Raw genomic sequence first — 144,179 nt, 5'->3', positions numbered from 1 at the left:
TGTGGCAACGAATTCCACAGATTCACCGCTTGGCTGTGCACGGATTCCCCACCGCCTCAGTGGCTCTGATGGGCTTTTGATGGCTCACTGTGCTCAAAGACTTTGAAGCTGTTTAAATTTTAGGTAATTGGAGATATTTAACTCTATTTGAATAGTTCTTAACTAACTGAAAAATGTATTTTTTAAACAAAATGGCAGAAATGAATTAAAAACATATAATAAAAAAAATCACCTTTGGTTGTGGAACCCACTCAAAAAGGGGTTCTGCCCCTAATCCAGACCTCCCTGGCATGTAGCCGAGGGGACTGGTTTGAAGTGCATCCCGTTCTTCTCTTCAATCCGGAAAAAAATCGAAAACACTGCAGATGCTGGAAATCGAAACTGAAAACAGAAATTGCTGGAAACACTCAGGTTAGCCAGCATCCGCGGAAAGAGAAAAGACTAATGTTTCAGGTTTGATTCACTTCGAGGGCAACATTAGCCATTTCTTTTTCCACAGATTCTGCCTGTCCTGCTGAGTGTTTCCAATATTTTCTGTTTTATTTTTGTAAGTGATGATGGCAGCACCCAGGACACTGAGGACAACTGCCCTGTTCTTTGAAATGGAGACTGCAGATCTTGTAATATCCCCAAGAAAGCAGATAAGGCCTAGGTTTGACATCCCCTAAGAAGTGCAGCATTCCCTCGGGTTTTTTTTGTGAACATACAAAAGTTTATTCCCTAAAAGCACTACAAAATGACATCCAGTGTCAAAACTACAACTAATACAAGAAAGAAGAAGAAACTACGCAGACAAATTCTAACTACATAACTACAGCAAATAACTAACGATCTGCAAAACGCACTACTTCAGATAAGAATCTCGTTCACACTGTCCACGACACATGCGATCCCCTGAGGGGTCCACTGATCGTGGAATTCACCCAGGGTGTCCACGGATACTGCGTGCTCCCTCTCCAAGGACACCCGTGCGCCGACATAAGCCCAGAAGAGGGGCAGGCAGGCGGCCCGACCGGAATCCTTGGCCTCCCGTCACATGGACCCGTGGACGGCCAGCTTGGCTAGGCCCAGGAGAAGACCCACCAGGAGATCAGCAGACCCTCAGTACTGCACTGGAGCATCAGATACATGACACTTATAGGTGAGTTAAAGCTTCAAGTTCAATGCCACTAATTGTCCTGTCCATTTATACACGTACTAGTAAAATGCTGCAATTAATTCAACTCTCCCTCAGCTCTTGACCACATACAGTAACATCACCACATCAACAGTGACACAATTTTATTCTCATGAGTTTATCATTATGCCCTGATAAACCTTTTTGTAGAAAGTATTGCCACTTTAATTACCAATTTGCAGCATATAAACGAAATGACCCATTCTATACCCTGCCCCGTTACTTATATTTACCACTGACTGAGCTGTAAGGATATTGAAATACTTTAATTATTAACAATTTACAATTACTTGGCAAATACCCAAGTCTGTAAATGAGCCTAGCAGGGAAGCAAAATTGTAAATAAGTAATTTTACCGTTGGGCTTGTGTTTTATTTACGGTCAATAGATTATCTGGTATAATAGCAGTATATAAATGATTCATCAGTGAGATTAAGTTGGTAGCTGCGTCCTCTCTGCTGAGCTGTTAGACTAGGGAATGTAAAATATAAAACCTTGGCATCAAATGTGCAGTGTAAATGTAGTGATTTAACCCAAGTGAATCCAGTGTGAGCAGTGACCCAGCTCAATAGCTTGGCTCTGGAGGACTATTTAGAAAATAGCCCTGACCCAATGTCAATTTCTCAAACTACAATGTCCATCCGTACTCACTACCTCCCCAGTCCCTCAATCTCATTACAGTCCCCACCTTTATCTCCTTTCTTCATTGTTGCAGCTCTGTAAGATCCTGGTTAGACCACACTTAGAATATTGTGTTCAGTTCTGCTCTCCTCACTATAGGAATGACGTGGAAACTTTAGAATGGTGCAGAGGAGATTTACCAGGATGTTGCCTGGATTGGAGAGCATGTCTTATGAGGGTTCGTTGAGTGAGCTAGGGCTTTGCTCTTTGGAGCAAAGGAGGATGAGTGGTGACTTGATAGAGGTGTACAAGATGATAAGAGGCATAGATTGAGAGGATAGTCAGAGACTTTTTCCCAGGGTGGAAATGGCTGACACGAGAGGACATAACTTTAAGGTGATTAGAGGAAAGTACAGAGGGTTATCAGAGGCAAGTTTTTTTTTACGCAAAGAATGGTGGGTGCATGGAATGTGCTGCTGGGGGTGTTGGTAGAGACAGATACATTAGGGACATTTAAGAGACTCTTAGATAGGCACATGGATGATATAAAAATGGAGGGGTGTGTGGGAGGGAAGGGTTAAATTGGTCTTAGAGTAGGTTAAAAGGTCAGCACAACATCATGGGCACAACATCTACTTCCCACCACTTCCTCCACACAGCCCACTCTCTCTCACCCATTCCCTTGAATCATTACCACCTCATCTTCCAACAATTCTCAACCTCGCATCACCCCCCACCACATTATTCTACTCCCTCCAGCTTCTACCTCTACTCTCTATCTCACTCTCTCTATCTCCACTTCCTACACCTCACTTCCTGTTGCCATTCTCCCCATTTCATCTCCATATCCCTTCCTTCAATTCATTAACTGCCTGCCACCTCCTCTGGGACCCCTAACAGTCACATTGTAATCGTCTAGGCCCTCGGTGAGACTCTGCTCGAAGTATTGTATCGTTTTGGTCTTTTACTTAATGTGCATGGGATAATGAAAGTGCAGTAGGTGCTCTCCAGGGATGGTGGGTTTGTTACAGGAGCAGAGATCAAGTAGACTGGGGTTGTGCTGTCATAACGTTTAGAAAATTGAGAAGAGGCCCTTGCAACCGTATGTTACCTTATGGTGATTAGCATACAAGTACACCTGGATCTATTTGAATGTCAACATTTCCCAATCCGTCACCATTAAAAAGCACATGTGTATATACACACACACACACACACACACACACACACACACACACACACACACAATATGTAAAATACAGTTAATAGATATACATATATACACACACATATATATGCGTTTTTATATATATTCAGTTTTTTGTTTTTTTCCTCAACTGAAGTAAATAACCTCACTCAGCTTCTCCAGATCCTCTTGAAGCCTCTTTGCAAATCTTATCTTATTATCACTATCAAACTTTGAAATGTTACATTTGGTCTCCTCAACCGAATTGCCGATACAGATCATGAATTTCTTCAGCCCCAAGCACAAATTCCCGTGGCAGTCCATCAGCTGCAGACTGACAAACCGAGAAGGAGCTGTTTCTTTGCTTTCTGTTAACCAACTGTCAATCCACATGGGTACATTACCCTCATTTTCATATGATTTAACTTCATTCAGCTTCTTGTGTGGGATAATATCGAAAGTCTTCCAAAATAGCAAATCAGAACCAGGTTTATTATCACTGACATACGTTGTGAAATGTGTTGTTTTGTGGCAGCAGTACAATGCAAGACAGAAAAATTGCTATAAGTTACCAAAAGATAAATAAACAACATAGTGCAAAAGAGGAATAACAAGGTAGTGTTCATGGACCATTCAGAAATCTGATGGCAGAGGGGAAGAAGCTGTTCCTGAAATGTTGAGTGCGGGTCTTCAGGCTCCTGTACCTCCTCCCTGATGGTAGTAATGTATCCTATTACTGATATTCACTGGATACACCATATTCACTGATCACACCTAATTTTCTCCGCCAGATACATCCTAAAAGATCTTCAATAGATTAGTTGTGATATTCCTTTTAAAAGATTCTTGTTAATTCTGCTCAACAATGTTATTAATCTTTTGAGTGTCTTAGTATCACATCCTTTATGATAAGTTCCAGCATCTTGACAACTACTGATGCCAAGGCTAAGAGGTTAGTAGTTACCCGTTTTCTCTCTTTCTCTGATCTTAAGTTGTAGGGTTACGTTTGCTACTCTCCAGGAATCCTTCCACAATCTGTAGAGTTTTCTATACCCACCTCTTTCAAACTCCAGGATAAAGTTCATCAGGTCCTTGGGACTTAACAGTTTTCAGGTTCATTATTACTATTAAAGGCATACTACTTAGTGAAGCTAATTTGTGTTTACTTCCTCAACTTCATGGATTCCTTGATTTGACAGTATTTCTGGGAGCTTATTTTAAAATGTCTTCTTCCATGAAGCAGACGCAAAATACATTTAATTCCTCTGCAATCCCCTGACTTTCCCCAATATAGATTCTCAATAAGGGACCCACATTTTCCTCTCACTGACCTTTTCCTTTTTGCATACCTATAGAAGCTGTCACAGTTCATTATTAAGTTTCTTACTCGTTTATTCCCATATCCTATTTCCCCCTTCTTTATTAATTTCAGTGTTAGTCTCTGACAAAGTCTAAAATAATCCCAATCCTCAGGCTTCCTGCTTTTTGACACTTAGTAAGCCTTTTCCTTATTATCTTTAATTTCTCCTGCAATCCATGGTTGGACCAGCATTCGTGACGAGTTCTTGTGCCTTAAAAGGAATGTATTTTTGTAGCAAATCATGTATTGTTTCTTTAAATGCTCACCATTGTGTGTCCTTAATCATAACCTTTCATGCTACTTCTCAATCTACCCCAGCCAAACTGCTTTCAAATCTTCAGTTTCCTTCGTCTAGATTGGAAATCTTGGTTTCAGATGAAACAACATTCAAACTGAACATGAAGTCCTACCATACTGTAGTCACTCTTTCCAAAGTGCCCCTTTACAACAAGATTTTTAATTAACCTATTCTCATTACACAGTGCTAAATCTAAAATAGTTCGTTCTCTAATCGGTTCCTCAACGACCTAGAAATCCAGTTATTGTATGATTTGGGAATTGATCCTCTACGTCATTAGTACTAATTTGATTTCTCCAGTCTACTGTCAAGTACAGATCCCCATGGGTACTTCTTACATGGATCTCTAATTCCCTCATTTATATCCTGTCCGACAGCACCATGACTATTCCAAGGCCCATAAACAACTCCCACCAACGTTTCCTGCTCCTGCCCCTTCCTAACTTTGTATGACTTGATTCCAATGATATACCACAGTCTGCCAAGCCAAGCACCTTCCAAACTTCTGTACTGATAACATCTCCGCTGCTACTTCACCTCCTTGTAGCTGGTCCTTGATGAATGCTGAATACTCGGGGACGTTTAGTTCCCAGCTTAGGTCACCCTGCAGCCACCGTTCTGGAAGAGCAACTAAATCATACCCACTTGCAACTATTTGTGCCCTTAATTCATCTACCTTAGAGTCATAGAGACAGACAACATAGTAACAGGCCCTTCAGCCCAGTAAATCAATGCTGACCATCAAACATCCATGATACTGACCCTTGAGTTAAAGGAGAGATTGGATAGGCTAGGACTGTATTTTCCTGGAGCGAAGGAGGCTGAGGGTTGACCTTATAGAGGTTTGTAAAGTTATGGGCATTGTAGATAGGGTAGACAGTCAAAGTCTTTTTCCCAGGGTAGGACAATCTAAAACTAAAGGGCATAGGTTTAAGGCGAGAGGGGAAAAATTTAAAGGGGATCTGAGGGGCAAGTTTTTCCACACAAAGGGTGGTGGGTATGTGGAACAAACTGCCACAGAAAGTGGTTGAGGCAGGTACAATTACAATGTTTAAAAGACATTTGGACAGGTTCATGGATAGGAAAGGTTTAAGAGGGATATGTGCCAAACACAGGCAAATAGGAATAGCATAGACAGGCATCTTGGGATGGCATGGACGAGTTGGGCCAAAGGGTCTGTTTCTGTGCTGTATAACTCTACAAATCTACACAAATCCCACTTTTGCAGATGGTGTGCATTTAAATATACTGCCTGTATATTTGGTCTTAATATTTTTCTGCACTCTGACCTTATTTGTTTCTGTTGTGTATTTACTTTGCTGACTACATTTCTAACTTTCATTTCTGGCTTTATTTCCCTCCATCCTGACTGTTCTCCCAGAGCCCCATTCTGCTGCAAGGGGAGCTTACCATTGGCAGGAGCTAGAGGCAGTACAGAAAAGATATAGTGGAATGGGACTTCAGCTGCAGGGTTAGGTGGAGAAGCTGCACGTGATCTCCCTGGAACAAAGAAAGTCAAGAGGCCATTTGATAGAGATGGACCAGATCATTGGATATTTACAAGAGAATGGACCTTACAGTCAGCATCTACAAATCGAAGATCCTCCACCAGCCTACCCCTGCTGCACTGCGCTATCCTCCAACAATAAAGGTTCACATCAAGGCATGGAGTCTGATAAGTAAAGGAAGGTGAGAAAGGGATCTGAAGGGTAGATGGAACCAGGAACAGATAGGCGAGGGGGTTGCCAGTGTGGGTGGTGGTTGGATGTTACCAGGATGGGAAAGGGGGCAAAAATGGGAGGACTGGAGGAGGATTGGAAAGAGAGCAACCTGAAATTGGAAAATCCAGTATTTAACTATGCAGTCTCAGCAGTGGTGGTAACTTGTTCCACTTCCTTTGTCTCAAGTATACTGCTCCTTAGGCACGATGGACGATGAGATGGACTCTTGACCTCACAATCTACCTTGTTATGACCTTGCACCTTATTGTCTACCTGCAATCTACTTCCTCTGTAGCTGTGACACTTTACAATGTACTCTGTTATTGTTTTTACCTGTACTACCTAAATGCACTCTGTACTAACTCAATGTATCTGCACTGTGTAATGAATTGATCTGTACGATTGGTATGCAGGGCAAGTTTTTCACTGTACCTCAGTACAAAGTGACAATAATAAACCAATACATTAGGCAGGGAGTTCGATATAATTGGAGGGAACTTTCCTTCCTCCTGTACCCAAATCCACTTGTAATGAAGGCTAACATACCACTAACCTTCCTTGTTGATCGCTGAGTCTACATATTAATTTGCAGTGATTTATGTTCCTCTGAACAATTTTTTAATCCGTCGATATTTAAAGAAATATTCCACCCATCTCTTCAAACCAAAGTGGATGATTTCTCATATTTCCACATTATGTTTCATCGGCCTCGTCCTAGCCTCTCACCCAGCCTGTCGATATCCCCCGATGCCTCCCTCTCACAGCTCACACTTCCACCTAGCTTTGCATCATCAGTAAACTTGAAACCAACTCACTGATATAGATTGCAAAGTGCCTCCTTAAAAGCTGCCAGCAACTTGCAGCAGATCGGTTACCCGATTTCCCCCACCTTCTCATCTCCGACAATAAAGGTTCATGTCAAAGACCCTGGGAAATGTGGACCACTTCCCGTATCTCAGAAGCCACCTCCTGGGTGAAGGCCGACATCGGTGATGAAGTCCACCATCATCTGCAGCGCAACACCACAGCCTTTGATGAATTGAGGAAAAAGGGATTTGAAGATCTTATACAGGTAATTCTGCTTGTAACACAACAGTTGCATTCTTAAGAAACCTCACGTAATAGAAAATCACAGTATAAAAACAATTGTGTTAATGGGAAAAAGAGACGGGCTAGAGAGTTTCAGACTCACAATAACAAAGTTATTTTTCCTGTAGGATTTCTTAATATGTTTATTCTGTTACTGCAAGCTGAAAATTCTAAAGGTCTTACATTGCATTCTTTAATAAAGTATCCTTGCACAAGTGTCAATGGAAGCGATTGCTTGTCAATTCCCATTGGCCTCCTCTGGTGAAACTAGCAGAATGCATTCTTAAAAGACAATGGTGTTCGATTACCGAGGGGAAGTTACATGTATACAGATATTTCCGCCTCCCCGCCACCAAGACTTTTTTTTCCTGCTTGTCAATTTTCAAAAGTAACTCTTAAGTGCTTTTCTAATTCTCCATCGAACTCACGTTATAAACAATGTGGTCCGTGTAATACAAATTGTGTTCCCCAATTCATCAATCGCGTTACATCCAATTTGTGTTCTGGAAACATGTTATAAGCAGGACTACCTGTACCTGATGGTCCCTCTGAAAGCTCATTGGTTAAACAAAGGGCATCAAACATCTACCAGTCCACAAGGTGGCAGCATTGAATTAACCTTCAAAGCAGGTTCAGTTAAAAATGGGTTAATATTTCATCCTATCCATTTTTATTAAGAATTTATGATGCTCTCACTGGGCTAGAAAGCAGCACCTGAATGGAGAACACAGGGAGACAAGTCCACCAGGGTCTACTACAAGGCAAGGTTCTGCCAAAGGTTGTTACACTTGTAGCTGCAGGGTTAAATAAAGAGCAGCACCACAAGTTTTTCCAGATGCTTGGGTGAAATTAGATTACAACCTTCAACTAATTTACTAGGATCTATTTTTAAACAAACACTGGCTAATACTATTTATGACACTGGTGAGCAATAATTTTTTTACAACAGTGGATAACAGATGTTCAACAACAAAAAGGAGAATAGGTTTAGTGGATAGATAACTGAGAATGATGCTTTCAATTATATCTTTGAAGAAAGATGTGATCCCTGTGTCCCCCTGACTTTTAATGATTTTCTCTCATGATGCAATTAATTTTGGCAAATTCGAATTTATTATCTCGATATTATTGAGAGCAACAAATGAGGAAGATGAGACTGCAGCTGAGGCAGAGAGAGAGGTGGCAGAGAGAGAGGAGGCAGAAAGGCAGAGAGAGGCAGCTGAGACAGAGAGGAATCCTGTCCTTGAAAAGACTTCAGTGCATCAGCTTGGTTTGTGCAAAGTAAAAAAAAAGATAAATTCCATCCAAGTCTCAGCTATGAATCACAAGATTTAGAAACTTCACAACTTTTCTATGACAGAATGTGAAATATTGGACTGAAGCATTTTGAACCTGGCCCACTGCCTGAATTTACCTCCCAAGAAGCCTGCCCACCCACACTCACTTTCCTCAGACACAAAGGTTGGATGAGCTGATGCTCAATAGCCAGTGACATTTAAGTACATTAAAAATGATTTTAAAAATTAAGGACGTAAAATGAAATAGGGTTAATTAAATGCACCTTAAAATAGTCAAAGTTGAGTTTATTGTCGCATGCACAAGTACATGTGTGCACAGGTGCAATGAAAAACTTACTTGCAGCAGCATCGCAGGCATAGGGCATCATAAGCAGCATTTGCAAGAAAAACATAAATTAAACAAATTATATCACATTTTTATAAGAAGAACACAATTAGAACAAATAAAAACAGTCAATTTTAGTGTAAGGTGGTCATAGTGTTGCTATACTGATGTAGTGATTAGGGTTGTGCCCGTTGGTTCAAGATCTGAATGGTTGAAGGGAAGTAGCGGTTCCTGAACCTGGTGGTGTGGGACTTCAGGCTTCTGTACCTCCTGCCCGATGGTAGCTGTGAGAAGATGGCATGGTCCGGATGGTAGGGATTTTTGATGATAGATGTTGCCTTCTTGAGGCAGCACCTCCTGTAAATACTACTGAAGGTAGGGAGGGATGTGTCTGTGATGTATTGGGCTGAGTCCACTTCTCTGCAACTTCTTATACTTAGAAATAATTTAAAACATTTAAATAAATCAACTAAAATAATTCTAAGCTCTGCTTATCTTCCCCCCCCCCCCCAAAAGGTCAGTGACTCCTGGCATAAAGCTGAACACTGAGTTGTGAATTATATCCCAATCTCTCTCCAGAAGGTCAACACTCAAGCACTGGGCTCAATAGAGCTGGAACCTGATCCCCAGGTTGTCTCAGACTTCCCGAGTAACGCAAGCACGCTTATAGTACAAAATAAAGCATGCTCTAAATGGCTAGATCCTGGAGGTTTGCAATGCAACTGCTGGCTGTCAGCCAGATTAAATTCAGTGCAATGGCCTCCAGTCAACATCATGACACCAAAGTTAGATCACCAAAGTCTTAACTGATTCCATTTATATAGCACCTTCCCTGACCTCAGATACTCCAAAAAGAAAGGATCACAGTATTGTCGCGGTGTGGCCATTGTTCTAGTGCAAGGACACATGACATCAACTTGTACACAGCAAGATCCCACATACAACAATGAAATGAAATGAAACAGATTAGTTGCTTTAGTGATTTCCAGTGTCAGGGCCTGACTCGAGTCCAGAGAAAGTTGGGGAAACTCTGCCTGGAAACAGATTCCCACTGATACTGCAGTTACTGTCAAAGCCCACCATTTTCCACAGACATTTCCTTTCCCTTGAGACATATATGAACCACAACTTCTGTGTTGCAAAACAGTAGCACAGGGAACATCAGCAAAGTGGTTCACTTACTCAATTATTGATCCAAAGCCCTGGAACAACAGTCTGGATACTTCTGGAGCTGGGAAACTTCAATTGTTAATTACATCATCTTGTATTAAAAGAAATTCTGTGGTGATAATGGAATTATTTGAATGTTGTAAAAGAAATTATCTGGTTCACAAATATGCTCTAGAAAAGGAAATATCGGCCAGGCAGTCATGACAATACAGAGTAGACCACCCTGCATCTACCTAGGCACTGTGGGTGATACCGACAAAGGTGGACTAACCCCATCAATATCCTCACAAGGATCCACGGACTGTGCCTAGAGTGGGAGAACTGTCCCACAGACAAGCCAAGCCTGATGTAATTGTGCTCAAAGAATCATACCTCCCAGCCAACATTCCAGATCCTTCCACAACGTTTCCATTGGCAAGTCAGGCCTGCCAGAGGTCACGGCACAGTGGAAGAGAGTCAGGAGGGAGTTGCCCTTAGCATTCCCAGCTTTGACACCAAACCTTGTGACTCTTGTGGCATTCCTCCATGGGCAAGGAAATATACTGATCTCTCTCAGCTGGAAAATTCCATTCAGAGAAAAGGAAAAAGAAAATGTAAATTTTCTTCTCCCATTTTCTAGGGCTTGAAGATGAAGTAATTGGTTGGCATGTTAGAACCATAAAGAAACCATTTGTCCACGTACTGGTTGAGGTAGTGAAGGGTTGCTTCTCTAGTACTGTATCAAAGGGGACACAGTCCTGGGCTAATCACTGTTCCAACTGCAGGTTTTAATTTGCTAATAGTTCCTGTTTGGCCAGGCTAAGTCTTCAACTTTTTCTTAAAATCCAGCAATTGACGAAGAAAGTTAAAGTTGGATGAAGTCATTGGCTTCTTCTTGACAAATCTTAAAAACACAAGTGTAATTTTTTTAATAGTACTGAGCAAAGACATCGTGGGCCAAAGGGTCTGTTCCTATGCTGTACTGTTCTAAGTTCAATGAGAAATAGGTGCATAACTAATCCACACAATAATCAAACCTACTTTACCACTCAGTTTGATCCTGTGTCCTAAATCCCCTTTGCCATCAGATGTCTATATCTTTGGAGTCCCATAGTGTTCAAACATCCATCAGTCTCAACTTTGAATATACCTAGTGACCAAGCATCTACAGCCCGTGCAGGTTGAGAATTTCTATGCTCCAAAGTTCTCGTAATCATCTAACACATATCACAGCAGAATTCAATATCATTGCTTGCATAGGAATGCAAGAAATAGAAGCAGGAGTTGGACATTTGGCCTTTCAAGCCTGCTACCACTGTGGATCAAGATCATCGTCCTACATTATCCTCTCTCTGTTCCCTTAATACCTTGAAATCTCTCTCTCGGTTTTGAATGAACACAATAACTGAGCTTCCATAGCCCTCCTGGGTAGAGAATTCCAAAGATCTGCAATCTTCTGCGTAAAGAAATTTCTCTTCATTTCAGCCCTAAGTGACTGACATCTTTCACCGAAGATCTGAATGTGGTTATAGACTCCTTGGTCAGGGAGAACATCCTCCCTGCATCCAACCTGTTGAGTCCTGTAAGAATTTGTAAGTGTCAATCAGATTTCATTCTTCTAAGTAGTGGAGAATATAAACTTAGTCTTCTCAATCTCTCTTCATTCAGCAAACCCACTATCCATGGTCTATCCCAGAGCCAACACATCTTGTTTTTAGAGGAGGAGACAAAAACTGTGCACGATACTCCAGGTATGATCTCACCAAGCCCCTATACTATTGCAATAAGACCTCCTGCATTCAAATGTTCTCATAATAAAGGCAAAGACATCATTTGTCCTCCTAATCATTCACTCTACCTACACGTTGGCCTTCAGTGACTCATGTACAAGGGCACTAAGGTCCCTTTGACTTTCACCCAATTTCTCTACACTTAAAAGCTTTTTATTTGCACCAAGCAGACAATCTCTCATTTTTCCATATTACATTCCATGTGCCAAGTTTTTGCCACTTAGTCAGCTTGATGACAGCCTCCTGACATCCTCCTCCCCACTCACAATCCCACTTAGTGTTGTGTCATCAGCAAACTTGAAAATATGACATTTGGACCCTTCAGCCAAGTTGTTGATTTAGATTGTGAATAGCGTTTTCTTCTTGCATATGGCCGGAGCCAAATTTATAAATTGAGTTTGAGGTCCTCATGCAATAATATAGTCTCCTCAGAGAGAGTTTACCTTGAAGGTACCACAAGTGAATGTGTGTTTTGGTCAGGACGTGGTGATGTGGTCCATTGTTTAATCTAGACTGCAGCATTCACAGGCAGAGGAAGGTCTGATTTGCCTCCATTGTGTGGCCACATTGTCCAGGTGTCATTTGGATACTATGTAAAAATGCCCAGGACCTTCTAGGTTGGGAGCCTTGCCAGTGGATCCTGAATGAGTTATAGAGCCAGAGATTCATACAGCACAGAAACAGGCCCTTTAGTCCAACTGGTTCATGTCAACCAAGATTCCCATCTAAGGTAGTCCCATTTGCCCAAGTTTGGCCCATATCTCTCTAAACCATTCCTATACAGGTACCTGTCCAAATACCTTCTAAAATGTTGTTAATATATGTATATCAACCACTTCCTCTCGCAGCTCATTCCACATACTGACCATTTTCTGGATGAAAATGTTGCACCTAAAGTTCCAATGAAATCTCTCCCCTCTCACTTTAAACCTATGCCCTCTAGTTCTTGATTCCCCAATCCTGGGAAAAAGACTTTTCCTCATTCACTATCCATTCCCCTCATAATTTTATACACCTCTATAAGATCACCCCTCATTCTCCTACACTCGAATGAAAAGTCCCAACCTGCTCAACCTCTCTCCATAACCAAGTCCCTCAAGTCCTGGCAACATCCTTGTAAATCTCCTCTGCACTCTTTCCAGCTTAATGGCATCTTTCCTCTAGCAGGGTGACCAAAACTGAACACAGTATTCCAAATGTGGCCTCACCAATGTTCTCTACAACTGTCCATAACATCCCAACTTCCACACTCATTGCCCTGACTGATGAAAACCAGTGTGCCAAAAGCCTTCTTCACCACCCTGTCTACCTGCGAGACCACTTTCAGGGAACTATGTACTTGTACTCCCCAGGACCCTCTGTTCTACAACACTCCCCAGGGCCCTACTGTTCACTGTAAAAGTCCTACCCTCACTTGTCTTCCCAAAATTCAACACCTCGCCCTCTTCCAAATTAAACTCCATTTGCCATTCCTCGGCCCACTTACACAGCTGAACACGATCCATCTGTAAATCCTGATAACCATTTCCACTGTCAATGACACCACCCATTTTCGAGTCATCTGCAAACCTATGAACCATGCCTTGTACATTCTCATCCAAATCATTGACATGGATGACAAATAGCAATGGTCCTAGCACCGAGCCCTGGGGAACACCACTAGTCATGGAAAAGTTCCTTGTTTTGGGCAGCGTTTTCGCTGCAAGTTTTATTGTCACTGATGACATTGATGAGTGAGGGTACTGGGATCAGAAAGTATCCCTTGAAACTCTCCAGTGCGTTTGGCAGAGAGGGTAGTGGAGCAAAGATTTGGAGAGGACCCCATAGGATTGGGAGATTCAAATTGCTGATAGCTCCCATGATCGATCTCTCTCACACTCTCCGTTTCTAGGTTTCAACATCTTAGTGGCCTGAAATCATTTCACGCTGAAGACAGAATTGTCCACAATCATTAGTTGGCCTTTAAATAATGATTGAAGTGGCACAATTCTTTAATTTTATAATGCAGCTGAAAAATTTTAAATTGAAAAAAAAAGATATCTGAATTTTCAACAGAAACAGCACCTGTGAAAACCACAGATTGAAAACTTCACTTGCAAGGTTCACAGAAGAGTGTTGTGGGGTTTCCCTGTGTAATGTCACATTGTAACTGACTTTGTTGCTTTCAACACTCAGCGTTTCCTTTTGATATGTTGCATGCTTTTGCAGCTGTTGAAATTTAGCACAGCCAGCACTTAAAGGAACAAACCATCATACTGTCAAAGCTATTCGGATGTTGCAGTGATGGGAGAGGGATGGAAGACTGCTCTGGAGAGTGGGAAGGATCAGAGGGACCTGGACAGGTTAATAAAGAACTGTGGGCCGAAGGGCTTGTACTGTGCTGTAGTTTTCTATGTTCTATGTGTCCACAGGAGGAGTGTTCTTTGGGCAAGGGTACATAAAGACCTTTATCGGGCTTATAGGCAGACACTCTTGGGACGAAGACACAAGAAACTGCAGATACTGGAATCTGGAGCAACAAACAAGATGCTGCAGGAACTCAGTGGGTCAGGCAGCATCTGTGGATAGAAATGGACTGTCGATATTTCAGTTCGAGACCCTTCACCTAGGGACATCTAGGTCCATTTCCCTCTACAGTTGCTGCCTGACCTGCTGAGTTCCTCCAGCATTTTGTTCGTAACTCCTGGTATAAGAGTTCTAAGAACGATCTCTGTGAGCACATGACAGTCGTCTGTGAACGCTTGCGCTCTGGGGAAATCAGCAATGTAGATAAATGTCCCTGGCAAATCTCCCTGCTCCTGTAGGCAGAAGGGGAAAAAAAGTAGGCGATGCCTCCTCTTCAAGTCCATTTGTGTGATCTTACCAATGTAACAGTGAGCAGCAAGCTGCAGGGTGTGACAGAAATCAGCAGCGACAGTCTATAATGACCCTGAAGCTGGAGATGCTGAGAACGATTGTGACACTGATGTCCACAAGCTGTCAAGGCACACGAGGCTGTATCTGAATTTAGGAGGAGGCCACAGATGTCAGCAAGGACATAATTTGAAAGTCACCCTTTAAGAAGTATTGTTTCAGGGGAAATTGGATAAGTAAAACCTGGTTCTTCTGACAGGAAATAAGAACTGTCACTTTTCAGATGAAGGAAGTTGAAAATCTCACTGCAGACAAATTGCACCACTGTTGAAAAAGAGTTTGATGCCAGAGAAAAGGCCCCAGGGCAAGTGAAAATCCCACGCAGAAGTCAGGGGTGGGATTTCCCGTTGCTGCAACAACAAAATTGCCCTTTTCAGAGTTAAGCCCATTTCCAACTGCGCAGCTTTGCTTTTGTTTCGAGAAGAGGACAAGTTTGGGCCAGCTATTTTCCTGTGAACCACCAGCTTAATTTGGCTCAGAGATTCAAGTCAGGAGAAGCATAGGAAAGATGTTTCAAAATTCTTTTCATAATACAGTTACCATTATCACTTAAGGCACAATACATCCCAGATCTGCGTCCTCAGATGCAGAGGACACCATAAGATATAAGAGCAGAATTAGGCCATTCAGCCTGTCGATTCTGCTCCGCCATTCAATCATGGCTGATTTTATTTCCACCCCCATCCCCCCCCAACTCCATTCTCTCACCTTCTCCCTGTAACCCTTAACCCCCCTTACCAAGAACCTATCAATCTCTGCCTTAAATACACCCAATGACTTGGACTCCAGTCCTCTGTGGCAATGAATTCCACAGATTCACCACACTCTGGCTGAAGAAATTCCTCCTCATCTCAGTTTTAAAGGGACATCCCTTTATTCTGAGTCTGTGCCCTCAGGTCCTAGACTCGCCTACTTATAGTAACATCCCCTCTATGTCCACTCTATCCAGGCCTTTCACTATCTGATATATTTCAATGGATCTCCCTTCATTCTTCTGAACTTCAGGAATAGGTCTTAGAAACTGAAGGATTCAAGGATTGTTCTGTGTGGAACTTGCAGATGACAGTGGGGATGTGAGAGATAGGTAGCACAAGGCATTGCAGGGGAACAACCTTGGGTGTTGGATTAAAGGTGAAGGGATCCCAGTATCAATAGTAATGATGACTTCAATACAGAAACAGTGATGCAGACTGTAGATGTCCAAACTGAAATGTGGACATTTGGCATATACAAGGTATTAATTGCAGTATTTGATATTTTCCCCACAGCAAGGAAGAAATTAGTGCCCCTCAACATTGGGATTAAACATTTAGAGATGGTGAAGGGGCGACAATCGACTTGCATAAGGATCCTGAAAGAATCAGATTGGACAATCAGAGACTTTTTCCCAGGGCGAAAACAATTAACATGAGGGGGCATAATTTTAAGGCGATTGGAGGAAAGTATACGGGATATGTCAGAGGCAAGTTTTTTTTACACACACACACAACACACACACACACACACACACACACAGAGTGGTGGGTACGTGGAACACACTGCCGGCAGAGGTTGTGGGGGCAGATACATTAGGGACACTTAAGAGACTCTTAGTTTGACACATGAATGATAGAGAAACAGGGGCTATGTGGGAGGGAAGGGTTAGATAGATCTAAGAGCAGGATAAAATGTCAGCATAACATCGTGGGCTGAAGGGCCTGTACTGTGCTGTAACGTTCGATGTTCTTAAAACAGCTCTGTTTGGTGAAGCTGGTCCATGGGCTAAATGGACTTCTTAGTGTTGTGATATTTTATAACTAGGCTTTGCTCCCTTATACTTTTTAAGCAACTTCACAGGCATGTTCGTCATGACATCCAAAGATAACCAGAAATAGAAGCAGATAAGTTTCTTTAGACACACCACCATAAGGGAATCAAAGCTTGCAATATAAATAGTCAAGACACAAAAGAAGGAAACAAAAGTAAAGTGGACCACATCGCACATTTGAAGAAGATTACTCTACATGGCTGGCAGGATTTTATAAATACAGCAAAATGTTGCATACATTCTAACATCCCACAGACGACTCAAACACTAATTAAAATAAGGATAAGGAGTCAAAACTGATAGAGCAATTTAGTTGTGGTTAATTTATAAGCAAAACCGTAGTGTATAATTAGCCTTTGATGCAACTTTGGTAATCCCTGGAGAGGCATTACTCGATGTTAACAAAAAGGGGTGGACAACTTCACTCAAATACTAAGGGATTCTGAACAACTTGAAATCACGGCCAAGTTGAAACATATTTGCTGAGGTTTGATCAGTGGGGAGCCTGCATTGCCTGTGATTGACACATATTTCCTGACTGAGTGTTAATTTGCACAATGTCAGGCCACAGTGTTTAGGGGCAAGGCAAGTTGCCAGGGCTAAACAACCTCGAACTTGTTCAAAGTTCAACATGCGCACTAACATCTGATGGTCAGAGAGACTTGAGCCCTCTGTCAAAGGCAGCATGCTCCAAAAAATTCCATCATTTTAACAGTACATGACATAGCTTAATTAGTAGCCCTTGACCACTGCTTAGCAGAGATGACTGTGAGATCTCCCCAGTTCAGACTCAGTGAGCCGAATTATCTGACCCACTGACCACCAGCAATGACCCTGGCTGTCGGCAGTTAATGATGTTTTGAGTCAGAATGTCATTGGCTCAGCCAATGTCCATGCCCGTTGCCGATTTTCTTAGAGCCATTGCAGTACTCAGCTCCCACCTTTCCAGCCTCTGTTGCACAAGCTACCAGTGACCCAGGCTCCGGAGATTTTTTGTCAAATCTGGATTACTAAATGGTGGGAGACCTTTTGGCCAGTCTCTGTGTTAACAGTGGACTCATTCATTGCTTTTAAGCACCTTGATTAAATTGCTCCTTTGTTCAAGAGAAAACACCTCCTGCCTTTTAATCTCTGCTTAAAGTTAAACATCCCATCTAATAATATTGAAACTTTCTTGTAACACAATGACCAGAACAGGACTCCAGCTGTGTGTCAGTTTGAGTTTTCATACAGCTGCAGCCTGACCTACCTCCTTCTATAGTTTATGGCTCAGCCAATATAGGCAGACAGATTTATTATCATAGAGTCATTATGGCAGGAGGCCATTCAGCCCATTAAGTTCATACTATCTGCAGAAGTTACCCAATATTACTTGCAAGTTTATCCACTAATCCAGCTGTTCTCCGAGATCTATAAACACACACTTCCTTTTATTCCTCTGTACTTCTCTGTATTGACCCTTTATTGTGACTTCTCTACACTTGTTTGCTTTCTTCACATTCATTATCTCACATTCCAACAGGCTGAATTCCTCTTGTTATTTGTTCGTTTACTTAACTAATTTTACTGACCAAATGTGTGGTACAATTTTTACCCTTTACAACCATGTTGCCGACTTTGATACAATCTGAAAATTTCTTAAATCATGTCTCCTCCATTTTAATCCAAATCATTGATATATACCATAAAAATCCTTAAAACGTTATTTGGCTTGAAAGGATATTACTAAGTTAATTGGGCTTTTTTTTCCTTAAGTGACAATTTGACAGTTTCATGGTTCTTTTATCGTTTATTTGAAAATAATCCAAATTCAAAATTCTCAGAATATCACGGTAGGCTTTGAACATGTTCTGGAGTTAAAAATCTAATCACTGTTTGACCAATACCTGGAGAATCGGTCAAGGTTCACAAACCAGTTCAATTCTTTCATGGTTTATTTTGCAAATCACAGAATGGTCACAGCACAAACAGAGGCCAACACACAATCTGCTGCAGGAACTCAGTGGGTAGACCAGCATCTATGGGGGAGCGGGAGGAAGGAATTATTGACATTTTGATCCAACCCCTGCATTAGGACCTTGTGCATCTCCTGTCCCCATAAGTGGAGGCCATTTGGCCCATCATGTCCAAGATAGCTCTCTGTCTGAACAAATCTCCAGTTCCACCGACTGTGTTTTGTCTATAACTTTGTAAATGTTTCTTCATCACACATTCATACCATTCCATCTTGAAGGTGACACTTAATTCTCTTCCCTATTGTTTTATATTTATGACCTCTTTTCCTCGACCCACCACCAATGGGAGCAGCCTGCCACTATCCAATCTTTCCAGATATCTCATCATTTTATGTACCCATCAAATCTCCCCTCCAAAGAAAACACACCAGTCTATCATTGTGACTGTCATCCTTCATCACAAGACACACTCAAATATTTCCTGGACTTCCTCTAATGTTTTCACATCCTTCCTATAATGTGGCAGCCAGAACTGAACACAATACTCCAGATGAGGCCGAGCCAGTGTTTTATAAAAGGTACAATGTGAGCTTCTTCCTTTTATATTCTATACCTCTATTGATAAAGCTCAGAGTTGTACAGGCCTTATTAGCCACTTTCTCAACTTGCCCTGCCACTTTCAATGATTTGTGTACCCATACCCACAAGACCCCCACACCTTTTTTTTACAACAGTCTCATTTATTTTATACAACCTCTCTCCATTCTTCCTATCAAAAAGCATCATCTCTCTCCATTAAGCTTCTCCCATCACCCACCTGCCCATTGCGTCAGCACATTATATCCTGCTGCGATCTATCTATCTTTTTCATATTTACAAATATGATACCAATTTTAATTTGCCAAAACCTTTAACATAAGATACAAGATATCTTTATTAGTCATATGTACATCGAAACACACAGTGAAATGCATCTTTTGCGTAGGGTGTTCTGGGGGCAGCCCGCAAGTGTCGCCACGCTTCCGGTGCCAACATAGCATGTCCACAACTTCCTAACCTGTACGTCTTTGGAATGTGGGAGGAAACCGGAGCACCCGGAGGAAACCCGTGCAGACACAGAGAGAACGTACAAACTCCTTACAGATAGTGGCCGGAATTGAACCCCAGGTCGCTGGCGCTGTAGTAGCATTACACTAACCGCTACACTACAGTGCCTGGCCTTTAAATATTATTTAAATGTAGAATTTTCTTTAGATGATTTTGAGCCCCCTAATCATTGAGGAGTCTGTTCCCAAATGTACAGGGAATCAATCCTGTCTTACAAAATTCATACCCCTAAATATCTGATTAATGCAACCCTCTCTGTGATTGTATCATCTTAATATTCATCTCATCTGTTTGCTGAAGGTCTGTGAAATGCTTCCTTCTAATTCTTTTGTCAGTGAATTAGTACTCTCATGGAAGTCATCCTGTCTGACAGTTTGACCATTATTGCCCAAAATGGTCACACAAGACACTGCAGATGCTGGAAACTGGAGCAAATAGAAAACAGCTGGAGGAGCTCAGCAGGACAGTCAATGTTTCGGGTCAATATCCTTCATCCAATTTGTTCTTTGCTCAAAATGATGTTTTGATTAAAAAATAGTTTCTGGGTTTCTCAACATCTTTTAAAGTTGATGAATGGGTTTCAATCCAGAGTGATTTGAACATTAACACTTCTATAGGCTTTTGAGGATGGCTCGAGATTTGGTGGGGCAAAGGTGGTGATATCGCTGTGGATTTTTGAGTCTTTTGGTTAGTCGGACCACAGTAGCACCGCTCGTAGAACTGGTGCTTTGCATTCACTCCTGAACTCCTGTGCCGTCTGCATGGAGTTTTCACGTGACTGCATGGGTTTCACCCGAGTGCTCTGGTTTCTGCCTCCCTCTCAAAGACGCGCGAGTTGGAAAGTTGCCATTAGTGTGTAGATGAGTGGTAGATTCTAGGGGGAGTTAATGGGAACATGGGGAGAAGCAATGGAATTAGTGGGCTTGACAGCTGGTGGACTTAGTGGCCAAAAGACCCATTTCCATGCTGTCTGACTCCATGACAACAGTGGTTGAGAAGGAAATAGTTAAAATTTTGATTACTTTTCTTCCTGTTTGTGTCTTGGTATTAGTCATTTTATGTGTGATAACCACTTGACCTCTTTATTGTTGGTTTATCGGGTTAAATGCTTTCTTGCTGCAAGTTTTGCTCAACCTCCCCTGCATCTTTATTATCATTATCTGCAATTTAGCCAGTAATCACCAGCACTTCCAACCTTTGCTGTTCTAATTATTATATTGTTAATAAAAGAGCTACATTTTCAAACATTCCAGGTCTCTTTGTGTTGCAAATTAATTTCTAATTGGCATTTTCATGGAATCTATGTACCAGTTATTAAGGCATCATAGTTTAATAAGATTGGTCATTTCCAGGGTAACAACTTTATTGCCCCAAATGACACTCAGTGTACTACTCTTGGACTCTAGCCATGCCATGGGGTGGCTTCAAGCTCAAGAAAGTGGCCAAAGGACAATGCATCCTCAGGGCTACTTTCCCATGAAAACACTGCTCAAGAAACACATTGTTAAAAACAATTATGTACACACCAGGGATCCCTCAAATGTAGGCACCAACTCAGAGAACTAATGGCTCTTTCAATTTAAATACTGAGAGACACTGCATAAAGACAAGTCGATCAAACCAAGCCCTTTGCTCCTCTCCATCTCCTTACCACTTCTTCCTTTAATGCATTCCTTAAAATCCATTCCAACAAAGCCAATAAACTTAAGAAACAGCAAGTCATTTTCCTAACAGACTTGTTTCAGTCCTTTGGACACATTGAATTCAACAATTTCATGTAACTATTCTTTCCAGTTTTTAAATCAGAACAGCTGGTCTGTCTAGAGAAGATGTAAAATTTTCAAGTTTAAGTTCAAGCTTATTGTCACAGGCACACATACCCAGGGTATAAATGCCATGAAAATTAGCTTTTTGTGGCAGCAGCACAGTACCATCTTAGAGGATTTATCTTGGGTTCAACACATTGATGCAATCACGAAGAAGGCATGCCAGCAGCTCTAATTCATCTGGAGTTTGAGGAGATTTGGTACGTCATCAAAGACTCTTGCAAATTTCTACAGATGTACCGTGGAGAGCATTCTGACTGGTTGCATCACCGCCTGGTATGGAGGCTCCAAGGTGCAGGATCGAAAGAGGCTGCAGAGGGTTTTGGACTCAGTCGACTCCATCATGGGCACAACCCTCCCTGCCATCGAGGACATCTTCAAGAGGCGGTGCCTCAAGAGGGTGGCATCCATCACTAAGGACTATTACCATCAGGACACATCCTCTTCACATTACTACTGTTGGGGAGGAGGTACAGGAACCTGAAGACCCACACTCAACACATTAGGAACAGCTTCTTCCCCTCCGCCTTCAGATTTCTGAATGGTCCATGAACACTACTTCATTATTCCGCTTTTGCACTATTTATTCATTTCTGTAACTTATAGTAATTTTTATGTCTTTATGTCTTGCACTGTACTGCTGCCACAAAACAATGAATTTCACGACATATGTCAGTGATAATTAACCTGATTCTGACTTGACAAAAATAAGTTAACATAAGCTATACATACTTAGACAACAAAATAAACATAATGACATTAGTACAAGTTGAGAGAGAGAGAGAAAAGAAAATATTCTGAGGTAGTGTGAGAGTTTTACAGGTCGATCCAAGAACCTGATGGCAGTGGGGAAGAAGCTGTTGTTGAACCTTGAGGTGGGGGTAATTGAGGGAGATGAATGAGAACAGAGGAGAGAAAGGGGAGAAAAAGAAAATCAAGGCTGGAACTGTGAAGTACAGAACACTGCAGATGCTTGATTACTGAAGCAAAAGAGATGTTGGAAACGCTCTTTGGAGAGAGAAAAACAGTTGATATTAAAAATTGATGCTTGTTCTGCTGACCATTTTACTCCTTAAAACCTACCTTTTTGACAAGCATTTGATTATTTAACCTGATAAAGGTTCAGCATCAAATTGCTTTTCAGCACCATACAAAATGCCTAAGGATGTTTTGCTATGTTAAAGCTGAAAAATGTGATAATAATATTGAATAATATCAACATTAGTGCCTGCTTGCAACCTCCTCAATGCAAAAATCCTGAGTACATGGAGAGTACAGCACAGGAACAGACCCTTCAGCCCACGATGTCTGTGCCGACCATAATGCCAAATTAAACTAATCCTTTCTGCCTGCACGTGATCCATATCCCTCCATTCCCTGCATATACACGTGCCTATCTAAAAGCCTTTTGAACACCGCCACCCCTGGCAGGCACAGTAGCATAGTGGTTAGCATAATGCTTTACAGCGCCAGAAACCTGGATTCAAATCCGGCCACTGTCTGTAAGGAGTTTGTACGTTCTCCCTGTGTCTGTGTGGGTTTCCTTCGGGTGCTCTGGTTTTCTCCCACATTCCAAAGACGTACAGGTTAGGAAGTTGTGGGCATGCTATGTTGGCGCCGGAAGCGTGGCGACACTTGCGGGCTGCCCCCAAAATCACTACGCAAAAGATGTATTTCACTGTGTGTTTCGATGTACATGTGACTAATAAAGATCTTATCTTACCTACATCCTAGGCACTCACCTCTCTCGGTGTAAAAAACTTGTCCCGCACATCCCCTCTAAACCTTCCACCACCGATTTTGTTCTTAAATTGCACATGGAAACTTCCACCTCATATCATTAATTCTTTGTCTTAAACTGAAATACAAGGTGTCACAAAGCAAGCAAAAGGCAAAAATAAGCAGATTGAAATCCTAGGAAAGTCACAGACAATTCCAACACAGAAATACACTGCAGCCACTTTATTATCACTGGATCAAAATCCTGGTACTATCTCCCAACAATATTTGGGAGTAATTCAGGAAGATGGTGATGAGTTATCACCTTTTGAAAGCCAACTAGGATTGGACAATACATTCTGCCCACCCAGAACAAATATTAAAATATGCACAAGTATCAATAAGACATTAATAAAGTTACAATTCTCTTGCTCAGGAACATAACAAAATAAGTGCACCTATGATCAGGACAGAGTCAGCTAATAACAACATGATACTAACATTACAGAGAGCGAACTGCACAACATCATCTGGCTTAACCTGCCTAATCAAAGCAAATAAAATATGTACAATGGAACTAAATCAGCCATACCCACTTACATTTTGCTGTACGTTTATATGGTTCAAATATAAAGGTAGATTTTACACCATTGGATAAGACATGATAAGAGAGAAATCAATTGAAAATGCATCAAGTTCTAATTCCTCAAGCATAAGTTCCTCCTATGGCATTCTTGAGTTTGCTCATCTTCACAAGGCCACTTGCGGACTTTTAAATCAAATCTGTGACCACTATCAACCAATGGCTGAAGATAATTGGTTAATGACAATGGTAGGTATGCCTACTAGATACCAAGATAGGCCACAGCAGTTCCCGCCACTACTCCATATGAGGAGCCCCCTTGTGTTTTCCCTGAGATGTGACATTATTCATGAGCCAAATCATTTCTTGAATGGTATCAGAGATGAGAGCTTGGAGAAACTGGGATTGTTCTGCTTAGAGCAAGGTAGGTTGAAAGGATATTTAATAGAGACATTTTAAACTCTGAGAAAATGTGAAACATTTTCCAGTGGCAGGAAAATAAGACAATGGACAAAAGAACAAGAGGAGAGAAGAGGAAAATTCTTTTTTGTATGAGGTGGTTTGCAAATTCATTCCTTAAAAGCAGATTCACTCGGAACTTTCTGTTGGGAATTGGGTCTAAACTTAGAAATGAAACTTTGGCGGGATTATGGAGAAGGAGCAGGAAAGAGGAATTACTTGAATAGCTTGGGCATTATGGGACGAGTGACTTCCTTCTGTGTTGAATGATTCTTTATGGTGGGTACATTTACTTTACAGTTTACTTTACCATGTTGCCTTTACAGTTTTCTCTGGTCATTATAGCAAACGATTTCTTTACAGACACACTTGCAAGACCAGCTAGATTGTCAGAGCAGCTGGATATATCTTTTATACCTAATTCAACCCATAAAATAATGGGCTATTGAAGGTTCTGAAACCGTTTCATAATACCCCCCACATCATGCTAATTTAATGCACAGAGTTGGCAACGGCTAAATCAAAGACCCACACTCAGTGATTCAAGAACAGCTTCTTCCCCTCTGTCATCAGATTTCTGAATGGTCCATGAATCCATGAACACTACCTTCTTTTGCACTATTTAATTATTTTGTAATTTATAGTAATTTTATGTCTTTGCACTGCATTGTTGCCGCAAAACAACACATTTCATGTCATATAAGTCAGTGATAACAAACCTGATTCTGATTCTGAACCTGTGTACTTGGATTGCTGTCTGGGTCACCCAGCTGAGGAATCCAGTGCATTTTGTAGATTGTACACTCTGTGGCCACTTAGTGGTGGAGGAAATGAACATTTTGGGGAGTTGCTTGTGTAATTTCCTGAAATGGTCAGATCATGGCACAAACATAAAATGACTGCACACAGAAGCAGATGATGGAAAGTTCTGAAAAATGGGTGTTCCTTACTCAATGTTTGCAGGCTTTGAACAGTGTCATTGTGATACCTAGGGTATCAATTATGCAGAAAGTGTCAAGTTTTTAGAAGGAAAGATTGAAATACTCATTACTTTGATTTTGCAACAACATAATTGCTGAATCATACCTACCAGGGTGGAAGCCAATGAACTGGTTGGACTTGGACACTTTCAATTAAAAACACCATTATCTTCTAGAAGGGCCTTAGCTCTAACTTTGTTGTTCACACTGAGAGACATGTGGTTACAGATGTGCCATTGACAGACAGGAACATGTTTCTAATTCCCAACAGGTATTGGAACTCCTTGGTGTAACAAGGAAAGTACCTGTGAGTGGCAGCCCATCATTTGCCCTTGACTAGTCCCCACTTGTGTATGAGAAATGAGTCCAAATAAAGTGGGAAGAGATAATTTCCTAACTCTCTCAACTGGTGACAATGAAGACCGATGGAAAATAGATACCATCATTTGAAAGCTGTTAGACAAAGAAAAAGTAACTCTGAATTCTGCAGCAAATGAGTTTATTCATGAAGATGATGGATGTCCAATACAATCCAACAATACCAGAAGATGCCTCTTTGATGAATATATGATTAATTAAATCACTAAAAGAATATTACGACAGTAATGGCAATTTAATGATTATTACAAGAAACAGCTAATGATGGGATTTAAAAAGGATGTTAAACTATACCTTAATTAATCCCTTGAAGCCGGTTGCCCATTTGGCTCTGGTCTCTATCATTGGAAAGTATTGGTCTCTTTTACCAATACAAGTCTTCGATAACAACTGTGCATTATGAGGGCCAGAGGGTCGGTTTAATTCCTGCTACCATGTTGCCTTTACAGTTTTCTCTGGTTATTATAGCCAACAATTTCTTTACAGACACACTTGCAAGACCAGTATCTATTGCCCATCTCTGAGAAGGTGGTGGTGAGTCACACAAATCCTGGCAGTCCTTCTGATCCCACTCCCACAGTACTGTTGGGGAGGGAGTTCCCAGGATCTTGACCCGGTGATTATGAAGGATGGTGCAACCAGGAGGGAAATCGGTGTTTCCATTCACCTTGTCCTTTTTAATTTTGTGTGCATCATTTGCAGAAATTACAGTAAATCTGCAAGAGCAACCTATGCTGAAGACGTCTGGTCAAATTTCCAGTGTGATACAAAATGACTCAAGTTGCTGTTATTGTGCTTTGAACCAAGTTTTCAATGCTGTCATGCTGAATTAAACAGCGCAGTATAATCTAATCTCAGTTTCTCCAATTTACGTGAAAAGATGAATCCTGATACTCAGACCATGACCCTTGTTCTGCACTCTCCAGCCTGAGGAAAGAATTATGTTACTTAATCTTTCTTCATTAGAAAGCTCACTTTCCAGGAATTGACCTAATAAATCTATGCCATCCTCAGGATAAGAGGAAGCAGCTTCACCATGACCAGTTTGTATGATCCTCCTCAACCTGAGAAGTTCAACATGTCAACATGGAGGAGTTCAATGACTCACTGCATTCACTGAACTAAGGAGGAAGCCAGATTAGTGTGTGTCGTTTTATACATGAAGACAGAAACATTTTTTTGTCATTTTGCAGCAATGTTTTTTTCATCCAAAATTGTCACAAGGCAGACATATCGTCCAACTGGAAAACAATTCTGTTCCTGAGCAAAAGATGGTGAATGAAAGGTCATTAGTCCTAATCTTAGATCCTGGGCATTTTTCTCCATGAAAGGGTAAATGTAATAATTTGTGGAGACACAAGAGACCGCAGACGCTGAAATCAGGAGCGACAAGCAATCTGCTGGAGGAACTCAGCGAGTCGAACAGCATCTGTGGGGGAGAAGCAATTGTCGATGTTTTGGGTCAAAACCCTGCGTCAGGACTGAGAGGGGAGATGGCCGGTATAAGGAGAAGAGGGGAAGTGGTGAGACGGAGTTGATGAGAATGTGGGAGGATTAAATGGGATTAATGTAGAACTAGTTGTTTGGCGTGGACTCAGTGGACTGAAGGGCCTGTTTCTGTCCTACATCTCTCTACGACTAAGATGTGTTTCCATTAATTAATAATATTCACCCCAAGATTCAGCCTTGCCATTAATCCAGTGGAATTTTGACCTTCAGTTTTGGTCACGTCAGCCATATTACACTCCTGGACTGAGATGTGCAGTCATTTGTTTTTACTTTTGTGTTAAAAAGCAGTACTTTGGATGCCAAGTACTAAATAAGCAAGCATTCCTCCCTTTTATACCCAGTGGACTTTGTAATTTTGCACTCCTTCCTGCTATACAAATGTGTAACTCACAAAAATGTTCAGAACCACAGAAATTGGAGAAAATGTACAGTACAGGCAGCTATCACTTGGCACATGGTGATCAGCCATCCGTGGTGAAAGAAAACCCAACCTAATCCCACCTTCCATCAACTGATCTGTAGCACTGTAGGTCATGGCTCTTTAAGGATACATCCAGGCATTTTCCAAATGTGTTGGGGGGTTTTCAGGCAGCGAGCTCTGGACTCTCATTACCGTCGGGCTGAATAAGCACTTTTCCGCATCTCCCCTCTCTTCTTCCTAATCAATTACTTTAAAATCAATATTTGGGCTTCCAGTTGACTCCCATTTTAATTCCCCATTCCACAGTGAGGCTCAATGCAAGCTTGAGGAACAACACCTCATATTCCAAAGCAAAAAGCAAACTACTTGGAGGAACTCAGCAGGTCAAGCACCAGCTGTGGGAAGGAGAAGGAATCGTCGATGTTTTGGGTCAAGACCCTGCATCAGGACCGAGGAAGGAGAGGAAGACAGTTGGTATAAAGAGGAGAGGCTGAGGGGTGAGACTTCATATTCCAGCTGGACACATTGTACCTGGAGAACTAAATGTCAAATTCTCCAACTTCAGATAACTCACTCCTTTCTGTTTGCAATGAGAACTAGCCATTTTTGCCTGCCACCTTATTTCCTTTTGTTTTGTATTGTCCAACCTCCTCAGTATGCTTTGTCTTAATCAGCAGGAACTGAGTTGGTTGACCAGAATCTGGGGGGGGGGGGGGGGGGGTTGGAAGGAATAATTTATGTTTCAGTTCTGAGCAGGGTTTCAACCTGAAACGTTGACAATTCCACCCCCCCCCCCACACAGAAGCTGCTCGACCTGCTGAGTTCCTCCAGCAGATTGTTTGTTGTTCCTTCCCACCTTTTCTGCTACCCAAAACAACTCGTTCCACTCTCTCCAGGTAGATAATACCTAACCTGCTGTGCGTTTCCTGTACGTTCTGGTTTTATTTCAGGCTTCCAGCAGCTGCAGTAATATTTGATTTTCATTCAATCTGTTTCCCTTGGTTTTTGCACCTCTTCACTCATAGCAAACCAGAAGGAATGATGCCTGTCACAACTGTACAGACTTGAGTTAATTCCTCTCTCATTCTTCTCTGTTCCGAACTAAAACTCCAGTCTATCAAATTTTTCCTAATAACTCAAATGTTCATATCCTGGCCACACCGGTGTATTTATTGTTGTATTTATCATTACCATGTTTACTTTGTGAGCCTCATGTGTACAAGAAACTTCACTGTACACTGGTATATACGACAATAAACTAATCTGAATCATTTCTGCAAAACTTTCCTCTGCACCTCTTCATGCAATAACATTCCTGTAATGTGGTGACTATCAATCGACACAATATTGAAGATGCAACTGCGTAAGCACTGAACACAGCAATAACCTCCCTGCTCTTGTATTCTATGCCTCAGCTAAAGGATAGCATGCCACATGTCCCTAGCACCATATTCTCCACCAATCTTGCTTTGTTTGACAATCTGTGGACACACTGTGCCAGGTCCCTCTGGTTCTCCACACCTCAGATTTATTGTACGTTGCAACTCTTCAAATGCATTCCCCATACTTCTCCACATTAAATTACACTTGTTATTTGTCCCTTCCTCTCTTTCGAATGAATGCCATAGCCATCAAAATCCTCTTAAGAATTGACAGCCTGAGCCTTTGCAATTTCCTGGCAACTTATCTACTGTCAGAGATGACCAAACTCCTAAATACTTTCTCCTTTACTATGTTTATCCCATTCAATCTCCCTCAGCTGCATTGACATTATTTCCCTTTTGTAAAGAGAGCTGCAAAGTATTCATTAATAACTGTCTCCACATCCTCCACCTCCATGCATAGATCACCTTTTTGCTCCCCAAGAATAAACTCCTTCCCTAGTTATCCTCTGTCCTTTCTTTACACATTTATAAAAGACCTTTGATCTATTTGATTTTACCTGCCAGTGTGTCTTCATGTCCTCTCTTTACTTTCCCAATTCCTCTTTTAATTTTGCCCTTACCGTCTCTATATTCTTGTAGGCTTTCTGAGGTGTTACATTCTTAAACTGCAAAATAAAAACACTGAAGAGACTCTAAAGAAAATGATTACATTGTTGAACAACAAGTAAAGTGATTGGCAAAAGAACCAAAGGCAGCATGAATGATGTTTTTACACGGTGAGATGGAGGTGTACAGTAAGAATGTGAACGTTCATATAAATCCTAACCAAAGGTTTGGCCTATTGGTCTGAAGTTCAAATTCCAGCACAAACTTAAATTTAAGTTAGTAATCATGATAATTTTTTTTAAAGACCAAATGGATCACCAATGCGGTTCAGAGAAGGGAACCCACCATCCTTGCTTGGTTCCACTAACTCATTAGCTCAAGCAACCTGAGCTATGCAGTTCATCAGTGATTAGAAATGGGAAATAAATGCTGGTCTTGCTCGTGACTCCTACATCCTGTTAGTTAATAGATTAATTAAAGAGCTGGCACTGTCAAAGTTAGTTAAATGGCCTCCCATATTTCAGCAACTAACTTCATGGTTAACCATTTCCGACATCATAAGACGTGCTGGTTGTGACCTTAAATAGCATGCACGCACACAATATTTTTCACAACCTAGCAAAAAAAAATTAAAATTAGTATGCACATTTTATTTTCGACTGGAGACCCAAGAGACCGCAGGTGCTGGAATCTGGAGCAATAAACAATCTGCTGGAGGAACTCAGCAGGTTCAGCAGCATTCGTGGGGGGGGGCGCAAGAAATTGTCGATGTTTCAGGATTTGACCCAACACGTCGACAATTCCTCTCCCCCACCGAATCAAAGATAAGATATAAGATATTTATTTATTAGTCACATGTACATTGAAACACAGAGTGAACTGCATCTTTTTGCGTTACTGAGAATGTGCTGGGGGCAGCCCGCAAGTGTCGCCGCTCTTCCAGTGCCGACATAGCATGCCCACAGCTCCTAACCTGTACGTCTTTGGAATGTGGGAGGAAACCAGAGCACCAGGAGAAAACTCACGCAGACACAGGGAGAACGTACAAACTCCTTACAGACAGTGGCGGGAATTGAACCCGGGTCACTGGTGCTGTAACAGCGTTACGCTAACCACTACACTACCGTGCCGCCTGATACTGCTCGACTCGCTGAGTTCCTCCAGCAGATTGTTTGTTGTTTTAATTTTTTGATTGATACCAATGGTCCATTTCTTTTGTTACCGAAGGTGGTCGCTGTTTGTTAAGTAAATATATTCTTGTCAAAGACAATGGCCAGTTCTGTCTGTGTGTTTTAAGACATTTTCTGCAAAAATCTGTGCAAATGGCCAACACAGTGTTAAACACACAGCAGCACAAAATGACCCCAAATAGATTTCACTGAGCTCTAGGCTCCAGTAAATGCTTGTAATGAAGAGTAGATGTACAGAATATTTAATTACTATTTTGTTGACAGTCACCTGGTTGTCAGCTAGGGGTGTGGCAACTCAGTGCACTGATTAATAACCAAAGATTTGGTCTAATGATGTGGACTCAATTACCATGGTAATTGGGCATGCTGAATTCAATTAGATTAAATAAAAAACCTTGACCACAAAAAGACTGGATTATCATGAAGCTCATCACGTTCACCACTGTTCTTTAGGGAAGGGAATAAATTCTGCTGTAGGCTATTTGTAACTCCAGTCTCTCCACTGTCATTGACCAACTAATCTACAAACAGACAAGAGACAATTCAGGGGAACATAATGGTAGACGGTAAACACTGAGGTGAAGGTGGCTTTTGGTACGCTGGCCTTCATCAGTCAGGGCATTGAGTATAGAAGTTGGAAGGTTATGTTATTGTACAAGACATTTGTGAGGCCGTATTTGGAGTTGTGTGTTAGGCTTTGGTCATCCTGCAATAGGAAAGATGTCATTAAGCTGGAAAGAGTGCAGAAAAGAATTTCCCTCAGGACTCGAGGGCCTGAGTTATGGAGAGAGGTTGAGCAGGCTCATTCTTTATTTCATTGGAGCATAGGAGAATGAGGGGTAATCATACAGAGGTATATAAAATCATGAGGGGCATAGATAGGATGAATGCACACACAGTCTTTTTCACATGGTTGGGGAATCAAGAACTAGAGGACATAGGTTTAAGATGAGAGGGGAGAGATTTAATAGGAACCCAAGGGGCAATTTTTTTTTTAAAAACCACAGAGGGTGGTCTCTATATGGAATGAGCTGCCATGAGGCAGGTACATAACAACATTTAAAAGGCACCTGGACAGATGTATGGATAGGAAGGGTTTAGAGGGACATGGGCCACATGCAGACAAATGGGACTAGCTTAGATGCACATACTGGACGGCATGGACTAGTTGGGCTGAAGGGCCTGGTTCTGTGCCGTCTGCCTCTATGACAGGTCTTATCTGCAATATCCATATCCTGTGAACGGATGCATTGAAAAAATCAATCTTGCTCCAGGGAAGAGGCTGGATTATGATATAAGACGCCCTGACCAAAAACAATCAACTCTTTTCACCCTGCTCCCTCAGCCCCCAAGTTGGCTTGCTGTCCACAGTGTCTCATTCCCCATTATAACTCTAAATGGCATCAGCCTCTCCCAGGGGAAACACACTGACCACAAAGCCATCTGGTGTGAAGACCAGGTGACCACACAGCAGGAAACATGCCTTGGGCCAAAAAAGCATCGCTTAAAAGCTTTATTCTGATAGAACCACTGATGCATAGTGTTGAAATAGCCTTCAGTGGAATGTCAAACAGAGTGATATACACATGGAGCCGATAGTGAGGCTCCATACAGTATTAACCAAACGTAATGGTTGTACTTTACTGTGTCAATGGCTTATTATGTACTGGTGTTTCAACAGCGTATTCCTGGAATTCTTTGCTTTAGACTCTGGAAAGCAAACCCGTGCTTTTCATTATAACGTCATGTAAACAGATTGAATGAGTAGTTAGTTTTGTTTACGCGTGTCCAGTACAAGTTTCTAAAGCAGAAACCAAACCAATTTGACCAAAATTATCCTTCTCTTCCACTGATGACAGAGGTGCAGAACATGATACCAGATCCCAGCCATGTCCAGTTAACCGACCTTTGGTCATGACAGTTTGTTTGATCAAACCCAATTTCGAATTATACAAAGCAAAGTACACAGGTTGCTGGAAATCAAAGACAAAAGCAAAAATTGCTGAGAATCTCATAACTGTTTCTGTCTAGCACTCAGCTCTTGTGGTAGTAGAGAGATCCTAGTGCAGGTCAGAGACTTGGGTCAGGTTTCTGCATCTGAGTCCAGAAATTCAAAAAGAATCTGTAAGCCTCGTAATCAAAATAGCTTTTTCAACTTATGCACTTGCCTTAAACCAGTGGGCCCAATTATAAAAAGAAGCCATTGTAAACTGTAACCTGCCCAAGTACTGCATTCTCTACACCAAACATGGATTTAGTTGATCACTATGAACCAGAGGTCCTAAGTACGTCTGTTTAGGTTTTATGAGGCACCTTTCCTAATACCAGTCTCGTCTTTCCATCACTGCCTCTGACAAAAACTTCCCATGTCAATTTACACACACCATAGTTGTAAACCAAGATACAATGTTGATGAGAAGGCTGCACACCGAACTTTTTACTAACCCCAGGTTCGTTAATGGAGTTAATTATCTTATCAAAACTAACCTTGTGGGAAAGAGGAGTGACCAATCTAAGATCACTACATTGCCAGGAGACTATTGCTATTTGCACAGATTTGTGCCATAACATTTAATACTCAGTACTTCACCAGCAGTACTTGATGCACATGAATTTATTGGCCCTTCATGCCTGACATCATTTGGCATCTGGTTCTTGACTCCAAATGTATTTGCATTCCCTTGACAGGCAGCCCTGATCACTCAAGGTCTGGAATAAACGCTCTCTGAAAAGGATCATTTTGAAAAATGTAAAACAAGTTAATATTGAAATTAATTTAGTGTGCTGCTTTTGGTTTCGATAAGAAATTATACACCCACCCCTCCCCCTTTGACACTCACTAATTTTTAATCAATGCACCATAGAAAGCATCCTATCTGGATGCATCATGGCTTGGTATGGCAACTGCTCTGCCTGGGACCACAAGAAACTGCAGAGAGTTGTGGACACAGCCCAGTGCGTCACGGAAACCAGCCTTCCCTCCGTGGACTCTGTCTTTACCTCTCACTGCCTTGAAGCAGCCAGCATAATCAAAGACCCCACCCACCAGAGACATTCTCTCATCTCCTCTCTCCCGTCAGGCAGAAGATACAGGGGACTGAGGGCATATTCCACCAGGCTCAAGGACAGCTTCTATCCCACAGTGATAAGACTATTGAACAGTTCCCTCTTATGATGAGATGGAATCTTGACCTCACAATCTACCTTGTAGACCTTATTGTCTACTTGCACTGCACTTCCTCTGTAGCTGTGACACTTTACTGTGTATTCTGTTATTGTTTTTACCCTGTACTACCTCAATGCACTGTGTAATGAATTGATCTGTATGAACATTATGCAGGACAGGTTTTTCACCATACCTCAGTACAAGTGACAGTAATAAACCAATACCAATAAAAGATGCAGATGAATCTTCCTCATTAGTTTACCCCCCCCCCCCAAGCATTTCAATAGATTGCTAGATATGCCTCAAGCTTGACCCTCCATTTGCCACCAGAGTTCTACACTCACTCGACCACTCCTTTAACCCTCTTTGGATGCCTAGGATGACCTTTAGCCTTTGCCCCCAGAATCAAATTGCCCTGGTGTGATCTTCATTTCTGATCAACTGGTTTGCTAATCTACTGTCAAATCAACCTGAATCTCATCAAACAAAAGTCTTATTCTCCTGCGACTTCCTTCGAAACTGTAGCTCATCTGATACTCAGTTGCAAGTACCAAGTCTGGCTCATCCTTTACACTTATTCTCATGAATCTATGTTGGCTATTCGACCTCCAATGTATCAAATATTAAATCTGCATCCAGTTTAAATCCATGTATGACTTTGCTCCTTTCTTTCTTTAACCAACAATGGGACCCTCTCCATGAACTATCTGCCCTTTTCATTCTGATTCCTTGCAAATAACAATTAGCATGGTGCCACCACCCATCCAGGCACCACATTTCCCTCTCAAACCCTGTGCCTATCTACGGTGGTGTAGCAGGTAGAGCTGCTGCCTCAAGGCTCCAACGACCCTGGTCAATCACGACCTCTATAACTGTTTGTGTGGAGTTTGCATGTTCTTCCTGTTACTAGGTGGATTTCCTCTGGGTGCTCTTCGCACATCCCAAAGATTTTCTGATAGATTAATTGGCTGCTGTAAATTGTCCCCAGAATAGATGGGTGGCAGAAGCCGATGACCAGATAAGGATGGATAACTGGGCAATAAAGTGAGGGAATGGGACTGAAGGAATTGCTGACAGCCAGCATAGATTTGGTGGGACGATTGGCCTCCGATGTCACGAGGAAATACGAAATCTCTGCAGTGTATATGTGCAAAAATGGCTTTAAGAACTAGGATATACCATGTGGTATGGCATTCTTAGTAAATTAGTGTTCCAGATACTGCCCTTTGTTGAAATGACCCTTCAAGAAAGGATTTTCTTCTGGTAGTTCTACCTGCGACACAGAAGCCAACAGATAATATACTCGCCAAAATACAAGTTGTCCAAGATTGAATCAATTTTCACACTTGCTTTGGCTCAGATCATTTTTCCTCAGAAATTTTTGACATATTGTAGGTGCTCAGGGATGCAATGCATGATTGTTGCACTACACAGCATCTCCATGTTATAAAAAATGCCTTATATCTGCAAGCAATTCCTTTATTCATGTGGTGATCATGAACACTACCTAGAATCTACTGAGCTCATAATGTACCCCAATAGAGTAACCCTGCAAACCAGTGTCTGCATCATAAAACCATGCTGCTCATTTCTCCAGTCTGACCACCACACTGTTCTTATTTATGATCCATGAGACTCAATTAATTTGTTTTCTTTTTAGATACTCAACAGAAATTTGAACTAGATGACTGATATTTCAAGAACTCTTCTGAACAATCTGCAAGACCCGGGGTTGATGGACTATTACACAAGGGCTTGTGGCTGCTATTGTATTATTGTTGACCAATTTAATCAATAAGCTTTGTGAGAGACTTTGAATTGTGGATCTGCAAAGAGTTGCTCTCACTGAACCAAGCACTGATCCCCACGTCTTGAGATATTCATTTTATTGGCAAGTGGAATTATAATGTAAACCATGACTAATTTCATATTTAGTTAAACCACTATGACCGATGGCCTAATGTAACAGCGTGGGCATGAATAGTTCTTTAGGCTTCCTACAGCTACTTTCTTGGCTTTGTGATGTTTACCTAAGGTTAAGCCTATGAATGTAACCCATACACTTCCGTCAAACCTCCACTTTACTCCAACGATCAGAGGAGAGACACTTATCTGTCACTCGTGGGCCCCACAGGGCAGAGTTCACAATTCATTATCCTGAGCCATCGACACATCAGATCTCTCTAAACCTCAGACACACCATCCCTTATAGTCTCACTGAAACATGGTCACAGTCAAGCCATTCCGGCGAAAGTCCTCTGCTAGCTGCTTAGAGTGTCGGATTTTTCCAGAGAGTGCTTCAAAGACATCGTTTTGGTCAACTGCCGTCGCTATCTTGTAAATAAATTCCTCCAAGGACTCCAAGCCATTCAGCCCAAGGTTAACGCCGCAACCTGGAAGCAAGAGGGAAATGGTACTAGTTAATAGAGCTGGTGACAGCATACAGCAGTGCCCATAAGCACAAAGCTAGTTCATCAGGATGAAGAGGCCAACATTTTGCACACTTCATTCTACACAATTACTAACGAACACATCTTTGATATGAAGCACAACACAGATAATTAAAAGTTTTTTCTTAAATTGAGTCAGTCACTTGGATCATGGGCAGATAATAAGCAAGATCCGACACTGTAATTCAACTGCTAATAATCAGTTCTGGTGATTAGATGAAGATGCGAAAGGACAATGGAGTGGAATTTTGTCTGTTCTATGGCAAGACCAAAGATAAGATAGATATATAGATATATTTTATTAGTCACATGTATATCGAAACACACAGTGAAATACATCTTTTGCGTCGAGTGTTCTGGGTGCAGCCCGCAAGTGTCGCCACACTTCCAGCGCCAACACAACATGCCCACAACTTCCTAACCCGTACATCTTTGGAATGTGGGGGGAAACCGGAGCAAACCCACGCAGTCACAGGGAGAACGTACAAACTCCTTACAGACAGCAGCCGGAATTGAACCTGGGTCCCTGGCGCTGTAATAGCATTATGTCAACCGCTACACTACCGTTTCCGTTCCTTCTTACAATCCTTGAGCAATAACATCAAGAGCGGCCCTCAACTAGAGACGTACAAAAAGTGCAGTGATTCTGTGCCATATCCTGCACTTCAACAAGAGAATCTGACATACCAGCACCATAGGAAACCGACGCTTTGCAAGCTGCTCTCAGCAGATCTATTTATTACTTCTATTATGATTGCTGTACTCTTTTAAATCTAAATTCTTTGACTTTAATAATTACTAACAATGTTCTTTTAAATCTACTTACAGGTCTGCAATCTTCTCACCTCCCGGAGATAAATGGACTCTTGCCCTCATAATCTACCTCATCATGGCCTTACACTTTATTAACTACCTGCATGGCACTTTCTCCGTAACTGTAACACAATATTCTGCATTCTGTTATTACTTTTCCCTTGTTCTACTTCGACATACCGATATTGTGAAAAGATCTGTATGCATGGCATGCAAAACAAAGTTTTTCACTGCACCTTGGTACATGTGCCAATAATAAACCAATTTTACCAATCTTTGGTGTTAAAATGTGCCTGGTGTCCTTGTTATTCTGGGTGAGAGGGGATATAGGTTTGAGAGATTGTGAAGACCGATATCCCATTTTAAATGTTTTAATTTCTGTAGCCACATTTGAAAAGCATTACACAAACTTTTTGCACAAATTCTTCAGCCAACCTTGTCAACACTCTGGTAATACAAGTTTGATCATGCTTTCAGTCAAGTTTCTGATTGCAATTAATGGGGATGAGATTTCCACATCAGAATTGAAGTAGTTTGTGCAGTCTGAGCTTCTCAAATTGAATGACAAGGGTGGGCTGGGTTAGGCAAATTTCCTGTCATGTACTTTAATTCAACCAAGCCCAGTACCCCAAGACTAGTTCATTTCATTACCCATTTATACAATTCCTCTTTAATGACCAGGAAGATTCCAGGTTCGATATTTGCTTTAATGCAGATACCCAAGGAAGTACAGGACATTTAATAATGATGTTCCAGAGTTAAGAAGATTGGATAGGACAAGCAGAAATGATGGCAAATCTGAGCTTTCAATTCCAATTACTAACCAGTGATTCTTCCAAAATGAAGTGGCTGTTATTGAGCTATTTGCCATGACAGTCAATTTGTGAATAATTAATGAGAAGACAAGCCAACAAAATCAAAATGCTATTTCCATTAACTACAATGATTCAGAAATAATTTTCATAAAGTTTGGGGGAAACTAAACACTTCTGCATCTATCGGTGTATCTTAAAGGTTAACAGCCAGTCAGCCATTTCAATTGTTTTCAAGACCTTTCAAGAGAAATGTAGAAACAGCAATCCTTGCAAAATGTGGTTCTAATTTACTACTGAAAAATATTGATTGACATCATCTGACCCAAGACGTGATTGCAGTGGAAGAACAATTTTTATCTCACCAGTCACATAACCTTTTGTGAAGCTTCTACAGTCTTGGAGATGTTAAGAAGTCTCAACTAAAGATTAGTGGTACACCATTTCTTGGGAAATAGTACAATCATTTTCTTCCAGAATGACTTTCGTGTTACATGCAATTACTCTCGTTACCCAGGGAGAAAAGGCTAATTATAACAATTTAGTTGGTTGTCTAAAGTTGAATGCTATACACAAGTGTTTGGTGAAAACCAACAACTACTTTCCATAAAAGGAAACAATCTGTATATTTAAGGAAGGGAAGAGTTGAACAAGTGTGATTAATTGGTTAGCTCTGTCAAAGGCTGAGTGGCCTTGCTCAGGTTATTAGCACTAAACATAAGACAGTATTGGACATGGGTTACACTCCCCTCCATCACATTTTGATCCATTGAACTCTTGTGGTTTATGGAAGGAAATCCACTATTCTTAGCCAGTTAGGTCCAGATCCAACTCCAGACCTGCTAATGTGGTTGACTCTTAACTGTCCTCAGTCCTGGGACAATTAGGGACAATTAATGAATGATAGCCCTGTGAGTGACTTCCACATCCTATGAATGAATCATTTAGAAAACATGATTACAAGTAGCAACTCTCTTTTGCACTACTGATGAATAAATTCATTTCTCTGCCCATTCTTATCCTTTTCTTTGCAAATTTAAAATGTTCATGGAACAAAAATGAAATACTATATTATTACAAAAAGACAATTAAAAGTTACTTCAGAAATGATTTCCTCCCATTATATTAAATGTATAATGCCAGTCATCCATTTTCATTAATTCTATAGTGATCACATTTGTAAAACATACCTGCAATCTAAATCTTCTGAATAGAATCACAAGATCACAAGACAAGGGAGCAGAAGTAGGCCATTCGGCCCATCGAGTCTGCTCCAAAGAAAAGGGAAAAAAGAAAAAGAAATGAGAAATTGGGGGAGGGGGAGGAAACACACTATTCTAACCCCAATTTCCGGCCTTATCCCCATATCCCTTGATACCCCGACCAATTAGATATCTTCTATCTCTTCCTTAAATGCCTCCAATGATCTGGCTTCCACTGCTGTACGTGGCAAGGAATTCCACAACTTCACTACCCTCTGGCTAAAGAAATTTCTCCTCATCTCTGTTAAACCTGTACCCTCTAATTCTAAGATTGTGCCCTCTGGTCCTGGACTCACCCACCAAGGGAAACAGCTTGGCCACATCTACTCTGTCCAGTCCTTTCAACATTTTAAATGTTTCTATGAGGTCCCCTCTCATTCTTCTGTACTCCAGTGAGTACAGTCCAAGAGCCGACAAACGCTCATCATACTTAAGCCCTTTCATTCTGGGAATCATCCTCCTAAATCTCCTCTGAACCCTCTCCAATGTCAACACATCCTTCCTAAGATATGGGGCCCAAAACTGTGCACAGTATTCCAAATGAGGCCTCACTAGTGCCCCGTAGAGCCTCATCAACACTTCCTTACTTTTATACACTATACCTCTCGAAATGAATGCCAACATAGCATTCGCTTTCCTTACTGCTGATCCGACCTGGTGGTTAACCTTTAGGGTATCCTGCACAAGTACCCCCAAGTCCCTTTGTACTTCTGTACTTTGAATTTTCTCTCCTTCTAGATAATAATCTGCCCCCTTATTCCTGTTTCCAAAGTGTACAACTGCACATTTCTCAACATTGAATCTCATCTGCCATTTCCTTGCCCATTCTCCTAAACTATCTAGGTGTCTCTACAACCTTCCTGTCTCCTCAATACTCTCTACTCCTCCACCTATCTTGGTGTCATCCACAAACTTAGCCACAAAACCATTTATTCCATCATCCAAATCGTTTATGTTCAAGGTAAAAAGAAGCGGCCCCAACACCGACCCCTGCGGAACACCACTAGTAACCGGTAGCCAACCAGAACAAGATCCTTTTATTCCCACCCTTTGCTTCCTACCGACTGGCCAATGCTCCACCCATTCTGTTATCCTACCTATAATCATTATCCATACCAAAAACTTCTGGCGTTTTAGACTTTTGGCTCACATTAAGAGCTTATTGCATTGTCCAGAATTATGCTGATCAATTGGAGGACAAAGGACTGCATTACAGAGGAGATTTACGAGGATGTTGCCAGGACTTGAGGGACTGAGTTATGGAGAGAGGTTGAGCAGGTTGGGACTGTTTTCACTGGAGTGTAGGAGAATGAGGGGTGAACTTATAGAGGTGTATAAAATTATGAGTGGCATAAATAGGGTCAAAGCGCACAGTCTTTTTCCCAGGATTGGGGAATCAAGAACTAGAGGGCATTAGTTTAAGGTGAGAAGAGAAAGATTTCATAGGAACCTGAGGGGCAACTCTTTCACCCAGAGGGTGGCCAGTATATGGAATGAGCTGCCAGAGGAAGTGGTTGAGGCAGGTACATTGAACCTTTCCTATGTACCTGTCCAAGTGCCTTTCAAATGTTGTTAAAGGGATATGGGCCAAACGCGGGCAAATGGGACTAGCTTAGATAGGAATTTTGGTCAGCATGATCAGAGGGGCCAAAGGGCCTGGTTCTGTGTTGCATGACTCTATGACTGACTGCATTTAGGCATGTTCCTTTTTGTGTTATTTAAAAGGGAGGTAGGAATGGGAAGCCCAAGAGGAACAGTGTTTCCAGATCTTTCATTACACAGTATCAAAGGCATATTTTATGTTGTGTTCTGTTTTCCTTCATTTTGACAGGGCTTTTATTTTGCCCACTGTCCAATCTAATTGATATTATTTGCTCCCAATATCTGGGCATCATTGACAAGCCCAACATTATGGCCTAGTACAGAAGCTCCATCATTCAGAATAAGTACAAAGTGTTACAGTTTGGGAAGTTAAACCAGGGCCAGACTTGCACAGCAAATTGCAGGACCCTGGAGAGTGTCGTAGCATAGACAGACCTCGGGGTACAAGGACGTAGTTCCCTGAAAGTGGCAACACAGGTAGAACACAGAACATTACAGCACAGTACAGGCCCTTTGGCCCACGATGTTGTGCCGACATTTTATCCTGCTCTAATATCTATCTAACCCTTCCCTCCCACATAACCCTCCATTTTTCTATCATTCATGTGGCTATCTAAGAGTCTCTCAAATGTCACTAATGTATCTGCCTTCACCACCTCTGCCGGCAGTGCATTCCACACACCCACCACTCTGTGTAAAAAAAAACAAACTTACCCCTGACATCCCCCTGAGACCTTCCTCCAATCACTTTAAAATTATGCCCCCTCATGTTAGCCATTGTCGCCCTGGGAAAAGTCTCTGACTGTCCACTCAATCTGTGCTCTCTTATCACCTTGTACACCTCGATCAAGTCACCTCTCATTCTCCTTTCCTCCAAAGAGAAAAGCCCTAACTCACTCAGCCCATCAGGTAGACAGGATGGTGAAGGTGGTGTTTGGCACACTTTACTTCATTGGCCAGGGCACTGAGTACAAGAGTTGGGATGTTATGTTACAACTGAACAAGACGTTGGTGAGATTGAACTTGGAGCATTGTGTGCAGTTCAGGTCCTCATGCTATAGGAATTATGTCATTAAGCTGGAAAGGGTGCAGAAAAGATTCACGAGGATGGTACTGGGAATGGAGAGCTCGAGTTACAAGGAGAAACTGGAAAGGCTGCTAATGTTTTCCCCGGGAGCAAAGGAGGTTGAGGGGTGAGCTAATAGAGGTTTATAAAATCATGAGGGGCATCGATAAGGTGAATGGTCACAGTCTTTTTACCAGGGTAGGGGAGTCTAAAATTAGAAGGCAAAGGTTTAAGGTGAGGGGAAAGATTTAGAGGGGACCTGAAGGGCAACATTTTCAGCACAGAGGGTGGTGAGTAAATCAGAACGAGCTACCAGAGGTGGTGGTTTGGACAGGTACAGGTTTAGAGGGAAATGTGATTAAGCTCAGGTTGACACCTTGGTTGGCATGGATAAGATGGGCCAAAGAGGCTGTTTCAGTGCTCTATAACTCCATGGCTCTATTTAAGAGTGATCAACAAATATTTGGGTATTAAGGCTATTGAGGAATATAGGGTTAGTGCAAGAAAGTGACACTGAGGTAAGATGAGCCATGGTCTATTGATGGGGGATCAGGAACAATAACTTATTCCTTCTTCTATATTCATATGCTTACCCCCATTGGCTCTAGAGCTTGCTAGAGTGTTTCCAAAGGTAGTTATGAGTCAACCACATGACTGCAGGTCTCAAGTCGCAGAGGCAATCCTGAGTGAGAGTGGCACATTTCCTTCTCCTGATAGCTGGTCTGATGGATGAGTTGCAAGGTCATCAAGGATAAAAGCCTGAAATCAAGGCCACACTGGGGGAGCAGAGGAAGAGAGACACTAGCAGGGTGGAAGGGGGGAGCATGCTCGTCAGTAGGTGTCTGATGGAGGAAAGGAGAAATCAGGAGATCCCAGAGGAGAACAGCGCCAATTAAAGGAAGGTATGTAGGTAGGCTTGCTGGACCTCCTGACCTACAAGCCATGTTACAAATCCACTTGCCTGATCTTTATCTCATTTATCTGCCAGGTCTCCACCAGACTCAGGAAATCTCATCTCACAGAACACAAGAAGAGTTGTACTTGCCCAACCAGTCTTCCACTTCCTCTCCAATGTGACTTGCAAGGATGGGCTGATCTTGTTTGAGATTATATTTTACTTCTCAAATAAGCTACAGTAGGTATTAATATTGGCAGTTAACACCACAAAGCCGAACACCCCAAAGTGACAGGCACTAGCAGTATTCAAAGTACTTGACCTAAGTGAGGTTCTCTCCCCCCCAGCTTGAGAGGACCTGGAATAACTCCAGAGCCACAGGATAAACCCCGAATTAGTTTGGGGTGGGAGAGACAGCGAGAGAGCGAGAGCAAGAGAAGAGGTTAGCATAACACTATTACAGCACCAGCAACCCAGGTTCAATTCCTAGCGCTGTCTGTAAGGAGTTTGTACATTCTCCCCGTGTCTGCGTGGGTTTCCTCTGGGTGCTCCGGTTTCCTCCCACGTTCCAAAGACGTACAGGTTAGGAGCTGTGGGCATGCTATGTTGGCGCCGGAAGAGTGGCGACACTTGTGGGCACATCCCAGCACATTCTCAATAACACAAAAAGACACATTTCACTGTGTGTTTCGATGCAAATGTGACTAATAAATACATATCTAATATATATAATTCTTCACCCCCGAAGCCAAGATCCGTAACTCAGATTGAGTAGAACTAGAGGTCATAGGTTTTGGGTGAAAGGTGAAATATTTAAGGGGAATCTGAGGGGGATCATCTTCACTCAGAGAGTGGCGTGAGTGTGGAATGAGCTGCCAGCGGAAGTGGTGGATGTGGGTTCAATTGTAATATTTAAGAGAAGTCTGGATAGGTGCATGCATGAGAGATATGGAAGGCTATTGTCCGGGTGCAGGTAGATGGGACTAGGCAGAAAACCAGGCTGGCAGGGGCCTGTTTCTGTGCTGTAGTGCGCTATGACTACTGCCTGGCTGTGCATGTGTCAAAAGAATGGCCGACAAGCCAAACGAAAACTTTTACAAAAGCATTTCCCCTTCATTGCACAGTTACTTTACCTGTGTCAAAGTTTAAGACTCTAGCTGCTTCACCTTCTATGGTGACTACAACATTATCTCCTTCAATGTAAGCTGCCGTGACCCTCCTGTGTGACAGCATGATTTCAAATAATCTTCGGCTGCACTGTAGAAGGTGAATTGTCAGGTCGTTCACCCTGGGCTCAATGTCCGTTTTGTACGCATTGAAGGATTGATGAAATATATTCTTCATTATCTGCAAAGAAAATAGCAATTTGCTGTGAGATGCATCCCAGTACTACCTCCATCTATCCAGAGAGGACATGGGCAGCACAGTGGCACAGCTGGTAGAGCTGCTGCCTCACAGCTCCCACGACCTGGTTTTGAACCTGACCTCTGGTGCTATCAGTGACCACATCCTTCGGGTGCCCCCATTTCCTCCCACATCCCCAGGACATGCGGGTTGGTAGGTTAAGTGGCCACTGTGAATTGCCCTTAATGTGCTGAGTTGATGGAAATGCGAGGAGAATAAAACTTGATTAGTGTAAGTGGATGGTCAATGGTTAGCATGCATTCTGTGGGTCGAAGGTCCTGTCTCCATGCTGTATGACTCTACGGCAAGCAGCTATTAAGGCAGTTTACAGGCAAATCCCAAAATTAACAGAAGAGCAGAAGACATCCAGAAGTTCCTGCAACATGGTTCAATCCATTGCTAACAATGAGTAGAGACAATGGCTGTGGTTAAGCTGATTGACTTGCAATCCAGATATATGCAATACTGATCTGGAGACAAGTTCAGATCTCACCAGTTAATTAAATAAAGCTGGGAAAGTTAAATAAAGTTGTCAGTCAGTGACCACAGAAAATAATGGGAGCAGATCATTCAACCTTCGAGCCTATTCTGGCACTCAAACAATCATGATCGATCCTTTACCTCAATACAATATTCCTGCTCGCTCCCTGTGCCTTGCGTTAAGAAATATATCAGTCTCCTTAAATATATCCAGAGACTTGGCCTCCAGCCCCTCATGTGGTGGGGAACTCCACAGGTTCACCACCCTCTGAAGACATTTCTCATTTCAATCCTAAATGCCCTACCCTGTATCCCAAGACTGGAACCCTTCATTCTAGACCTTGTAGCCAGGAGAAAACACCCCCCTTCCCCCCACATTCAGTCTATCTAGTCCAGTCAGAATTTTGTATATAATGAACCAGTGGATTATTGAATACACCCTCTAGTTTCCTTTAGGGAAAGACATCTGCCTCCTTATCCTCTCTGGCTTGGATGTGAGTCCTGACCGACCAACAAGGTTGACTTCTAATAGCTCTCAAAATACTCTCATAAGTTGATGACTCGTTACCACTCAAGGTCACCTTGGGATGGGCAATAAATGTTGGGGCTTTACCGGTAACACCCACATTTGAGTCTGCACTGGGCTGTGAGATATGTTAAGGTTTGGTGATCTTCTTGTCATTTTACTGCTCTGCCCCACTCCAACTGTGGCCTCGCTAACTGAAGCTCAACAGGAGATTGAGGAACAACACATCACTTCCCCAAAAGGCACAATAAAAGCTGTTTGAACTCAAAATACAGTGCAACCATTATATATTTTAACCAGTGCTCCGATTGTTTGGGGACAACAGTTGACAGTAATGATGCAACTTGTTTGTCACTCTAGATCTAACTGTTTTTCTCCATTTGCCCCCCATGTCCACACTTTTGCCATTATCCTTTATTATTTAATGTCGACTTCTTCCAGCCAAATTTTATCCTCTCCCACCTCTGCATTTGCTTCAAGCCTCACTGACCTAACTTTTTTCCGGTTCTGATGATCTGTTGAGACGATCTAGAATTCACCACTCATCAGGGTAGTAGAAGTGGATTCAATTGCTTTCAAGAGGATTTTTTTTAACTGGGGAGGAAAAACTGCAGAGCTTTGAGAAAGATTTGGGGAATGTGACTGAAAAGATTACTCAGAGGGGCAGCACAAGTAAATGGGCAGACAGGCCTCCTACACTGTTCTCCCAGGAAGTTCCCAGGATTAGGTGTAGCACAGCCCCATCTCAGGTAGGGCAATCAACACACCAGCACAAAAAGCTCTCCTGGATTCACTTCAAAAATTCTAATACTTTCACACAAAGTGATCCCAGTTAATACAGGGAAAGTTGAAATCCCCTACTATTATAATGGCTACAGATCTGCTCCTCCAACTCCCACTGCAAGCAGACTTTCCAATGTTACTTTCTACTGCCTAAACTTTTATATTAACTCAACTGTAGGAAGCCAAGAGCAAGCAAACTCATGCAAAAATTCAGATCTTTGGTGAAGTATTTTGAGAGGTCAATTGCAAGAGGAATGTATACAGTAAATAGCAGGATGGTTTGGAAAATTAATGTACAGAGGGATCTTGGGGTCCAAATCCATGGCTCCCTGAATGTGGCAACACAAGTAAATGGGATAGTAAAGAAGGCATAGAGCATTACCTTCATCAGCCATGGCATTTAGTATAAAAATTTGGAAGTCACGGTAGTGTAGTGGTTCGCGTAATGCTATTACAGCGCCAGTGACCCGGGTTCAATTCCAGCTGCTGTAAGGTGTTTGTATGTTCTCCCTGTGACTGCGTGGATTTCCTCCGGGTGCTCCAGTTTCCTCCCACATTCCAAAGAGGTTAGGAAGTTGTGGGCATGCTATGTTGGTGCTGGAAGCATGGCAACACTTGCGGGCTGCCCCCAGAACACTCTATGCAAAGATGCATTTCACTGTGTGTTTCGATGTACATGTGGCTAATAAAGATATCTGATCTTATCTCATCTTAAGTCATGTTGCAAGCTGTATAAACTTTTAGTTAGACCACATTTGGAGTATTGTGTGCAGTTCTGAGGTAGCAGCTCTACGAGCTGAACCATTGGTGCCATTAGCAACAAGTCTTCAACTGCTCATCAAATGTGTTGTGATCCATACACACACCTGTATAAAATGGGTTGTGAAAGATTAAATTAAATGCAATCATCAAGCAAATTAATGAAAAGATAGATGTCCAGTTTCAAAGGGGAACTGAGAAATCGAGGACATCTTCAAGAGGCGGTGCCTCAAGAAGGCAGCATCCATCACTAAGGACCCTCACCATCTGGGACATGCCCTCTTCACGTTACTACCATCAGGGAGGAGGTACAGGAACCTGACGACCCACACTCAAATGATTCAGAAACAGCTTCTTCCCCTCTGCTATCAGATTTCTAAATGGTCTATGAACCCATGAACACTAGCTCATTATTTTTTTGCACTATTTAGTTTTGTAATTTATAGTAATTTTATGTCTTTGCACTGTACTGCTGCCGCAAAACAACAAATTTCACTTCAGTGACAATAGATTGGATTCTGAACTACTACAGTCAGGGAACAAACATCTGAAAGGCCCAGGTCTTGGAGGTGGGCAATAATTCAGATGAGATGTGAACAAACACACAAAAGATCCCATGAGGCTTGCTGTTGTTCTCCAGAACAAGTTCCAAACCTGCAGCAAGACTCCCCAATATTCAGACATGGGCTGATAAATGGCAAATGAAATTCACACCACACAAACGTTACATATAATGACCATCTCTAACACGTGAAAATTCAAAAGAACTGCATATGCTGGAAATCAAAATAACAACAGAAAATGATGTGAGCACTCAGCAGGTCAGACTGCATCGATGGGAAGGGAAACAGAGTTAATGCTTTGGGTTGAGGACCCAACATCAGAATATGAAGGGAGATAAAAGCAGCTCGTTAAGCTGCAGGGAGGGGGATGTCTCGTGAGGATAAAACCAGGGTGACCGTGAGCATAAGGTTATCTGGTCAGTGAGTGAATGGAGCAGTTTTCGAGAGGAAACATAGACAAAGGATCCCAGAGAATAGGATATAGGAGTTGCAAAATGTAGAGGAGGACAACAAGCCTGGCAGGCAAGCCAACAAGCTGAGCCAGTATCATAGATGAGTGCCTGATACAGACCAGAAATGAAGTTACCCCGCATTGTAGAATTCAATATTACATCCTGAAAGCTGCAATGCGCCCAGATGGAAGATGAAGTGCTGTTCCTCAACTTCCTCCAGGCAGGTGTCTAACCACCTATCCCTGACTTGCAATGGTATTACCATCACCGCGTCCCCCACCATCAGCATCTTCGGAGTTCAACAACTGACCAGAAAGTTAACTGGACTAGTCCCATATATACTGACCACAAAAGGTATCCAGTGACAAGCGATTCACCCTCAGATAATCCAAAACCTTGAAACCATGTATCAGTCAAGTCAGATGTTTGATGGAACATGAGATGGACTATGACCTCACGATCTACCTTGTTGTGACCTTGCACCTTATTGCACTGTACTTTCTCTGTAGCTGTGACACCTTACTCTGTACTGTTATTGTTTTTACCTGTACCACCTCAACGCACTCTGTACTAACTCAATGTAACTGAACTGTGTAATGAATTGACCTGTACAATCGGTATGCAAGACAAGTTTTTCCACTGTACCTCGGTACAAATGACAATAATAAACCAACACCAATACATTCTCACCTAGGTACGCGAAGCTCCAAAAATAAAGCAGCTAAATGCTATTCATGACAAAACATCTAATTTGATTGGCATCTAATTTATAGCCAAATATAGAACAGGACTGCACAGGAACAGTCCCTTGGCCTGTGACGCCTGCACCATACGCAATGCCAAATTAAGCTAAATCTCTTCTGCCTGCATATGATCCATATCCCTCCATTCCCTGAATATTCAGGTAGTTATCTAAAAGCCTCCTAAACACCACCATCATATCTGCTTCCACCACTACCCCCCGGCAGCCTGTCCAGGCACCAGACCCTCTGTGTAAAACAACTTGCCCCACACATCTCCTTTGAACTCTTCCCCTCTCACCTTAAATGTATGGCAAAGTCACACAGCATAGAAAAAGGACCTTCAGCCCATATGTGTCCATTCCAACCAGGATGTATATTCAAGCTAATCCCGTTTCCCAGCACTTGGCCCAAATCCCTCTAAACTCTTGTCATCCACATACCTGTCCACATACTTCTTAAATGTATCTAATGTACCTGCCTCAACCACATCCTCTGGCAGCTGGTTCCATATATCTACCTCCCGCTGTGTAATAAAAAAAGTTGCCCCTCAGGTTCTTATTAAACCTTTCACCTCTAACCTTAAAACCATGTCCTCTATTTTCGATTCCCCAACCCTGGAAAAAAAAAAGCCCGCTCATGTTCTCCACACATTCATTCTTCTCTCCCTCCTGTATTGCACAGTGGCTGCAGTGTACATCAGCTACTTGCCAGGGCAACTCTGACAGCACCCTTTAAAGCCATGACCTCCAGGAGCAAAGAGGACAAGGGCAGCAGTTACACGGGAACTGCTACCTGCAGGTCCCCTTCCCAAGTCACACACCATCCCGACATGGAAATATGACTGCTTCTTCACAGTTCCTGGAACGTCCCACCCAAAGGCACCATTGCAGCATTTACCCCATCCAGAATATAATGGTTGACGGTGGTTCCCTACCATCTTCAAGGACAACGAAAGATGGCACTAAATGCTGGCCGGATCCCCCCAAAAAACTAAAAATATTTCAGCAAGTTTCTTCCTTCCATGGAAATCACAGAGATACAGGAGAGAAATGCTGGCATTTTCCCAGTTGAACACAATATCTACCCATTACTTCTGCTCTTCAAGGATCAACATATTAAACAGCCTAGATAATTATTTTCTTTAAAAATAAACACTGCCTTTGAAATGGAAAATGAGCTTTAGCTCAGTAAAAAAAAATCTGATAATATTTCTCTTGTTGTATCCATTTTAGATTCCCCAAGCATTCACTACTCATTGTAGCACTGCTGTCCATAAACCAGACAGCTCATACGCCAAGTTCCTGGGCTGTACAAGTCATCTGACATTCACCAGGATGGCAGTGGGAGTTCAGCTGCTTTCAGTTCTTGAGGGCAGAGAACAGGCAGAGGAAGGATTGCAGTCACAGTTGCTGGAAAGTCGCCCCAACCTTAGTGGCAAGCAGCCTGTTCAGAAGCATGGTGCCTACCACTGACAGCAGTACACAGAATCATTATAGTACAGGTGGAGTATTTGGCCCATCATGTCTGTGCTGGCTCTTTGTAAAATGTTTGGCATCTCAGCCTTGTTTTCAATTCATAACTTGACAGGTTTCACACCTTCAACCATTAGTCTAAACCACTTTTAAAACAACGTAATAAGCCTTTTTTTTCCTACCATTTTTTTCCCCTCTCTCCTTTGACCCATCCCCCGGTAGATCTGCTCTCCCTTCCTCCCCCGCACCTGCCTATCACCATCTCTTACCTGCATCTACCTATCACTACCTTGTGCCCACCCCGCCTCCCCTCCTTTGTCCACCTATCACTGCTCTGCTTTTCCCTCCTATATATCAGACTTCCCCTTTTCCTATCTTCAGTCCTGAAGAAGGGTCCTGACCCGAAATGTTGACCGCCTGCTTTTCTCCACGGATGCTGCCTGGCCTGCTGAGTTCCTCCAGCATCATTGTTTTTCATTAAGCCTCAACCATCTTTGACTTTAAGTACTGAAAACTGAGTAAAGTTCTCCTTTTCCCTCCAGATCTTGTGCCACTGATTTTAAAAGTATGCCCTCTGATTGGCCGAAATGGAAAAAGATCTTTCTATTTGCAAAATGACTCATCTTGAAAATCTGTATTTGGTAACCTTTATTCCAACAATATTTCCAACTTTATCCTCTTAACTTCATCTAAGTAAATCAGCTTTGCTCCCTTGGAGTTTGCTACATCATTCCAGAACTATGGAACCAGAATAATTCACCAAGGGTGGAATTAGAATGGGTAGGTCTTTGTTTCTCTGCTGGTTAAAAATAGACTTAAAGGTCACCTTGTCAAGCTGTCCTGCCATCTACTGGTATGTGCCAGTGTACATCACCTTGCACCAAATCTACAAGTTCAAAGATGGTGCTGTTGGTTGTGGTCTCACATGTTAGAAAACAGGCAAATGAGTTCTGTGGTTATTAAGAACAGGTAAATTCTTCCCAAACCATCTTACTTTAAAAAATGTGACCAAAAGTTGTCACATTGTTGTGCATACTGGTTATCACATTGAGTCACAAGCATGATCAGAAAGGTATTCACCAACTCTAAAAATCCTTCTAAAAACTGAGCTTTTTAAATTGTTCTCTATAAATGTACATCTTTACCCTTTAATAAATGGTTGCACATTTAAAGTTTTCTTTTGGGGTTCTTTGTAATCCAGATCAGATAACAAGTCTCTCATAACTAGAATTACATGTTGTTGCTTCAGTGTGCACTATCAGAGGTTTCGCTGCAGCTGGCTAAAGCCAATTGTTTCACTGAAACATTATCAAGAAACTTACTGCTGAGGGAATGTCTCCACTCCTTACATCAACATTGAAGCAAAGAACATCTGTAATTGCAGGTTCTATGCAATTACATCCAACCCTCGGGGCTTCATGAATCATTGCTCTCAAGCAGGAAAAGAAAGCAATGAAAATTGAAAAGCAAACAATTACTTGCAACATAAACCAAGTGGCTAGTTCTTTCCATCCTCCTGCAATAACATACACACACACACAGACTCCGCTGTCATTATTTCATCCACTTTGGGTGCACTTAATCCTATATAAAGAAACACAAAGGTCAGCGCCATGAAGAGCTGTCATCTTATCAATAGCTTGAGCAAGAGAAACAAAGGTATTCGTCAGTTGCTCTGACTGAATCACATCCCCGTCCTGGTAACTACATTGATTTCAAGGTGACGTGGAAGGGGAGCATCTATTTTTACATTCTGGAACAAAGTAAGTTTGACATCACATTGCGTGAGAGGAGGCAAATCCATGAACAAACATTGTGATGTTAGCCCCCAAGGCCCTAAGCTATAAAACTCCCTCCTGTTAAGCACTCCTTGAAACCTAATTTTGTTCAAGATTTTGTTCATTTAGAACATAGAACACTACAGCACAGTACAGGCCCTTTGGCCCACAACGTTGTGCCGACATTTCATCCTGCTCTAAGATCTATCTAACCCTTCCCTCCCATTTCTCTATCATTCATGTGGCTATCTAAGAGTCTCTTAAATGTCCCTAATGTATCAGCCCCCACAACCTCTGCAGGCAGTGCGTTCCACGCACCCACCACTCTCTGTGTAAAAAACTTACCTCTGACATACCCCTTATACCTTCTTCTAATCACCTTAAATTTATGTCCCTTCATGTTAGCCATTTGCACCCTGGGAAAAAGTCTCTGACTGTCCACTCGATCTATGCCTCTTATCATCTTGTACACCTCTATCAAGTCACCTCTCATCCTCCTCCTCTCCAAAGAGAAAAGACCTAACTAACTCACTCACATTTGTTCTGTTTACCAACTTAATTCCCACTGTTCAGCCCATACCAGACATATTGCCATGATACTGTTGACTGCTACAAATTATGTGGCTGGGGAGATATCCTGGGTGAGGTGAACACCTCATTAACAGGCACTAATTAGGCTTCTGCACTTAACAGGAATGTTGTGTACAGTTTGGTCACCTTACCTAAAAGGGTATACTTGCAACAGAGGTAGTGCAAGAAATTTTGCCAGGTAGAAGTTTATAAAATTATGAGAAGCATAGAATCTTTTTCCCAGGGTAGAGATGTCAAGTACTAGAGGGCATGCACTTAAGGTGAGGGGGGCAAGTGCAAAGGAAATATGAAGGGCAGTTTTTGTTTTGAAACAGTGGTGGGTACCTGGAATGTGCTGCTATGGGTGGTGGTTGAGGCAGATACAATAGAGGTGTTTAGGAGGCTGTTAGATGAAATGCAGAGAATGGAGGGATATGGACCATGTGCAGCGAGAAGGGATTAGGTGTCATTAGCTTAATTAGTTCAGCACAATATCATGGGCTGAAGGGCCTGTTCTTGTGCTGTACAGTTCCACGTTCTACCTCCAACACTTCCTCTTTCAGATAAACCTACCTGATCTACCTTTAGCGAACAGGCGCTCTAATCCCAGATTTTACCTGCATATTTCAAGATCACAAGCACTTTCCATTCTATCCTCAATATCTGAATACTCCACACTTCATTCCACTCAAGCAATTAAGATTATGCTTTCAAATCCAAGGCAATAGCTTGATTTTTTTTTACAAGCTGGAAAAATCTAGTGAACTGGAATTGGAAAATTCATGACCATAAATAAACCTGACCAATTTCATTCTCCTCAAACAAATGAGTGCCGAGGAGGAAACAAATGAAAATACTAATTAGATTAATATTAGTTTTGTTTCAATTACTATTACTGGAATATTTCTAGCTGAGCATTTAAATATGAACACATTACACTTCGATATATGTTAATGAGTCCAGAACCTTAGCACTCTCTTCTAAACCCAAAATGGTGTTGTCCATAGCTCAGAGCAGTTTGGCATGTTTTTACAAGGACTTCAATGCCATTAATTTTATATTTTAATGCTGTAAATTAAATGTAACCAGAGAAGCTGAAAAACAACTAGGACTTTACATGCTGTCAGTTACACGGAGGTCAGTGAATCAAAATTACTTCAGAGGACAAGGCTGCTTTGCATTTTATAATCTGCACCTCCATAATTTGAACTGTGACAGTGATAGGTGACAGGCAATTTGTACAGAAAGGTTTAAAAACAGGCAGTGTGTGCACAATCATTGTGCGAGGCTCACTCCAAGCCCAACTTTTTGCTATTGTTCCCTATTGTATAGCCCTGCCCGACATTCATTATATCCACCCCACACACTCCATTAGTCATTACCCACCATTCTCCATTACACCATATTTTTCCAGAATTTATACAAATAGTATCTACATATTGCTCTTTGTTATACATAAAACAGCCCCTACCCATTACAGGCAGCAGCATTCATAAAAGCATCCAGATATAGGAGTAGGCCATTGAACTCTTTAAGAATGGTCTACCACTCAATATGATCATCCAAATTCACTATCCGATACCTACTTCTTACCACCCCCCATGTGCCTTGATCTCTTTAAGTACATTTAGGAAGGAATTATATACAATTCTAATGGCTTAAATGCCTCCTGCAATAACTGTGTTCTCTTAAGATACTTAGAGGATCACCGAGTCTGTGACAATTGGGTAGACAGATTCCTTGAGGACTAGGTCTTCATGTACCAGCCCCTTTCAGAGTCTCTTGTCATTTAAATAATAATTTCCCACATTTATCTATATAATACTGCAACTGCTATGCTTTGCCCACTCACTCAACCTGTCCAAAGCATTCGGGAGCATCTCTGCATTGTTCTCTCACTCCCATCTATGTCATACATGAACTTGGAAGCTATGATTTAGATAAGGGAATTAAAGAATATATATGTGAATAGCTGGCCTCCAACCACCGAACTCTGTGGTACCCCACTAGTCACTGTTTGTCACTTGTAAAGGACCCTTTCATTCTTACTCTTTGTTGCCTATCTAGCAAGATAAAAGAGAAGTGGCATTGATGACTCGAAAGCCAAGGGCAGGTCACATAGAGTTCTGTACCTTAGATGACGCAAGGGAAATTGGCAATTGCCTGCAAATGTGTCATTGAGCTGCATGGATACAAAGTCACAGGCAATATATCTGTGACTCTCCAATGGGCAAGCGTAGAGTGCTGGATGCCCAAAGATCTGATCTACCCCATTTCCACATCCTTGGTGATTTTCCAAATGTCTCAAGAGAACACAGTCGCTGCACAGCTGATCTGCACGTTTTCTAGATTAAAACCAGGCAAATTATTACCAGACAAGCAGAAACATTCCCTTTACATCTGAGGATCTGGTTCACAAGTTTTTCCCAAGTTGTGGTAAAAACGATCGAGTTACTTCTAAAAAAACAGTAAGATGTGACTAGTTTTAATTGAATCATTGAAATATATAGAACCGAAGGCAGCCATATAGCCCATTTTAACCATGTTGGATGAAAGAACAAACACTTTTTAAATGTTTCTTCCATCTCTTCAGGCAGCATGCTCCAGAATCCCACCATTTGGGAGAAAATTTATCCTCTCCCATCAAGTCCATCTACTAATTAACTTAAATCTATGCCCTTAGTCATAGATACCAAATTAATATTTCAAAGCATGCAAACACTTTAACTAAATATTTGGATTAAAAATGTTGAGAGGGAAAAGACAAAAAAGTTTTCTCTGGCTGCTTAAAGGAAAACCACTCCTGCCCAGTTACTTTGGATCAGGAAACCTCACCATTAAGTTGGCTGTTACCAAACTCAATGATTTTTCCTACAATAGGTGAAAATGCACCAATTTCACAGTTCAAACCACAAGATCCATTTCCTGGTCTAAAGCAAACCAGTGGCAACTTTGGTAGAAAATTGCTAAGACTGAAATATGAACGTGAAATTAGCTGTGATGTAGTTTGGCATGTAACTAACCAGAAGACAGAGACTGAACCTGGCATTTATGGAGATGGGGCGGAAAATGTAGCAGGAATACAAGGAAAGAACAGTTTTCTATAACACGTTCACATCAGCAGAACGCCTGGTGAAGCCAACTGAACTCTTCAGAATACCTGAAGGTAGACAAGGGTGCATTAAACCTATTTTTCTATAGATAGGAATGGAGATACAGCTGGCTGGCTTTTGGGAGATTCTCACCAAAACGAAAAGGCAGAGAAAGGCAGGCCCAACACAGATAGCAAATCCTTAGCCTGACACTAAAATCAGACTATGGGCAACACCTTCAGGCAGAAGGTACAAACACTTGAAAGCATGTACCACCAGACTCAAGGACAGCTTCTATCCCACTGTTATCAGACTCTTGAATGGACCCCTCATACTTTAAAAGATGAATTCGTGATCTCACAATCAACCTTGTCATGGCCCTTGCACTTTTTGTTTACCTGCTCTGCACTTTCTCAGTAGCTGCTATACTACATTCTGCATTCTTTTTTTCTTTTACTTTCTCAAGGTACTTATGCAAGTTTTTTCCACTGTATCTCGGTACACGTGACAATAATAAACCAATTACCAAAGTATCCAAGATAAACTAGATCCAAGCCTCATCTTCTCCACCACCAGGACTTCCATCTTGTTGAAAGCAGCAGATTTGGGAAGCATTCTGGTCTCCTTCTGTAACCTTTTAATCACAAGGCTTAACTATTGCTGGGCAGCCTATCCACAACACCACACCACCCCCCCCCCCCACCGCCATTAACAAGCCCAAACAAAGTTGTTCTATCTATTTCAGACCCTGTAGCAGCACTCATCAACCTTCCACTTGTTTAATTGCATTGGCTCAAGATTTGACGCCAGTTTAAAAAAAATCTGATCCTTTTCCCAAAACTTCATGGCCTAACCCCTACATCCGTTGTCTCCCGCAACCTATCACCCTCTTACCTTCCCACAATTCTAGCATCTTACACACCCCATTTTCATTGTTCCATTACTCCCAGCAGAGGCCTTGAAATTCTCGCCCTACCTCGATTTCTCTTGGCACTTTAGACTTTCTTCAGCTGAGCTCTCTGTACTATTTAGTCACAGGGCTTGAATATTGGGACAAGGCCAGAATTTATTGACCATTTCTAATTGGCATCTGACCAATAGATCTTGCTGGCATTACTTTAAAATACATCTTGTATTTCAGATAACAGTTAAGATCGCCACGTAAGCTGGCCAAGATAGCGGTTAGTGTAACGCTATTGCAGTGCCAGCGACCCGGGTTCAATTCTGACCACTGTCTGTAAGGAGTTTGTACGTTTTCCCCGTGTCTGTGTGGGTTTCCTCCGGGTGCTCCGGTTTCCTCCCACATTCCAAAGACGTACAGGTTAGGAAGTTGTGGGCATGCTATGTTGGCGCCGGAAGCGTGGCGACACTTGCGGTCTGTCCCTAGAACACCCTATGCAAAAGATGCATTTTACTGTGTTTCAATATACATGTGACTAATAAAGATATCTTATCTCTTATCTTAACAGTAGACCATAATCTAGTAGTTTCATAACTTTATTTTAAATTAATTGACTTTAAATTTCCCAAGTGCCATTGCAACCTTTGAATTTCCATTTCTTGATCAATTGACCAAGCTTTTGGATATCTTTTGTCATGTCTTAAATTCTCCATGTAGCCCCTATAATCTTTATTCAGTAATATTCCTGTGAAATTACATAAAACATCTTACTACAGTAAAAAAAAATGGTATATGGATGTGAAATGTTCCTGTTTATCTCAGCAATCCACACAATGGATTTTTAAACCCTTATTCCTTAAACAAACTAGGGAGTTTTTGATTGATGGGTCCAACTGTTTTGTTACCAGTAGCCTTCAAACAATACCCATCAAACCCAATAGCTTCTGCACAATGCTGATTTTTATCATGGCTGATTAATGACTTTCTGCAATTAATTATCAGATTATCAAAACTCTTACAAAACAATTACAAAGGATTAATTATTTTACAAAGGTATACATTTTAAATGCATATTCCTCATGAAAGTTGCAGCCTTTATTTTCACATTTACAAAACCTGCTTCATTTTACAATGCACTAATTTTCTAAATCCGATGTTGGAACTATACCAAAGTCAAGGTAACGGTATGAACACAGGATTATGTCCCAATATTCTCTCAATCCCCAAGAATTAACTTTCATCCTTCAAAGTCAAAGTCAAGTTTATTCTCATATGCACAAGTACATGTGTGCACAGATGCAATGAAAAACTTACTTGCAGCAGCATCACAGGCACATAGCACCATACAAGCAGCATTCACAAGAAAAAAAATTAAGTATACTTTATACACAATTTTTCCAAGGAAGAACACAATTAGAAAAACCAGAGGCCATTTTAGTGCAAAGTGATCAAAGTGGTCATAGTGTTGTGAAACTGTAGTGATCAATAATAAAGTACTTGATCAATGAGCCCAGGTGTAGGGCAGATCTTACATACATTGCTCCCCATACTACTTACTAATGCAATTTGGATCCTTGCTAAGAGGACACTGTAAGGGTTAGGATTTAATGGATAGAGCCAAAACTTTCAATTCCAATGCACAGGAACCCAAGAGGCTGCCAGATAAGATATTTATTTATTAGTCACATGTACATCAAAATACACAGTGAAATGCATCTTTTTGCGTTGCTAAGAACATGTTGGGGGCAGCCTGCAAGTGTAGCCTCTCTTCCAGTGCCAACATAGCATGCCCACAGCTCCTAACCTGTACGTCTTTGGAATGTGGGAGGAAACCGGAGCACCCGGAGGAAATCCACGCAAACACAGGGAGAACGTAAAAACTCCTTACAGGCAGCAGCGGTAATTGAACCCAGGTCGCTGGCACTGTAATAGCATTACTCCAACCGCTATGCTACCATGCCGCCACAAAGTGGACAAAGCCCGATCCATCATGGGTACAGCCCTCCCCACCACAGACATCTACAGGAGGCGCTGCTTCAAGAAGGCAACATCAATCATCAAGGATCCCCACCATCTGGGTCATGCTCTCTTCTCGCTGCTACTGTCAGGCAGGAGGTACAGAAGCCTGAAGTTCCACACCATCAGGTTCAGGAACAGTTATATTCCAAAAACCATCAGGTTCTCACAACTACCGACACAGCCCTAACCCTACCTCAGCAATAGAAAACTACAGGCCACTTCTTGCACTACCATGGACTCGTCTCTCATCCTCCTACACCTTTGTTTTTATTTTGCACTAAGGTCCTGCTTTTGCACAGTCTTTTTTTCACTGCATGTACAACTTTTCTGCACAATTTATATTGTGCTGTCTGTACCTACATGTGTGTGACTGTGCTGCAAGTCTTTCATTGTACCTGTACCCCGCCATACTTGTGCACATGACAATAAACTTGACTTCCTGGTGTATGTGCATTTTAACGTTCTGTCCCCGGAAAACCCACTCAGATGGGAAAATAGGTACGTGTCGCAGGTGTCTTTGGAACGGGAGCACGTGGACTCCGTGGGCGCCCTGGCCGAGTTCCGCGCTTGGTGAGCCCCTCAGGGGATCGCGTGTGTCGTGGACGACACCAATACGATTTTGATATAAAGTATTGAGTGTTGCGGTAGCGCGCGTAATGACATCTGTGTGTTTTCGCGGGTGTTAGTTTATGGTACTCTCTGAAGTTCTGTCGTTGACTAGCTGGTCCTTTCTGTATTGGATGTATATATTTGGTATTTGTAGTCTTCCGTAGTGCTTTTAGCTAATAAATGTTTTATACAAAAAAAAGGTACGTGGAGGAGAAAGGAAGCCCAGGGAGAGGGGAGGCTGTTGTGCAGCTTAGAAAAGTTGCAGGATAAATTACCTAATTATGTGCTCTAACTACCACATAATTCCACGTAACCAGTTGTGTTTGAGTTGCCAAGTAAATAGTTATTTAAAAAAAAGTGTGGTTTCCTTGTTGAAATGTCAAGAGAAATCACCATTTGCACAAATGGACTAGTTTTAAGCTGTAAGACATTGCAGGGATCAGAACTAAATTTTGCCGAGTGCTTTTGCATAAACTGGAGGTTGGAAACTCCCGGTGCTGGCTCTGAGCTATTAAAATTCAATTTAGATTTTTCTAAAAACAATTTATTCCCAGACATCCATCCACTGAGAACTGGGTCAAGATGCCCCAATCTCAGTTGGAAAACCACTGAAGAATGTTTTCAGCCCTGTCTTTTTGACCAATCTCAAATGAACAGGTTTCAGTGTATACTTCAGGAAAGATTATAGATCTTGTACTTCTTTTAATGTCCCATAAAATAGCATGGTCACTTCAGCATAGCTGGGAGGATGTTAAGGATTGTTGTGTTTTAGTGGTCACTAATTATTTAAAGCTGCTTATAGCCTTCAGTATACTCCATCTGTTTTGATAACGTGTTTGCACTGAAAACATGTGTTACAATGATATATTAGGCATTCTCAATCCACTTACTTGTGGACATGGATCTACTGAAGAAATCTGACTAATTCTAAGGCACAGAGGCACACAAAAACTGCAAGAGGTCCAAAAAGAGATCAGAACAGCAATTTTGCAACTCAAGTGAAACTCCAGCCATAGTATTATAAAACAGACACCAAACCAAGAGTGGCATATCTTACACTACATTCTAAATACTATCAGCTGTGCTCAGTTGGTGAAACTCGAGTTGGAAATTTCCTGGGTCTGAACCTTCCCCTGAGACTTCAGCCCAACTTTCTAAGCTGGCCAACAAACAATCTTCTGGAGGAACTCAACCGGTCAAGCAGCATCTGTGGTGGGAAAAGGAATTGTCGACATTTCTTAGTATTGGTACATTGTCACTTGTACTGAGGTACAATGAAAAACTTGTCTTGCATACCGTTCATATAGATCAATTCATTACACAATGCATTGAGGTAGTACAGGGTAAAAACAATAACAGAATACAGAGTAAAGTGTCACAGCTACAGGGAAGTGCATTGCAGGTAGACAAGGTGCAAGGTCAAACAAGGTAGATCGTGAGGTCAAGAGACCATCTTATCATATAAGGGAACCATTCAATAGTCATATCACCATGGAATAGAAGCTGTCCTTGAGCCTGGTGGTACGTGCCCTCAGGCTCCTGTATCTTCTGATGGGAGAGGAGAGAAGGGAGAATGACCTGGGTGGGGTCTTTGATTATGCTGGCTGCTTCACAAGGCAGCATGAGGTACAGACAGAGTTCATGGAGAGGTGGCTGGTTTCTGTGATGCGCTGGGCTGTGTCCACAACTCTCTGCAGTTTCTTGCGGTCCTGGGCAGTTGCCATACCAAGCCGTGATGCATCCAGATAGGATACTTTCTGTGCTGCATCAATAAAAGTTGGTGAGTGTTAAAGGGGACAAACTGAATTTCTTTAGCCTCCTGAGGAAGTAGAGGCACTGGTGAGCTTGCTTGGCTGTGGTTGGACCAGGACAAGCTATTGTTGATGTTCATTCCTAGGAACTTGAAGCTCTCAACCCTCTCGACCTCAGCACCATTGATATAGACAGGTGCCGAAACCCTGCATCAGGGCATCTAGGCTGGCCAATCCAGTGTGGTGCTGAAGGAATGATGAAATGCTGGAGGTGATATGCCGAGAAAAAGGCACTCTGGGTGGATACAAAAGATCTAACAATACCCTTACTCTGAGGAGTAAGGGAATTATCCTTGCAGTCACAGTCAATATTCAGCTTTCAATCCACATACTGACCATTTTCATATTGCTGTTTGTGGAATCTTGCTGTGCACAACTTGACTGCTGTATTTCCTAAACTACAACATTGACCACATTTCAAAGTACATCGAGCAGTACAGCACAGGAACAGACCCTTTGGCCCATGATGTGAGTACCAACCATCATCCCAAATTAAATTGATCCCACCTGCCTGCATATGATCTATAATCACTTCATTCCCTGTCTAAAATGCTTCTTAAATGGCACTATTGTTTCCATTTCCAGCACCAAATCCCTCCACCGTCCTAGGGGTGGGGGTTGGTGGGGGATTTGGTGGTGGAACTTCTGTACAAAAGAACTTGCTTTGCACATCTCCTTTGAAACTTACCCTCTCTCGCCCTCTGGTATTTGACATTTCCTCCCTATCCAAGCCTCCCTTAATTTTATAATCTTCTATCAGGTCTCCTTTCAGCCTCTTGAGTAATTCATCAACTGTAAAATACTTTGTAACATTTCAATGGGGAAGTGGAAGGCACTATGTAAATCAAATCTCTCTGTCTGAATAGTGTAATAATACTAAGTTCTTTGAAACAAGTCACTCATCTAATCTTCATTGCATGTCTAGCTTAGGGCCATTAACATAGGGACATTTTAGTACATTTAGTACAAGCTTGTATTAGATTACTGTACAGTATTTTCTATTTTGGGAAATGAAAAGAGAACCTTGACACTGCATCAATTCCAGTTTCCAATTCCTTTTGTTAAACCAGGTCAGTCCAGAGGATTTTTTTTGAAAAGGCAAAAGGTTTCCATTGCACGTGGTGGGGAGCTCCTTCAGCAAGTTGGACCTGTTTGGAAATAAATTAGAAAACCCTCGACTGCAACAATATTACAACCACTTGAACAATGTGGGTCGTGGTACATCTTTTATTCAGGTGTTTCTATTCTACCCCATGTGAATGGAGTGGTGTGGAGGTTACCAAATAATGGTAGTGCAGAGCCCTAGACCAAAGACTCATTGGCAAAAAATGTTCAAATCCCACTGTGCTAACTGGGGGTTTTAAATTTTCATTAAATTCTGGCATTAAAAATATTATTAATACTGACAAAGACAAGCAGATTGTCATAAACCTCACATGCAATGCACCACCAGTCTCAAGGACAGTTTCTATCCCACTGGTATAAGACTCTTGAACTGACCTCTTGTACGATAAAGATGAACTCTTGATCTCTCAATTTACCTCGTCATGGCCCTTGCACCTTATTGTCTACTTGCACTGCACTCTCTCTAAAACTGTATTCTACATTCTGTAATTGCTTTTCCCTTGTACTACCTCAAAGTACTTAGTTTTGCATGCCATCCATACAGATAATTTCAAAACATAAGTTTTTCCACTGTACCTCAGTACATGTGACAATATCAAACCAATAATAAATGGGAGGGAGGGAGGGAAGGAAGGGTCAACACTATGTGCAGGGATGGGCAATAAACACTATAAGTGCTATATAACACCTTGGATCATGGTTCCCTTCAACCAGTGGATGCAGAGGGGAAAAGAAACACCCTGAACATTCTCTCTTCTCCCCTCTCCTCCCAGACAGAAGATACAAAAGCCTGAAAGCACGTACCACCAGGCTCAAGGACAGTTTCTATCCCACTGTTATAAGACTTTTGTATGGTTCCTTAGTACGATAAAATGGACTCTTGACCTCACAATCTACCTTGTTATGACCTTGCACCTTATTGTCTGCCTGCACTGCACTTTCTCTGTAGCTGTTACACTTTATTCCTCATTCTGTTATTGTTTTACCTTGTACTACCTCGATGCACTGTGCAATGAATTGATCTGTATGAACGGGATGCAAGACAAGCTTTTCAGTGTACCTCAGTACATGTGACAATCATAAACCAATGCAATTCAATTCACTTGCTAACACCATTGCATTGACCATTACATTCCCAGCTTCCTCACTTGCAGATAGTCTTGGGATACAACTCTCTCCTGAACAGAGCTCTGTCATCCTGAGCCAAGAAGCCAGATGCATGTTGTATCCAGCCCCTCAATTTTCCAAGCTGGTCCATCAGGCATGACTGCATTCATCTGAATGGAGTTGCTAACCTTAATGACAAAACAGTTTTTCTTTAATTCATCTTAGAGAAGTGGTTAAGTTTTAGATTTTAATTCCCACTTTTTCAAGGTTTTGGTGAGGGACATATAGAAATTGTTGACAAAAGGATTTTGTCAAAGGACTAACAGGCAAGCACGAGGCCAAAGGATAAGTCACCAGGCATTTAGTTTTCACACATGAGACTGCAGATGCTGGAATCTGAAGCAATAAACAATTTGCTGGAGGAATTCACTGGGTCATGCAGCTTCTGTGGATGGAAAGGAATTGAGTCCTGATGCAGGGTTTTGACCCAAAACATCAACAATCCCTCCTCCCCACTGACAGATGCTGTTCGACCCGCTGAGTTCCTCCAGCGGATTGCTTGCTGCTGCATTTAGCTGTCATGCACTGACCTCTGCTTCCTGGAATGGCCACAGCAGGGGCAAGCCACCTCAAGGGTTAGTGGGACTGTAGAGTTAACATGGGGGTGAGTGTAAGGAGTAGTCTGGATGGAATACAGTCCAGCTCTAATTATGGCAACTGTGGCTTGACCCCATTTATCACTCTACAATGGCAACATTCAGTTTTGTTAACGATGCCTGTTGACTTTTGATTATTTTTCTGTCAGCCTGCAGTCTGCCATGTGAGACAGACTGCTGATTGAGATCATCAAGAAAGTCGTGCAGTGTTTTTGGAATTGTCAATGATTGACAAATTTACGCAGTCCATCTCACATGGCAGAGCATGGGCTGAGAGAAAAATAATCAAAAGTCAACAAGTATAATTACCAAAGCTGAATGTTGCCATTGTAACAAGAATGTGGCCAAGCCTCAGTTACTTAATCTTATGGGAAATTTATTGAAGCATATTGTCTTCACTAAAATGTATCCAGCAGACTTCTGCAAAGGATAAAAATTCTGCTCTATTTACCTGAACAAAGTTTTCTGGGGGGCAGCCCGCAAGTGTCGCCACGCTTCTGGCGCCAACATAGCATGCCCACAACTTCCTAACCCGTACTTCTTTGGAATGTGGGAGGAAACCGGAGCGCCCGAAGGATTAATAAAAATCAAACACCTTGCATCCATGATATGGCCAATCAAGTTCTGAATGCAGACACTGCTGTAACTTCAGCACACCACTGACATATTGACAGGATAACCTATGAAACCAATTTAACTACTTTTGCAATGTTCACCATCTCTAAAGGTTACAGCAATGGAGATGGGCATTTGAGTCCATCTAGTCTATGCTGACTCTGTGTAAGACCAATCCATCAAAGTGCCTGTCCCCTACCCTCTCCCCAGAGCCCTGCAGTTTTTTGTTCCTTTCAAGTTCTCCAGCTTTCTTTTGAACATTACCACAGCACCCCTGGCAGTGAATCCCAGACCCTCACCACTCGCTGTGCCCAAAAGATTTTCCTGCTCACTTTAGGTTCTTCATTCCAAGTCAATCACCATCTTTCCAAGGCCCCTGGCTCTTCACCAAAGGGAACAACTTCCCTTCATCAGTGGTCAAGATTGCATGATTCAACTACCTATCAACCTATCAAATTCCATCTTAACCTCCTGTTCCAAGGAGAACTCCTCCAGCTTCTTCAGTCCAGACATGCAATTGAAGTCCATCATCCCTTTAATCACCCCAATAAATGTCTTCGGCACCCTCTCAAAGGCATTCACGTCTTTCCCAAAGTTCAGTGCCTGGTGCTGGACAATTCTACAATTGTTGCTGAACCCAAATATCTCACAGATTGTTAGTCACCAGTCCTGCCTTTTTAAAGAATTAATTATTGAAACCAGGGCAGGCACAGTAGTGTAGCGGTTAGCATAATGCTATTACAGCGCCAGTGACCCGGGTTCAATTCCCGCCGCTGTCTGTAAGGAGTTTGTATGTTCTCCCCGTGACTGCGTGGGTTTCCTTCGGGTGCTCTGGTTTCCTCCCACATTCCAAAGAAGTATGGGTTAGGAAGTTGTGGGCATGCTATGTTGGCGCTGGAAGCGTGGCGACACTTGCGGGCTGCCCCCCAGAACACTCTACGTAATAGATGCATTTCATTGTGTGTTTCAATATACATGTGGCTACTAAAGAAATCTTATCTTATAATCCTGTGGAACATACTTGCAGCCTTCCAACTCTGATTATATACTTTACATTCACATACAGTAAATCATAGTCTGCTCTTGGTTCAGTCCCATCTACGATTACTGTCCTCATGCCACCTCCCAATCTTTTCTGCACTTTTCTCCTTTACAGTCCTACATGCCCAATCCCTCCCGAGCCCCACAGGACTTGAAACCCTCCTGGCAATGACAGGGCCCAGCTCCGTTGAGATCTGTCTGGATCCCTCACCCCCAGAACTAGACCCAATGCCCAAGAAATCTAAAGCTCTCCCTCATCTTTAATTAATCCTAATTCCAGCCGGCTCATGTCGTCGGCACAACATGGTGAGCTGAAGGGCCTGTATTGTGCTGTATTGTACTATGGGCTCGAGTCAGAGTCAGACAGCACAGAAACCAACTCTTCAACCCACCATGTCCATGCAGACCAAGGGCAGAGATTGAAAAAACTGGAGAACCATCATAGTAAGGTTCTTTGAGCTCACATTGGTCATCAATGAAGGCCTAGGAGAGGTTAGAATGAGAGTGGGAGAAAGAATTCAAGGGTCAGTTCAGTGTTTCCCTTGTGGACTGAAGAGATGTTTTGCATTTATACCAGGCCCAATTAACTGCCTTCTATGGACCAAAGCAAGCATGCCACCCCCCGGGCAACTTGCAGAAAGCAAACAAATAGCTTCTGGATTGGAAGTTCTGTGTAGCCTCAGAGTTTCAGTATAAGCAACGGACAATCTGCTCAACAAACTCAGTGGGTCGAGCAGCATCTGTGGGGAGAACGAAATTGTCGATGTTTAGAGTCAAAACCCTACATCAGGACTCCTTCCCCCACCCTCACCACAGATGCTGCTCGATCCACTGAGTTCCTCCAGCAGATTGTTCGTTGCTCCAGATTCCAGCATCTGCAGCCTCTTTGAGTTTTCAATGTAAGCAAACTGCCCAAAGGAGCTCATATAATAAAGGATCAGCAATGAGAGAGCAAAAGGGAAGGAGAGATGGAGGTGAAAGCAGGCACCTGAAAACATTATACACCGAGTTTCTTTGTGCCTTTGCAGTGACCTTTCATACTTGGATCGTCACCCAGGTCAGCATGCAGAGATAACTGCCGTGAGGATTTCATTTGCTCTCGTAAGCATACCTCTCGTTTTTTCAAGCTGTTGCCAGCAACAACCGGAAATTTCAAGCCAAGATTCCTACTGATGCAAAATGTAAAACTTTTTTTTTTAAAAAAAGAATTAGCTCCTTCATTATCTTGCTCAACTCCTTTGTAGTCACAATAAGTTGCGAGTGAAGATCTTGAACAAAGGAATTTTTTTTGTAAGGAAACCCAAGAAAATTAATTCACTATTTTTATCCAAGGCACTAAATAGTACAGTTGAAGTTCAGATCCAAGAAAGGACTTCATGCAGAACTGAACTTGGAATAGAGCACAAGAATACAGATTGAGAAACTGGAGAACAACCACCACAGGACAGCTTCTATCCCACTGTGATAAGACTATTGAACGGTTCCCTTATACAATGAGATGGACTCTGACCTCACGATCTACCTTGTTGTGACCTTGCACCATATTGTCTACCTGCACTGCACTTTCTCTGTAGCTGTGACACTTTACTCTGTACTGCTTTTGTTTTTACCTGTACTACATCAAGACATTCTGTACTAACTCAATATAACTGCACTGTGTAACGAATTGACCTGTACGATCAGTATGCAAGACAAGTTTTTCACTGTACCTCAGTACAAGTGACAATAATAAACCAATACCACATGCTTACATTGGCCATCAATGGAGCAATATAGGAGGCCTGAGAGAGAGGTTAGAGTGAGAATTCTAGTGTCAGTTGAGGGTTTCCCCTGAGGACTGAAGAGATGTTTTGCATTTGGTCACCCAATCTGCATTTGGTTTCTCCGTGGTAGAGATGACATCAATCTTGGACTAGTGCCATTAAGGAGAACCCTGTCCTTGTTCTGGCTGGGACAGGAGAGAGCAGAAATGCATGAAATAGAGGATATGTGGTTGGGGAAGTGCAACTCAAGGACAGAAAGAAGGCAATGCAACTTGTCATAGAGAGGTCAAAAGCTTGGTTACCCAGCACCCCGGGAAAATGTAGAATAATTTGCCCTGCAATACTACTAAGGCCCTTTTTAATAGCAGTATGTCTTTCTTATGGTTAGATCTGAATAGATTAAAGGCTAACATACCATTTGCCTTTCCTGCACCCAAATGTTGGCTTTCACTGACTAGTGTACAAGGATACTTGGGACCCTCTCAACATCAACATTTGCAAATTTCTCACAATCTTAAAATAAGATTTTTCTGTTCTGTGCACCAAATTAGATAACTTGTACACCCACGCCTCAAGGACTGCAGCAGTTCAAGAAGGCAGCTCACCACCACCTTCTCAGAGACAACGAAGGATAGGCAATTAAATGTTGGCTCGGCCTGTGAATCCCACATCCCTTGAATGTAAATAATAAAAAAATCAAATTTTTCCACATTATATTCCATCTGCCATATTCTTGTTCATTCACCCATATCTCCTTGAAACCTCTGTACTGTACTCCCTACACATGTATTATCAAAACAGTTGTACTTATTAAAATTGATCCCCGCCACCACATTGTTGATATAGATCATGAATAACTTGGGCCCCCGAGTACTGGTCCCTGTGCTACACCACCAGTCACTGCTGCCAGCTGTTTATTCCACTCCTTGCATCCTGTCCTGTAACCGATTCTCAGTCCAGCTCAGTACATCATCTCCAATGCCTAACACAAAGGTCTTTCAAGCTCTAGACACCAGCCAGGACCAAAATAAAAAATAAACGTCTCTCCCTAACTTCTGTAGGCAAGATAATGCATCATAAAGCCTGACCTTGGCCTAGTTAGGAGAAACAGGACTCATGTTTTACTGTGAACCCTGGTAGCTTTGTTTTGGATCAATGTCACCACCCATTTGACTTACTCTGTGATTACCAAGATTCCCACAGGACTGGCTTACATGAGATGTTTGGTTTTTGACGATGTCAGTCAATAGATTCACATCACCGCATATTGCTGTCAAGTCCAGATGTGGACACATGAGACATCAACTCAGTGAATGAGGGGCTGCTGCCTCACTCAGTGACCCAGGTTCAATCCTGACCTACGATGTTGTCTGATTGGGAAGCACAGAAACAGGCCCTTCCGCCCACCACGTACATGCTGACTTTTTTGCCACCTACAATAATCCGATTTGCCCTCCTTAGGTTTGTATCCTTTCTATGCCTTGCTTAAGTGCCTGTCTAAATGCCTCTTAAATGTAGTGTTGTAACCGATTCCACCCCTTCCTCTAATAATGGGTTCCAGCACTGTGTTCAAAGCTCATCCCTCAACTCTCCTTTAAAAATCCTCTCTCTCACCTTTAAACTATGCCTTCTTGTTTTTGATACCCTTAGCAAAGGAAAAAGATTTTGACCACCTATGTCTCTCAATTTTATACACCTCTACCAGGTCATGCCTCAGCTTCCTTCGCTCCAGGGAAAACAAGCCCAGCCTGTCCAATCTCTCCCCATCGCTGAAGTACTCCAATCCAGCTGAACCTCCTCTGCATTCTCTCCAGCACAATCACACCATTTCTATGGTGTGGCGACCAGAACTACACCTGACCAGTGTTTTGTAACGTTGGCAACATAATGTCCCAGCTCTTATATTCTCTGCTCCGACCTATGAACACAAGCACACCATATGCCTTCTTCACCAGCCTGTGTTCCCACTTATGGGAACTATGGGCTTGAACCCCCTACATCTCTTTATTCATTGATCTTCCCTAGTGCCCTATCATTTACAGTATATGTCATAACCCTATTTGATTAACAGTAGGTTAATTGACCACTATAAATCACCCAAGGTGTAGGAAGTGGTAGAGTCTGGGGACAATTGATGGGAATGTGGGAAAGTACAATGGAACAAGTGTAATGGCTGATGGTCGCCATGGACTTGGTGGGCCAAAGGGCCTGTTTCCCTGCTGTACAATTCCAAGCATCAACCAAAAGGGACACAGATGTGGTCTGGGTAAAGCTCATGCCAAGGGCTTGGTTGTCAAAAAAAAAGCCACATGAAAGTTCCAAGAACCTCAACATCAATTCACATTGAGCTTTCGAATCAATTGATCAATTAAACAGATGAATTCTTTTCTCCTCCACATTCACCAATAATTTGCTGGCAATTTATTAATAGCTTTATCATTTTCAAACTAGGTTATTTCAGAGACCAGTTGCTTCGTGGTTACTAGGTAACCGAGTGCGTACTCGTCTATAGCTGATATACTAATAACCTAATCAGTGAACAGACTGCAGGCATGATGTCATCAATGTTTCTATACGAAGAACCAATTTATCAACTTGGATGGATGGATGGGTGCAAGCTGTGCGACAGCTTCTTTCTGCATGTCAAATAATAAGAAACAAATCAGTAGTTAATCAATTCATTATCACTTGTGCTACATTAGCTACACAGAGTGAGATGAAATTAAAATCAGGCAGAATGCCCAGGGTGGTTAAGGTACAGCTGTAATGTTTATTGATCTGCACTTTCTGTTACCTCCTGCCAGTTCCTTATTATTCAGCAGATTGCTTGCAGGAACTAAACATTATCCAAAAGACAAAGCTTGACACAAGGGCACTGCAGCACCAAGCAGTCGATTCTCCAGGACTGGAAATTTCCTCTATTTAAGGAAAAAGAGGGTACAGAAAACCAACAGCATTCAATGATAGCACAATGCTTTACAGCGCCAGCGAACCGGGTTCAAATCCAGCCACTGTCTGTGAGGAGCTTGTACATTCTCCCCGTGTCTGCGTGGGTTTCCTCCGGGTGCTCCGGCTTCCTCCCACATTCCAAAGACGTACAGGTCAGCAAGTTGTGGGCATGCTATGTTGGCGCTGGAAGCGTGGCGACACTTGCAGGCTGCCTCCCAAAATCACTACGCAAAAGATGTATTTCACCATGTGTTTCGATGTACACGTGACTAATAAAGATCTTATCTTATCACACATTGAAAACATTGCCACTCGGATAATTACAGCTGTTTCTTTTGTAAGTCTGCTGGAGAAGGCCTCTTTGTAGAGAGGTCGAGTCCAGGTGAGTAAAAGCAAAAAGTTCACAAGATCACAAGACAAGGGAGCAGCAGGTCATTCGGCCCATCGAGTCTGCTCCAAGGAAAGGGAAATAGAAATGAGAAATGGGGAATGGGGGAAGAAGAAGAAAAAACTATTCTAATCCCAATTACCGGCCTTATCCCCATATCCCTTGATATCCTGACTATTTAGATATCTATCTCCTCCTTGAGCGCCCCCACTGATCTGGCCTCCACTGCTGTACATGGCAAGGAGTTCCACAAATTCACCACCCTCTGGCTAAAGAGATTTTTCCTCATCTCTGTTTTGAAACTGTACCCTCTAATTCTAAGATTGTGCCCTCTGGTCCTGGACTCACCCACCAAGGGAAACAGCCTAGCCAAATTTACTCTGTCCTTTCCTATCAATATTTTAAATGTCGCTATGAGGTCCCCTCTCATTCTTCTGTACTCCAGTGAGTACAGTCCAAGAGCCGACAAACGCTCCTCATACGCAAGCCCTTTCATTCCTGGAATCATCCTCATAAATCTCCTCTGAACCCTCTCCAATGTCAACACATCCTTCCTAAGATGTGGGGCCCAAAACTGTGCACAATATTCCAAATGAGGCCTCACTAGTGCCCCGTAGACCCTCATCAACACTTCCTTACTTTTATACACTATACCTCTCGAAATGAATGCCAACATAGCATTCGCTTTCTTTACCACCGATCCGACCTGGTGGTTAACCTTTAAGGTATCCTGCACGAGTACCCCCAAGTCCCTTTGTACTTCCGTGCTTTGGATTTTCTCTCCTCCTAGATAATAATCTGCCCGCTTATTTCTGCTTCCAAAGTGTACAACTGCACATTTCCCTACATTGAATCTCATCTGCCATTTCCTTGCCCATTCTCCTAAACTGTCTAGGTCCCTCTGGAACCTTCCTATCCCTTCAATACTCCCTACTCCTCCCCCATCTTGGTGTCATCCGCAAATTTAGCCATGAAACCATTTATTCCATCATCCAAATCGTTAATGTACAAGGTAAAAAGGAGCGGTCCCAACACCGACCCCTGCAGCACACCACTAGTAACCAGTAACCAACCAGAACGAGATCCTTTTATTTCCACTCTTTGCTTCCCGCCAACCAGCCAATGCTCCACCCATTCTGTTACCCTACCCGTAATTCCATGACCTCTCATCTTATTAATCAGTCTCTTGTGAGGCACCTTATCAAAGGCCTTTTGAAAGTCTAAATACACAACATCTACCGCCTCTCCCTTATCCACCTTACCTGTGATTTCTTCAAAAAAACTCCAATAGGTTGGTCAGGCAGGATCTTCCCTTCACAAAACCATGTTGGCTAGGACCTATCTTGCCTTGCACCTCTAGGTATTCCATAACCCCGTCTTTGAGGATAGATTCCAATAACTTTCCCACCACTGACGTCAGACTAATAGGTCTGTAATTTCCTTTATGCTGACTCCCACCTTTCTTATACAACGGAACTACATTTGCGACCCTCCAGTCCTCCGGAACCATGCCGGAATCTATCGATTTCTGGAAAATTATCGCCAATGCCTCCGCTATCTCTAAAGCCACCTCCTTCAGAACCCAGGGATGCACCTCATCCGGTCCGGGAGACTTATCAGTCTTTAGCTCATTTAGTTTTCCTAGCACCTTCTCCCTAGTAATCTTAACTGAACTCAATTCCATTTCGTGAGACTCCTGACTAACCGGCACATTGCTGATGTCCTCCACGGTGAAGACCGATGCAAAATATTCATTCAATTCCTCTGCCATCTCTCTATCATCCATTATAATAGCTCCTGCACCATTATCAATTGGTCCTATATCAACCCGTGTCTCTCTTTTACTCCTTATGTATTTAAAAAAACTCTTAGTATCCTCTCGAATGTTATCCGCCAACTTCCTTTCATAATTCATCTTTTCTTTCCTAATGACCTTCTTAGTTTCTCTCTGCAGGTTTTTAAAAGCTTCCCAGTCGTCTGTTTTCCCACTAATTTTTGCTTCTTTGTACGCCGCCCCTTTTGCTTTTATTTTAGCCTTCACCTCTCTCGTTATCCACATTTGTGCCTTTTTTCCATTAAAAACCTTTTTTCTTGGAATATATCTATCCTGCAATTTCCTTATTTCCTGTAGAAATTCCTTCCATTTCTCCTCTGCCGTCCCTCCAGCCAGCTTACTCTTCCAATCAATTAGGGCCAACTCCGCTCTCATACCATTGTAATTTCCTTTGTTCCACTGAAATATCGATACACCAGTTATCAGTTTCTCCTTCTCAAACTTGAAACTGAACTCAATCATATTGTGATCACTGGTTCCTAGTGGTTCCTTTACCTTTAGTTCCCTAATCACCTCCGGTTCATTACACAGCACCCAATCCAAAACAGCCGATCCCCTGGTGGGCTCTTCAACAAGTTGCTCTAGAAAAACGTCCCTTAGACATTCCACAAACTCCCTCTCCTGAGTACTACCGCCATTCTGGATTTCCCAGTCCACCTTCATGTTAAAATCCCCCATAATTATCTTCACAGTTGTAGGTCATTCAATCTCATTTGCCCATTCAATAATGGTCACGGCTGATCATCCACTTCAATACCCTGCACCCACCTTTTCCCTATATCTTAATGCTAAAGTCATTAAGGGTTATCTCCCTCTTTCTTGTATATACTTAATGACTTGGACGCACAAGAGACTACAGATGCTGGAATCTGGAAAAATCAAACTGCTGGAGGAACTCAGCACGTCAGGCAGCATCTGAGTTAAATAGTTGACATATTGGGTTGAGACCCTTCATGATAGTCAACATACAATGAAAGGTCCCGACCCGATATGTCAACTCTCCATTTCCCTCCACAGATGCTGCCTGACCCGCTGCATTCCTCCAGCAGGTTGGTTTGTTTTGAGGACTTGGACACCGCCACCTTCTGCAAGTTCTAAAGTTCCATAGATTTACCAAGCTCTGACTGAAGAAATTTCTCCAGATCTGTCTGAAGCAGCTTACCCCATATTCTGAAACTGTGGTCCCTGGTTCTGAATTCTCCAGCTATTGGGAACACCCACCCTGATTCCAATCTATCTAACCTACTTGGAATTCTATAAATTTCCATGAGATCCCCTCTCATTCCTCAAAACTTCTGTGAAAATAGGCCTCACTCCAATCCTCTTATAATGAAGACAAAAATACCTTTTACCTTCCTAAGCACTTGCTGCACTTAAATGCGTGCTTTCAGCGACTGATGTACAAGGACACAAGTCTCATTACACCTCCCCTTTTCCCAATCTAGGAAATCATCTGTTTTCAGAATCAAAGTGGATAACCTGGGGAGGGTTGGGAGGGGAATTTCAGAGGTGCAAGTTTTGATTGGCTTAGAGATATTTGGTAAAAATACTTGTTTCAGTCCTTCTCAACTTTTCCCACACATCGATGATTTTATTGATGCTTCTTCCCATGCTCCTATAAAACTCAAAAATTGCAAATTTCCACACTGCTCTCACTTTCCACATCCGACTTTCCCTTTTCTTGACATCTCCACTCATGAGATGCTTAGCAACCAACAGCCATTATAAGCCGACTACCCACCTACCCTGCTTCCTTTAAGGCTTTCATTCCATTCTCCAGTCTCACTGGCTCCATCATATCTGCTCTGATGATGGGATTTTTCACACCACTGTTTCCAAGGTGTCTTTTCCTTAACCATGATTACCCCTCTGCCATAGTTGACAGGGCTCTGAACCTCATCTTTGCTATTTTTCCCTTCACTCCTGCTGTCACCTCCCATCCAGAACAAGAATAGGGCTCCACTTACCCTTAACTTTCATCTCAGCATCCACTAGACCATCCTTCATAACTTCCACCACCAGACACTTCTCCTTCCCTTTCAGAACTCTGATGGGATCATTCCCTGATTGTCTTCCATCTTTACCAACAACCACTGCCCGTCGTGTTTCCCAGGAGGTACAAAATCAGTCCTTTTACCTCTTCTCGTCCCTCCCTCCAGAGTCCAAGCAGTCCTTCCAGGTGAAACAGTCTCTTACACATTTTCCAATTTAGGTTTTTCTTTGCATTTGGTGTTTACAATGTCAATGCACAGGCCAAATGTCAATCGTGTGACCACTTTTCAGAAAACTTCTGCTTGGTCCATAAAGACGACTGAACTTCCAAGTGCCGGTCACTTTAATTTTCAATCCCACTCTGAACATCTTACATTAGGTTTCATTGGAGCAGAACAAACCTCATGGAACTGCGCACCTTCCGTTTGGGCCTTCAGACTCAATATTGAACTTGGCACTTTCAGAAAAACTAACCTTTCCTGTTTGTGTCTTAATTATCCAGTTCTGGGTCAACATCATCCACATTAACCATTTTCCCTCATCTGACACGACCTGGTAGTTGAGCATTTCTCGCATTCTCTCGATTCAGATCTCCATTCCAGCTCTATATTTTCCTGTCTCCTGTCCTCATTCTACCCCCTCTGCTGAGAGCTTCTCCAGACAGACCAGCTATGATACAAATCAAAAGTTATACTCATCCAAAAAGCCATTGAAGAGAGCCATGTTCAAAAGCAGTTTGCCAGTTTGAGTCCCATGAAGTCTTAATGTTTTTTAGTGTTACTTAATAAGTAATTCAGACTATCAGTAAGAAAGTATTTATACATGTCTACCACTCAAGCATTTCCCATCTATATACTGAATGAATTAGCTTGTATAAATGCCTAATTATAAAATCAACAGATCAAAAATGTTCTTTCAAAGGAGACCTCCTGAGGGCACGTACCACCAGGCTTAAGGACAGCTTCTACCCCAATGTGATAAAACTATTGAACGATTCGCTTATACGATGAGATGGACTCTGCCCTCATGATCTGCCTTGTTGTGACTTTGCACCTCATTGCACTGCACTTTCTCTGTAGCTGTGACACTTTACTCTGTACTGTTATTGTTTTTACCTGCACTACGTCAATGCACTCTGCACTAACCCAATGTAACTGCACTGTGTAGTGAATTGACCTGTACGATCGTTATGCAAGACAAGTTTTTCACTGTACGTCCATACAAGTGACAATAATAAACCAATACCTTTCAGACCGTAGAGAACAAGCAACACAGATGGAGTCTTGGAGACAGTGTGACAGAAAGGAAACGGAACAAAAGGAAGTGAAAGAAGATTGAAAGGGGTGAAAGATTGAATGTATTGAAGCAATGCAATAAGATCAGGTATATGGATTTGCAGAGGGATTTGAGGAGGCATTTCAGAGGAGGAAATTATAAACCAATACCAATGTTAGAACCGTTCAGGGAAGTTGGCAACATGAGGAGCAGTGCAAGGTTACAACCAAGTTCTAGGCCTTCTACTCACCGATGAGTTAGGTGTATGACGTAGGAATTTGACTACCTTGGAGTCAGACATTGGGCAAGCAAGTGCCATGTAACGGTTCCGAAAAGTGCCATAAATCTTCAGGTGGGAGCCCGACTTCAAAGCGGAGGACTGCAAGCCCTGTGCTTCCTTGTTGGAAGAGGCAAACTCCACTCCGTAGGCCGAAAGGTCAAAATATAAACTGTGAGCACGGATCTCGGGAGTGGGAACCTGCACATCAGAAAGGAGGAGTTAGATCTGTGGTCATTCTCAGGTTACATTTTTGTACCAAAACAAGACCTGAAGTTATTTTTTTTTAAATGGATTTAACGCACTTTATGAATCACTTTTGTGGCAGGAGCAAACAGTACTGAGGAAACATTTTTTTTGGATGCACTTTCCACTAATCCTCAGCAATAATCCCCTGTAATATAGATCTGCAAAATTAGTAGATCAGTCTTTCATTATGTTTGTGAATCAGTTGTCAGAACCCTTACAAAATTTGGTCTTTGGCCAACTGGATAAGCTATAATGCCAGATGCATTAGACTTGCAACATCTGGACTTCTGGATTTGCTTAAAAAAAATAAATGGAAGCAGCATCTGGATTGGATCAATGGCTCTGGAGGAGGATTGCGGAATAAGGTCATTAATAGCTCGGTTTTATCTTTGTCAGGTGGAGATGCAGCCAGGAACTTCATGTCCTTAACTTAATCACCGATTGGTCAATCACATTATAACAATCAGCCAACATATCTTCCCTGTGTTTTCTAACCATTGAACCCAAATCTGAATATTTCCAGCCCAAGTTCAAGGAAGTCTTCGAAGGATCTGATAAAACATACAAACCATCTCAAGAATTCACCTGTACACAAGAAAATTGTAGGAACTAACCTTTAAGTAAACCACGAGTAGCACCTCAGTGAATTATTAGAACATAGAACACTACAGCACAGTACAGCCCCTTGGGCCCATAATGTTGTGCCAACATTTTATCCTGCTCTAAGATCTACCTAACCCTTCCCTCCCACATCGCCCACCTCCCCCGCCATTTCTCTACCATGTGTCTAAGAGTCTCTTAAATGTCCCTAATGTATCTGTCCCCACAAACTCTGCAGGCAGTGCATTCCAAGCACCCACCACTCTGTGTGCAAAAAACTTACCACTGACATCCCCCTTATACCTTCCTCCAATCACCTTAAAATTATGTCCCCTTGTGTTAGCCATTGTCGCCCTGGGAAAAAGTCTCTGACTGTCCACTCGATCTATGCCTCTTATCATCTTGTACACCTCTATCATGAGCATTGGGTTATCAGGATCTCAATGGACTTGGCAGTCACGGTTTAGTGTAGTGGTTAGTGTAACGCTTTACAGCGCCAGCGACCAGGGTTCAATTCTGGCTGCTGTCTGTAAGGAGTTTGTATGTTCTCCCCGTGTCTGCATGGGTTTCCTCCGGGTGCTCCGGTTTCCTCCCACATTTCAAAGACGTACGGGTTAGGAAGTTGTGGGCATGCTATGTTGGCACTGGAAGCGTGGCGACACTTGTAGGCTGCCCCTAAAGCACTCCACGCAAAAGATGTATTTCACAGTGTGTTTCAATGTACATGTGACTAATAAAGATATCTTATCTTAAAAATAATTTAAGCTGACGCTTCAGTGCAGTATCCAAGGGACACTGCCGTTTCTCAAAGTTTTTGCTTTAAAATACAGGCATCTCAGATTGATGCAGAAGACCCTGCAGCACAATTTTGAAGAACGGTGAAACCTTTCTACTGCCTGTTAAGTTTGTTGTTCATCAAGAGACAAATTTCGCGTGGGTTTAACATCTGAACGTTTTATTAACCAACATACCAGACTGGCTTGCTTTCCCTGCTCTTTTTACAGCTACTTCCTGTTCTCCCATGTGACCCCTTGCATTGCCTACTGGGAACTGTAGTTCTTTATTATAACTACATAATAACACACTGCCCCACCCTCAACTTAAATCACAATGTATCCTACATTGTTTGTGGCAGCTTGGTTTGCACAACTTGGCTGCAACATTTCCTAGATTGCAATAGTGACCATACTTAACTGCGAGGGATGCAAAGTCTGTATGCAAGTGCAAGCCTCCTTTCCATACAACATCCACCATGTACTCTTGAGCTGAAGAGATTGGATAGCAGACAGTTTGATTTATAGTTTCAAGGTCAGTTGTGAGATCCTTTCCAACCTCAGCCCATTTACCATTTCTTGGGAACTGAATTTGATCAGCCACTATCAAACCAATTGGCAGTACTGGCTGATAGGAATGACTGGCCTGCTTCTGTTCCTACTCACAGTAGTTTGTATTTACATAGCGTCTTCAACAAAGCAAAATTCCCCAAGGTGCTTCATAGAAGCAGATGCTCAAAAGTTATTGATCAGTTCTACACAGACTTCACTGGTACAAATGTTGAATATATTTTAATAGAAAACTATCCACAAGCTGAAGTAGCTCAAGAATCAGTACTGGGGAAATACATTACATTTTCCTTCCACATCTTCTCAGGTTTTCATTTACAAGCTAGTTTGCTTTTGCAATGTTGGCTCCTACCACAAAGGAGAATCATAAATTGCATTAAATTCATTTAAAAGGAAATGGGAAAATTGAACCAATATTTCGCCATAAATAATTTCTTAGTTATTCAAAAATATCTTTCAAAATAACTGATCAGATTAATCCTAATCCAATTAATTTGCATATTATGTACAAATTTAGGAGTCTGTACCATTAGTTACCTCAGACAGTCTGGCAATGTACAAATGCCTCCAAATCAAAATGTCATAATGCTATAAACTGGTTGCAATCCACACTTAATTCCAATCTGGCCAAAAATCAAATACTGCTAATGCAACACATTCACCCAAAGTTTATTTCAATGTCTTAAGGCTGACAACCTACACCTTCTCATTCACTGGTGGGAATCATACAGTCCTTATCTTTCTCATGGTTGAAGCCAGGTGCTCGACGCTAGGTGTTCGACCCCAGTGTCAGGCAGCAGGAGGCGCAGATCAATTGGAAGCTGTATGCCCATTGCTTAACTGAACCCAACAGCCTGGGCTGCAGATCAGAAAATAAATCCAGTGGTTCCAAGAGACAGGAAGAACGAGCCATTTGTCTAGCTTCCTAATCAGAGAAACATTCACAACACAGCCCATTTAGAAGCACAAAATATCACATGGGCCTAAAGTCGGTTCTATTTTAAACGAAGTTATCTCATTTTTAATCTCATCTACAGATCTGGTGAGCGATAGGCTCTCTGGTAAACACTGAGAATTGTTTTGCATTTCTACTATTTCATTATCACTGCGATTTTAATTTGACCAGTACTACAGCCTTATCTCATCTCAACTTTACAGAATGTTTTATCAAGAAATACCACGCAACTTGAAGGTGAAGGCGACAATTATTTTTTAAACCTTTTGTGTGCATGTCCGTGTCCATACCTCCAATCTTTCCCCTCATGTCTCTATTCACCTTTAGTTTCTCAATTAGAATTTTTTTTCTGGAGTCCGTTTAACATGTTACTTTTTGCTACTGCTGGTTGAATACTTCTGTTTTGCAGAGTTGTACATACACCATAAAGAAGAGCTTTCACCCAGTGAATTACAATTAAGTCATGAAAACAGAGAGCATCATATTATGATCCCAAGATGTCTCCCTACTTTACCTTCCTTATCTGCTAGGATTAATTTCTCATATCCCAATCTGGTAGCAAATCTTCCTGACGGAAGGTCTCGAGCTGAAACATCCACATCTTCTGCCTGCACAGATGCTGCTTGGCCTGCCGAAACCTTCCAGCATCGTTTGTAATAGCAAATCTTCTCCCGTTGGGTAGGAGACATTTCTAACCTACCCATGGGCCCACACAACATGGAAACAGGCCATTCAGCCCAACACATCCATGCCAACCAGTGGGCACCCATCTGTATTCATCCCATCTCCCAGCATTAGGTCCATACCATTCTCTGCCTAAATTATTCAAGTGTTCAGAGGCTTTTTATAACACTGGCAGTGACCCTGCTTCAACCCCTCCCTCTCAGGCAGTGCATTCCAGGTACTCAATCTCTGGGCAGAAAACATTTTCAAATCCTCTCTGAATCTCTCCCCCTCCCACCCACCCCACCCCCAATTCCTATTTCTATGCCCTCCAGTTTTATTCACCCGATATGAGAAAAAGGTTCCTGCAGTCTATCTACCAATACCCTTCAAATTTTATACACCTCAATCACGTCCCCTCTTAACCTCCTCCATTCCAGGGAGCACAGACCTGGCTTTTCCAGTCCCTCCTCATAACCGAAACCTCCTATTCCAGGCAATATCTTGATTAATCTCCCTTGCACCATCACATCCTTCCCATCTGAACTGCAAGCAGTGCTCCTGTTGAGGTCTAACCAAAGTTTTATACAGTTGGAGCACAACTTTCCTACTTTCGTATTCAACGGACCAACTGGATTTTGACATGAAAGTACAAGGCATGGTTGGTAAGTTTGCAGATGATACTGAAATGGGTGGTATTGTATGGTGTAGAAGGTTACAAAAAATTATACAGTGATCTTGATCAGCTAGGTATGTGGACTGAGGAGTGGTAAATGGTTTTCAATCTAGATAAATGTGAGGTATTGCATTTTGGGAGATCAAACCAGGGTAGAACTTGTACAGTGAACGGTAGGGTCCCGGGGAGGGTTTTGGAACAGAGGGACCTAGGAGTACAAGTGCATAGTTCACTGAAAGCGGCATTACAGGTAGAAAAGGTGTTGAAGGCAGTGTTTAGCATGCTGACCTTCATCAGTCAGGGCACTGAGTATCGGAGTTGGGAAGTTACGTTGCAGTTATATATGACATTGGTGAGGCCGCACTTGGAGGATTGTATACAGTTTTGGTCACCTTGTTGTAGGGAAAATGTTATTAAACTAGAAAGAGTGCAGAAAATACTTACCAGGATGTTGCCTGAACTTGGGGGCCTGAGTTACAAGGAGAGGGTCCATAGATTAGGATTTTATTCCTTGGAACATTGGAGATCGAGGGGTGACCTGATAGAGGTGGATAAATTCATGAGGGGCATAAACAGGGTGAAAGCACATAGTCTTTTTTCTCCCCCCAGGGAGGGGGGTGCTAAAAACAAGAGGGCATAGGTTTAAGATCAGAAGCAAGGGATTTAAAAAGGGGCACGAGGGGCAGCCTCTTCAAAAGGGTGGTGCGTATTTGGAATGAGCTGCCAGAAGTAGTGGTTGACACGGGCACAGTAACAACATCTAAAAGCCATCTAGACAAATACATGGAAAGGAGAGGTTTAGAGGGCTATGGGCCAAATGGGGGCAGATGGGATGTGCTCGCTGGGTAACACGGTCGGCATGGATGAGTTGGGCCGAAGGGCCCATTTCCATGCAGAACGACTCTATGACTAACTAATGAAGGCCAGTACCCCATATGCATTCCTAGCCACATTATGTACCTGTACTCCAAGGTCCCTCTGTTCATCAATGCTCCCTAAGACACTACCATTCATGGTGATTCAAGGGACTGCAAATGCTGGAATCTGGAGGAAAAAACAAACTGCTGGAGGAATTCAGCAGGCCAGGCAGCATCCTTGGAGGGAAATGGACAGTCAAATGTTGTTTTGGGTCAAGACCCTTCATATACTATGAATATACTTACAGACGCCTTGAAATTAACCGTAATCCTGTCCGCTAGTGATATTTCATGACACCTCTTTGCCTTCCCAATTTCCTTTTTGAGCACCTCTCTTCTCTGCTCTGCCATCAGGTAGAAGATACAGGAGCCTGAGGGCACATACCACCAGACTTAAGGACAGCTTCTACCCACTGTGATAAGACTATTGAATGGTTCCCTTATACGATGAGATGGACTCTGACCTCATGATCTACCTTGTTGTGACCTTGCACCTTATTGCACTGCATTTTCTCTGTAGCTGTGACACTTTACCCTGTACTGTTATTGTTTTTACCTCTACAACCTCAATGCACTCTGTACTAATTTAGTGTAACTGCACTGTGTAAACGAATTGACCTGTACGATCAGTATGCAAGACAAATTTTTCACTGTAGCTCTGTACAAGTGACAATAATAAACCAATACTTCTAGTACTCCTAACAGACCTCTCACCTTTAGTTCCCTGTACCTGCCATACACTTCTTTTCGCTTTATCCACTCCTTAATAATCCCCAACATCTTGCTTCCCCTGGTTTTTACCCTCACAGGAACACGTTGATCCTGAATTCTTGCTGTTTCTCCTTTGAATGCTTCCCAATGCGCAGATGTAGACTTGCCTGCAAGTAGATCCCAATGGGCAGATGTAGACTTGCCTGCAAGTAGATGCTCCCAGTCAAACTTAGCCAGTTCCTGTCTTATTCTAATGAAATTGGCCTTCCCCCCCTAATTTAAGATATTAATGTCTGGTTCTTCCCATCTTTTTCCGTAACCACTTTGAAATATATGGAGTTATAGTACCGGGGGATTATAACTGACATTAGCATTGAAGGATCAGAGGGAGCTGCATTTTTGAGATGCGTTCAAGAAGTTTTTGAAGAAGTGTAGATAGACCAGTGAGGGAAGGAGCTCTGGGAATGAAGCTGGTCAAGTGAAGGGAACGTCAGTGGGGGAGCATTTTGGGAATTGTGACTACCTGCTCCTCTACCTCTTGGCTGACTGTCAGGAGGTCTGTAATACACCTCCAGCAAAGCGACAACACTCTTTTTGTTGCTAAACTCTACCCATCTGGCCAGCTTTGAGGAGTCTTCTAGGACATCCACTCTCAATACTGAAGTAATACAGTCAGTGAGTAACAGCAAAGCCACCTCCTCTTTCACTCCCCCTCATCTCACCTGGATATTCACTTCCATTCACTTATCCCCTTTACCTAATTTCTCCATTAAATCTTGAGGCTCTGGAAATGCCCTCACTTTTTTTTTCATACAACTTCCCCAGTTTTCATGCACTTTTCCCCCCTCTGAATCTCACCTCCAGCAAGTGCTCTGGAGGTCCTATTGATGTGTTAGATCTTTTGATGTTAACATGGATTCAACCTCTATCCTCCTTATAACAGACGTGTGGTTAATTGGGGAGGTCTGATCATTGAACAGAACAATAAATGCGACTTTGGTGATTGACATCGTGAAGGCTGCCGATGTAACCAGTGCACTGAGTGGGGTCCACAGAATGCGAGTACAAAAGCCTGAAAGCACACACAACCAGGCTCAAGAACAGCTTCTATGCCACTGTTGTAAGACTGTTGAACAGTCCCCTAGTAGGATAAGATTGACTCTTGACCTCACAATCTACCTCCTTATGGCCTGCACCTTATTGTCTACCTGAACTGCACTCTTTCTGTAACTGTAACACTTTATTCTGCATTGTTATTAGAACTAAACAAACAGTACAGTATGGGCCCTTCTATGTAAACCTACTCCACGATCAATCTAACCCTTTCCTCCTAACCCTCCAGTTTTCTTACATCCATGTGCCTATCCAAAAGTCTCTTAGATGCCCATATTGTATCAGCCTCTACCACCACCCCCCGCGGCAGGGCACTCCAGGCACCCACCACTGTTAAAAAAAAAAGACCTCTGACATTTCCCCTGAAGTTTCCTCCTCTGACCTTAAACTGATGTCCTCTGGTATTGCCCATTGCCACCCTGGGGGAAAAGGTGCTGGCTATCCACTCTACCTATGCCCCTCATAATCTTATACACCTCTATCAAGTTGCCACTCATCCTGCGTCACTCCAAAGAGAAAAGCCCCAGCTTGCTCAACCTTTCTGCACAAGACTATTGTTTTCCCTTGTACTACTTCAATGCACTGTTGTAATGAAATAATCTGTATGAACGGTATGCAAGCACGGTTTTCACTGTACCTTGGTATATGTGACAATAATAAACCAATTTATCTCAGTGCAGTATAGAGGAGACTAGGAATTCTGCAAATAAAAAGGAGAAAGATTCAAGTGCACATAATGGGAATGAAATCGGAAGCTGTCCAATTACAAAAGAGCAAACATGGAAAGAGATCTTAGGAAATCCTTTTTTTTGCTGGATTATATTTCTAGTCTGAAATGGGACTTTAAGCTCATTTAAGAGCAAAATTGGCAAGCTTCAAAACAAACAAGCAGAACTACAGTGGAAATACAATCAATATAGCCTTGTAAAAAGTAGTGAATCCATTGAATGAAACTGGAAAACAAAACTCTGGAAAAGGAAGAGGTTACTGCAGTTACATTTGTTTCCAAAGGAGATCAGTTTGTCCATTGTGATTGGGTGATGATCTCCATAACAGGATTGAAAACCATTTTCACAAACACCTCCAGACAATCTCTTAGCTTCACCCATCTCACTTCTGCAAACCTGGCCTGAAATAGTTGTGTGGGACCAGCAACAAGACTTGATGCAGCAAGGTCAGCAACAAGACATGGCCATGGGGCTAGTCACCCGTCAGTTACATGGCAGTGGAGACCGTCATGTTATATAATGGCCAAGAGTAAAAAAAAAAGTCTTTTCTATGCTCCAAGTGAGGAAACACAGGCATTGGAACCTGGTTTCAGATACAGACCCACATACGTCAATAGCACAGTTCAACATGCATTAGTCACACAATTTCTACCCAATTCAAGTGTCCTTCATCCCTTTCACCTCTAAACAAAGAAACTCTCCTCTCCCCTTACCTCCTCACCTGGAAATATAATTTGGGACAAAGTATATGGCATGGGAATACAGCAGGTCCAGATTCAGGCTAAATTGGAGTCCCTTCCTCCACTATAGAAGGCATTCTATCCAGATGCATCATGGCTCAGTATGGCAACTGTTCTGTCCAAGACTGCATGAAACTACAGAATCGTTAACACAGCCCAGTCTATGATGAAAACCAACCTCCCCTCTATTAGATTCTGTCTAAACGTCCCCCGTCCTGCACAATTTCCCATCCATCAGTTGCACCTGGTCATCCAACTTCACCTAGGCAAACAGGAATTACACACACATATTGGGGATTCAACATGCAGAATAGAAGGTAGAAAAGTGCAATCCAGTCCCCATGTCTGAAGGAAGAATTAAATCCTTTAGTTGAGGTTACCCACTGCAAAAATGGCACTAACACACTCCAAAATATCAGCTGCTACTAACATGCATTTTTATAAAAGGCCTGAATGTAAAGATAATTTGCAGAGTGTGGCAATTTCACTGGGAATGTATTTTGTACACCCAGCTGAAGTGACAATTTATTACATGCCTGTTATTTGTACACATGTCCTCTACAAGACCTTTCTGGCAATATTACCACATTTTCATTAGGAAAGCTTGCTCACATCATCTCCTCTTCCTCTGCTCTTTGAATCGACGGGATAAATAGACTTTTGTTCATTGCAAAGATCAACAGTTGCTGCCCATACTCCAGTTTATTGGCTGACACCCTATTGGCAAAATGGTGAAGGGGAGTGGGTTCTTAAAAAAATACTTGCAAACATAATGTGTTGTTTCCTACAGTACATATACAACTGCACTTTATTCCTCATAAAACACCTTGGTATGTCTGAAGATCAAGTGGTTCAGAGAAATTAAATTCTGCAAACCTCCGACTTTTCTTCCTCAAGGTGCTCCTCAAACTCCATCTCTGATCAAACTTTGGTCAGCTGATTACTGCATAAACATCTTCTGTTGCTCCCTATACTAAAGATGCTGCAAATTTGCAGAGGATAAGTTCAATTCTGCAACTTCCTGTGTAATTACTTAACTCTATGCACAAGACATTACCCCTCAAAGTAGTTAACTTGCTCTCTGCACATTCCTGAAACAGGTACTAAACGCAAAATATTCACTGCCACTGCTCATCCCAATTTTGTGTCTTTTCACCCTCCATTTACCAACACCCTCTGGGCTACGCAAAACTCCAGACCTGCAGAATAAGAGATACAAGACACTGCAGATGCTGGAATCTGGAGCAAAAAATACTTCTGAAAGAACTCAGCAAGTCATACCAGCATCCGTGCAGGTAAAGGGATGGTCTATGTTTTGGGTCGAGACACTGATGCAGTTTATATTTTTCCCCCTGCTGAATAAAGTTTCCTCCTAAAGCCAAGGAAAATTAAGGAAATAGAAATTCTTGGGATGGGGGGGGGGGGGGTGGTGTGGTGCAAAGAGATCTGATGAGGGCAATACATTTGATGCAGTCATTGATCTCAGCTATGTTTTTGTTATGACCACATAGGATCCCAGTCAAAATTCAATTGAAAGCCTGTGGGATTCAAGGGGCAAATTGAATCCAAAATTGGCTCAGTGGCAGAACCACTGCACTTTCTCTATAGCTGTGACACTTTACTCTGTACTGTTACTGGTTTTACCTGTACTACATCAATGCACTCTGTACTAACTCCATGTAACTACACTGTGTAATGAATTGACCTGTACGATCGGTTTGTAAGACAAGCTTTTCACTGTACCTCGGTACAAGTGACAATAATAAACCAATACCAATAGACAATGATTCATGGGTATTTTTGTGACTGCAAGGGTATTACTATTTGGGTTCCACAAAGCTGAGCAATGGCCCCCTGCTTTTTGTTGTACATATTAATGATTATGAAGGGGACATGATAAAGGAGTTTGCAGATGATATTATAATTAGCTGTGTGGTGAGAGAGGGGAGAAGTTTTCAAAGGCAGGAGGATATAGATAGTCTGGTCGGTCGAGGAGAAAAGTAGAAAATTGAATTAAATCCAAAGAAGTGCAAGATAATGCATTTGGATTAAGGTTAGGATTCTGATGAAGGGTCCAGAACCCAGGACATTAAGTGTTTCTCTTTAAACAGATGCTGCCTGACCTGCTGAGTGTTTCCATCCTTTTCTGATTTTAAATGTGTTTAGGGATCAACAATAAAGCAAGGGGATACAGAATGCGGGGATATTGAGATGTGGTGGAACAGAGGGACCTCGGAGTGCATGACTACAGACCCTAAATCATCTTACCTTTTAAAAAGGTACACAGAAATGCTTTCAGAGACACAGGTGGTGCAGGATTCTGGAGCAACTCACAAACTGCTGGAGGAACTAGGCAGGTAAGGCAGCAGCTGTGGCGGGAAATGGACAGTCAACACTTCGGGTCAAGACCCTTCATCTGGACAAAGATGATGAAAAGCTTCGACCTGAAACATCGACTGTCTATTTCCCTCCCTGGATACTGCCCAAGCCATGTTCCTCCAGCTTTTTGTGTGTTGCACACAGAGTGCTTTGCTCTAATAGTCAAGGCACAGAATAAGACTAGGGAGGTTAGGCTGGAAATATATGCAAAAGGGTACACAATACAAAGCTACACCCAAATGACCCTTTAGGGTGTAGCTTGGTATTGCGTACAATTCTTGACACCACATCACTGGAAGATATCATTGCCGAATTATAGCCAATTATTGGAAGGTTAGGTTTTGCTGGATGGCTCATATTTAACTGGCAAACGGACATGGGACAAATTAGAGTACAAAATGAGGGGGCTAGAGTGTAAATCAGAAGGACTCACTTCTCTTGGTCAAATGAAAAACCAGGGGGCAGAAATTTAAAGGTACGTATCAAAGGATTAGAAAGGAGACAAGGAAAAATGTTTTCATGCAGTGTGTGGTGGAGATCTGGGACTCACTGTCTCAAAAGTGTGAAGATGGAACCCTCAGGTATCTGGATGTGTTTGTGAAGGGCCATGACCTGCAGGGTTACAGACCAACTGTTCCAGGTTGTGTAACTCTGGTTTAGCATGCATACAATGGACCAACTGGTCTCTAGTGTCACAAATTTTCAATGATTACCAACTTCTAACTTGAGCAACTGCTCCTAGTAGAAGCAAAGCTGACTCTGGCATTTCCATTTCTCAGTCCAGCTATCAAAAGGCCTTAGAATGAAACTGCTAATGAAACGGCAGGGTAAAAGGCATCGTTATGCTGTAAACACACATGGGAATGGATCAAGACTGTCCAAAGCTCAAAACAGCCTTTCACATAAGAGACTATCCATCCAAATTTGAAACTAGGTCTTTGAGAGAGAAAAAAAAGTGTTCTTGTAAAGTTATAAAACTGCCTAATTATTGTGTACTCTTATCCCATTAATCATTGCCCTGAATCTTAAAGTACAGCTGTTTGCCTGAACTTTGAAGAGGTTGGAGAGAAACCCAAAGGACACGACGCCAGTGCTTGCACTGGGGACTGGAGTCTCCAGCAGAGACCTGGGGATTTAGAATGGAACATTGTCCTGTTTGGCTCCCAGAGAAACAAATTAGGGTTGGACAAACTTGGATTGTTTTTTCTGCAACTTCGGAGGCTGAGGGGCGACCTGATAGAAGTATACAAAATTATGACGTGCATCAATAGGGTAGATAGTTGGGGCCTTTCCACCCCCCCCCCCCCCCCCCAAAAGGGTGGAAATGTTAATACCAGAGTGTTAAGGCGGGAGGGAAGAAGTTTAAAGGAGAGTTACGAGTTTTGTTTTATAAACATACAAATGTAGTGATAGGGACCTGGAATGCACTGCTAGGGGATATGCTGGAAGCAGATACAACAGCAACATTTAAGAGCATTCAGAAGACAAATGAACAGACAGGGAATGGAGGGATACAGACCATGCAGATGTGCAGTTTAGATTAGCATAACAGTTGTCACAGACATTATGGGCCAAAGGTCCTATGTTCACAAAACAAATCAACTGCAATAAAACCCCAGAGTGAGATGAAGTGTCAATACAATGAAGTGTCCAGAAAGTTTAAAATCACAAGATTATATAGAAATGACTATTCTCAGCTGGTTTATTATCCAGCAACTGCCTTTGATCTTCTGTCAATGGGGCATTGGAGGTGGAAGATTAAAGGCACAGAACCACTTTGCCGAGCATTAGGACTAGTTTCATTCATTCGAGACTACAGGCAGGTGCCATTCTGTCTGGCCAAACATTACCCGTAATTAGAAATAGTCACATTATTTGCCAGGGATCCTGGCTGGTAGGAGAGTCTGTGACCGACAAGAATACTAGCTTAGGAAGCACCAAGACCTCATGCTATTCACAGTGGAACGACTCAACCCTTTCAGCTGGGCACAATGTTACATTTTAGGGATTGATGCAGGGTTTTGACCTGAAAGGTCAACAATCCTTTCCCCTCCCTCCCACCACAGATGCTGCTCGACCTGCCGAGTTCCTCCAGCAGATTGTTCTGCTGCTGCACTGGATGGAACATATTGCAGGGAACTTGTGCACTCCCAGGACAATGTTCAAAAAAGTATTGCATAGGCAACAACGTCATTCAATGCACCTAACACAGTACAACATACCAGCAACTGGCACAAAATAATTCAGAAATGATTATTGCATTCCATCATGGAAAATAAACACAAATTTTTCAATCATATAACAAAGTGTTAAGCAACAGATGCCTTGGTTACAGGTACCCAAATATTAAAGGATGGACTTGCAGCTAATATCCTTCTTCAAATAATAGGGCACTAAACAGCAAGCGATTTTCTGGTAATATCATCTGGGAGAACTCTGAAGACATTGTCAAGGCCCCAGATGCTCACAGGAAGACACCAACATTGATTAGAGGACGATAATGGTTCCTCTCATGCCATCATTCCTTTAAATGTGGTGGGTTAATAAATGAAACTAACCCGTTGCAATAAGTTTTGATGAGAAAAAATTTCCAGGTCACTTTTCTTGGTTGGTTCTCTTTCCAGACACCTGCTGGTCTCAATTCTGTTTATTGTTCCTGATCTCCTGGTTCATTACCAGAAACTAGTTACTTTCTCTTCCTCTGCAGTAGTAACCATTCATTCCCAGGGGACAGTGCACATTCCATTCATTCATAACATGGGAACAATTCCACCTTGAGTGCCCAGCTCCTCTCTCAACAGAAAACAAAAGAGCTGGTCATTGACTACAGGAAAGGGGGCGGTGTACATGCACCTGTCTACATCAATGGTGCTGAGGTTGAAAGCTTCAAGTTCCTAGGAGTGAACATCATCAATAGCTTGTCCTGGTCCAACCACATAGACGCCACGGCCAAAAAAGCTCACAAGTGCATCTACTTCCTCAGGTGTCCCCTTTGACACTCACCAATTTTTAATCAATGTAGCATAGAAAGCATCCTATCTGGATGCATCACAGCTTGGTATGACAACTGCTCTGCCCAGGATCTCAAGAAACTGCAGAGAGTTGTGGACACAGCCCAGCACATTACGGAAACCAGCCTCCCCTCCATGGACTCTGTCTTTACCTCTCACTACCTTGGTGAAGCAGCCAGCATAATCAAAGACCCGACCCACCTGGGTCATTCTCTCTTCTCTCCTCTCCCACCAGGCAGAAGATACAGGAGCCTGAGGGCACATACCGCCAGGCTCAAGGACAGCTTCTACCCCAGGGTGATATTGAACTGTTCCCTTATACAATGAGATGGATTCTTGACCTCACGATCTACCTTGTTTGACCTTGCACCTTGTCTACCTGCATTGCACTTCCCTGTAGCTGTGACACTTTATTCTGTACTCTGTTATTGTTTTTACCCTGTACTACCCTCAATGCACTGTGTAATGAATTGATCTGTACGAGCAGTTTGCAAGACAAGTTCGTACAGATTAACTTCGTACAAGTGACAATAATAAACCAATACCAAGTGTGACACGAAGACAAGTTCAATGCTGTGCTGTGCAGGCACAGTAGCGTAGTGGTTAGTGTAATGCTATTACAGCGCCAGTGACCCAGGTTCAATTCCAGCCGCTGCCTGTAAGGAATTTGTACATTCTCCCTGTGTCTGTGTGAGTTTCCTCCCACATTCCAAGGACATATGGGTTAGGAAGTTGTGGGCATGCTACGTTGGCGCCGGAAGCGTGGTGACCCTTGCGGGCTGCCCCCAGCACACTCTACACAAAAGGATGCATTTCACTGTGTGTTTCGATGTACACGTGACTAATAAAGAAATCTTACAGTATAAAAAGAGTTTCTTCAAGCACTGCATCATATTTTGTTTGGTCTCCTCAGTTTCCCAGATCAATGGCTGAAAGGCAAAACTCTTATTCTTCCTTGGATGCGCCAAACTTAGTACCTTTAGCGCATTGTGCCCTTGGGAAAAGTTCATGTGGCAATACTCAAAGCAGGGAAGTCGTCTAATGTTTCAGACGGTGGTGCAACTGGTAGAACTGACATCTCACCGCTCCAACAATGCAGATTCAGTCTTGACCCCAGATGCCATCTGCGTGGGGTTTGCATGTTCTCCCTGTCACAGTGGGGGTTTCCTCCCACATTCCAAGGACATGGGGGTTGGTAGGCTAAATGGCCACTATAAATTGCCCTTGGTGTGTAGGCAAGTGGTGAAAAAATTGGTTTATTATTGTCACATGACATGAAATACAGTGAAAAACTTGTTTTGCATGCCATCCATACAGATCATTTCATTATGACAGTGCATTGAGGCAGTACAAAGGAAAACAATAACAGAATGTAGAATATAGTGTTACAGTTACAGAGAAAATGCAGTGCAGGCAGACAATAAGGTGCAAGGCCATAACAAGGTAGATTGCAAGGTCAGGAGTCCATCTTATTGTACCAGACAACTGTTTAATAGTCTTATAACAGCAGGATAGAAGCTGTCCTTGAGCCCAGTGGTATGCACTTTCAGGCTTTGTATCTTCTGCCGATTGGGGGGGGGGGGGGGTGGTGGTGGGGGTGTGGAGAAGAGAATGTGAGGGAGAATTAATGGGAATGTGGACAGAATAAAAGGGGGTTGGTACAAAACAGAGGGTGATGATCATCATGGACTATGGCCATTTCCATTTCATACTGCAACAACAAAATCAGATGCTAATTATGCTTCAAAGTACTCAATTGGTTTCCAAAGCAACTCAGGAATATCCTGATGTGACAACAGCATTGACCCAAGTAAATCTTACCCCTTGCCCCTCCCCACAGCAAGGTCTTCGATGACAACTTTCATCATTCAACTTCTTCCCCATTCAAGTGGCAACAGCCTGGCTACCAGCAGCTGAAAATACCATTTCTACCCCACTCCCCGCCTCACTTCCTCCTCAGTAGCTGGTGAAGTGCTCAGTTAATAACAGGAAACTGACTGGCAACTTGATCTGCTGTAAATTATGAATTAGCACAAGTTCCAGACTGATTTACATAACTCCATGGTTAAAAACACCACCTTACCCTGGACACCAGGCAATCAAAGTTGCAACACAAATTGTCCATGAAGCCTGATAGAAAGTGGCCAATCCAATAAGCAACATAATTGCCCCTAAAATATGACAGTATTAATGATTAATCTTCAAGCTCAGCCACATAGAGGGCATTGAATATAACATTCTTTTAGTTTGTAACATCAGAGGGTATTAGTTAAAAGTTTGAATGTTTCCTTGAAACATTCTATTCCCACATCTCTAGCTTGACTTGGAATTAACCCAGAGTCAGATTCAGGTTTATTATCACTGACATACGACGTGAACAGAGAACATAGAACACTACAGCACAGTACAGGCCCTTCGGCCCACAATGTTGTGCCGACATTTTGTCCTGCTCTAAGATCCATCTATCCCTTCCCTCCCACATAGCCCCCTATTTTTCTATCACTCATGTGTCCATCTAAGTGAAATTTGTTGTTTTGCAGCAGCAGTACAGTACAAAGACACAAGAATCTATAAATTACAGAAATAAATAAATAGTGCAAAAAAAATCTGGAATGATGAGGTAGTGTTCATATATTGTTCAGAAATCTGATGGCAGAGGGGAAGAAGTTGTTCCTGAATTGTTGAGGTTGGGTCTTCAGGCTCCTGTACCTCCTCCCTGATGGTAGTAACGAGAAGAGGGCATGTCCCAGATGGCAAGGGTCCTTAATGATAGATGCCACCTCCACTCCGAAGTTACTCTCCCTTCAAGCCTGAACTTTGCATTAAAATACTGAGGAATAGTGCAAGGAGGTATACTGTCAGCCCCATTCATCACCAGAATGTCAGATGACCTGCTACCCTCACCATGGAAGCTAATAGTAAATCCTGCTGATTACCGTGGGAAAAATAAATTGGAGCAGGGGAGTGGAGGCACAAGTCCAACTGGGAACTCTGCAAGATGTAGAGTCCCAACCAATTCTGGACCTATAATCAAACTACATTCTTATATCAAGAAATCAACTGGTCAGAAAAAATCCAAAACACTTTACTGTTTTGATAAACAAAACCGCAAAAAGCCCATTAGATTTATTTATATTAGAATGAAATCCAAGACATTAATGTTCATAATACTTCATGTCTTTATCTGCTCATAATTTTCCATGGAGTTGTGTGAACTGGAGATAGAGGAAATCGGATCCTATTCTCACGTGGGTGACGTGCATCAGGAGAATCCAAACCATTTACAGGAAATATCTTGGCTAACTAAACTCATTAACTGAATCTCCAGAAAAGGTCATCTCCAGGATAGTGTACAATTTCAGATCAGGGGTTTATGGGGTCAAGTCTTTATTTCAGAAGTGGAACTTGGAGTGGGTGAAATTGATGTTAAATCAGATGCAGGAATAGACAGGGAAAATTAAAGTTTTGACCCTCAATTTCCTGAAAAATTAACTGAAGCAATGCTGTTTTTAATTTCTGCTTTGTAATGGAGAGTCAATACTTTTCTTTAAATATACTTGCATTGCTGCTTATTGGACTGGCCTTTGCTTGCTGTGTTTCATGGACATTGGACAAGCTTGCATCTATGAAGGTCTGGGACACAAGAGTATCAAGCGAGCACTTCACTGCACCATTGATGTTACCACATGGATCACTCCATGGATGCAGCCTGACCTGCTGAGTTCCTTCAGCACTTTTTGTGTATTGCTCCAGATTCCAGCATCTGCAGAATTTTTTGTGTCTAGAAATGCTGTATGCCATATGGTGAGAGGGGGAAAATGTAAAGGAGATGTGCAGGGCAGGTTTTTTTTAAGAAAAATAGTTGCAGGTGCCTGGATGTGCTGCCAGGGGTAATGGTGGAAGCAGATACGATAGGGGCATTCAAGATGCTTTTAGAAAGGCACATGAATATGCAGGGAAGGGAGGGATACGGATCATGTGAAGACAGAAGGGATTAGTTCAATTTGGCATCATGCCTGACACAGAGAGTAGGGCCTGTTCCAGTGTAGTACCAGTCTAGGTTCTAAGACCTCACAGACAATAGGGACACAAGTTACTGGATAACTTGTAGTGACGTTGACTGGGAGATGAGTATTGATCTGTACACTGGGAAGAACAATGCTGCTTTAATTCCCTATTGCTGATCAGTATTTTGTTCACAGAGTTGGTCATTTTTATTTCTGCTTGCAAACCTGTCCATTTGCGATCTAAACCCTCAATGAAAACAACTGCACCCAGTTCACTGGAAGTCTGACTGCTTTCCAAACTTATCAGGAGATGGTCATAACATTAGAAGCTTCTAGTAAAAAATGTAAAGAGGGCAAGGATTTAAAAAAAAATCAAAATACAGTAAAACCCCACTAATCTGGCTGCTCAGTACTTGCGGTGCTGGACTAGAAGTTATCCCAGACTATCGGATATTAATTTATTAACAGAAATCAGAAAGATAAAGTACAGAAGCAGGCCCTTCAGCCCATCAAGTCTGTACCAACCATCAAGTACCCAGTTACACTAATCCCATTTTATTCTCCCCACATTCCCATCAACTGTCCCCAAATTCTACATATTCGGGCAATTTACAGTCACTAACCTAGACAACCTCGTTATCTTTTGGATGCGGGAGAAAACAGGAGCACTTGGAGATAACCCACACAGTCACAGGGAGAAGATGCAGACCCCACACAGGCAGCAGCCAAGGGTAGGATTGAACTGGGGTCTCTGGGTATGGAGGCAGTGGCTCTACTAGCTGTCCCACTCTGCCACCCTGCAACACACTTTAAGTTCACTTGTTAAAAAGACATTACACAATAACATTTCAGTGAACTCAGTAAGTTTCAGGAGAGTGCAGGAACAGAGATTCCGGCAAGTGGGAATTGGAAACGTCACCAAGGCAGATCAGGATTTCCAAATGGTTGGATTGTAGATTATCAGAGTTTTACTGTAATCAGGCAAACTCAACATGAGTTTGAGAAAAGGAAATCATATCTGATTTACTTAGAGTACTTTAAAGTAGTAACATTTACTAAGAATAAAAAAAGGACTTGTGGGTGTACTATAGCTAAATTTCTAGAGGCATTTGACGAAGTGCTACATGCAGGGTCATTACAGAAAATAAAAGCTCATTGTGCAGCAGGGACAACACTGAGGTGGGTAGAAGGTTAGATGGCCAACAGGCAATGGATGTCATTAATGGCTCTTTTCCCAACTGGCAAGATGGAACAAGTGGTTTGCCACAGGGGTAGGTACTGGGGCCTCAAATTTTCGCAATTCTTACAAATGACTTGAAGTGACCGAAGGGGTGGTTGCCAAATTTGTTGATGACACGAAGTCGGGAGTAAGTGTTAAGAGGAAATGGAGAGTACAAGAGGATATAAACCAAACTGTTGGAGGAATTCGGTGAGTTGAGCAGCTTCTGTGGGGGAAAGAAATTGTCAGTGTTCTAGCAGCCATCTCCACCTTCACTTTCCCCTCACACCTGGCTCCATCTACCCCTTTATTTGCACCCCACCCCCAAATCACCCACCTCCTCCATCTCCCAACTGCATCCCCTTACCCCCAACTGGCTCCTTCTGCCAATCATCCTTCACCCCTCCTCATTCCACCTACAGATCCCCGTCTCACCCCTCCCCCTCTTTATACCAGCCATCTCCCCTCTCAGTCCCAACGCAGGGTCTGGATCCAAAACGACAACAGTTCCTTCCCTACCCCCACAGATGCTGCTTCACCTGCAGAGTTCCACCAACAGATTGTTTGTTGCTCCAGATTCCAGCATCTGCAGTCTCCGTGGCTTCATCACCAACTTGATGGCAGCAACAAGTTTCAGTGGACTCACTGAGGGGAGAGTTGAAGGCAGCAACCAGAGCACAATTTTTACCATCTTACAGAGACCAGTAACAGGGCTGGAGGTGATATTATGATTCGGAAAGTAAGATAAGGATAAGATGAGGTTTCTTTAGTAGTCACATGTATATCGAAACACGCAGTGAAATGCATCTTTTGCACAGTGTTCTGGGGGCAGCCCGCAAGTGTCACCACGCTTCCAGTGCCAACATAGCATGCCCGCAACTTCCTAACCCATACATCTCTGGAATGTGGGAGGAACCCAGAGGAAACCCACGCAGACACGGGGAGAAGGTACAAACTCCTTATAGACAGTGGCGGGAATTGAACCCAGGTCGCTGGTGCTGTAATAGTGTCATGCTAACCACTACACTACCGTGCCTACACTACCATACTGTAACAAGTGGTAGGGGAGGCAGCCAATTGGCAAGTGGAGCCAGATGAAGATTTACACCAAGTTTTTCAGTTTAAACCAAAATACAAAGTAATTAAATGGTGCTAATCCTGTCACGACAGAGGGGTAACTAGGAAAGTTCATAAAAAGGCAATTCTTCTCCACTTGGATTATTTAAAAACCTTCTCACTTAGAGCTGAAGGTCTTGCAGGGGATCTCAGTCCAATGTGTTGTACAGCGGGCAGGAAATGGGAATTTTTAAACTCTCCATGCCGTGGATAATCACATCTGCAGGAGGTGCCACCAGTTTGACCAGTCTGAGCACCATAAAATGCCAGCTGGAGGTACCACAGTGCATCCATGAGGCTGAGAGTTGTGTAGATAACATATTTTCCAGAGGTGGTGACCCTGCAATGCAGTCAGAGGGGAAATGGATGACCACCAGGCAGAAGCTTCAGAGTGGATCCCACTCCAGAACCCATTTTTCCCATGTTTATAGCAGGGATGGATGTCCCTGTGAGTGGTACATTCGGAGTGTAGGCAGAGTTAAATTCACAGCAGTGCAGGTAGCTCAGATGCACACAGGGCAAGGGCAAAATTCCAAGAGCTAAAGTGATAAGCAATACAATAGCAAAAAAAGGGAATAGACTGGTACTTCTGTGGATGGAGACACAAATCCAGGGTGATGCATCATCTCCTTCGTCCCTTGTATCACAGAATGTACGAAGGATGTCAAAAGAGGGGGAGAAGTTTTCAGAAGTCGTGGTTAACACGGTATTAACGATATTAGTAAAATAAGGGACGTGGTGATGCAACTTGAATTTAGGGAGTTCGATATCAGATTAGAAAGCAGGACCTCCAATGTGTAATTACTGAATTACTCCTGCTGCCATGTGCTCAATAGTACACGAATGGGAGGATAGGTCCGATGAATGTGTGCCTGAAGAGGTAGGGTTTTAGATTCCTTGATCAACAGGACAGTTTCTGGGAAAGGTGGGATCTGCACTAACCAGACTGGTTACTCCCAAACTGGATCTAGTCCAGTATCGTGGGTGGAAGAAGGGGGCTTGATGGAGCCAGAGGAGGATTGAAACCAACTAGGTAGCAGTTGGGACACAAGATTGCAATAGGAAGTATAGGGATTTCAACGTCCCCAATATTAGCTGGGGTCACTTTGGTACTGAAAGCCAAAGTGACCCCAGCTAAGTTCTAAAAGTGATTCCAGGAGCACTTTGAGCATTGCTAGAGAAGGGACAATACGTGATCCAATTTTCAGGAACGTAGCTATATAAGTTGAAGGACAGTAGGTGAGAGAATGTAGAGATACCGACTGTAACTTTGCAAGATTTAAGGTTATGAAGAAGGATGAGGATTGGATGGAAATTAAATGTCCTAAACTGACACAAGGCCCATTTCAAAATGGAAAGACAGGACCTGGTAGAACTGGATTGGGAGCAAGCTACTTTGTACAAAGACAACTAATGGGAGGCATTCAAAAAAAGTGAAGTTCAGGGCCAGTGTGGTTCCTTAACAGTGAAGGTCAAGGTCAACACGTGCAAGGAACCCTGGATGTCAAAGAACAAAGGGATTGTTAGAGGAGGGAAAAACAGCTTGTAGCAGTTTTAGAGAAGTAAAAACAGCAGGCACTTATAAAATTCAGAGGGCAAAGAGGGAACATGAAATGGCACTGGCAGGCAAGATTTTTTTTAAAAATCCCGAAATATTTTAAGTGTGTTAATGGCAAGAGGATAACCAGGACGAGAGTGTGAACTCAAGGGGCAATCTCTGTGCATGGAGCCACAGATGTAGATAAAGTCTTAAGTGAATACTTATCTATATTCTTTATGGATTTCTTCTAGAATTTCTCAATTACAGGGAGGTGTTAGTTGGCTTAAAGGTGGATAAATCCCCAGGGACTGTTGAGATGTATCCCAGGCTTCTATGGGAGGCAGAGGAGGAGATTGCTGGGACTCTGACAGAAATGTTCAAACCTTTTCTGGTCGCAGAAGAGATGCCGATGACTGAACAACAAGGGAATTACAGACCAGTCTAATATGGGGAAATTATTGGAGAAAATTTTTGAAAAGACAGGATTGATCTGCATTTGGAGAGGCAGGGATGATCAGGGATAGTTAGCCCAGGTCAGAGAGTTAAGAGCACAGAAACAGGCCTTGCCACCCAACTCATCCATTGCTGACCAAGATGCCAAACCGAGCTAGTCCCATTTGCCTGCACTTGGTCCATATGCCTCAAAACTCTTCCTATCCATGCAGCTGCCCAAGTGACTTTTAAACCTTGTAATTGTAGCCCGCTCTTCCTTGGGAAGCTCAATCCTTCAAATTCCTCTATCAACGTGGACGAACTCCCATTTCTCCCACATTCCATCATGTTTCTCAACCGTTCACTCAGCCGCAACATCCTCAGATCACACTGCCATTCAACTTTCCACCAACATTCAAATTAAACAGCTGGGCCCCAGCAGCCCACCAAATCGTAATCTCACCCCAAAATGACCCACAGTTCTACTATTTTGCCCATCAACCAATCCCCACCACCCCTACCCCCACCAATAGCAAAGGGTCTAATTTTGCTTCATCTCCTGTGGCAACTCCTGGAGGTCCTTCTGCAAACCTACATACACCAAATCCACTGGCTTGCCCTCATCTGAGAGTTGCAACCTCAAAAATTAATTGTCAAACACTATTTTCCTTTCATAAATACATGTTGACACTCTGCAGTCTTATCAAGTGTCCTGGTACCACTTAGATTCCAGCATTTCAGACATTAGGCCGACCACCCGAAGGTTTCATTTTCTCCATGCCACCTTTAAATGATGAACCATACGGCACAAAACAGGCCCTTCGGCCCACCATTTGGAGATTGAGTTAACATTTGCTCCCTTTGGTCACTGTTCTACAATTTAAGGAATTTTGAAAGATGATAACTCATTTGGTCATCATTTCCATAGCCACCTCCAAAACCCAACAATATAGGTCATTGTGCCATTAACTTCACCAATAATGTTTTACTAGTGCTATTTCCTTTGAGAATCTCATTCACTCTGGACATGCAGATCTCCTTGATAACCAGGAGGTTGTCTTCCTTCAAAAGAAGAAATATTTCTCCGCCAGTCCCTTATTCCTCAATACAGTCTGCAAGCCTGGTCAAGTCTGCAAGGTACCCCCATTGACTTAATGGATCTAGAGGAGCTGTGTTTCTTGTGGGGCCACTCTTGTATTCTGCATTTCCTTATTACTGCCTTGATCCTCCTTTGCCAAATTCTGAAATATTCCCATCTTCAGTCTTACTTCCTTTGGGAACGAATATAGAATTTGATCAAAGAAAAAAAATGTTTAAATTTCTCTTGATAGTCATGGTCATACCACTTCCAGCTTTTTCTCTTGTCTGTAAATTATATTAATTTTGAAATTTTCAGCCATTGCCCATTTACCAACAAACTGAAAGTTCTGACAACCTACCATTGTGAATTCACGCCTCATTCATTCATAGTTTGCTTTATTCAGATACAAGACACTGGTTTCAGATGGAACCAAATATCAGACAATCTTGATGCAAAATTGTATTATGACAATTCTTCCCTAAAGGTCCCTAAACAATCAAGGCTTTCTCATTCCATAGTATTGGATATAAAATGACCTGTTCCCTCACTGAATTATTGAATTAGAAGGCCATTTCTTATATACTTCATGAATTCATTTTCTACGTTATTACTACCAAGCTGATTTGCTTAGTCTGCGTAAACTAAGATCCTCCAAGGTTGTTGAATACAATCTCTGCAAAATCCTCAACTCACTGAAGGATAAATTTCACCATCCTCTCTCAGGCCTACCTCACCAGCACTGAGGCCCCATGTTATTCTGTTGGCTACACTGTGCAGGCCATGCCCAACATATTGGGCTGACAACTGACTACTGAAACATTGTATTCAAAGTGGTCTTAGGACAAGATTATAAATGTTGACAGAAAACAATTCAGGTGTGAAAAGTAAAACAAAAAACTGCAAGCACTGGAAATTCAAAATATAGTTGACCCAAAATGTTAAACTTTGTTTTTCTTTCCACAGATGCTGTCTGACCAGCTGAATGTTTCTAGCATTTTCTTTATGCATCTTAGAAGCACGAGAAAGATCAATATTTCACAGATCAGACCCAATACAACAACCAAGTCCCAGAGAATTCACTCAAATCTTGGCCCAAAATTAAGTGGAGATAATTGATGTTTTCATGAAGTAGGTTTGTGAGAAATATGGACCAAGTATAGGACTCTGTATGCAAACCGATGAATCTTTGCAAAGAGCTTACAAGCATGTAAGCTTGAAGTGGCGTAGGATGGCAATGTCAGGGTTGGTGCAGAGGGAGCAGAGCGTTCAGAAGGGGCAAGGTTGAAGTGGGTGAGGGGAGCAGAGGAGTCAAGGCAGCTGATGTCGCGCCGACAGTTGGCCATGAATAGGTCCAGGGAAGGTAACAGGCCTGGTTGGGGGAGTCCAGGGTGGAAGGAGAGGGATGGAGGCGGCAGAACGGGTCATCAGGAGGGGAAAAGAGGACTTCTTTCCGAAGGCAGCGGCATGGGGGTAGAGGAAATGTAAGCTTCCCAGCAAAGGCATTCCTCAATTTATGAAAGACAAGTTCCTGGTTAAGTAAAATACTAAAGCAAAGATTTTTCTTTAAATTGAAAAGACCAGCCACAATGCAACATGGGCATGCAAGGACAGTATCTCTACACACAGACTATGCACACTGTCACTTTTAATGGAAAATAGCTTCACACATTGAAACTGAATACCCAGTCAATGGAATCATAGCAAAAAAGAAATTACTATAATTGTAGTTCTTATACACGCACCAGCACAGACAGCTTCTGTAGTCAACAAAAACATCATAGATCAGGGTGCATCTACCAGACCTGTTCAGCATTTCCACCATACTTTCATATCAAATTCGCTGTGTAGATGGCGTGGCAGCACTGCAGGTAGCAGCTCTCCCAGTCCCAGTGACCTGGGTTCTACACTGGCCTCTGGTGCTGTCCGGTAGAGTTTTCACTCCTTGTGACACGTAATCAGATTGACTTTGAGGGAGATTAGCAAGGTCGACCTGAAGTGTTGGTCATCCACAGTCCTCTGGGATAGAGAAAGCCAAAGATCCATTACCTCCTGAGTGAAGAAGTTTCTCAGTCCTAAATGGTCTGCTCTTTATTCCGAGGCTGAACACAGGTTGTACACTCCTCAGCCAAGGGAAATATTCTTGCTCCATCTAGCCTGTTAAGCCCTTTAAGAACTTGGTGTATTTTGGCAAGATCTCAAACTAAATTCAAGAGAATATAATCCGTGCTCCAATTTCCTCTTTCTTCCGATGCCCCCAATGTGCTGCGCGGTAGATTAGAGGTGATTTACAAGAGCAGATTAAAGTAGGGAGATAGTAGAAAAATTGGTTGGGGAGTGGGGTCAAGGAAAATGAGCATGAGAGAAAACAGGTGACCGGGAAATAAATAAGGGAATGGGATTGCTCAGAGAGCTGGCATAAACTTGATAGGCCAAATGGTCTCCCATCGCAAGTATGGAACACTGGAGTGTTTTGGTTGCATAGCTCTGTTTCTGTATCTTTCTTATGCTTCAAAGAAAACTCACAAAGCCGTGGGTAATTCAATTAGACGGATAAGGCTTTATTTATATTTAAACATTGGTTAATCATCAATCACGAGTTGCAATGAGAGCAAATAAATTCAAGCATGTTGAATTTATCCAATCAAACCAGCTATAGCGACCAATATTGGCATGGTAACGACAATTTAGTTTCACGGTACCAGAAACTCTGCGGGAAACCCAAGGGTCCACTGCCATAAAGGGAGTGTGGTAAAAATTCACTAGATATTCCAGGGATCACAGGTTTAACCTCGAGTAGTCTCGGATTATATTCTCTTGAATTTAGTTTGAGATCTTGCCAAAATACACCAAGTTCTTAAAGGGCTTAACAGGCTAGATGGAGCAAGAATATTTCCCTTGGCTGAGGAGTGTACAACCTGTGTTCAGCCTCAGAATAAAGAGCAGACCATTTAGGACTGAGAAACTTCTTCACTCAGAAGGTAATGGATCTTTGGCTTTCTCTATCCCAGAGGACTGTGGATGACCAACACTTCAGGTCGACCTTCCTAATCTCCCTCAAAGTCAATCTGATTACGTGACCATTAAGACAGTTTACACATTTATATGTTAATGATGAGAGAAGAGCAATTCAGCAAACATTTCCATCCAACGTGCATGCAGGTGCCACAATGGAGCAAACTGATGAGTGAATATGACAATGTGCAGAAACTCAGGGTGGTACAAGAATACTAAGAGTTTTGCTTCTGCTTTGCCCAAACTTAGCTGGAAAATCAGAGTGGCTCATTTCATTTATGCAAGCACCATAAAACTGTTGCAATATCCCTGATACTTTTTCCTTGCGTACTACCTCAATGTACTTACGTATGAAATTTGTCTGGGTGAAAGCTTCTCACTGTACATGTGACAATAAACAAATCACCACTCTAAGCCAAACTACATGTGACTGAAAGCATTACTAGTTGGTGATCAAAGTGGTACAAGTAGAAACTCGCCAGTCCAACACCCTTAGGGTCCAACCACAGAAATTGCTCCCCCAAATCTCCCTCTGAGCAGGAGAACCATTCTTTTTTTAATGTCATTTTAAACACTCCCTAGATTATACAAGGGTTCCGAGAACCGACTACAACCTGAAATCGGAAAGTCTGTTGGCCGAGATTAAAAAAGTTGCAACGATAGGTTAACTAGATACAGATTAGTAAAGATCTTGGATAATTTTATACCTTAGTTTGAATTAGTTACTTAGTACAGATTTGTACAACAGATTCAAAATATGCCAGACCATGGGAGACGCTGGACCTGACTTTCAACCTGTAATATCTCTGCAGGGCAAACACGAAAATCATAAAGCTTCGAAGTACCTGACGCTGATCTGCTCTTTCCAAGGCCGCATTGGCACCATAGGCATTGCAGGATTCCACAATGTAATCCGAGCTGATTCCTAGTACAGAACTCGACTCGCCACAGGAACCATCGCAAACTACAATCACGCGAGGAAATTCACTAGTTGGGATCTTCTTCAAGTATTCTTCTGTGAACTAGGGAAAGGGTTGGGTGTGGGCAGGTGAAAAGGAAAAGATATGGTTGTTAAATCATACAGTTGCAACAAGTCCAAGATAAATCAGTGGGATTGAAACGTGCTGATTCAATACATTTTTAAACAAGATGGAAATAACATGATCTAACTGGCTGTAAAAATAAAATCGGATTTCACTGCAGAAACAGAAGGTCAGACATTGAGCCAAATCTCCTTGGCAACCATACCAGAAGCATATAATATTAAAATTAATCAGCATCTGCTGTGGCTACAAAAGACAGAATCAGACAAGTTGTGCACTGCATTGTGAAATACAAGGTTATGTGGACCATACCACAATTACACAAAATTGGGATTGTGTCTGAATTCAAGAACTGTTGTAAAATATATCTGACATTTTAATGACTAAACTAAGCATTTTGAAAAAGTCAGTTAACTATGGTTTAAAGTACAAGACTTTTGGAAATGTTTAAAAAAAAAGCCCATCTCAGAATAAGAATCCCACAAGGTTATGCAAAGAGCAGCAGAGATTTCTTCCCACTCTGTTGCACAGAGCACCTGGCTAATATTGATCCTTCCACTACTGAAGTTGGTCATTGCCAATTATTGCTGCATGGACTCTGCAACGTATCAAAGTGCTAGTCTTAGTAAAAGCAATCATGAAACTCTCAGATGTATCACAGAGCCCCATCTGGTTCACTAACATCCTTCAGGAAATAAGAATCTGCTGTCCTTACCTAATCTGGCTTCTATGGAACTCCAGACCCCATGTGGTTGACTCTCAAGAGCAATTACAGATAGACGATAAATGCTAGTCTTATCAGCAATGACTACATTCCATTAACACTGCTTGCCACATTAGTCTCACTGCTATAATATTAAAACATTTTAGTGCTTTCAACATGGTAAAACATCAAGGTGATTCAGAGGAATCATCTTCAAACAAGGTTTGACAGAGCAACAGGGAAATACAACTCAAAGTTTGGTCCAGGAATGAAGTAAGAAAAATATAGATCTTTCTAAATTCATTCCTGGACCAAACTTTGAATATATAAAAAATATATATATACACATACAAATAATAAAAAAGGTGAGAAAATGAGATGTGGTTTAGGAAAGGAATTCCAGAGATTGTAACACTTTGGCAGCTGAAGGCACAGTCAATGGTGCAGCAGTTGAAAGCCAGCCCAGAGGCCAGAGACCATAAGTTTACCAGGCTGAAGATTACAAAGGCAAGCAGCTTCTCAAGTGCTCTGGTTATCTCAAGACCACACAAGATGCTGGTTCAATGCTGCTCCTTTCATTTTCTGGTAATAGTGTTTGGCCCTTCTCTGAAGGAAAAAGGAAGCTAGGTTAGGTTTGAAATAATCCAAAAGACATCATGAAAACTCCATTTAGAGAAGCATTTATAATGTAGTTGTACATTCCCTGGTGAAATTCTTCCTTCGGGAAAATGCACCTATCTTACAGAACAAACCACATGAATACAAGTGACATTTTAAAAACTGACTTTGCTTCTCCAAATGAGTGGAAGTCACATTATACTGTGAAAAGAGCATTATCCTCCTCGGGCAACTGCATTTGTTGAAAAATATTCTTACAGTGCTCTTTTGATACAAGATGTTTAATTCTATAAACCAGCCACATAATAAGGAAATGAACAAGATTGTGCAAAATATCTCCAAGCAAATCAAATGCTGAGTTCAATGTCAGAAAAACAATCTAAATGAAGCAGTACACCAAAAATAACAGCAAAGAGAGAGCAAGGCTCAATAAGATTAAGATTTCTTTATTAGTCACATGTACATCGAAACACACAGTGAAATGCATCTGTTGTGTAGAGTATTCTGGGGGTAGCCCGCAAGTGTCGCCATGCTTCCAGCGCCAACATAGCATGCCCAAAGCTTTCTAACCCGTACACCTTTGGAAAGTGGGAGGAAACCGGAGCACCCAGAGGAAAACCACGCAGACACAGGGAGAACGTACAAACTCCTTATAGGCAGCAGCCGGAATTGAACCCGGGTCGCTGGCACTGTAAAAGCGTTGTGTTAACTGCTACACTACAGTGCCTGTCCTCTACACTACCGTGCCTGCCCTCTCGAGAGTATGGTTCAATAAAAGATGGGGAGGTGGCTACACAAGTTAAATTTTAATTGGAAAAATAAATTGTGGATAATCAGTGTATTAAACCTAACCCAATTTGATTTGGATAAATCATTTACAAGAGTCAAAGAACAAGCAAACTCCCTACTGCACTCTTTCCTCTTTGTAAAGTCAGTCGAAGTCTGGATGTTACAAGGTAAGATTTCTTTATTAGTCACGTGTACATCGAAACACACAGTGAAATGCATCTTTTGCATAGAGTGTGCTGGGGACAGCCCGCAAATGTCGCCACGCTTCCGGCGCCAACATAGCATGCCCGCAACTTCCTAACCCATACGTCTTTTGGAATGTGGGAGGAAACCGGAGCACCCGGTGGAAACCCACGCAGACACGGGGAGAACGTACAAACTCCTTACAGACAGTGGCCGGAATTGAACCCGGGTCGCTGGCGCTGTAATAGCATTATGCTAACCGCCACACTTTTCTTCTGCTCATCATCCCTCAGCTGTCCAAAATCCACCTACCAGCCCATCTCACCCATCTTCCTCCCCTCCTAATCAGCTATCTTCCCTCTCCACTCTCAGTCCAGATGCAGTTTTTTTCTAATTACCCAAACTGTCAACAATGCACCCCCACCACCAACCACTGAGGCTGCTCGACTTGCTGAGTTCCTCCAGCAGTTCTTTTATAATCTCATTTACAAGTTGTAATGGCAGCTGTTTTATTTTAAATATAATCCAACCCTTATTTCTAGACTTCGACTCACCTTGCATCAGTCCATTAAGAACACATTTGGTCAAGTGCAGGTTACAGCCTAGTTAACCAACTGAGCCCAATGGGGCCTCAAAACAAGCAGGGTATACGTAGGTCAGCTTTTTCTTTGAGACAGCATTTGATGGACCTACACTATGCCAGTCTAGCTCAGGCTGATTTAGAACATAGATGTTGTGCCGACATTTTATCCTGCTCTAAGATCTACCTAACCCTTCCCTCCCATATAGTCCTCCATTTCTTTGTCATTCATGAGTCTAAGAGGTTTCTTAAATGTCCCTAATGTATCTGCCCCTACAACCTCAGCCGGCAGTGCGTTCTACGCACCCACAACTCTTTAAAAAAAACTTACCTCTGACATCCCCCTTATATCTTCCTCCAATCACCTTAAAATTATGCCCCCTTGTATTAGCCATTTTCACCCTAGGAAAAAGTCTGACTGTCCACTCGATCTATGCCTCTTATCATCTTGTACACCTCTACCAAGTCACCTCTCATCCTCCTCTCTAAAGAGAAAAGTCCTAGATCACTCAATCTATTTGTTTGGCATTACTGCATGTCAGACTTTGATCAATATTCCATGTTTCCATCTTCAGACCATAAAGTTTTTGACTTTTATACTTGAGAAAAAATTGGTTTATTATTGTCACATATACAAAGGTCGAGTGAAAAAATTGTTTAGCATGCCATCCAGACAGATCATTTCATTACAACAGTGCATTGAGGTAGTACAAGCCAAAACAATAACAGAATGCAGAATAAAGTGTTACAGTTACAGAGAAAGTGCCGCGCAGGCAGACAATAAGGTGCAAGGCCATAACAAGGTAGACTGGGAGGTCAAGAGGTCCATCTTATTGTACTAAGGGACTGTTCAATAGTCTTATAACAGTGGGATAGAACCTGTCCTTGAGCCTGGTGGTACGTACTTTCAGGTTTTTGTATCTTCTGCCCGATGGGAGGGGGTAGAAGAGAGAATGTCCAGGGTGGATGGGGTCAGATTATGTTAGCTGCTTTACCAAGGCAGCCAGAGTCCATGGAGGGGAAGCTGGTTTCCATGATGTGTTGAGCTGTGTTGACAGCTCTCCACAGTTTCTTGTGGTCATGGGCAGAGCAGTTGCCATACCAAGTCGTAATGCATCTGGATAGGATGCTTTGTATAGTGCATCTATAAAAATTAGTGAGGGTCAAAAGGGAACTTGCTAAATTTCTTTAGCCTCCTGAGGAATAGAGGCGCTGGTGAGCTTTCTTGGCCGTGGCATCTACATGGTTGGACCAGGACAGGTTACTGGTGATGTTCATTCCTAGGAACTTGAAGCTTTCAACCCTCAAGCTCAGCAAAGATGACGTAAACAGGAGCGTATCACCACTCCACCCCCCCCCCCATGAAGTAAATAACCATCTCTTTTGTTTTGCTACCATTGAGGGAAACGTTTTTGTCATGATTCCATGTCACTAGGTTCTCTCTCTCTCCCTCCTTATACGCCGACTCATCATTAATTTGAGATCTGGCCCAGTATGGTGGCATTATCTGCAAACTTGTAGATTGAGTTAGAGCAAAAGCTGGCCACGCGGTTGTGAGCACATAGGGAGCACAGTAGGGGGGCTGAGGACACAGCCTTGTTGGGCAGCAGTGTTGAGAATAATTGTGGCAGGGGTATTGCTGCCTATCCTTACCAATTGTGGTCTGTTGGTCAGGAAGTCAAGGATCCAGTTGCAAAGGGAGGTGTTGGGTCCCAGGTCTAGGAGTTTGGAGATAACTGGGCTCAGGTTTTAATTTTTTTAAACTCAAGCAAATACAAGTAGTGGTAGCCAGGGTATTATTGTGCATTACATGGAGAGGGAAGGGTTAGATAGACCTTAGAGCAGGATAAAATGTCAGCACAACATTGTGGGCCAAAGGGCCTGTACTGTGCTGTTATGTGCTTATGTTAAGGTCATGCACTTTATTGTCTGCCTGCACCTTCTCTGTAACTGTAACACTTTATTTTGCATTATTATCGTTTTCCCTTATACTACCTCAATGCACTGATGTGATGAAATAATCTGTATGGATGGCACGCAAAACAAGGCTTTACGCTGTACCTTGGTACATGTGACAATAATAAACCAACTTACTCCTCACTGCATCTTGACAACCAGAAAAACAATTCTGCCCACAGTTTTCTGCACACACCATAAGTTTCAATTTACAGCAGTAACTTTGATACATCACATACTGATCCATTGAAAAGAATCAGATTCCCAGTATCCGTAAACTTCTGGAAATATTCAGATCAGACAGCAGGGGAAGGAAAAGCAGTTAATGTTTCAAGTTCTGGCCCTTACTTTCTCTCCACAGACACTGCTTGACCACCGGTGTTTTTTTCTAGAACTATCAGGTTCAGGCTTCTTATGGGGAACACATTCACCTCCCACCCCCCCCTTGTATGCCAGGCCATTTTATATACTTTAAAGACGTTCATCAGTTCTTAGTTTTTTTCAGCACAATCCTATTTGATCTTCCCATCCTATTACTGATCCTGTAAACCTCCTGGCATTTCTAATATTGACGATGAATACATTAGTCTGCTAATGTTTGACTGGAAAATCCCCACACAAAAGTCAAGCCAGGCATCAATCTTCAAAAAAAAATACAAGTTCCTTTTCATCTAAAAGTTATACCTTTCGAATTATTGGAGAAACAATATCACTAGGTCATAAGGGAGTTTGATTACATTACTTCAACTACCTACCTCCAGAAATAAATTTTATTCAAGGTATTAGAATACGAATATAATCCACACATATGAAACCCTCCCAGTTCAATAGAGGCATTGGTCATGTAAACCAAAACGATGAAGAAATCACTCAATGTACGACAACAATCATTGCATTCATTTTTACACTCATGCTGGAGAGAAGTGACTGGTAAAAAATAAACATCAACCACAATACAAGATGTCAAAATGAGCAAGGCGGCAAGTGAGTAATGAAGGCAAACATTCCCGCTTCTCTTCATGTGGCACTGGTGGACAAAGCTACTGAAGAGATTGTTAAAATCTTGTGCTTCCCCTCCTCAAACAGCAGCGCAAGCTAGCAACTGATCCAGGCTAATGGTACGGAATATCAACCTATGATACGCTTCACTGAACCGGCTTAAAACTATATTTTTACAGTAGTATATTCAAGAGGGAAAAAAAAATCTTTACCAATAAAATACTTTATACATACCAACCCTTCAATCTATTCTTTTTTTTAAATAAAATCCCACTTTCTTTTTAGAGCATCTCTGCAAGGGATGGGCTGACTACTGAAGGAACTCAGCAGGCTAGGCAGCATCCGTGGAGAAAAGCAGGCAGTCAACGTTTCGGACCCGAAACGCTGACCACCTGCTTTTCTCCATGGATGCTGCCTGGCCTGAGTTCCTCCAGCATCACAGTGTTTTTCATCTAGATTCCAACATCTGCAGTCCTGTTTCTCTATGGGCTGACTACTTTTGCCAACAGTCAAGGCACGAGATGGGGTTAGAGGAGGTAGTACGATATTAAGCTGGTGATAAGACTGCTGGCACTGCTCACCCCTTCCTACAACCAAAAGTGAAAACGTTGGAAACACACAGAAGGTTCAGGCAACACCAATGGAAAGAGAAAGAGTTAACGTTTCATGTCCAGGATCCTTCTATGGAAAGTGAATCCACGTCAGTTTTTTTTTGATGCGCATTCTCATCTGTAATTCTGACCCATGTCTGATATTCCTTTCACATCCAGACCACACAAGTACAAGGCTTAAATAGGAGTGCAACTCTACCATGTTCTCGTCCCCATGTCTGAACCCGTTAGTCACAACAGCACATCTGCAACAGAGTTATTGACAGCTCAGCTCATTGAGGATGAGGCCCCAGTGTTATCATAGTCTTTACTGAAGTTAATCATTGGATGAATCTCCTTACGGCATAGGAGGCCGTTTTACCCATCAAGTCTATGCTGGCTCTCAGAGCAGTCCCATTCTCCCACTAATTTTCCCTGTAACCTAATCCCCACCAGCCTTCCCCAGATTCTACCACTTGCTGGTCACATTACAGGAAGGAGATGGAAGATTTGGAGAGGGTCACCAGCACATTGCCCAGATTAGAGAGAGTATCAGCTACGAGGTTGGATAAACTTGGATTGTTTTCTTCAGAGCATCAAATGTTGAGGGGCGACTTTATAGAAATATACAGAGGCGTAGATCAGGTAGGTAGTCAGATAGTCCTGGAGGGAAATGCCAAATACTATAGGGCATAGCTTCAGGGCAAGAGGGGAAAAAGTTTAAAAAAGGAGATTTGCAAGCAATTTTTGTTTAAAAAGACATCTACACAGAGTGGTAGGTGTCTGGAACACACTGCTGGGGAAGTGGTGGAAGCAGATACAATAGTGTTTAAGAGGCATTTAGGCAAGCACATGTTCAGGCAGGGAATGGAGGGATATAGACCACAGAGGCAGATGGAATTAGTTTAAATTGGCATCATGGTTGGCAATGACATTATGGGCCGAAGGGTCTGTTCCTGTGCTGCAATGTTCCACTACACATAAGGGGCAATTTGCAGCAGCCAGTCTACCTACCAACCCACACATTTTTAAGATGAGGGAAGAAACTGGAACAGTCACAGGTGGAACATGCAAACTCCACACAGGCAGCAGAAGTGATCGGATTGATCCCAACTGTATCACCAGGAGTTACCCGTTCCACTCTGAAGTTGCTATTCTCTCTACACCTGGGCAGAGAACCCTGGTTTAATGCTGCTTCTGAAAGATGGCATCTGTGACCATTTGACACCTTCATCAGTACTGCAATGAATGTTACCTGGCATGCAACCAGGGTGCTGTTTAAACCCACATCTCCAACAAGAACGCTAATCGACTAAGCCATGATGACAAATGTGCCAACACTAATATGACCAAAAGGACTGCAGTTCATCGAGTTCCTTAATTATTTTATATTTATATACTTATACCATTCCAGCATTTATGAAACTGAATTAAAAACATACTTTGATAACCGCAAGTCCACCAACAGACTAAATGCCCATTCATGGCTTGACAAGCAGCAGTGGTTGAAGGCCACAAAAGCTCACTTTATTGGAACAAGCTGTGATTGACCTATTGCTGTGGTTGAGTGTAATCAGGTTCCAACAGCAAATAGACTTCGTGACCTCTGTGTATCAGACTGTATGTGCATTTATGATCGAGAATTAAACAGCTTACTTTAAAAAGGCTTCATTTACCAAAGCAAAAGCTCATCCTGTAAAGCAGCATGGAACATAGTACAAGAACAGGCCCTTTGGCCCATAATTCCAAATAAAACTAATCTGATCTGTCTGCATGTTCCATTCCCTTCATGTTCATGTGTCTGTCTAAGCACCTTTTAAATTCCGCTATTGTGGAATAATTCCACCACCACCCCTGGCAACCCATTCCAGGCACCCACCACTCCCTGCATATAATAAGAAAAAAAAAAATCGCCCTGCAGAAATCAACTTCCCGATACTGCTTGCATTTTGTGCAACTAGATCCTGGAAGATCTGGGACAGCAATTGCTGCCCATTTGCATTACGATGGCCACATTTAAGAATCACACTTGAGAACATGTCAGCTCCTCAAACTGAGGCCTGCCAACAGAGATCAAACCCAACTTGCTTTCAAACAATCTTGCATTTAATCCAAATTAAAACCGGCAGAAAAAGATGGAACTACAAGTCAGGCAGCATCTGTGGAAAGAGAAACTATGCTCCAGGTTGAGGGAGCAACAATCTGCTGGACAAACTCACGGGTCGAGCAGCATCCGTGGAGAAGAAAATAATCATCAACATTTCAGGTTGAAACCCTGCTTGTGGAAAACTTTGACAACTCCTTCCCCACCCCCACAGATGCTGCTCAACCCGCTGAGTTCCTTCAGCGGATCGTTTGTTGCTCTAGATTCCGGCGCCTGCAGTCCCGTGTCGCGAGGCTGAGGGTATCTACATGAGACATTGGGCCAAATTGTGCTGACTGATGGCCAATAGCTCTGAAGGGATTCACTAGCTGTCAGAGCTTCAGAACATTCTGGACTTATTTCCTTCTGATGTAAGAGGCCATTTGGTCCATCAAATCTGGGCTGGCTCTTAGCAAAATCCCATTTCCCTCCGTAATCTCCCTCTAACCTACTCTCCCACATGCACATCAACTCCCCACCGATGCCCTCACTGCCCAGTGGTATCTTACAGTGGCTCATTACCCGACCAACCAGCGAGCCGCTGGGGTACAAGGGGAAACCAGAGCACTCAGGGAACACCCACGTGCTCAGAGGGACAACATCAAAATTCCACACACACACACACGATCGCTGGAGCAGAGGCAGCAGCACTGCCTGCTGTGCATCACTCTCCATTGGTGCACGGTGCAAGTTCAAGAGAGGCAGAGGTCAGCTGTACACCATGGTCAGCTGCAGATTAACAGTGTGCCGGAGAACCTGGGCCCACTCTGCATCTGACAGCTCAACTTTACACCAAGAGGGCTGGCACAGTCACAGTGACCCCGTGAGTCTTGAGCACAAGAAATAGGAGCAGGAGGAGGCCATCTGGCCCATCGAGCCTGCTCCTCCATTCAATAAGATCATAGCTGATCTGGCCGTGGACTCAGATCCACCTACCTGCCTTTTCCCCATTCCCCTTAATTCCCCTACCATGAAAAAAATCTATCTAACTGTGTCTTAAGTATATTTTATAAGGTAGCCTCTACTGCTTCCCTGGGCAGAGAATTCCACAGATTCACTACTCTGGGAAAAGCAGTTCCTCCTCATCTCCATCCTAAATCTATTCCCCCGACTCTTGAGGCTATGTCCCCTAGTTCTGGTCACACCTACCAGTGGAAACAACCTTCCTGCCTCTAATCTATCCCTTTCTTAATTTTATATGTTTTATAAGATGCTGTCTTATTCTTCTGAATTCCAGCAAGTATAGTCCCAGGCAACTCAATCTCTCCTCATAGGCTAACCCCCTCATCTCCGGAATCAACCTGGTGAACGTCCTCTGCAACTTCTGATATTCCGTGACCAAGGGTGTAAATAATGAGGGTGGGGTGGTTGGGGGAAATAAAGACATCAGCTCATCCAACCCTCTGACTCAGAAATAAGTGCTGACAGAAGACCACACCCAACGTGATCTAGGCCATCCTCCATAGACTTAAATGATGGAGCATGCCGGGGTTGTGCATCTATTCCTGTGCCTAATCTACATGCCTATTAGCCCCTCCGTTCTATACTTCACTTATCCATCTGCAGTATTTTGTTTTTACATTTAAGGAAATTCAACACAATTTTATTTTCATTTGATCTCCACACAAAATATCAAGTAAATTTCTTGGCCATTTGCTTGCCAATTCGCCAAGGAAATAGCCAAACCACAAATCATGCACAAAAAACTACAAGTTACATATATCAATCTTAGTTGAAGGTGCAGTACATATGCTTAATGGTTGTGCATATAATGTAGGAATTAAATTTCACGCTCAGACTTTAGGTATAAAAATTAGTTAAATTGAGAAGCAAATGTTAAACGCGGGCTATTCAGTACAGTGGTGTGCAGGAATAAACATGAAGGATTGATTGCAGCAAGTGCAAGAGATATTTAAAATTGACTGGCTGTTAGCAAATATTCAGAGCTCACTCAACACCCTACACAGGTTGAGCGATGGAGTACACTCTGCTGCTTCGCAAGCAGCCTCCATCCAGAGCTGTAGAATTGACAAATCCCAGGATTATCCTTTCTGTTTGAATCTTCCGTTCAAACAGAATCTACTCGACACCTAAGCAATGATATTAAAGCTGGTTTTCCTCTCCCTTCTCTCTCTAATTATGTCTCAAAGTTCTCACATCTCTAGCTTTTATTGCCTACTACATCTTTACAAGCTACTTAGGTGTTATATTATTCTTGGAAATACAATTTTTCTGGTTTTACTAGGTAAAGTTCCTCCAAGGCAGGACACTGGAGGATGGGAAAAAGCCTACACTGCCTTTTTGCTACCTGGTTAAACACCATGCAAAACAAAAGGGCCACTTAGCAAGTCCCTCAACATAAAGAATGTCCTCCTTCTGATCCAGTATCATGGAGTCAGAAGCCAATACAGAACCACGTCTCTGCCTCAGGTGGGCAGTTTATGAGGTGGTGCACTCTGTCTGCTGCTTGTATGACCTCTGTGTGCTCCCAATGCAGGACCAAGGTCCTTGATCCCATCCCAGATGCTTCTTCCCCACATTGGTCAAGAGGTTCCCAGGAGTAATGATATTCCAACAAACTTGAGCACATCCTCGAATCTTTTCCCTCCAACTTCCTGGTAATCTCCTCCCGCAAGAAAGATCAGAAAAAAAATGTGACCCGTCCAGAATTCCGGCGTCCAGTATGTGAAGGTCATGGTCAGCCCAATGCAGCCAACAAGACCAATGAGAGCCTCGCATGCAAGGAATGTTGGCCTGCAAGAGGACACTGACATTGGTTTGCTTATCCTTCCAGTGAACTTGGGAGGATTTTGCAGACACAGCATCTGTGGCACTTTCCCAGTGCCCGAGATGCCTGCTTAAGGTAGTCCTATCTCAGAAGCATTGTAGGACAGGGATCACTGCTGCCCAGTGGGTCATGGAAGCACATGGAGCGACCAAGCTTTAGCTCGTCAACATTAGCCAAATTAGCTGCTAAATCAAGTGGGGCTTCAATTTGAGTGCACTTGCCCCTCACCAGGTCAAACCAGGAATTAGGATACTATTGTCACTTGTACCAAGGTACAGTGAAAAACTTGTCTTGCATACCATTCATACAGATCAATTCACTACAACAGTGCATCGAGGTAGTACAAGGTAAAGCAATAACAGAATGCAGAATAAAAGGTGTAACAGTTACAGAGAAAATGCAGTGCAGATAGACAATAAGACCATAACAATGTAGATTGTGAGGTCAAGAGTCCATCTTATCGTCTTATCACTGTGGGTTTATTCATTAGATTTTCCAAGTACAGTGAAGGCTTTCAACATGTTATTCACCCAGCTGATCAACAGCATTTGTATCATATTCAATTTCTCACTAGCCCTTTGGAGAAAGCAGTAAACAGCCCAGTCTGTGGAAGAGCACTGGATCATTAACAGCAACCATGACGTTACCACAATGGAGTTCAACACAGCTGGAAAGCAAAATGCTCAGTCTCAGTTTAATGATTGATTGTTTCACTGCCATTATTCCACAATTAGAAAGGACCATAACCACAAGGAGGAAACTCAGAAGCAGAAAACCACACAGAACAAAGTATCACAAGGAGACAGAAGTAAAATGGAACACAAGCAGCCTTAAATCACTGGAAGATGTAAACTTGGAGATCAAAGTCAAGATCCTCATCTGAACAATATACTGTAGCTTAGTTCAGAGCAATGATGTCTTTCCCATCATTTTCAGCAATTCTGATCCTTCAAACATTCTTAGGAAGTAATTGATTATTGGATTCAAAGTTGGCCTGGCAAGAGAAGACAAAGGGTATTGGTGGAAGGGTGTTATTCTGGTCGGAGGTTTGCGACCAGTGGTGTTCCACAGGGCTCAGAGCTGGGACCTCTACAGTTTGTATTTATAAGTGACTTGGACAAAAATGTAGATGGGCTGATAAGTTCACAAACAACACAAAAATTGGAGATGTGGATAGCAAAGGCAGTTGTCCAAGGATACAGCATGATATCGATCAGTTACGGTTATGGGCGGAGAAATGGCAGTTTGAGTTTAATCTGGGCAACTGTGAGGTGCTGCACTTTGGGAGGTCAAAGGCAAGGTGAACCTATACAGTAAGTGACAGCATCCTTACCACCACTGATGTACAGAGGGATACTGGGGTCCAAGTCCATAGCTCACTGAAAGTGGCAACGCAAGTAGATAGAGTGGTAAAGGCAGTGCATGGCATGCTTGCCTTCATCAGTTGGGGCACTTGAGTACAAGAGTGAGGAAGTCACGTAGAAGCTGTATAAAAATTTGGTTAGGCCACATTTGGAGTGTTGTGTGCAGTTCTGGTCATCCCATTACAAGAAGGATATGGAGGCATTGAAGGGAAAGAGGTGGTTCACCAGCATACTGCCTGGATTAGAGGGCATGTACTACAAGGAGAGGTTGGACAGACTTGGGTAGTTTTCTCTGGAGCGGCAGAGGCTGAGGGGAGATGTGATAGAAGTTTATAAAATTATGAGAGAGGCATAGATAGAGTAGACAGTCAGAATCTTTTGCCCCTCAATATAGAAATGTCAAATACTAGAGGACATGGCTTTAAGATGAGAGGGGAAACATTTAAGGGCAATATGTGGGGCAAGATGTCTTTTTTATATTAAAAAAAAGGCAGTAGGTGCTGCCAGGGGTGGTGGTAGATGCAGACAGGATAGCAATGTTTATAAGACATTGGGACAGACATGAACACGAAGCAACATCTGGTCACTGACTTCAGGAAAGGGGGCGGTGTACATGCACCTGTCTACATCAACTGTGCTGAGGTCGAGAGGGTTGAGAGCTTCAAGCTCCTGGGAGTGAACATCACCAATAGCCTGTCCTGGTCAAATCACATAGATGCCACAGCCAAGAAAGCTCACCAGCACCTCTCCTTCCTCAGGAGGCTAAAGAAATTTGGTATGTCCCATTTGACATTCACCAACTTTGATCGATGCACCATAGAAAGCATCCCATCTGGATGCATCATGGCTTGGTACGGCAACTGCTCTGCCCAGGACCGCAAGAAACTGCAGAGAGTTGTGGACACAGCCCAGTGCATCACGGAAACCAGCCTCCCGTCCTTGGACTCTGTCTACATTTCTCGCTGCCTTGGCGAAGCAGCCAGCATAATCAAAGACCCCACCCACCCGGGACATTCTCTCTTCTCTCCTTTTCCATCAGGCAGAAGATACAGGAGCTTGGGGGCATGTACCACCAGGCTTAAAGACCGCTTTTATCCCACTGTGATAAGACTATTGAACGGTTCCCTTATACGATGAGATGGACTCCGACCTCACGATCTACCTTGTTGTGACCTTGCATCTTATTACACTGCACTTTCTCTGTAGCTGTGACACTTTACTCTGTACCGTTATTGTTTTTACCTGTACTACCTCAATGCACTCTGTACTAGCTCAATGTAACTGCACTGTGTAATGAATTGACCTGTACGATCAGCATGCAAGACAAGTTTTTCCACTGTACCTCAGTACAAGTGACAATAATAAACCAATACGTGTAGGCAGATGGAATTAGTTTCATTTCGTATCGTGGTCGGCACAGACATTGTGGGCCGAAGGGTCTGTGCTGTACTACGTTACTTTGCGGGAGCTTGCCATACAAAGGTCGGTTGCTGCTGCTCCTACATTATGACATGCCCAAGTGTTTCCATGATTAAACAACGTGAATGAATTTTGTCAATCAGATCAACAACGTTGGTTCATTAGACAATGATTGTTGGATTCCTGAAATTCTCCGTAGTTCTCTTTCCGAAAGGGAAGTGGGAGAAGCTGTTCCACTAATCCCAGTTCCCCGGCTTGCTTCAGGCCTCTTTTCTAATAATATCCAACACCCTCAAATGAAAATCCATTTTGTTTAACTTACTGGGGCTTTGAATTTGATCTACATTAAAAGTCAGATGACAGCTATTTTTGTAAACTTGTTTACTACGCAGAGTGTTTATTCTGGGCCAGAGGGAGAACTGTAAAAAAAAATCATTAATTGTCAACATCCTCCAAGTCCATTTCAAACACAGATTGGCACGCCATGCTAACAGCAAAATTCCCACACAGCAGGCAAGATTATTAAAATTGATGAAATCACATTCATACTGAGCCTGTACAGTGCATTTCATCTCAGACTTTGAATTCTAAAGTTCCACCAACTTGCTAAGGTGTGTACTAGGGATGGACCATCAATAGTTGGAATTAGGACACAATTCATTCCCATTTGTATCAAATTCAAACAGCAGTGATTTCTGCTAGACTATAAACTTCAATGCAATTCACACACACACACACATAGTGCAAGAGATCAAATTCCATTGGTGAATTCAGGTTTCCCCAGATCATTTCAACCACTTTTGACCTTGGGAAGAGGCTGAAAGTTAAGCAGTACAATCTAAATTTTTAATTTCAGGTTGACTGAAGTGATGGACAAGAGGTCAGTTGTGTGATGAGCTTGTTTTCAGCAGGATTAATGAAGCCACAGTAAATTTCAGGCTACCCCTTGGTGGATTTTATGGTGTTGTAAAGCACTTGTTGATGGAGCTAGGCCAGCTTACAGTAGACATTCTATCTGACAATGTGCAATTGAGTTTACATAGAACCTTAAAAGAAAATAAAATTTCAAAATTCATACATCTGTAACTGTTAATTTACCAAAGCAGAAAATTTTGACCCAGACTGTGGTCAATGTACAGAAGCGATAATGGCAGCCACACTGTTCAAGACAAAAGGAAATACACAGAATTTAAGTTTACCTGTCTTGAGGGGTATAAAATGCTTCTTGGAGACCATAATATATAGGCGCACAATTAGGCCAGTCAGCCCATCGAGTCTGCTCCACCGTTCAGTCATGGTGGATTTGTTATTCCCTCTCAACCCCATTCTCCTGCCTTCTCCCCGTAACCTTTGACACCCTCACTAATCAAGAACCTATCAACTTCCGCTTTAAATATAACCGATGACCGCCTCCACAGCTGTCTGTGGCAATGAATTTCACAGATTCGCCTCCCTCTGGCTAAAGAAGTTTCTCCTCATCTGTTCTAAAGGGATGTCCTTTTATTCTGAGGCTGTGCCTTCTTGTCCTAGACCCTCCCACTACTGGAAACATCCTCTCCATACCCACTCTATCCAGGCCGTTCAATATTCGGTAGATTTCAATAAAATCCCCCCTCGTCCTTCTAATCTTCAGCAAGTACAAGCCCAGGGCCATCAAACGCTCCTCATACATTAACCCTTTCATTCCCAGAGTCATTCTAGTAAACCTCCTCTGGACCCTCTCCAACACCAGCACATCCTTCCTTAGATATGAGGCCCAAAACTGCTCACAATACCCCAAATGTGGTCTGTCCAATGCCTTATAAAGCCTCAGCATTACATCCTTGCTTTTATATTCTATTCCTCTTGAAATGAATGCTAACATTGCATTTCCCTTCCTTATTACCAACTCAACCTGCAAGTTAACCTTCAGAGAATCCTGCACTAGGACTCCCAAGTCCCTTTGCACCTCCAATTTCTGAATTTGCTCCCCATTTAGGAAATAGTCAACACCTACATTCCTTCTCCCAAAGTGCATGACCATACACATCCCTATCCTGTATTCCATCTACCACTTATTTGCCCATTCTCCAAACCTGTCCAAGTCCTTCTGCATATTCCCTGCTTCCACAACATTACCTGCCCCATCACCTATCTTCGTATCATCCACAAACTTGGCCACAAAACCATCAATTCCATCATCCAGATCATTAATATATAACGTGAGAAGTAGCAGACCCAACACAGACCACTGCGGAACACCACCAGTCACTGTCAGCCAACCAGAAAAGGCCCCTTTTATTCCCACTCTTTGCTTCTGCCAGTCAGCCAACCTTCTATCCGTGCTGGTACTTTTCTGTAATACCATGGGCTCCTATCTCGTTCAGCAGCCTCGTGTACAGCACCTTGTCAAAGGCCTTCTGAAAATCCAAGTAAACATCCACCAACTCTTCTTTGTCTGTCCTGCCTGTTACTTCCTCAAAGAATTCCAGCAGATTTGTCAGGCAAGCTTTCCCCTCAAGGAAACCATGCTGACTTTGGCCTATTTTAACATGTGCTTCCAAGTAACCCCAAACTTCATCCTTAATAATGGATTCCAACATCTTACCAACCATTGAAGACAGGCTAACTGGCCTATAACTTCCTGTCTTTTGCCTCCCTCCCTTCTTAAAGAGTGAAGTGACATTTGAGATTTTCCAGTCCTCCAGAACCATTCCTGACTCTCATGATTCTTGAAAGATCACTACTAATGCCTCCACAATCTCTTCAGCAGCCTCTTTCAGAACCCTGGGGTATAGTCCATCTGGTCCAGGTGACTTATCTACCTTCAGCCCTTTCAGCTCCAAGCACCTTGTCCTTAGTAATAGTGACTACACTCCTGCCCCTCTCACGAATTTCTGGCACGTTGCTGGTGTCTACCACAGTGAAGACTGATGCAAAGTACTTAAGTTCATTTGCCATTTCTTTTCTCCCCCCATTACTCTCTCTCCAGCATCATTTTCCAGTGGTCTGATGTCCACTTTTGCATCCCTTTAACTCCGTATATATATCTGAGAAAACAACTTTTGGTATGATCTGTATTATTGGCAAGCTTACCTTCATATTTCATCTTTTCTCCCCTTATTGCTTTTTTTAGCCGCCTTCTGTTGGATTTTAAGAAGCTTCCTAATCCTCTAGCTTCCCACTAATTTTTGCAATATTTGTATGCCCTCTCATTTGCTTTAATACTGTCTTTGACTTCCCTTGTCAGCCACAGTTGCCTCATCCTCCCTTTAGGATGCTGCTTCTTCTTTGAGAAGAAATGATCCTGCGTCTTCTGAATTACTCCCAGAAACTCCTGCCATTGCTGCTCTACAGCCATCCCTGCTAGGATCCCTTTCCAATCAACTTTGGCCAGCCCCCCTCTCGTGCCTTTGTTGTTACCTTTACTCAACTGTAATACAGATACATCCGATTTTAGCTTCTGCCTCTCAAACTGCAGGGTGAATTCTAAATTATGATCACTGCCTCCTAAGAATTCCTTTACCTTAAAATCCTTAGGCACATCTGGTTCATTGCACAATACCAAATCCAAAATTGCCTTTTCCCTAGCGGGCTTGACCACAAGCTGCTCAAAAAATCCCATCTTGTTGGCATTCTACAAATTCCTTCTCGAGATACAGTGCCAACCTGATTTTCCCCAATATACCTGCATATTGAAATCCCCCAAGATCACAGTAAAATTGCCCTTTTTTACATGCCTTTTCTATCTCCTGTTGTAATTTGTACCCCATACCCTGACTACTATTCGGAGGCCTGTATACAACTCCCATCATAGTCTTTTTACCCTTGCAGTTGAACTTGTGGAATGAACTTGTATACACACAACTATCATTGAAATGTTTGGGACAGTGAATACCCACTTCCACATGCCAAGTACTGGATGGTGCACAGTTGATGGATGAAATCTCAAGGCAAAATGAACCCCATTAATCAACTTTGACAGATCCAAAGTGAATTGAGCATTGCTGCCCAAGAGAAATATCAAATAGTTCATTCACAACTTCCTTCAAGTGACTTTAGGGCATCAACGATTCAAATGCATACACCCCAACCCAAAAAAAAAAGGAAGTTTGGCATAATCACAGTATTTGCTCCAAAGCAAACTTATGACTAATATTACTCACCACTTGCATCACTACACAACTGCTCTCTTTTTGTCGTTGAAGTTGTACAACCCAGTTTTACTGCCAAGTCAAACAATAAACTAGAAATAGGTAGGATGTGGACCAATTGGATAATTGATTCAATGTACACAGCACAGCCTCCGAATTCTAGCAACACATAGTTCATAGAGTTCTACAGCATGGAAACAGGCCCTTCGGCCAAACTGCTCCATGCCAATCAAGATGCCCCATCCAAGCTAGTCAAATTTGCCAGTGTTTGGCCCATAACCTTCTAAACCTTTCCAATCCATGTACCTGTCCAACTGTCTTTTTAAAGTTGTTATCATACCTGCCTCAACCACTTTCTCTGGCAGCTCATTCCACATATATACCACCCTCTTTTAAAAAAAAGTCACCCCTTTCACATGCTAGTGTGCCAATTTTTCATTGGGGTGAAGTAGAAGGAAAATTATTCAATCCTCCACATTATTGCTGGGATGTGTGGAGGCACTCATCAGACTTATTATGTATCACCACCAGAAGGCACTTCATTTGAAATTAGCAGCTCCAGAAGAAGGATGGCAAGATTGTCCAGGGTTCACGCTTGGCCATGCTAAATCCACAAAGCGATGATAGTTGAGGAAAGGATAGAGTTCAGTTGTGACATGTCCAATGGGTAAATGGCCGCGAGGTGATGTTGCAACTCTATAGAACTCTGGTCAGACCACACTTGGAGTAGTGTGTTCGGTTCTGGTCGCCTCATTATAGAAAGGATGTGGAAGCTTTAGAGAGGGTGCAGAGGAGATTTACCAGGATGTTGCCTGGATTGGAGAGCATGTCTTATGAGGATAGGTTGAGTGAGCTAGGGCTTTTCTCTTTGGAGAGGAGGAGGATGAGAGGTGACTTGATAGAAGTGTACAAGATGATAAGAGGCATAGATCAGGCGGACAGAGACCTTTTTCCCAGGGCGACAATGGCTAACATGAGGGGGCATAATTTTAAGGTGACTGTAGGAAGGTACAAGGGGGATGTCAGGGGTAAGTTGTTGTTGTTTTTTTGTGAGTGGTGGGTGCATGGAACGCACTGCCAGCAGAGGTTGTGGGGGCAGATACATTAGGGACATTTAAGGGACTCTTAGATAGCTCCTTATTTCTCTATCATTCATGTGTCTATATGGGAGGGAAGGGTTACCATAGAACCATACAGCACAAAACAGGCCCTTCGGCCCACCATGTTATGCCGTCCATCAAACCACCCTCACACTACCTAACCCCTTCCTCCCGTATATCCCCCCATCCCACACTCCTCCATATGCCTATCCAACAAGCTCTTGAACCTGTTCAATGTATCTGCCTCCACCACCACCCCAGGCAGTGTATTCCATGCACCAACCACTCTCTGGGTGAAAAACCTCCTCCTGACATCTCCCCTGAACTGCCCACCCATAACCTTAAAGCCATGCCCTCTCGTCTTGAGCATTGGTGCCCTGGGAAGGAGGCGCTGACTGTCTACTCTATCTATTCCTCTCAGTATTTTATATACCTCTATCATGTCTCCTCTCATCCTCCTCCTTTCCAGTGAATAAAGCCCTAGCACCTTAAGCCTCTCCTCATATTCAAATACTCTCTAATCCAGGCAGCATCCTGGTAAATCTCCTCTGCACCCTCTCCAACGCCTCCACATCCTTCCTATAATGAGGCGACCAGAACTGAACACAGTACTCTAAGTGTGGCCTAACTAGAGTTCTTAGATCATAGAGCAGGATAAGATGTCGGTACAACATTGTGAGCTGAAGGGCCTGTACTGTGTTGTAATGTTCCATGTTCTATGTTGGCCTGTTAACACTCACCATCTAGGCAGGTGTACTATTTACTTAAATGAGATGCCTGTATTTTCAAAAGCTTTCAGATCCCTTCTCCAAATGGGAGAAGTTAGTAAAACCAGAACAAGGAACCGTCATTTTAACTTTGTAACAAGTCGGGTTCCAGCACTTGAGCTAAAATTAAAAAGGTAGATCAGATACAGGCGCAGTAGTGTAGTGGTTAGCGTAATGGTATTACAGCACCAGCGACTCGGGTTCAATTCCGGCCACTGTCCGTAAGGAGGTTGTATGTTCTCCCTGTGTCTGCATGGGTTTCCTCCGGCTGCTCTGATTTCCTCCCACATTCCAAAGACGTACGGGTTAGGAAGTTGTGGGCATGCTATGTTGACGCCAGAAGCGTAGCAACGCCTGCAGGCGTCACCAGAACACTCCACACAAAAGATGTATTGCACTGTGTGTTTCGATGTACATGTGAATAATAAAGAAAATCTTATCAATCCCAATGTAGGAGAGTTCAGTGCCAAGGCACAACTTGGTTCTCCACACCATCTCACTCAATGAGCCCAAACCTGCTGCCAGCCCGTCATCTCTGCTTGCCATCCACATTGACCTTCACAGTAATTACTGCTTACCTTTGAAAGAGTCACCATTGTTAACTTGTTGCCCAATTCTAACGGGCAAGCTCCAGTGTGATAGTAAGGGCTTGTATGATTATTCAGGGGGTGCAGGGTGAAGTAAACAAGTTAGTCCGTGAAATTACCAAATAAAACTGGCTTAGCTGCCCACCAAAGTTAGCATTATTCTGCAGTTTATTAATTTTTTAAAACCATTTAAATGTTTTGAAGGTCCCTGACATTGATAAATATTAAACTCTTGCCATTCATTTCAGAAAACTCAATTCAGAACTGTAAATTACCCAATCATTGGAGGTCCCTTGTTCCCAAATGAATGGATTCACTACACATTGTGCATGTTCTACAAGCAGACTCCTCAGAAGTGCTGGAGAAAACAACAAATTTGTACTCAGGCACTGTACTCATCCGACAGAAAGCAGAGTTAGAAAATTGCCAATGGAAATTTTACAGCAGGACTGAGACTTGCAGTACATGTGGGAATGCTGGACTCCAAATTCCACCCAAGAGCCTCAATACAGAACTGAAGGAATTTCCCAGGAATTTCTGGCCCAAACTGTACCCTTCAGTATTCCCTCAAGACCAGCAAATTTTAATTAAAAATCAATTGAGAACCAAGACCAAAAAATGAAGCAAATTGATTTTTGAGGCAATTTGAACAAATCCTGAACACAAGACCCCATTCTCATTCACATAATACAATAGGGAATCTCTCCTCAAACTGAATGTTTATAGAAATATAGAACAAAAACAGACACTGGGTTTCAGTGGAGATTAGGTGCAAAATCCATAATCTAGTCAGATACAATACTCCAAAGTTAGATCAAGACAAGTTTTTTAAATTCTTCAGGATCAGGTCATAAATTGCAAGGCTGCCATGTATAGCCCATCCTTAGTTGTCCTTAAAGTGATGGTGAATCACCATCTTACACCACTGTACTCTTTCTGGTGAAGATATTCAGTACCGTTAGGAAGAGAGTTCCAGAATTTAAACTTAATGACAGAAGGAACAATGGTGCATTTCTGATAATTTGTGTTTGTAACTGTTTATGTAATTTATGTTTGTGCTGCAAAAATCTAATTTTCATGGCATTTATACCCTGGGCATGTATGACCATGACAATAAACTTGAACGTGGTATTTGAAGAACCTGCAGTTGGTTGTGTTCCCTGGTAAATGCTGTCAGATACCCAGCCTCTAACATCCTCTTGCAGCCACAGTAGGCATGTGGCTGGTCTTGTTCAGAGTTTGGTCAATGGTCATCCACACAATGAAACAAAGACTGCAGATGCTGAAAACCCGAAATAAAACCATGCCACAGCACTTGAGCGGAGAGACAAGTAACCTTTCAAATGAATGACCTTACAGGAAATGGGGAGGTGGGGGAAAAAAAGATTAGAAAACAAAAAGATGTTTTAGGTTGCACAGAAGCGGAAGTGTGCACAGAATAAGTCTGGTGATATTCCAAACTGGCCACCCGTGAGATGAGTGGAGAGTAAATGCTACTTAATTGCACTGTTACTAACAGATTTTGTCACTTTACTGGCCAGCCTACTCTCAACTATTAGCAATTAACCCACTTTGATTTGTCCTGCTTTCCATGAACAGGATCTACCTGGGAAATTTTCATCACTGTCAGGTAGGTGTTGTAACCCTACCAGAACAACCTGGCTAAGAGATTCAGCTGGTTCAATAGCACCCCTCTTCAGTACTGCACCCTGCTCATCTTCTGCTCCCAGAGAATCACCACAATCTAGTCATTCTATTCCAGACGGCATAGGTTTAAGGCGAGAGGGGAAGAAATTTAATGGGAACCAGAGAGACAACTGTTTCTGCCCAGAGAGAGTGGTCAGTAATATGGAATGTAGAACCTTCAGAGGAAGTGGTTGAAGCAGGTACATTGTCAACATTTAAGGTAAGTGGACAGGTACATGGGTAGGAAGGGTTTAGAGGGATATGGGCCAAATGCAGGCAAATGGGACCAGCTTAAATGGGAATCTTAGTCAGCATGGACCAGTTGGGCTGAAGGGCTGTTTCCGTGCCTATGACTACTCATGGAGTGAATTAACTTATTTAAGCAAATACAAAGCAGACATGTGCTGCTTTAGCATCATGGTTAACTGGAATGCAACAGCCAAGACAGGAGTCATATCCCACACAGCAATTGGGGAATTTAGACTGAAGTAAAACTGGTTTCATTAGTGACAAATCATGAAACAATCACATCTGGTTCACAAGAGGAAATGTGCTGTCCTTGGTCGACTCTTTATACAGCTTCAGACCCAGCTGGGCAGTCAACATTAGCTCTCTGAAGTGGCCAGGGGGAAAAGGATGAACATTAAATTCTGTCCCAGCCAGCCACCAATAACAACATCCTGTAAAGTAGTAAATAGAAAGTGACATACTAGATGGCAATTAGCAGGTAGGGACTTGTGGAATGTTCCAGGAAATTCTCCTACTTTGACCTCAGAGGCTCAGCAGGCAACATTTAACTCCTAGAAAGTCATGGGTTCTAATCTCACCTCTGGATGAAAAAAAAAATCAGAATATGCTCTTTAGCTTCTTACCGATAAGATGTCAAGCAAGAGTCCACTCAATCATGTGAGCAAAATGATTTCAAGCCAGGTTTGAGCGCAACAGGACCATTCTCACTGATATTCTGCCCAATCCCTGATGTTCATGTTAGTTGAGGGATAAAAAGGAAAACAAACTGAACGTACTGCAGCTCGAGAGTGCTTATAAACAGAGGGTGCACACACACACATAGTGTGGAGCTCACTTTGAATCCAAAAGATCTGAACCGCTAACTTTAATTCTTATCTGCCTTAATTGCTGAAAGGAAGGAAGCAATGCTCTCACATTGGACATACAGAATTCTGTGGTATTGTGTGCAGTGTTAGAAGGAAACTACTTCTGGCAGCACGAGAAGCTGTTGAGTGCCACTTTCACTGACAGCAGCTACTTTTCCCCCAACCCCTCCCAATGTGACACCAATTAAAGACTTGCATTCCATTTTGGAATAATGCCCAGAAATATGCCCTGATAAGCACTTTAGTTAAATCAGCAAGCACTGTAGCATGCCTCAACCAGACAGCAGAATCAAATGAATTGTGGTGTGCATTTCATTTAACATTTTAAATATAGCTACACAATTTCATTTCACTGAAATAAAAGCCAAAAATCAGATAATTCTCCCAAGATCCCCCCTAAAAAAATTGCATATTGATATACAGGAAATGGCAACTCCACAAACTATGACAAAATACATCAATGTAGGCATTTGGAATAAAATGTTAACAGTGTTGAGTTAATGCATCAGCAAAATATCATTGATTAAATCTTCAGCATCATTTAAGGTAGTCTCCAGTCTGCAGGCAACTTCAAGTTCCAGTATGCTGTTTATAGACTGATAATTGGAGTGTGGTATTCAAATGCATATACCCCCTTGCAGGGGCAGAGGCATGGAACTCCCAAATGGTTCAGATAATGAATCTTTGCACTAGGGTGATGCTCCTCCCAAAGTGTTCAAACTGAAATTTCCTATGCATGCCCATGCCTCTACCTTCTGAACAATCAACATTACATACTAATGGATAATGTGTCATGTGATCTGGTTAGAAGGAATGTGCATGAGCACCCCCATTAAAGTAAGCAATCTATCAGAATGGAACTCCACCTACCACAAGCACATCACTGGCAGTAAAAACTCCCTGGTAGTAGGGAAATATAAGATATCTTTATTGGTCACATGTACATCGAAACACAGTGAAATACATATTTTTTGCGTAGAGTGTTCTGGGGGGCAGCCCGCAAGTATCGCCATGCTTCCGGCGCCAACATAGCATGCCCACAACTTCCTAACCTGTACGTCTTTGGAATGTGGAAGGAAACCGGAGAACCCGGAGGAAACCCATGCAGACACGGGGAGAACGTACAAGCTCCTTACAGACAGTGGCCAGAATTGGACCCAGGTCACTGGCACTGTAATAGCGTTATGCTAACCACTACATTACCATGCCTGCCAAAGTCCTTTCACTGTCCTAATGTCTAAACCCCATGAGAAAACACCCATCTAAATCTACCAGCTCTTCCCACAGATCTCAAAATGATGAAATGTTATACCAGTCTAATTTGTTGTTAGACGAATCTGGGAACTGGATGTAGGCCACAGAAATCAGAAACTGAGATCAGAATCACTGGTTTAAGGCCAACTTGGTCAGTGTCTTGTTCTTGCATCAGCAAGTTCCATATAAAAATTGTAACATAAAAACAATCAAGTTTATTATCACTGACTTGTATGATGTGAAATTTGTTGGTTTGTGGCAGCAGTACAGTGCAAAGACGTAAAGCACTATAAATTACCAAATAAATAAATAGTGCAAAAAGGGAATAATGAAGTAGTGTTCATGGACCTTTCAGAAATCTGACAGCAGAGGGGAAAAAGCTGTTCTTGAAATGTTGAGTGTGGGTCTTCCAGGTACCTCCTCCCTGATGGTAGTAACAAGTGAGGGTCCTCAGTGATGGATGCTGCCTTCTTGAGGCACCGCCTCTTGAAGATGTCCTCCATGGAGGGGAGGGTTGTGCCCATGATGGAGCTGGCTGAGTCTACAACCCTCTGCAGCCTCTTATGATGCTGTGCATAGGAGCCTCCATACCAGGCTGTGATGCAACTAGTCAGAATGCTCTTCACCATAAAGTTGGCGACACATCAAATCTCCTCAAACTCCTAACAAAGTAGAGCTGCTGGCATGCCTTCTTCGTGATTGCATCAATATGTTGGGCCCAGGATAGATCCTCCAAGATGTTGATGCCCAGGAACTTGAAGCTGCTCACCCTTTCACTGCTGACCCCTCAATGAGAACTGATGTGTGTTCTCCCAACTTCCCCTTCCTGAAGTCCACAATTAATTCCTTGGTTTTGCCGAATACAAGGCTGTTGTTATGACACCACTCAGCCAGCTGATCTATCTCACTCCAGTTCACCTCCTTATCGCCATCTGAGATTTTACCAACAGTGGCGTCATCTGCTAATTTACAAATGGTGTTTGAGTTGTGCTTAGCCACACAGTCACAAGTGTACAAAACCCACAAATGCTGGAAATCTGAAAACAAAATGTCCAAGTATTTAGCATGCCTGGCAGCATCTGCCTGGGGGGAAATAATTAACATTTCAGAACTTAAAACTATAACAATTTCCCTCTCCCAAGAACGCTGCCAGACCTGTTAAGTATTTACAGCATTTTGTTTTCATGCCAGTTGAAAATTTTGACAGAGAATGATTAAGACCTTCTCACTATGAGTGGTGCAGTCAGCAACTAGGCCTCAGGCAGTGGAACCCATTGTTTCCAAACACCAATCAGCAAGACTTGAAAACAGGTGGAAAAAAATTGAACACAAAAAGCTACTGTTAACAGTAGAAAAAATTAAAACTTTTTTTTAAGAACAAAGGGCATTCAGGCCTGTTCCATCATTGAATGTGATTACGGCTGATCGTCCTGTTCAGTCTCCTGTTCCGGCTTCTCCCCACATTCCTTGATCCCTTTAGCATTAAGGAATACGTTTAGCTCTTCCTTGAATACATTTAATGGCTAGGCTGCCACTGAATACCATGATCAGCAACCCTATTTAAATGACTGGGCCATTCTTGATGCACAAATCCAATGCCAGGTTTGAAGCACAGCAGGCCCCTCTGCTCAAGAGGCTACAGGTTATCCAGAGTAGTGAAACAACATGGAAACAGGCCAGAGTCCACACCAACTGTCAAGCATCCAGTTACATTTTATTTTCCACTCATTCCCATCGTCCCCTCAGATTCTACCTACACACAAAGCAATTTGCAGTGCCCAATTAAACCTCTCAGCCTGCAAGACATTGGGAGGTGGGACAAAACCCACAGCACTAGGAAACTGATATGATCATGTAAAGTCCACATAGACAGCACTAAAGGTCAAGATTAAATTCAGGTCACTGGAGCTGCAAGGCAGATAATCTTCAGCCAAACACAAAATTGAACTTTGGCTTTCATTTTAGGAGGGTGTGGGAACTATGGGCAAGGCTAGCAGTTGTTCTCCATCCCTAATTGGCCATGAAGGTGAAATGCCATCTGAACTCACCACACTACTGGGCCCAGTCACTGGGAATTCCTACTCAATCTGCTTCAATGTAGGCCTTCAAAAGGATTCCCTGAAATTAAGCTATTTTGGAGCCAAAGAACATCAATAGATATAATGTTTTGAATGTTCATAATTAAAAATCTGATAATGGTAGACTCAGCAAATAGTTTCAAAAAAAAAATTCACAAGATGCAAATCGACATATTACCATAAAACTCCAATAATCTGGCATGCTCAGGACTTGGATAGTGCCAGACTGGCAGGTTTCTAGACTATTGAATATTATTAATTCCCCACACATTTAATTTACTTTATAAAAAAAAAGTTAGAGTATTGAAATAAAATTTCCACAGGCCCCAGCAAGTTGAGAGGGAGTGCAGCAAACATCACCTGGTGAGTTAAATGTCAAAACATTGGGAATTCCAATGTGGTGGGTGTCACTATTAATGTTTATTAAAGCAACACCTCAGATTCATTGATCAAACTCCTCCAAACTCCCATTCTAGTATTGCAGAGAGCAGATATAGAAGACTTAAAATCCAGTGGTTCATAACTGATGTTCATAAATGAGTGACAAAAAATTTAGATTACAATGCACATTCAATTTGGGTGCAATTTGCAACAATATCAGCAATTCCACTGGCATTAGTTTTATGGTATCAGTTTGGGAAATAACTATTTGTTATCACAGGAAGAGTACTTCCTTGCTCTTTAAATTATGGTCTAAGATCTTTCACCTTCAGTGTTGGACTGAGTTATGTACTCAAATCTCTGCAGCCAAACTCACATAACTATCAAAATCAAAGTGCTTGGTTGACCACTTTGCAGGTTACCTCTTCAATCTGCAAGCATGATTGAGCTAACACTTTAATGTTCCATCTCACTCAGACCAACTTTGCTCTCCTACCCTGAGAAGCCTAACCCAAGTTCAATCAACAAGGTCTTATTTTCCAAATAGGCAGATCATACCTTTCCAGATTCAAGAACAATTTCAACATTTTCAGATAGCCAGCCATTTATCTCATTTCTTATATACTCAACTTTTCCCCTCTGAGAATTTCAAATCTCATTTGACTCCAATTTATACACATCCCCCCTTCCTAAGAGCTACCAGATGTCTCCACCCTGTCACAGACCTTCCCTTTATTCTTTCCACCCTCTCTACAACAATCATTTTAACCTTTTCATTCTGATGAAACAATCACAGTCTGCACAGATACTGCCTGACTTGCTGAGTAATTCCAGCATCTTCTGTCTTAATTCAAGACATCAGCAGGCAAGTGGAGATTATTGAAAAAATTACCAGTAGGAAGCCAAGAGGCAAAGGAAATGCAGATATTTCTGTTCGTAAAAGTGATTGCTCACAAAAAGGAAAACAAAATTATCCTGACCTGCCAATAAATACATCTAGCACACTCAAGGAAAGACGCCTCAACACATACATTGTATAAAAATAGACCAGAGAATTCTTAATGGAAGTGGGTCACAAGCAAAGATTTTTGCTCAAAAAGGAAAAATACACTTGCTGTACAATGAAGAACCATTCAGGAGACTCGAATGTCATTGCTATTTAGAGTCTAGTTTAGAAGTAACATGATATTTTTAAGGCTTGGTTCTTAAACGCTCCATAGGAGAGAGTTTGATATTCTGGTCTCCATCCCAACAGACGTGTGTTTATCAGAGTCGATGAATGATACACTAATCACCCAGATCTTCAACTGAGAGGCACATCAACCTATTCAATAGGTCTTGACTCAGAAAACTAACTTTTTCCAATGAAATTGGTATGCAAGACAAGTTTTTCACTGTACCTCAGTACAAGTCATAATAATAAACCAATACCAATTACTTTCGTCTTCCAGATGCCTATTCACCATCTTGAGATAAAGCTTCCAAGTACCCCATCTCAACCTCACCCAAAAACATATTGACTAGTTTCAAACTCACCTCAAAAAATATTTTGTTCAACAGCCTGGAACATAGTTTCCTGAACCATTGTTTTAACAATGAAATAAATAAAAGATGCAAATCAAATGACATTAAACATAGGAAGCTCCACGATGAAAATGTTTAAAATCACTACCTAAAGTGTTTAAATCAGTTTACAGAAAGGCAAAATACTATGGATAGTATAAATCTGAAGTAACAATAAGTGTTGGAAAAGCTGTAAGACAGAATCAGTGGAAAGATGAACAGTTGACAATTTAGTCCAAGACCGCTCAGTATCCATTTGTGTTCTAATCTATGCACTTTTATTTGCTATGCCACTTTCAATTACTTTTTCCCCACTTCCAGTCCATAAGCCATGTATCAGCAAATATAACTCAACTCAACTAATCCTCGGAGAAGGATAAACCAGTTCCCTTCCCGAAACGCTGTCAGTGCTCATTGACGCATCACAACCCAGCATTTACACTTTGGGAAAGTGTTCCAAGTACTTTAAACACATGCAACTTTGTTTAGATTGAGAAAACAGGATGTCTAGAATGTGAAACAGCACTTTGGAGAAATGAGGTGGTTGTTAAATAATGCAAGACAATTTTAAGCGGCTGCTAGATTTCAAGAAGGGCAGAAGCAAGGAGTTCCACACTGAAATCCCAGTAAGAAAATTAGACATATGATGCAAGAAAGCATTCTAGACAATGAAGCACTTCCTTTAAACACAAGAAGCATCAATGGGAATTACAGCAGACAGCTGGCAGGCGTGATAAACAGTTTGTTAATCTATAAACACAAAATACTGTTCAAATGTGTTACTCCAGGCACTCCACAATGTCTAGAATGACAGCTTGGTGTGGTATTGAATGAGAAGAATTACATTTAGGATGAAATGCAAAGCCAAAATCTGATCAGAATTTGAAACAGACCAGAGCATCCCCTCTCCCTTTTCCCACCTGTACAAATATGATATATTAACTAGACAGCTCACCAGTAAAATGCTCTGCTCTACTTTAAATAATGCTATGGAATCTTTTCCACCCTCTGGGACAGAGATGCTGCAATTGCTCAATGTCTCGTCTGAAGGACAAGTTTTAGCATTCAAGCAGGACATATGTGGGGAGGCCTCTTTGTAGAATTGCGGATCTACAATTCAGATGCAATGGTTGCTGTGTTCTGCAGTTAAAATAAAGGTCAGCCTTGGCTCAGTGACAGGATGCTAACCCAGTTCAAACTTATTCCAGCACTTCACAATATCTAGAATGCTGCCTTGGTGTGGTCTTGAATTGGAGGAACTGCAGTTAGGATGAGATGCAAAGCTAAAATTCTGATCACAATGTGAAATAGACCACCACACAATACCCCTCTCCCTTCTCCGTACACACCACAACAACAGATTAACTGGACACACAAGCCACAGGTTATTTCAACAATAATTCAGACAGTGAATCACTCAGGATCCTGAGAAAGCATGAATACTATAAAAATGTCTGGTGCTATTTGTAGCCTGTTTGAACAGTTAAGCAGTGTCTCATAGATGCTACTGGAAAAAAGGCATGAGAGGCTGGTTAGAACAAACTGAGCAATACTGGCACTATAAAAGTCCCAATAAATCACAGTGCACCATGTGGGACATTCTAAACTGCTCCAGTTTTACCAAAGCAACAGCACAGGATTACAAAAAAAAATTTACAATGCGAAAAACAGACTCTGAAAGAAACCAACTGGTTAATACTGGAATCTGTTTGAATTCACATGCAGTTTTACCCTGTGCATTTCTAAGCTTTGAACCACTCAGGACATCAGTGTGCTCTATTAGTTTTGCCGCTCCCTCCCTCCAGCTCAAAACTTCAGACATAATACTGGAAGTACAAGTAACGGCAGAGCAACCAGGAATAGAATATCTGCAAATTGGATGCCCAATAGTCTCTCTTCCCATTCTTAAATCACGGAGTATCTAAAGACACAGGAATAATGGGGCTGGAAACCAATTGAGAGAGTAATAATGGCAAGAACTGGATTAGGAGCAGAGAATTTTATCAAAACCTCAAAAGAAGAATTCACTAGCTGCAGGAATTAGATTCCTTAATTTCAATCATTCCTTTCCCCGAGGGCGAGAAGCCAAGTAGCACTGCAACAATCTAGTCAAAACTCCCTACATCATTATGTATAAATGGCAAATTCCATAATTAGGTTTAATGCATAGTGGAAATGCAGCAGTTTCTTGAAACTCACATGGAGATGGACAGTGTGTTGCCAAAGATTAATGGAAAGTGGTGTACAGTCAACATGAGAAAATCCCAAATGTGAAACCTCTTCCACATCACAAATTGATTTAGTTCACTAACATTTCTTCCCTAAACCCCAAATTCTGATCTCTAGAGTTCCTCCTTCATTCCTTCCTCGACCCAACCCTGAGTTAATGAACACAAAGTAGCAGAGAACAGTAATGCAAGCAATAACGTCCAACAATTTACTGACAAACGCAAATCTCAACATGGCCATGTTGCAAAACTCATCATGATGAATAAATACTGTTAGTCAAAAATAAAATACTTAAGATTTCAGTTATAAGCTTCTCATCATCTCAATGTCTGCAGTCAATGAAGCACTTAATTAAAAAAATTGTCTGTTGCGATGTAGAAATTATTTATTGCACACAACTTTCCCCACAAAGCAATAACCAATCAAATAATTGGTGCTTTAGGTAATGTTAGTTAAAGAACTATTCCCCTGTTCTTAAAATTATTCCCAGGGAGATTGTTTATATCCACGCCAAAGTAAGAGATAGAGGTATACAGCATGGAAACTGGCTCTTTTATGTTTAATTTACATTTTTCTTATGAACACTGCTTATCTGATGCTGTGTACCTGTGATGCTGCTGCAAGTTTTTCACTGCAGCTGTTGTGCATACAATAATAAACTTCACTTTTCTTTGGCCCAACTTGTCCATTCCAACCAAGTTGCCCAACCGAGCTAGTCCCATCCTTTATTCCATGGTCCACTGCCCTCTCCTACTGGATTCCTTCTTCTTCAGCCCTTGGCCTTTTCTACCCATCACTTCTTAGTTTATTACATCTTCTCCCCCTCCCACTACCTTCCCCCCTCACCTGGACTCACCTATCACCATGTGCTCCTCCCCTTCCCCCTGCCTTTTTATTTTGGCTTCTGCCCTCTTCCTTTCCAGTCCTGATGAAGGGTCTCAGCCTGAAACGTCGACTGTTTATTTCCCTCCATGGATGCTGCCTGACCTGCTGAGTTCCTCCAGCATTTTTTGTGCATTGCTCCAGATTCCAGCATCTGCAGAATTTCTTGTGTCTCTGTAGTCCTATATCCCGCTAGGGCTTTCTTATCCATGCAACTGTCCAAATGCCTTTTAAACATTGTATTTGTACCCACCTCCACCACTTCCTCTACAGCTCATTCAATACACTTACTACACTCGAGCCTTGATTTAACAATGCATCTGAAAGACAGCATCTCCAATGGTGCAGCATTCCCTCAAAGCTGCACTGGTGTTTAATTAGGTCTCTGAAGTGGAACCCACACCCATGATTTGGACCCAGAAGTGGCAATCTTCCTACTGAGCCAATGCTTGCAATTTCTAGCTGCCTATTTTGAATGGGCTTCAACACTACAGCTTCAGATCAAATGATTAAGACACCTTTATTAGTCACACATACATCGAAACACAGTGAAATTTATCTTTTGCGTAAAGTATTCTGGGGGGCAGCCCGCAAGTGTCGCCACACTTCTGGCACCAACATAGCACGCCCACAACTTCCTATCCCGTACATCTTTAGAATGTGGGACAAAACCGGAGCACCCGGAGGAAACCCACGCAGATACGGGGAGAACATGTAACCTCCTTACAGACAGTGGCGGGAATTGAACCCAGGTCGCTGGTGCTATAATAGCATCACGCTAACCGCTACACTACCGTAATGTACATAATGAAACATCAGCCACAGCAAAACACATCCAGAGTGCCAGGGGAATTTAAGGATTTGCTACAGGACTAGGTTGTGGAGGAGAGGGTGGGAATGGAAAGCAGTGAACAATCCAAGTCAAATTAACAAAAGGTCAAATGGAAGGGTTAAACTCCCCTCAGTCTCTCCCACTGTCAATTATTAATGATCAATCCCTATACCAAACAAGTCTCAGATAAGGCTAGCTTAAAATCCATTTCACCCACATTAACTTCTGACACACAAACTTCCTGAGTTACAGTAATATTAGCTAAACTGGTATTTAGGTCAGGAGTTAATAAATAAAGCCGGTGTAATTTACATCATAAACATAAAAGCAAACAGATAGTGGGGCATGATCTAATAATAGTTAAAATTCATCTCCTAAAAACAAAACTACTTGTTCTACAGACAAGGCACGAGAATGCCAATGATTGATCATTGAGGTACTTGATGTAGAAACATCTTAAATCGTTAGAATAGATGAAGCAATGTGTCCTATCACTCAGTCTCAAAACTGAATGCAACGATCTAGTGAACATTTGCTTATGCTGCAATAACTCACCAAGATGAATATAATGTTAATGAGTAGAAAACAATGTTTTAGGTCTATTAATACTCAGAAAAATTCCACTTACTTTGCAATTACATCTGTGGCCAGTGTTGCCACACACTAGTCATTGTTTTGCCACAGAATAACTTCAGAAGTAATTTGGGTACTGAATACATGGCAAACAAAGCTTTAAGAGGAAGATTATTTCCATGTTCGTGTGCAGATTCTTCTGATAAAAGAGGGCCTTTTGGCATATATTAACCCTTTCCTACCCATATATTCCAACAGAACCAAAAGTTTGAATGATCACCTGTACAATATCTGGGAAAACTACAAATTCAAAAAGTACCCCAGAAATTGAAGGTTAGTTAAAGATCCCACTTTAAAGGCTTCAATTGTTGCTCTGAGTCATAGGATCATAGATGCTCAGTAAAGTCAATAAGTTATGGGTTGAAGTCACACACCAGGGAGCTCAGCACAACCACCAAGGCTAACATCCAGGGCAGGACCCAAGGCGTGACCCAGTGTCTTTTAGCAAGGCATTAAATGCCCCTTTACCCTTCTAGGTGGGTGCTTAAGATCCAAAAGCATTGCTTCAAAGAGGTAACACCCAGACCAACAGTCATTCCTCATTCATTTCTAAACTGGTCATTATTCCATTGGCATGTGGGATCTTGCTGTGTGCAAATAGGCCACCACATTCCCTTCAAAATAAAAAAAGTCCTTTAGTAGCAGAAGGGCCACCCTATAGAGCACAGAAACAGGCCCTTCGGCCCAGCCAGTCCATGCAAGCCAAGATGCCCACAGAAGCTAGTCCTATTTGCCTGCATTTGGCCCATATCCCTTGAAACCTTTCTCATCCATGTACCTGGAGATACAAGAGAGATTGCAGATGTTGGAATCTGAAGCCACACACAAAATGCTGGAGGAACTCAGCGGGTCAGGCAGCATCTGTGGAGGGAAACGGACAGCGAGACCTGATGAAGGGTCTCGACCCAAAACGTCAATTGTCCATCCCCCTCCACAGATGCTGCCTGACCTGCTGAGTTCCTCCAGCATTTTGTGTGTTGCTATCCGGTTACCTATCCAACTGCCTTTTAAACATTGTTAATGTAGAAATGGAGGTCTTACTCTCACAAAGTAATGCTTCCAAATCACAGAGATGGTGTGGGCAAATGGGATTAGAGTGAACACGGAACAACACAACACAGGACGACCCTTCGGCCCACCATGTGTGTGCTGACCATGATGCCAAATGAAACTAATCCCATCTGCCTGCACGTGGTCCATGTACCTCCATTCCCTGCCTGTTCACGTTCTGTCTAGAAGCCTCTTAAATGCCTCCATTGGATCTAGTTACACCACCTCCCACTGGCAGCATGTTCCAAGCACCTACCACCCTGTGTTTAAAAACTTACCCTGCACATCTCCTTTCTACTTTCCCATTAAAGCTATGCCTTCTAGTATTTGACATTTCCACCCCAGGAAAAAAAACTGTCGACTATATCCAGGTCTCTCGTAATTTTATGAACTTCTAACAGGCTCCCTCCTCTTTGATGCTCCAGAGAAAACAACCAAAGTTTGTCCAACCTCTCCTTATAGCTAATACTCTCTAATCCAGGCAGCATCCTGGTGAAACTCTTCTGCGCAGTAGTGTAGTGGTTAGCATAATGCTTTACAACACCAGTGACCTGGGTTCAATTCCAGCTGCTGTCTGTAAGGAGTTTGTACGTTCTCCCCATGTCTGCGTGGGTTTCCTCCGGGTGCTCCAGTTTCCTCCCACATTCCAAAGATGTACAGGTTAGGAAGTTGTGGGCATGCTACGCTGGTGCCAGAAATGTGGTGACATTTGCAGGATGCCCCCAGAACACTCTATGCAAAAGATGCATTTCACTGTGTTTCGATGTACACGCGACTAATAAAGAAATCTTATCTTATCCAAAGCCTTCACATTTGTCCTGTAATGCAGTGACCAGAACTGCACTCAGTACTCCAAATGCAGCCAAACCAATGCTTTATACAGCTGCAACATGACTTCCCGACTCTTATACTCGATGAAGGCGAGCATGCGGTACGCCTTCTTTACTACCTTATCTACTGGTGGTGCCGTTTTCAGGGAACTAGTGGATGGGCAAGAAGTGTTGGCATGAGCATGCGGCCGGGTCACCTCTTTACCTTTGTACCCAGGTGAATCTGGATGTCCAGCTCCTGCTTCCTTTTCTCCAGCAGACTGAGCAGGTACTCCTGGAAGACCCCGACCTTGGTGAAGAAGTGCTCGTTGTGCCAACACCCTTCCATGTTGTCAAAGTCCACGCCGAGCCCGAGGAGAAAGCGGACACTGCGGGAGTCCAGGGCGATCTGCTGCGGTCGGGCGAGGAGGGCGGTACGGCAGCGCTCCTCCAGCAGCACCAAGCGCTGCACCTTGCCGGAGCGGGCGGCGATCAGAGCCGCCGTCAGTCCCACCGGACCCGAGCCCACCACCAGCACCCGAGCCCGGGCTCTCCAATGCCGGTATCCGTCCACGCTCAGTTTCACCAGCACGTAAATCAGCACCGCTACCAGAGTGCTCAAGGCTGTGTCGTACGCCAGGGTCTCGTACCTTTCCATGTCGTGTGTGGGTGCATTTAAACCAGGTCAGTGGCAGCGCAGCCTCGGGAGCGCAGGAAGAACCCTCTTATTCTGCTCAATAACACCATTACTTGACCTCACACTCTGGAAACCAAGGTTACCCCCTCAACTAGAAAGAGAAGCCTTCAATCTTACTCCTTCACTGGCTCACATTCACATTCCAACCACTGTCCCCTCTCTCACTCTGTCTCTGCCTTGAGCACTGACGATCTTATCTGCTCCCCCTCCATTCCATTCTCTGACCCCCTCCCCTCCCCTCCCCTCCCCTCCCCTCGCTCTGTCCACACACACACACCAACTCCACACAGTGAGCTTTCGCTCACTGACGCATGTTCCGTTCCGAACAAACTTTCGAATGGAAAGCCTCCGTTCGCCCGAACTCGAGACTTCAGAACAAAGCTGGCACACAATTTGGAGCAATCAATTGGCAGGATTGAACAAGCCTGCAAAACTACGCCTTCCAACGTCAACTCGGTCTCCAGAAACCTCGGGAAACCGTATGAAGACAGCGAGGAATGTTAATGATCACGCTGTTTCTCTGCGCACACCGTTGCCTTTAACTCAGCTTGTTGCGTGACGATGCTATTAATATTAAAATTATTGTGAGTTCTTCAGATCTCTTTCTTGATTAGTTTCAATTTTTTTTTTGCAAATATTCCCCAAAGGACTGGGTTTAAATAAATTATTGGGTCCTAACAGACACTCGGTCAACCTCAAATGCAAGGACGACATTTGCACCAAATTTCTCCCTGAGCAAAATATTTGTGCCACGCACCCCAGCCAGCTCGACCAGTTTGCCCAGAAATGCGGTGTTTAGATAAAGATTCCGATGGGTTTGTTTATACAGAAAACAGAGTTAAACACAAATTATTGCCCAACCAGTTTAATCCGAAATGCGGCAGTTTTTACAAGCCAGAATCAAACTTGCTGCTCCCCCAACCCTTTGCTGCGGTCCAGTCCCCTGTGATGTATGTGCACACTTCAGAAAGGATAAATGGCTTTGCGTCGATTACTCTCCAGAATTCGGTAGTGTGGTTGTCTTTTTTTTTGCGCTAAGGTCTTGTTTTTGTACAGTCATTTTTTTCCCTGTCTTGTATAATTGATATATGATTTATATTCTGTGTGTTGTCTGTATCTACGTGCCTGTGATGCTGCTGCGAGCAAATTTTTCTGGAACCTCGACCTCACCTGACGTGCACATGACAATAAACTTGATAAGGGAGAAAACCCAAGAGCTAAAGACAGGGTAGTCAAAGAAAGATGTCAAGGCAAAACAAATAAGGTGTGTATATATATCCCTCAGCTCTTTCCACACCTCTCCCTCCCCATTAATGGATTGATGAATCGATGCCATGGCAGAAAAAGAATTAGAGAGAGAGATATATATGAAGTAAAAAATAGACAATGCTGGAAACACTCAGCAGGTCAGGCAGCACCTGAGAAAGCAAGTTAATTTGCTATAGCAGACATGGTGGGGGAGGGGTGGTTAGAACAAAGAGATTACCTCCGGTAGGGTGAGACCAAAAGGGTGGCAGTCTCTTAATAGAACAAAGGGATTATCTCCCATAGCATGAGACCAAAAGGGTGGCGGTCTCTTGGACAAGTGAAGCAGCTAAGCCAGAACACCAGAGGCATATTTTTTAGTTGGTGGAGATTGATATAAAGTAATCAGTTAGTACCTCACTCATGCTCCCTGGCTTCTGTTTTATTTCAGATTTCCAGCATCTGCAGTGTTTTTGATCTTACCTTCTCTATCCCATCTCCCTTGCTATACTCCTCTTCATCAGCTTGGCAAGTCAGGGCCTGAACTTTGGCAATGTAATGTGAAAGCCACAATTATAACAGGTTGAAATTGTCACAGATTGGAATGTTGAGATAACCACCACTGAATGGTGTTACTGTAACTCAGCAGGTATTACGCTTGTCCTTAAAATAGAACACAGAACAGTGCAGCACAGGAACAGGCCCTTCAGCCCACGATGTCTGTGCTAACCATGATACCAAATTAACCTAATTCCTTCTGCCTGTACTTCTGCCTCCGCTCCCTGCATATTCACGAGCCTGCCTAAATGCCTCTTAAATGCCCTTATTGTATCTGCTTCCAACATCACCAGGCAACCCATTCCAGGCACCTACCACTCTCTGTGTAAAAAAAAAAACTTGCCATGCACATCTCTAAACTCTCACCCTCTCACTTTAAACCTGTACCCTCTAGTGTTTGACATTTTTACCCTGGGCAAAGATTCTGACTGCCTACCCTATCTATGCCTCTCATAATTTTATAAACAAGTAGAGAAGAAACCCTTGAAGGTCTTGGGTAGAGATATGTTCGGGTGTAAAGTTAAACCTGACACTGACCATGTCTAATTTGGGCACATTTAGACAAGGTACATGGATAGGAAAGGTCTAGAGGGAGATAGGTCAAATTCAGCCAAATGGGACGAGCTCAGGTAGGCAACTTGGTTGGCATGGATGAATTGGACCAAAGCGGCTGTAATACTGAGCCAGATTAGCCTTTCAGCAAGCTAATCCGTAGAACCACAGAAAACTACAGCACAGAAAACAGGCCATTTGGCCTTTCTAGTCTGTGCCGAAACATTATTCTGCTAGTCCCATTTACCTGCCCCCAGCCCATACCCCTCCAGACCTCTCTCATCCATGTATCTCTCCAATTTACTCTTAAAAGTTAAGCGCGAGCCTGCATTTACCACATCAGATGGCAGCCTGTTCCACACTTCCACCACTCTTTGAGTGAAAAGTTCCCTCTAGTTTTCCCTTTTCACCCTAAAGCCATGTCCGATCAGATCAGCAATGATTTTATTAAATGGAGGAGTATGGCTGAGTGGCCTATTTCTGCTTGTATTTCATTTCTATATATGCTTGTATGCATTATTTCTATTCATCTTGATTCTCCTTGCTATTGGATCAATACCAAGACCAATACCTCATTTGGTCAAGACCATGTGGTAACTAGTGTGCAACTGCCCCTCTTCCCCACCTCATCTCCTTATCATGATCAGCTCTCATTTTTCTAAACTCTAATGATCTTAGGGTCAACCAGCCCAAACTTCCATCACAAGGCAACCACAAAGACAAATGTAGGCACAAGAGACTGCAGATGCTGGAATCTGGAGCAACGCATGGAAGGCTGGAGGAACTCAGCAGGTCAGGCAGCATCTGCGGAGTCTAGATGAAGGGTCTCAACCTGAAACATCACTTGTCCATTTCCCTCCATCAACGCTGCCTGACCTGTTGAATTCCTCCAGATTTTTGTGTGTTCCACAAAGGCAAATGTGATTGCACTGGAGAGAGTGCAGAGGGTGTTTCCTGGATTGGAAGACTTTAGTTCTTGAGTCATAGGGTAATACAACACGGAAACAGGCCCTTCAGCCCAACTCGTCCATGCCGACCAAGGTGCCCATCTAAGATATTTCCATTTAACCCGTGTTTTAGACTCCCCTACCTTGGGAAAAAACTGTGATCATTCAGCTTATCTATGCCCCACATGATTTGATACACCTCTATAATGTTACCCCTCAGTTTCCTACACACCCAGGAATAAATTCCTAACCTGCCCAACCTCTCAACATAGAACCTTACAGCACAGTACAGGCCCTTCAGCCCATGATGTTGTGCCAACATTTTATCCTGCTCTAATATTTATCTAACCCTTCCCTCCCACATAGCCCTCCATTTTGCTATCATTCATGTGTCTAAGAGTCTCTTAAATGGTTCTAATGTATCTGCCCCCACAACCTCTGCCAGCAGTGTGTTTCACGCACCCATCACTCTCTGTGTAAAAAAATTTACCTCTGACATCCCCTTTATACCTTCCTCCAATCAACTTAAAATTATGTCCCCTTGTGTTAGCCATTTTCGCCCTGGGGAAAAGTCTCTGACTATCCCTGTAACTCAGGCCCTCGATTCCTGGCAACATTCTCATAAATCTGCTTTTCACTCTTTCCAGCTTAAGGATGTCCTTTCTTTAACAGGGTAACCAAAACTGTATGCAGTGCTCCAGGTGCAGCCTCACCAATGCCTTATACAACTGCAACATAACGTCCCAACTCCTGTGCTCAATGACTGATGAAGGGCAATGTGCCAAACGCCTTCTTCACCACCCTGTCTACCTCTGACGCCACTTTCAGGGAACCATGTACTTGTACGCCTAGGTCTCTCTGTTCTGCCACACCCCCCCCCGGCCCTACTGTTCACTATGAAAGTCCTACCTGAGGAGGTACTCTTATGGCCCAGGGTAGCAGAATCTAATTCTCGCTTATGGAAAGAGATTGGATAGGCTGTGTTTGTTTTTCCTGGAACAAAGGAGACTGAGGGGTGACCCAACAGAAATATACAAGATTATGAGAAGTGTAGATTTTCAGAATCCTTTCCCCATCTCAGGTTTTCAAAAACAAGAGGGCAAAGTGAGAGGTTGGAGAATTATAGTGCATCTTTAGGGTAGTTTTTTTCTAAAGGGAGTGGTTGATATCTGGAATGTGCTGCTAGATGGTTGCACAGGATCGTAAGAGGTTTACCTCGAGGATGCGTGCTTAGCCCACTGCTCTACTCTCTCTACACTCATGACTGTGTGGCTCGGCACAGCTCAAACGTCATCTATAAATTCACCAATGACCCCACTGTTGTTGGCAGAATCTCAGATGGCAGTGAGGAGGCGTACAGGAGTTAGACAGATTGGCTGGTTGGGTGGTGTTGCAACAACAACCCCGTACTCAACGTCAGCTAGACCTAGGAATTGATTGTGGACTAAAGGAAGGCGAGGTTGGGAGAACACACACCAGTCCTCATTGAGGGGTCAGCAGTGGAAAGAGTGA

General features: G+C 42.5%; 1 protein-coding gene across 3 annotated transcripts; it reads right to left on the bottom strand.

Annotated features, from left to right (window-relative positions):
* Positions 1-25,886: 25,886 nt before the first annotated feature.
* Positions 25,887-139,602, bottom strand: si:dkey-234i14.6 (uncharacterized). 3 transcript variants are annotated; one of them, XM_052028572.1, is made up of 6 exons: positions 138,895-139,602; positions 103,240-103,416; positions 75,876-76,103; positions 44,052-44,265; positions 39,284-39,361; positions 36,287-36,411 (listed from the first exon to the last, which is right to left on the bottom strand). In XM_052028572.1, the coding sequence occupies exons 1-5, from the start codon at positions 139,324-139,326 to the stop codon at positions 39,318-39,320; spliced, it is 1,095 nt and encodes a 364-aa protein (XP_051884532.1). In that variant the 5' UTR covers positions 139,327-139,602; the 3' UTR covers positions 36,287-36,411; positions 39,284-39,317. The 3 variants fall into 3 exon arrangements, with proteins under 3 accessions (XP_051884531.1, XP_051884533.1, XP_051884532.1); XM_052028571.1 differs by lacking the exon at positions 39,284-39,361 and having other exon boundaries at positions 25,887-36,411; XM_052028573.1 differs by lacking the exons at positions 39,284-39,361; positions 44,052-44,265 and having other exon boundaries at positions 36,260-36,411.
* Between the last annotated feature and the right edge of the window lie 4,577 nt (positions 139,603-144,179).

The sequence above is a fragment of the Pristis pectinata genome, chromosome 13, assembly GCF_009764475.1.
Source record: "Pristis pectinata isolate sPriPec2 chromosome 13, sPriPec2.1.pri, whole genome shotgun sequence".
Classification (NCBI taxonomy): domain Eukaryota; kingdom Metazoa; phylum Chordata; class Chondrichthyes; order Rhinopristiformes; family Pristidae; genus Pristis; species Pristis pectinata.
The sequence above is the reverse complement of the archived record's forward strand: the minus strand, read 5'-3'. Positions and strand labels throughout refer to the sequence as shown.

Bases quoted from the DNA above. Each gene is read 5' to 3' on its own strand.
- si:dkey-234i14.6 (XM_052028571.1), bottom strand. From the start codon at position 139,326: ATGGAAAGGTACGAGACCCTGGCGTACGACACAGCCTTGAGCACTCTG. The intron at 103,417-138,894 runs GTAAAGAGGTGA...CCCTTTCCCTAG, and splicing joins AGATTCACCTGGGTACAAAG to TTCACAGAAGAATACTTGAA. The intron at 44,266-75,875 runs GTGAGTAGAAGG...TTTTCTTTGCAG, and splicing joins GTCATACACCTAACTCATCG to ATAATGAAGAATATATTTCA.